Source organism: Enoplosus armatus, chromosome 9 (assembly GCF_043641665.1).
Source record: "Enoplosus armatus isolate fEnoArm2 chromosome 9, fEnoArm2.hap1, whole genome shotgun sequence".
NCBI lineage: Eukaryota > Metazoa > Chordata > Actinopteri > Centrarchiformes > Enoplosidae > Enoplosus > Enoplosus armatus.
Genome location: NC_092188.1, coordinates 19,337,549 through 19,481,727, shown reverse-complemented (window position 1 = coordinate 19,481,727; position 144,179 = coordinate 19,337,549). Strand labels below are relative to the sequence as shown.

At 43.4% G+C, this 144,179-nt stretch overlaps 2 protein-coding genes across 2 annotated transcripts; one reads left to right on the top strand and one right to left on the bottom strand.

Annotated features, from left to right (window-relative positions):
* Positions 1 to 95,205: 95,205 nt before the first annotated feature.
* Positions 95,206 to 128,579, bottom strand: LOC139289722 (teashirt homolog 1-like). The gene is made up of 2 exons (XM_070911340.1): positions 128,408 to 128,579; positions 95,206 to 100,139 (listed from the first exon to the last, which is right to left on the bottom strand). Exons 1-2 carry the CDS (start codon positions 128,445 to 128,447, stop codon positions 96,613 to 96,615), a joined length of 3,567 nt encoding a protein of 1,188 aa, XP_070767441.1. The 5' UTR covers positions 128,448 to 128,579; the 3' UTR covers positions 95,206 to 96,612.
* Positions 128,580 to 130,518: 1,939 nt separating this feature from the next.
* LOC139289725 (prostaglandin reductase 3-like) lies at positions 130,519 to 134,805 on the top strand. Its single transcript, XM_070911343.1, has 2 exons — positions 130,519 to 130,886; positions 133,389 to 134,805. The coding sequence occupies exons 1-2, from the start codon at positions 130,603 to 130,605 to the stop codon at positions 134,317 to 134,319; spliced, it is 1,215 nt and encodes a 404-aa protein (XP_070767444.1). The 5' UTR covers positions 130,519 to 130,602; the 3' UTR covers positions 134,320 to 134,805.
* The last annotated feature ends 9,374 nt before the right edge of the window (positions 134,806 to 144,179 follow it).

Sequence of the window (144,179 nt, the reverse complement as noted above, 5' to 3'; positions counted from 1 at the left end):
TGACTCTTGACTTTTCCTCTTTTTCAAGCTGCCAACTGGCTCACAACCCAGGCTAAGTTACTTATGGTCCAAGAATCAGTTATAGGAGTAATTATCTCTCAATATATTTGACATCAGAGTACATAGAAACATAGACACAGAAATACAGTGATATGAACAAACTTAAAGCCATTAACAGATATTTTTGGCCACATGGGGGCAGCGGAAGCAATCTGTAAACATGACATTTATAGATTGTCACCTCATAAAGTTGGTAGTGTAGTGTAGTGTACAGTGGGTTTACAGTGTCAACGCTTCCTAGCTGGAAAAAGATGTTTCTACTACTTGAAACAGGGTTGATGGAAGCAATGAGACTGAACCAAAATGAAAAGTGGTGGGTCGTAAAACCAAATCAAAAAGTTGCTAAGGAAGATGCTGAAGCACAAGTCTCTGTGGATTTGTCATGACAATGACCTGTCTTGAATTACACATTGTTATATAAAAGTATCAATGAGTGCAGCTTTAAAATTAATCAATAAATCAATAAAATATGATAAAATATATTTTTGTGTCATATTTTCAGAGGTACTTGTACTGAATATGAATTGTTTTGCAGGTAAAGTAACAAAGTATGCAAACTACGCTAATACAAGAAGCTACAAAAACAATGTCCAATGGCACTGTCACTGTCAACACTACAAAATTCCCAATTTATCAACAGATGAAACAATTAAGATAGAAAGCGTCCTCTCAGAGATTGTAAATCTGGCCGGACAGTGAGACATCTAATAGAGTCATTTGGTTAGCAGCAGTACCCCAACCCCCTGTCTGCTTTTCCCCCCCTGTAAGCGATTACAGGTTTTAATCAGCCATACAGCCCGAGACCAATTAATCGTGGAATAAATTAGCCAGTTTGGCCCAGACCTCACCACTCAACAATAGAAACAGAGCAGGGAGAAGAGGGGACTGATGGTGTGGGATAGGGCAGGGCTGAGAGCCATAAGGTGGAGCTCATAAGGCTTCAGGAGGGTAATGGGACTAGTGTGTTGCTCCTGGCTCAATTGGTTCATAACATGTCATTTAAGGCACTGTGACTGAAAGTGTGTTACAACCAGAAACAACACTCATGTGAAAGTCAATAGTTATAGTGATGATCAATAGCCAATGACTCAAGGGTAAATGTTTTTCTGCAATCTGCCGTTCCATCATATATTTGTCACTTTTTATGACATTTCATACAAGCTGTGATTTCTTCATGATGAAATTTATAATTCAAGTAAATTCAGATTAAATCCACAAGACATGTCTTTATCTGGTGGTATTTTGTTCACAGATATTATCAATTGGCCCATATCAAAAAATCCCTGACATCAGCATTCAAGAGTCCCATTAGAATTTCCACCATTTACCTGGGGTATCTAACCAATCAGCCGCTCTGTGGTCCTGAAGGTGGGGGTGGTAGAGGGGTAGGAAGGGCCTCTGGGGTTTATCTGTGGAACATTCGAGGAATCTTCATGGAGTCGGGCAGGGTTTGATGGGCGAGGCACACTTTAGTGCACGGTGAAGGCAGTATGACTAATGTGTGGAATGGGACATTTACATAGGAGAGGCAGGCTGTGCTCGCTGCCTCCCAGAGGTATGTATGGCTGGCCCAGCGCTGTGTCTGCTGCCTGTCCTCAGGGCTCCCTCTGCCACTTCATTTCCATGCTCCATTTTAGATCAAGGCTTCTTTAATATTTCCACATTATCCAAGGAGGCAATCTAAGATTGGAATTTGATCCACTTTGAAGGGACGTGCCCCCCACCCCCACCCAACCCCCCGGTTTTAAAGGATATTTTTTGTTGTGTACCTGTGATGAGAGACTCAGATTCAGTAATTGTTGTCACGTGTAAACTCCAAAAATTGTAATGAAATGAAAATGATTAGAAATGTAGAATTAAATGACTATTTTCAGTCCTAAGATGACACAGCTCTGCGTTGACATTTGTGTTTTTCCTCTCTCCTTTTGACACCTGTGACACATTTTACACACAAAAGAAAATGTTTCACCACCAGGAGACAATCACATTGCATTGGAAATTGAAAATTAGGCTGAGCAACAGTAGGTATTTATACACATCTTGTGACTACTATAACTCATTCTGCAGGAAGTAATTATTACCGACAAACCTTCTCAGCTTGAACATTATTAGTGCGCATTAACTAGCACTCCCCTTCGTAATTGTACATGGCAAAAGCAGCGGGTTGGAGGGTAAATTAGCGGAGGGGAGAGCCAAAGGGAGAGGCATAAAGGATTGGAAAGTTAATCTTGAACAGAAGATGGAGAACTGGGGGGGAGGACAGACAACAAGAGGAAGGAGAATTGGGGGAACAATGGATGTGGATATGATAAACAACAACATGGACGAAACTGCATGTTTCGCAGGCCGTCTCCCTTTGGACCCGTTCTCTCCTCTATACCATATTGCTGTAGTTTTAATTAGGTGTGTACGGAGTGTTTGAGTGTGCATGTCCTGTATATGACTATGTGTGCATTTATGAAGGATTATTTCAGGTGAGATGGATGAGGAGAGAGATGTAATGAGAGTTCCCCTGTGTGCCTCGAACACCCAGCTAACATTAGCGTGCAGCCGGGCCTGTTTCCAGGTATCCTGATGCGTTAAGACTTTGCACTATTTTGATTCACCCCAAAATGCAATACGTCCTCTAAGTGTTAAAAACAGAGTCACCATACAGTGCTTTATTCTTGACTGTCTGAAAGAATTAAACAGGCAGCTTTTTTTTTCACTTTTGTTCAGGATTTACCAATACATGTCATGTAAATGAGGTTGGTGCAATTTCAGTTGTCCCTGGGGCTCGGATTGTGTTAGAAAAACTGCATGTGAAAGAAAGACAGAGGGATAATATTTTTGCAGGCAGTTTAGTAGCAAGTCTTTTGTGACAGTAGACCAAAGAGAAAAGCACCTCCTATCTGCATTTGTCTTTACATCTTTTACTGTATGTCACTGTTTTGTCAGTGTTCATTCAACCTTCATTTTAACGTTATTCAGCACAGAATGAATGAATTCACTCTGGTCCTGGATGCTGAAATAACAAACCTAATGTTTTTCACAAATTCTATTGTTCACCAATGACTACTTCAATTGTAGTTTGTAGTCTAATATTTTTGTAACCTCTATGTCTCATGTTCTATGTGCTGCGGCTGTCTTGGTCAGGACACTAAAAGAAATGTTTTAATCTCCTGGTTAAATAAAGTTATATCATTTATACAGGGTGGTCCAATGAGAGCGCTCTCTTTTGCATACGTGCCCTATCTACACTGGATGATGAAAACAAAAGCAAAAAACATTTAGATGAACATTAAAACTTAAAAACTTAAAATATGATGAGGGTAAAATGGTGAAAAGATAGGAGGGGATCAAAGGGAACCATGGTGGCCTATATATCTGACGTGACTCGGGCAGAATATAGTAGTTACTGGATGTAACTTCAGTTCTATGAGGACAAGGAAAATGTTTTAATGGCATGCAAAAAAATATGCACTATAGTACTCTTATTATTAAAGCTCCTGAAGTTTGATAATGATTCCACATTAGTAGGCCTAAACACGCATGGAGGGGGCCAGAATGCCGTCTTGTTGTGCCATCAGCAATCTTTAGCCTAATACCGTCCAGATGGTGGAGGTGAGGATTGACATCCACAAGAACCCAGAGGTCCAAATGGCGCTACTGTGAACACAGTGGACTCATTCAAGTTCCTAGGGGACCACCATCTGCAACACCATTAAATATGATGCAAACATCTCAAATGTAATTAACGAGACCCAACACAGGATGTTCTTCCTACGTCTACTCGAGGTAAGACGTCAGCATGTCACTGCTGAGCGTGGTCTAACTACATCAACCATGAGGCCTCTGCCTTTTCTCAACACTGCTGGATGTCATTTAAGGAGTTGAGGGGTTAGCGTGCCGCTGCCCGCCCTCCATCAAAGACCTGTAAGATGGCAGAGCAAAGAAAATGGCAAAGAAAAGATGGCTACTGACCCTTTCCAGCCAGACAAGCACCTGTTTGACATCTTACCCCCTAGAAGACAGTTCTGGTGCATCAGTTCAGCACCACCTGCCACAGCAACAGTTTCTTCCCAATGGCAATCACCATCCTCAATCTGCCCTTCTCAATCTGCAGATCCCTCCACATCCCACACCAAAGCCTACTGCCACAAGTACACACATATTGACTGACCCAGCTGGCTTGCACAGGTAAAACATGAAAGGTTCACATTCTTCTCACAATTGAGTTTTATTTTGTATGCATTTGCTCATCCTCTACTTTTCATCCGTCCAGTTCTGCTTTGCAGATCTGATAATATGCCAAGGCTGTGACCAAATGTGCCTTTTTGGCTTTGGGTATTCATGTTTTTTTGTTTGTGTAGAGGATCTCAGCCTGTGCTGCTTTGTATAATGGACAAGGACATTTCCCTGGACTGTCTTTCAGCAATTTATTGCAAGGCACCAACTAAATGTCCCTGCTATGGTAGAGAAACAAAGCATTCACAAGGTTTCTCTTGTATAGATGGCATCTGTGTCTGTGTAACACCATGAGCGGGGTCACACAATTGTCCACTCTCGCCAACATGGTCACAATAGCGTTGCAAGTTATACGGCAGCCCTTCCCATTTTGGGAGAGAGTTAGATGAAAAGATTGATACCAATTTCATTTTTTGTACGCTAAATATGAAGCTACAGCCAGCGGCTGATTAGCTTATGTTAGCATAAAGACTGGAAACAGCTAGCCTGGCTTTTCCAAAAGTAACAAAATCCACCTACCAGCACCTCTAAAGCTCAGTAATTAACAAGGTATATCTAGTTTGTGTACAGACTCTAATCTGTACAAAAACATGTTTTGGTTTTACCGTGTCTTATGTACTGGGCTATGTCTTAGCTGTGTGAAGTTCCCGGCATCTCCTCTGGTTGCCTGGCAACCTCACTGTGACGACTGACTCCCCCTGTTTCCAGTGTTTGCGCTAAGCTAAGCTAACTGGCTGCTAGCTGTAGCTTCATATTTACTTCACAATCACGAGAGTGGTATCAAACTTCTCATCTAACTCTCAGCAAAAAAGTGTATTTCACAAAATGTCAAACTATTTCTTTCAAAAATTCAATTCATTCACTTTACATTTGATTAAAGTAACTTAACATCACATTGCAAAAGTACCGAAAGTAAATGAAAATGCATACCTTCGTAGGGAAAAAAGAAGGAATACTACCAAAGCACAACACACACAGTTCGTTTGTAAAATAAAATGCTGAACTTCCTGTCAAAAGATTATTCCCCTTTGTACAAAGTGTACAAATTCTACATGAGAGCATATTAACTCCCATAAAATATAGTGTATCAGCAACATTTTCAGAAGCAAAGGAAAAGTAAGAAATACAATAAAGGAAATGTTAACCTGTACCCTTCAACATAAAAGTCTCAGCCTGATCCACATTTAAGAAAAAAAAAATTACAGTTCAAAATATACATTATTACATTTGCACTATATGCAAGGTGCCATACAACAAAACTCAGTCTTAGTTTGGTGTGACTGTCTTGTAACACACAGCACCAGTTAACCAGGTCAAATTTCTTATGAAACCATCCTGCTTGCTTAAAGTGATTGATTGCAATTTTGATGGGGGTGGAATGAACAAAGCTCTGGCTATTACCAAGACTAGTTAAAAAAAGGGTTTCCTTACTTTAAAAAAATAAATAAATAATGGGGTCATGAGAAAAACTGGCCACATCCTCTTGTTGGCTTGCATTCCCAGGGTGGATATCTTTCTTTTCATCTCAGTCCTCTTCCTCATTCACATCTCTTCTTTACAGTCACAGGCCTTCTTCTCAGCAATGAAATGCTGCACAGCATGCAGCTCGCAGCAACAACACGCTAATTTAGCACAGGGGAAGAAGTGGAGGCATTCTTTCTCAAGGCAATAAAAACCCCCGTTAAAAAATAATGAATTCTGGCTTGGAAAACCACACAAATGGAATCATTTGATTACTGTATTCCTTCCATTTTTTTTCCACACACATAGTAGCCATGAGTCAAAACATAAAGCCTTTGACAATTTGTTGACTATTTTGACTACTTGATCCCCTAAAATGTTATGAAACAGGCATGATGACTTAAAAGAAACATTTGTGTTAAAATGAGTGACAGGATTGTAATAAAGATGTTAATGTATCTATAAACATTAAACTCCACTGTGAAAGAAGCACCCTTTAACATCCCACCGTAGATGAGAGGAGAAGCCGCGGGAAGTCATCTCTTACAAATGTAGCAGTTAGAGCGTGAGTGGCTTAAAGAGCATGGGTTGTCGAGCCTTGCGCATGGGTGACACTGGGCGATGCTGGGCAGAGAGGGAACGGGAGCGCGGGTGAAGCCTCCTTGACCCTGAGTAACACAGTGGGTGTGGATGGGTGGGGGCGCGGGTGGCCTTTCCGGGGCGCTAAGTGCTCTGCTTGTCCAGCCCTGGCAGGTGAACTGGCAGGGGCTTCACCCCGAGGTTGGAGGGCTCAGCACTGAACACTGGCACAGGATAGGGGTTCTGGGATACATCCTGACTAAGCATGTGTGTGTGTGTGTGCTTGTGCTTTTGTAGGTGGGTGTGTTTGTTTGGTTGTACAAGTGCATATACATAAGAACACATGCTCATATATGCCTCCGTTGTGTGTATGGTTGTGCCTCTCGGTGTTTAGCCCCTAAATGATGAACACCCTGGTAGTACCAGTTGGCAGATGGGGACCCCCGGCCCTTTCTTGGAGTGGGGTAACATGCCGACGAGTGTTTCAGATGAGGCTCGACAGGCTCTACACCGCCGCATCCTAGGGGCCCTCTAACCTCTCTGTCGTCTCTGAGGGGCCCTACCAACCCTCGGTGGTGGCCTTTTCCAGCCGATGGGGCACACAGCCACTGCCCCCGGGACCCTGCTTCTCTACCTGGCATGCAGGTGACAAAGAGGGCAGGAGGAGTCAGCGGATACGAGGGTTCACCTGGACAGGACAGAGAGGAGCAACATGCCAAGCTACATCGCCCTGCCTCCCAAGCTGACATGATAAGAGCTGTTCTTGAGAGCCACTTTGACCTGTTTTCCCTTTATGAGGAGAAGATAATCCTTGCCTACTGAACTGCATGTTTGATGCTGAAGTGTGTAACACCTTCTGCGCCACATTACAAATGAATCCTGTCATTGCAGAGCTACAGATGAGCAATTTCTCCCTGCTTTGATTCCATCGTTTATATATATATATATATTTTTTTTTTTGCTCAAAGTCCTGCACTTTTATGCTTCCACCTCACCATAAACACGTGTATGACAAGTTTATAATTGTAGCTCCAAATCGGCGTGTTGGTGTGTGCCACATGGAGGCAGAGGAGGCCATAATTGGCATTCCTACCTCTGTGTGCCAGCCGGCTCTCTCTCCTCTCGTCAGAGTGAGAGTTGACAAAGAGAGCGCCAAGCGTTTCCAATCCCACATCCCTCACTTTTTTTTTCTCTTTCGCGGCCTGTGACGAGAAGAAGGCGAGATGTGTGTGTGTGTGTGTGTGTGTGTGTGCGAGTGTGTGTGTGTGTGTGTTTTGGATTAGTGTCTTGCTGCACAATAAATCTTTGTTAAACAAATGCAAAGCAGATGGCACCGTGGTGTCTCCTCCGTGAGGAGAGAAAGAAAGAGAGAAGGAGAGAGAGAAAAGGAGAAAGAAAGAGGAAAAAAACACACGCCTACTCCTTATTCTCATCCTCCACAGACACACTGATCATGCACATTACACAGACGGTGACTGTGTTGAGCTGCAAAACACTTAATCCTGGAGTGGAAGCTAAAGGTGGTGTCTGAATACTGACGGACACCCAAACACATTCTGTTCATGAGAGGGAACATTTTGTTTATCAGAAGGGACTGCCGGCGTGCCTGTTGATATTAATGATAGAGCCGACATTTCTTGCCCCAGCGCACATGAAAAAGACATGACCAGGCCACGCACCGTATTAAAGTAAGGTAGGGAAAGGTAGAGGACTCTGTTATGTCTCTACCTTTTCATGTAGAAGTGGCCTTTTCCGCATGAGGCCAGCCGCGCTTGGCCCCGGCTGTCGCTGATAGTTATAGATCCGTTTGAAGAGCTTGCGTTTCCCCTGACACAAAAGAACGAGGAGGCCCCTGGGCGATGCTGTGCACGGGAGCAGCATTACAAGATGGCCGGAGACGATCGCGTGGTGAGACTGATTTGCTCGTCAGGAAGAGACACGGAGCACTCCGGTGACCATTGTCCAGATCAGACAAGTCTCACAGACAGCGGGAGGGCCGCTATTGGATTCAGGGCAAATACAAAAATTCCTCTGTTTATACTTCTCGATGAGTTATTTATTTTTTGCTCATTATAATATTCAACCTGACATCATGTCCAGTCGGCCCTGTGTAACCCCTGTGAGGAATCATGGGATACACATTTAAAAATAAGAATAACAGAGAGCACAGTCATAATTATGATGATAGGTGACAGTGCTAGTGAGCCAAACATCATTGCAAATGACAGTGGCCTGTGTGTTTATATTTGTATGCAGCTGCATAATCCTGCACAAAGTCGAAATGTGCTCCTTTGAATTACTACTGTTCACAGATATGAGACTTCGACTGATTTTAACTATTCTGCTTTGTACATCCATAGTATTTTACCTTCATCGACTGTGGATTGTGATTAATGAACTTATTATGCAGCATACACTAGGGGCCTGATTATTTACATATATTCTAGAAGTAGCCAGTCTAATGGAAAGAGCCATTACCCATGCTGATGATCCTAACATCAAGGTGCTCTTCTCTTCCTCTCAAAAAGCTGAGAGTCATGCGTGGCATATATTTTTAGACTCAATGTCGGACTGGGAGGCCGGATTGAACCACGTATTTCAGCACTGCAGTCTTTACTCCTTTCATCTCGCCTGAAAATGGAGGGAAAGCATCACTTAACATTGCAGCTTACCACACAATTACCTGAGTACCTGTTCTCACTGCAATTACAAGCCCAAGACAAATAATTAGTCTGACAAATGACTCCTGGGCACATCGCCCTTGTTGTGGTTGAGCCGTGTAATTTGGAGCCCCAGCTCCGAATGCTGGCTCTGTGGCGGTAATTAGCGATAGGCGATGTAACTTTACACCCACCGAGTGTGTGTGTGCACGAGCATGTGCGCACACTTTAGTGTGTGCCACTGTGAGTTCATGTGTCACCTCGGCCTCGGCTGCAATCATAAGCTTCAGAACCTGGAGTCTGGGTTGCGGGAATCTCTGCATGTCGGCCCTGATCTCCCAGTCAGTGACACAGGCAGCAGCAGCCCACCTGCCAGCCTGTCACGTCTCCCCAGCGAGGGGCTGACACCATATTGTCAATGCCGCAGATTGAACGGCGATCTTTTTTACAATTCTCCCTTCACTCCATCTGCCATCATCTGTCTGCCATGTGTGTATCTGCTCCTTCCTACCTTCCCTCCTTCATTCACTCAGTCCCAATTGTCACAGCTGACAGCGGCTTGTCAAATGTTCCTGCAGCTGCAGGTTCATCCATCATTAAACGGCTGAGAAGAATTGAAATCATCTCTATCAGAGCCCTCAGGTAGTGTTGGCGCCTTTGGAGACGCGGGTCTGTAGACTGCGAGGCCTCGCTTGTAGAAGGCATCATTACTTCCACATCTGTCAGATTTGAGTAAAAGGTTACATGGTTAGAGGAAAAGAGGAGACTTGCGCAGGCAAATTCAGCATGATAGAGTAAAGTCATAAAAGTAATTTGAACTGTCTGCTGCGATTCGTCAAGTCTTGCTGAAATGTGCAGTGATGTCTTCACACAATATGCATGCACACACACATATGGCTCAGCCCTTTTATTGTAAATATACACAAACACAAACAAACAGTCCCCCCTCTCTACACACACACACACACACACACATGTTTTTGGGCTCCCGCGGGGCCTCTTTAAGAACATTGGTTCTTGGAAGTAAATGGATCACAGGTGTTTTCTCCCACACGAGGGAGGAGATTTTGCAGGAACAGAGGCCTGACCTCTCTATGGGGATTAAGTGCAGGTAAATCTGGGGTGTGTTCCCTGCCCGGTCCCGACAGCTTGGGAGGCAAGTCTGACTCCCCTTAGTGAGTCATGGAGGCCCTGGAGCCGGGAGCACACACCAGGCAGGCGGACCGCCACCCTGGAGGCCCGGACACACACACATACAGACTGTAGCACAGGTGTCGATTCAAGCAAAACAATAATATTCCTAATTAGGTTATTTTTTAATCTATGGAGGCAAGGAGCCTAATTACTACGAGGTGTAAATAGAGACGTTTCCATATATACCTCTCATGAAATAGCGGGATGCTAAGGTAAAACAAAAGGGGAGGATCAGGGAAATGTTAAACACAACACAGAAAAAAAAACAACAATGAGAATTAACAAACAAAGCCCTCCGTTATTCTTATCGTGCTATCTGATCAATCTATTTTTGTTCCTCAACGGCTCTAATCTCTCTCCCACTCCCTCCCGTGTTGCGCGAGAAACATTTTTGCACTTCAGAGATAAAAATCACAGTCTTCTCATCGACTCCTCTTCTTTTGTCTCCATTTCACACAACAAAGAGATAGCACCCACGTGTGACAAGTCCACCCACATCCATCAAACTTCGCTCAAATCCACCAAGCAATAGAAAACAAAAGGAGGACTCTTTCATCGCAGAGTGGGCCAGAGAGCATCGATCACTCTCAGAGAGGCTAAACAGCGAGAGACCGAGCGGTACAGAGTGGAAATGTACAGACCTGTTATGCATTTTAGATTGGCTTTAAACCACTTACTTGCACTGCCAGTTGTTTCACATTAGGCTGAACATTTTAACATTGTGCAAGATTTGTGTTGTTTGTCTCCATCATCATTTATGTTTCAGATATATTACGCTGCACTTCAAAGAGATCACTTTAGTCAAACAGTGTGGCCCGTGTCCAACACTGTGATGTCTTCTTTTGGGAAATTCTGTGGATAAAGTTTGTGTTTTGGTAGGTGGAGCTCTTTTCATTATCTGATCAGCCACAGCTGCTGTAGCTGCTTCCTGCCCTGCTCCTCTTCTGTTTCTGTTCTTTCTTCCTCCATTACGAACCACTGTTGATACTGCCATAAATGTAAAACAGAAGACCCCCTGTGCACTGGAGAATGTTTCCAAGCAAAGCGACAGCAGGCATTTATCACGAGGAACGTAAAGGCTTTCATGTGCTGGACGAGAATTAGTTAATTGGTTGATTGACAGTAGTAAAGCTGACTTATTTTACTGCTGATTACAGATTATAGCTGATTAATTGTTGGTGCTGGTTTAGTCCTTATGCAAACTGTTGAAAGCATGTCATTTGGATTATCCAGATCAGTGTTTGCTTTTACTGGACAGTTTTTTCTTCAGGCTGGTAAAAGTATTCAAATAAAATAATTTGCTTTGTTTTAAAGGGTCACAAGCTAACAAAGTTGGGAACCACTGATCCCATCACTGAGTAACAGGCTTCCAGGATGAGATTTAGCTGTTGAAGTTTTTACATGTATTTTTTCAATGCTTTTGACACCACAAAGTTCCAGTCATCTCCTTTGTATTAGAGCTGCCCCAGAAATCTAAGAGACGGATATCTCAAACCCTGGACGAATCAAACCAAAAGTATCTGCATGCCGAAGGCGGTAGGTGAGAAAATGTGTTTCTTTTGTAATTCAGATTGACCAAACATGTAGCTAAAACTCCCTTGTGGCAAGAATTCCTGTAAAAGGAAAAGGCCAGACAGACAGACTGTAAAATATGTCACACTTTTATTTCTGTAAAAATGGCCCAACTATTACATAAATCTCACAGTTAAGATCCAAGTGGCGTGCACAGTGAAACAAAGACGCTAATATTCCACAGCAGTTGAGGCACCAGCAATGTGATACAGCAGAAGAGAAGAAGGAAAAAGGTCAAGGTAAACTGGACCGGAGATTTAAAATGTTCATCACAATCACAGCTTGCCATCAGCTATTAAGCGTCCGGCAGCGGACAGCCACACAAATCCAGGCCTGACTGCCTCTCACAAAACCTCCTTATCTCACCTGTCCACCTGTCCCACTCACTCGTCCATCTTCCACCCGCCGACTGCCGTGATTGCATCTTTAGTGTTACTACCCAAGCGACAGCTCTGCAGCAAAAGCAACATAAAGTCGGCCATTAAAAAAAAGTGTATTTATTATTTCTGAGACACAAGGAGACAGCAAAGAGGATTGCCTCTTCCATTGGCCACATAAGGGTACAGTGATGGAGATGACGGTGAAATCAACAGTTTATCAGCAGTCTGGGGCCGAGATGTAGCAGGAGGGAGGCCTACCTAAATCTGACTTTATCCACATTTCATTTGAGGATTAAAGTTTACTCACGTTTTGTCTGGCTGGCATATAATGTGGTGAACGTTATGCTGTACATCATAATCATTCATTTCTTTCAAAATTTCAAAAGTCATCAAAAGTTATGAAGTTGATAGAAAATAAATAATGCTTGGTTATGCATGAATTTGCGCTCAAATGTATTATGAGATTTCACAATAAATTACATATTATTGGACTGTATGAATATAATTTTAGGGTAATTTTAAAACAAAATCAATACATATTATCGGCTAGTAATGCTTGAGCTACATTAGAAATATTCAGATAATTTACTTAAAAATAAATGGCAATGAAAATAGCAATACCACACTAAACATTCTAAAGTAAAAGTCCTGCATTTAAAATGTTACTTCAGTAAAAGTACAGAGGTATTAGTAATAAGATCTATCAAAAATAAACATACTAATTTTGCAGAATATCCTGTCAATGTGAAGTTATTTTCTTTTACTGGATTGCTATTTTTACATTAACATGTAGGCAGTACTTTAATGTTGCAGTTGATCAAACTGAAGCTTATATAAACTGCTTTATATAGTAGGTGGTTGAATCTATTTACACACTAATCGTGTTTGTTATGTAAAAGATACATTTGTAAAAAAAAAAAAACTATAGCTATAGCTGTGAAATAAATGTAGTGGTGTAAAAGTATAAAATAGCCTACGATGGAAATATTCAAATGAAGTGTAAGTACCAAAAATGTGTACTTAAGTGCAGTACTTGAGTAATTGTACTTAGTTACTTTCCACCACAGCAGTCTTCTAAAAATACCATCATATTTGTTGAAATATGTGTAGGAAGGCTTTATAAATATGCAACGCTAAACAGTATTGCAAATGTATTCATGGAATATCAGTGCCATGCAAGCATAGGTGCAGATCAATAAATATAGAACGTTACATACAGTATCTATATGTTAATGTCTTGTGTTATCTATAATTGGCCAACAAGAAATGCTCTGTGTAATAATGCAGGGCCCTGCTCTTCCCACAGAACAATAGTTCAGTGCTCTTAAGCCCTACGATGTGTGTTTTTCCCCCTTGCTCAAATTGACTGTATTTGTGTTGTCTTGTTTGGTGCCGGGGGGCGTAAAGGGCTCTAAAGTCAACGGGTGTCGTGCTACTTCCACCAGGCAGCCACCCGTCTCTGAAGCCAACATGCGTCACACTTATTGACGGAGGAAGTTCCACGTGTTTCTGCAGACAGCCCCCTGTCCGCCTGCGCTTCCCCTTCGCTGTGCCGAGATCCATCCCTACAGAACGAGGTCAAGCCTGCATAATGACCCTAACGAGTCAAGATTCGCTGGATTAGATTATTTCAAACAGTTTGCAGAGCCACCGTTTTGACAACAAATATCCCCGAGCCAGAGAGTGATGGTCATTCCCTGGCTGTTTCTGACATTGCAAAAACAATGTGTTGATTTGGATTTCACGTTCAGCCGCTCGTCGCGTCCACATGGCTTATGCGGAGAGATATGTCATTCCGGGGGTTAGGCTAATTTCAGCCAGGCCATTTTAGATGATGTCAGTGGGCGCAGGAGAAAATGGAGCTGACCTCTCATGCCCCGCGCTGCTCTGCTGCGTTAGACTTGCCGCTCACCAAATTTGGTAAATCTGCCGCGTTTATTTCCCCCCAATGTCCACTTCATTACGGCGCGTCTCAGACATCAGGCACCGTCCCATGACAGATCGCCGGCCTCCTCTCCCTCCTCCACCAGCAGAGCAACGCCGTCCTGCTCTTTTAACGCAAGGCGATGGGGAGGCAATGTGACCGTATTCGGTTCAAAAATAAAACGCATTGCTTCCTCTGTCAGTCTCCTCTTCAGGAAGCATTTGGAGAAAAAAACGTCGTCCTAATCTGCCTTGTCTTTGGCTGTAATTATCAACCCTATAGTATAACCAGGCCCTGCCTCTCTCTTCTCACATTGTGCCTCTTTTGTGTTTCGCTTTTCTCATCTGTTTTTTTTGTTCCCCTTTCTGTCTTTTGATTCCAGCGGATTGAAGAAGAACAGGCCTGATTGTCTCGCCTGAGGTAAGATTTCATAGGTTTACATATCAAAGTCTATAAATAGATAAGAGCTTTTGAAAGGGAAAGTGAGCAGAGAGAGGAAACAGTGTGTGTGTGTGTGTGTGTGCATTTGTGCCTGCGAGTTTGTTTGTATGTCTCAATGTGTATGCACGTGTGTGTGTGTGTGTGTGTGTGTGTGTGTGTGGAGAGACAGAGAGGCTTTCCCACTTGCATACACAGCGAAAAGAGCCTCCACCAAAACAAAAGGGATTATGGCGTTTCAAGGGTGTTGTGTTTGCTGTGTTTATTCACATAGCTCATGGGGCTACGCAGGACCGGCAATGAATGTCAATGTCAGGGAGCGAAAATGCTGCAACACAAGATAAATATGATGAACAATAAACGCAGATTAAGGCTGAATATGTCACGCTACATCACACGCAGATCCCAAGTCTCATGACATTAAGTAACCCTTGGAAGTGTTGACATGATCACGTTAAAAAACGATGATGGTTGTTCGCCTCGAGTGCCACTGCCACAGAGAAAGCGTTATTTTTATGGATAGTTCGGCAAAGTCTGGTGTCATACCTTCTCAATCCAGCCCTGGAAGTGGCAGTGGTAGTATAAGAGGGAGTGGACCATATTAGCAATGATCATCATGGCCTGGAGGAAGGAGCAGAGATGAATGCATCAAGTACTATAGTTGATGGAGGTGCTTTGAAGAAACTAATTAGGCTGGAGTGTGTGTTCTGCAGCAGGTGCAGCCTGTATTGCAGGTGCAGCAATACTCGCTATTAATGTGCGAGAAGAACAATATCTACGTAATCAAAATGATGTCTCAGCAAACACGCTCTTACCTGTACATTTTTCCATGAAGAAAAAAAAAGAGAAGTTGGGCCGGGAGAGGCGTCTGAAAGATAAAGCCTAATGTGCACAATATTGCAAACGTGTTAGTTAACAACTGTAGCCTTAACTTTAAGTTAACCGATTGCTTTTCCTTTTCACCCCCCCTCTTCTTTTTTTTGTATTTCCACATCTAATTACACTTTCATTCATCAATGTTGATTAATAGGTCCTGTGGCACGCCTGCCTCATTTTACTCTCAATTAAGCTGGTTGATGCATGTTCTCATCAAGCAAGATGCATTGGCCTGGTTTACTTGAGGCGCTATTAGTGGACACTGTAATTAGTATCCCAGCACATAGAACTTCCCCCACCTCCTGAGCCCCTCTCCCCAAGCTGCCATCCCTGGCCTCTTTTAATGCCTTCCAAATAATGAAGATAACAGAATAGATGAGGGACGAGCGGTCTGGCCCACGTTAATCATCTTCCTCTCTGCAGTTTTTTTCTTCTTTTTAGCAGGAGAATTATGGCTTGTAAAATCACCAAACTCCCAATGTCTTGACAGACCTCTTTTGTGTGCCAACCACTCCGACTCCTCCCCGCGTTTTCCTTATCAGTGGGGAGATGTATGTCTTTATCACATTTCACACTCAAAAGGGAACAGCCAGCCTGATATATTTGCCAGTTACTAAATGTGGGGCTTTATCAGAAAATATCAGTCTAAGTTGTGCACATTAGCCCGCATGCTCTTTGAGAAGCCACTTTAAAAGAGGGCTGATTACACGCTTGTTGCTGTCGTGATACCAGCTCCAGCGCTGGAGCCCCCTTTTTCTCGCTCAGCCAGCTTTCCCAGAGCGCTCCTCTGCCTCTGATTCTCTGCACTTCAAGAGATCTCTCTGAGGAGGGCTCTGAGGGGCCTCAGCAAAGAGCCCAGCTGGGCAGACGGAGACTAAAGGATGGGTGAAAGATGGAAAGAGATGGAGAAAGATGGAGAGAGAGGCAGCAGGGGTAATAAAGCCGAGAGGAGCAGATAGAAAGAAGAGCGGCCACTCTGCTGCTGCCGTGTGGCTGCTCTTTGTGCTTAAGACGCTGTGGCCGCGTCTCGTCCCCGTGTCTGCGCAGACAGCTCCCATGGGCCCCTGCGCCGAGCTTGTAAGTGCTAATTGGGCCTGTTAGGGTCAGCAATTAGCCTGCTGCTATTGAAGGATTGTGACAGCCAGGCCTTTCAAAGCCCCGTCATTCTTTTAGGGCTGAGAGAGGGAGAGAAAGAGCAGAACTTAACATGGACAAGGCTGACGCTCAGACAACCACCAGACAAGCCGCAGAGGAAGATAAACCAACAGGATATCCCACAATGCAGTGTGCCGAGGGTGAGGGGGAAGGGACAGTATGAGGCAACATGGCTCTTATTGACTTCAGTCAGAACTGAGACGACTGATGCAACTCTCTCCTGCTCCAAATAATGCATCAACTAGCACTTTTCTCTTCCTGTACACAATGAATAAAGTTTGGGACTGAAATTCTCTTTCAGTGTGATGTGGTGCAGTCTGACTTGTGGCGGGTGTTGAGTTTGTTTGGTTTCTGACTGGTTTTGTTGTTACTCAGCTACTCTTTTCATTGTTTGCTTCATTGTGTGATGTAGTATGTTAGGTTGCTTACCAAACTGATGTAGGTTATGCAAGGAGAGGGGAGAAAAGAGGTCAGTTTCCTATTTACCAACACTCTTTGTTGGCACTACATTTTTGCTGTGGTCCAGCACCGACTTGCGCACAGTGTTGGTAATCCAGTAAAGCAACGTTTTAGAGAGAAGTTCAAAAAAATCCCACTTCCTACTGTTCAACTGGTCAAAGGTCAACAGTTTGAAAGTGAAACTTTCTACTTGGATGTTAAAACACAGAAGAGAGGAAAAATGGTCTCATCTTGATTTCTGAAGTTAGATAGGATGCGGGAAAATAATGCACCCCAGCATTTAAAGACCTGTAACCACCAGCACGGGCGTAAGTGGCTTTCAGATGTTAGCGACAGGCGGTAAACTGCCTGACAATCACTGCAGCCGTGCAGACACTGATGAGGCTCCCTAATGAATATGACAGGGGGCCATTAGCAGATCTGGCCTCTCACAACCACAGCTGGCTCTTATTGTAAGGCCTTCCGGTTTGTGTGTGTTTGGGTGGGTGTGTTCGAGACTGAGGAGGGAGCATCTGCTACAGGGTTACAACTTCGAGCAGCGGACATACAACGCGTGGAGGTTTCATTTTCTTTATCTTCTTTATTTAAAAGGACAACGCACATTAATCAACATTCCTGCAAATGTGTCTTTTTCAAGCAGTGTTTAGGCAGAGAGACTCTAAACCAATGGAGTCACAGGCTAAGAAACACATCATGCAAAGCAACAGGAAGCCGCAAAACATGAAGCCATGCAGAACAGAAAGAAAAATGACATGAAATACATGTAATGTTAACACCCACTAATATTAATAAAATGTTAATAGAAATGGTTTAAAAGTTAAAAACACATTGCAGCCCTCAGTTCTGATTGTAAAATTATGCAATTCTTGATTTATAGGGCACAGACCGTACATGTTTTACCTAGCAACTCCATTATTTAAGTATTGTTACAGGTTTTGATTGATACTAGGTTTTACATTTGATCCTTTGTAATGTATAACGATAATAATCGTGCTAATATTATAATAATATTTGAATCAATTACTCTAGTGCAGGATTGAGCTACAATAAATATGTCATCAATCTATATGACATCAGTCATACTGGAGGCGCACAACACTGAAGAGGTACAGATCTGATTTTTAATAAGGGTCCAATAAAGTCATATTAATGAATCAGGCTAGCACTGAAGAATAACATTAGAATAATGTCATCTTATAAAAGCAATAAGCCACTCAATGCAGTGCTTCACAGTGATTTTAGAACAGCTCAGAGGCTTTAACTGTGCTTCGCATCATGCCTAACAGCACCTCTTAGCTGCTCTAAATTCACTATAAAACACTGCCTCTCATCTCTTATAGCTTGCATCAAATAGGACCTTTTACCACAAATAGCAAAGGAGGAGCAATATAGAGTGGTAGGTATATAAAAGGCAGCAAGGTTACAGTATATTTGTCTCACAAGTGGCCCTCAACTTACATCTGCGCATTCCCTTTATATTACAAGCAAGTTCAATGGTTTATCAGAACACATATTTGCGTTAAAGAGCAGATAAAAGGGTAACAATGTATGGTTTCAGCCTGACGTTGTCATAGCAACCCTGTCATTGCTTTCTCTGCGCCTTTCATTTTATTTTATCATTGAGTGAAGAGGAGAAGTTACTTTCTGTGTGTGTGTGTGTGTGTGTGTGTGTGTGTGTGTGTGTGTGTGTGACAGGTGGGGACTTGTTGTGCCGTGAGAGAGTGATGGGTTAGGCAAGATGACAGGCTGGCACAAGGGGCAAGCAGGACGGCGACTGAACATGCTCGGATCTGGGGAGAGGTGTCAGTCCTGCAGCCAGCCAAGCAGAAACACACAGGAACACTTAAGGTGATTCAAAGAGGAAACAAACAGAAGCTCCACTTCAGGTATTCCTGAGACCAGAAGGAACTGAATAAAGGCAGAGAAGATGTTTTCTTATTCTGCGAAAGAGTCAAATGACACATATTCCCTTGCATTTTTGTCTTACCCTTGGGTCTAATTAACTAGATACTTAAATAGTTCCTGGATCTAGCATAATGTGCCACCAAAAGTTACCAAATCAGGAAATGTAACTGCATTCAAATTTAAATCATTACGTTTTGATCCAAACTATTCTGTTTGTTTGATCTTTGCCCTCCATTTTAATGACAAAAATACATGAATTTGCTCTGACTGTTAAACGTGATCTCCATCCACGAGGAGGAAAACGAAGACATACCAGCTGCTCAAATTCATAGGTGATGAATCGTGCTGCAGGCTTCCAGCCATCATTTTTCAAAAAAGTCCTCGCGGTCACAGTCCATTTTTTACATAAAACAGCATGAGGGGTTTTTAAAGAGAGATGCTCCACTTGTAGTCTCTCTTAGTCATGGCTAAAGAGCGATTTTGCTTCAGCTTCATCGTTTACGTGGAGCAAGGGGGGAAATTAATCAAAGCTGAAGAGTGATTTTTTTCACGCAGCTCCCTCGGAGAATAAACATCAATAAACATTACTTAATACCCTACAACACAACCCCGCAGGGTCCCATTTAATTTCACTGGTGGAGAACGCCTAAAGTGCTACTGTTTTACACCAAATTACATACTCTGAAAGTTTGAAGAGGCAGCTAGTTTTCCCACCCTTGAGAAAGAAATTAAATTAGCTCAAATAAAACTGGGAGGAGGGGGTGGCGTACTGTAAATGCAGCTATTTGTTCTTAAAACTCCAGTTTGACACCTAAGCTGTTTTTAGGTTTTTTAAATTATTGTATTTTTTATTTTTTTTAAAGACCAGAGAAAGTCCAAGTTAGTGGAGAAATTAATAACAAAATTATCCGTCAAACCGTGACATACACAACTCTGTTTTGCTTTTTACTCGCGTTTCCAGCAGCTGCTCAGTGTTCACATCACTTTGAGCTGTCGCGTACGCCTGCCGGGCGATGACAGCCATCACAACACTTCACATTGTACTTTTCACAACACACTTTTTTAAGGAACCTTGGACTATAAATTAATTACAGTACAATTACCTGATGCTTCACTGATGTGATCTCTGTGTTTAAAAATAAGCTGTAAAAATGAGTGACACTGACATGTGAGGCATTTCCGCTGCCCTGTAACATCTATGTTTTTTAGCACACACTTGAGCATACACCCCCTTCCATGAAAACCCAGTGGTTGAGGGCAAGAGAACGAGAGTCATTCACTGTCAGCGCGCCATGCACTCATGTGGGCACTTCACATGTCACGTCAGTTTTCTAAATAAACCGCCAGGTGTTGTCTATTCTGCGTGTTTAACACAGTTTGGCCTCACGTCAAACATGAGATGAGTTCATTATGTTCCATCATGTTTCTCAAAGACGTTCGAAAGAAGGGTGCAGACGTTACAACATGTTACCTTAGCTGGTGCCATCATCAAACACTGACATTGATATTCCTCACGTGGGAAGATCTTTGTTGAAAACTGTCAATCACAGCTGTCACAAGCAACTGATCTTTTATCATTAATTTCTCTTATTAGCGTGAAAGACAACTGCCTTGATATCTCGAGAATATGAAATGAATATGTATGCTGTCCAAAGTTTTGGACAAACTGTATTTTGATGCTTTGGCAGCATTGTTTTTGAAACTTTCATGCCAATAAAGCCCTTTGAATTTAATTCAATTGAGTTGAATTGCACTGAATTGCATGGCATTGAATTGAATTAAGGGAAAAACTAGCTTAGTTCATGTGTAAGCCACTTTTAAAAATGGACAATCAGGGAACATTTAGGACCATTTGACATGACTTCATCATGCTGACTACATAATAAATAGTACCGTGTCCTTGTCAGTCCCCAGAAATGTTATTGACATGAGCAGGTCACAAAGTTTCGGCTGCAAATGATATCAGATGTAGAGACATTTGGCAGAGCCCCTGCAGAGTCCCTCAAAGTTTAGTCCCCAAAAAAGCCTCATTATAACACTAGACAGGGTTGGGTTTGTGTACCGACTAACATGCCGGACTTCCAAAGTACAAACACTGTGCAATACGATGAAAATAAATGGTCAGCTAATGCCAGAAGTTATCCCTGCTGTGGTAACACACTTTCAGTGTAAAATAACAGAGGCAACGATAGCAGAGTATTGTGATCCAGATTTACTAATGAGCTGCAGGAACCTGTATTGGATTACAGAAGGCTCGATCGTGACGGGGCTGGAGACGTGAGCACCTGATTGGTGTGTGTGCTTTTTGGAAGAGGAACACCTGTCGTCCCTGGCCGTACATCCCTCCATCCGTCCGTCTGCCGTTTCCCAGAAGCCCCCTGAGGGGAGGAAGGGCGGCGTGATGAACGAGCAGCACTGGCGAACACCCAAGGCAGTGATATCTGATCCGCCTCCCACATCTCAGCAAAGGCAGAAGGACAATGGGGGGAAAAAAACTCAAAATATGTCACATCCCAGCCCTCAAAACAGAGTGTAAGGGATGAGAGCTGTGTTTCCCGTTACCCCTCTCCTCCTCCTCCTCCTTCTATTTTGATTTAAGAGCTGAGCCACTTTAGTAGAGATATGGGGGAGCTGAGAGAAAATAACAAGGCCTACCAAGAGATTAAGCCTTTAGCCACATGGCTGTTATTGGAGAAGATACTCTATGATCATATCCAGTAAAACACATTTCTAAAGTTTACATGATCCTGTAGCTGTGTGCCCACTGTCATTACACACTCAATCTGGATTTTGCTTTGCGACCTCAGGATCAACTGAATACTGGTTATGCTAAGAAATGTAAGCACTGCACTTAGAAAAGAACTATCTATCTCTCCATCTTGCTTTTTAAATACAGGGTTGACAACAATGTCATAGCTGTTTAAGCAATTTTTTTCCCCTTTGCAAACATTATATCGACAAATATTCTCAGACTTTTCTACAGTTAAGGCCACGACAAACAAGTAAGAACAAATACAGAAACATTAGCGTCAGTGAGTGAGTCGTGTTTTTCTTCTTCTGGTGTGTTTACCAAGGATGTCCTTCAAACTGGATCTAAGCAGCTGTGTCAGCAAGCGTCCTGCCTGCAGAGGGGTCTTTGATCAACACACTGAGTCCCTACAAGCTGTTCTGCTGCTAACCCCGACCTCTGACCTCTGTGAAGCCAAGAGAACGCACAGTGTTCCTTTAGAGATCAGTCAGTTATTGCATGATCTTACTTTTGTTTTTTCCCCACAGTTTTTAATTATTAAAAGTAAAATTAGAGTGCTGAAGTTGGACAAAGACTGAGCATTATCTCAATGCTGCTTTAGTTTTAGAAGGGTGCTACTTGCTAACATGATCTTCTAAATGGCATGCACAATGATAACTGACAACTTTCTTAGCATTTCAGACATTTTCCGGCAAGGACTTTGGGGATGAAAAAAGGCAAAAACACACGTTAGAGCCAGATGAAAAGTAAGTAAATAACAAGTAAATACTCAACATACATGTACTGTACAATAACTGAATTTGCACCAGTTACTTTTTTTTAGTAACAGGCTAAATGTTAGAATTTATGAAGGAATCTGCTTTCTGCTATGTTTTTTTTTTCCCTCCTGCTGATGTTGTGTGAACAGTGTTACCTCCGGGCCTTGCATGTTTGCTGGAAGGCTGCAGGCAGCACTGGAACACAAACTGCTGCATGCAACAAGAGGACATGCTTGCACAAATAGACACACCAAAATGAGAGGATATATGCAGACAAATATGTAAGCACAAAATCAGGACATTTGGGCATAGCACAATAATCAAATGATCCTTGATCGCTAAGCATATTACTCTTACTGCCTGCCTAACGTGCACTTACATATTCACACCTGAAACGTTCCTATAGCTGCATATTGCCAGTACAAAGTCCTGTTACTAAAACAACTCAAAGGCCCCTTACAAGCTTTTTTCTTTGAGTTGAGATTATTTCGTCACACAATTCTATTAGAGCTTCGGAGGTTCAGAGAATTGCTCAAGGGCAGCTCTGCAGAGGTTGCAGTGGAGACGGAGCATATTGCCACTTTGTCTAATTCTGGCTTTGAACTCGTGACCCCCCCCCGTCACAAGCCCGCTTCCCCACTGACTTGTCACGTCTAATGACATATATATTTTCCAAAAGCGTGATTTAATTAGCACCTTATCATCTTATCTCCTTTGGATAAATGAATAGATTGGTCACTTGTAATCACCTCAGTGTTATTGACGCCCCCCCCCCCAAAAAAAGGGGGAAAAAAGAGATAATCTTTAAAGAAAACTGATAAGCTTAACATTCACTGCACATTGCATTTCATTTCCTCCTCTGCGGGGATAGAATATCAAACCAAAAAAAACATGAAATGTGTTTTAAATCACTGGAGGATGGTGACATGATTGCACACACACACACACACACACACACACACACAGACAGCACTTGCCTTTTCTTTTTCCCCTCCCTTGTACGTAATCTGCAGAACAATCACACCAAAGCCACACATCACAGTGACAGAGATGCGAGATGCACCTCCTCTCTACCTCTCAGTATCGATCTCCCATCCAATCTAAATGACCCTGTTAACCATTCCCTTAGCCCACCCCACCTCTCCTCTTTACTACCCTCACCGCTTTGAGCCCTACTTAGCGGCAGCACTAACCCCCCCCCACACACACACACACACACACCCACCCAGCCACCTTACTCCTCTTAGTTTAAAATGGCCCGGTGTGAAATAACTCACATCACTACAAGAGGGATGAGGTCATTAGAACATGTGACGCCCTCTTGAAACAGCAAGCATGATTGAAAAATCAATTTTGATGCCTGTTTTTTTCCTCCTCTCTCCTCTCTGCTCGCCCCTTATGCCGTCTGTGTTTGCATTTCTCTTAGTAATGCTCTCAATAACACATTTCCACCATGGAAACACTGCATCAAAAGACATAAAACTATTAGAGCAACACTCCTTGTACTTCAAATAGCCTTTATCTCAGTCTCAAGCTTTTTTATCTCTCTTTGCTCTGATTCTGGTTTCTGAATATGCAGGAAGAATGCATTCTGCCAAAGCTGAAGTTGAGTGTGGGCTTTGGAGAACAAACTAGGCTGTCACAGTCAAGTGATGTTGTGTTAATATGTTATCATATACATAACATAGCCCCCCCCCCCCCCCCCCCCCCCAGTTATATTTCAATCTAGCTCATTACTCCGAGCCTTTCAATAGGACTGTGGTCTTTTGGGAGTGCAGCGGTGGGTTTGAGTGATTTCTGAGTTTTTTTGATCTTTTTAGCAGATCGCTCCAGGTTAGCTCTTCCGCTCACCTCACATCTCCCATCCATTAAACCGGAGTCATTTTGAAGCATGTTCTTATTAAACGGCTCCTGTGTTCTTTTGGTTGAATATTTTCACGTTAGCGACGCAAGGACAGGGCCTGCCCACGGCGAGAGAGAGAGAGAGAGAGGGAGGGAGGGAGATAGAGGGAGAGAGACGTCAGTGTTTTTTTTCTCTTTCTTTTTTTTTTCTTTGCCAGCCGTCAACCTTGTTGGGTTCAGTGTAACTTTCATTAGAGAAGGAGATTTAGTGCACTTGAAAAGACAGATGAAAGAGTTAGAGGCTAATTATCAGGAAATTGAAAAAAGATAGATGTACTGCAGCGACTACAATTAGTGAAGCACAGAATATCAAAGACTTATCAAGAGCAAGCGAAAAGGCTGCCTTGAAGAGCGAGCACAATTAAGGCATCTGCAGCCCATGTGAAATGAGAGAGAAGAGGAGGAATAAAAATATGCCGGCTTGAATAGAAGCCCTTTTTTCAACATTTCAGGGATAGAGGAGGGGGAGGTTGGAGGGGGGGGGTGGCTTTAGTGAGCCGGCAGATGACATTAAATCACACTGTTAGATGAGCTTCACTCGCTGTGAGTTCTCCCCTTCCTCACTTGCCCTTCTTCTTCCATCCTCACTTCCCCTTGCCTCTTTACATTCATGGTGCCTTTACCACCACCATCACTACCCCCTCCTCCTCCACACACCCCACCCACACACGCACTTCCTCTGGACGGATGGAGGGGACGGGGGGTGATGTCTAGCCTCTGCTCTGACGGGACACTTCTGCATGCTTCATCACCTCACAAATTTGCACTGATCGACAGTCACAGGTCACACATGCTCACAAATAGGTCATTTTGGGGGCCTGTGAGTGTGTGTGTGTGTGTGTGTGTGGGCGGACACACATCCGCTCACTCTGCGCCAAACGTTTTGTCGCAGGCCAGCAGCACTGTACGGCCCAACACCGATATTCAAATAAATGAGTGAATCACACCGAAAACAATAATATGGTGACAATGGGTCATTCTAGGGCTTTGTTTTTCCGTGTGTACATTTTCTGCACTTTATAAACTTTGATTAATCGGCGAGTTGATCAACAGAAAAAATTGTCTGCAACTATTTTGATCGATTTTCATTTAGAAAAAAACGCCAAACACACTCTCAAATGCAAAGATATAGTGCTTTTCATATTTCATTGTAAACTGAGTAGCTTTGGGTTTTTGACTGTTTGGCCAACAAAACAAGACATTTTAAGTCATCACCCTGGGCTCTGGGAAGTTGCAATTGGCACATTTGAATCAATCAATTAATCATCAGTTGCAGCCCTGATGTCAATCAGTTTCCTCTGATTGACAGCCACGGGTCACAAATACACACAAATCCCTTAATAGGGACAGAGTGTGTGTATAAGTTTGCATGAGTTCATTCTCTGTTTGACACTTTAATAGTATCATCCCACATAAAACTGTTGATCTGATCTGAATTCAATCCCCACGGGAAAATAGTAACTTAGTCACATGCAGGTCATCTGTGTTCTGTGTGTGAATGATTGAACACTGTATACCTCTTTAAAACAACAATATAGTCACAGTCACACATAACTGTGGGACTGTTTTCTGGCTGTGAGGAATTAATGCAGCCTGATACCTAAACGATATAAAACAACAAAGTCTCATTTTATTAAAAAACTCTCAGGTGAAAAGAAGAAACAGAGAATCAGTAGTATTTCAGTAATGGCCGACATTAGGGGCGTCTCACTTTGCAGCCAGGCCATGATTGTGACTCCTCAATATGTGAGAGATGCTTCGGGGTCTGTGCTCTTTCCAGACAGGCTTTTACATAAACTGCATGGCAGAGGCCTCGCCAAATCTACCATCTGTTGGATCTCTCTCTCCCTCTCTTCCTCCTATCTCTTCTCCCTCTCTTCTCTCTCTCTCTCGTCTGTCTGTTTTTTTTCTTCTCCTTTATTACAAATACAGATCAAAAAAACACAGCCATTCTCAGACTGTTTACAAAACAAGAGCTTTTGCTGGTTAGAACAGAGAGCTCGGATAAGGCGAGTCGTCACGTTTTTTTTTTTTTCTTTGCAGAGCATTTGTTACCAGAGATCTTTAGGGATACCACAGTCTTTAGTCAGAGGACCTGCTTTTCTTGCCATTAGTAGAATGATATAAAACATGACAAAACAGCGTCTCTGTGAAGCCGGGTGTTAGACGGGTCTATTCTCTCCGGGACTGATATGTAGGGCAAGTGAGGAACAGCAGGAGAGAGAAAAAAAAGGGGGACGGGCCTCAGCTGAGAGCTAGGGGGCGCACTAGCACATGCACACTACAATGTGGACATGCACTGGCTCTAACGCACTCACAATTGTGGTCCCTATTGGCATGGTAATCCATTAGAACGGCATTGCCAAAGCAAAGCAAAATGCAAAATGTAGTCTTTATCAATTGTTACATGCAAATTGCAAAATCACTAACATCTAATAGAATCACAGAGAGCATGCAGTTCAAGTCTTTCAGCACATATCAATAGCCACAGACAGTGTGTGTGTCTGTGTGTGAGAGAGAGAGCAGAGTGAGAGCTCTGTCTCGCATTCACACTCGCACATACTGAGAGATGAGATGAGATATTGGGAGGTGGTGGTGTCTCTTTGGCTGTTGTGCCTGAGGCTCTAGCACATGGGATGGGGGGTAAAACAAATGCTAATGTCTCTCAGCCAACTAGCACACATGTCTAGCAGGGAGAGAGAGAGAGAGAGAGAGAGAGAGAGATTGGCATCTGTCTATTAGCATTGAAATCTACAGTACAGCTCAGTGTTGTTTTATGGGCTCATTGTTTCACTTGCCCTACAAGCTCCCAAGCCGAGGTGCCAGGAAATTAATTACTCTCTTTGGGAAATTTCCCTTTTTTTCCCCTCAGTGGCACGGTGAATACTTTGAATTGTATCAATTGCGAGACATGAAAGGCACGTGTGAAATATTGGCAGGTATTCGCGAGCTGAAAACTGAAAGATTTAGTATACTGTAAGTGCTGGATGATGAGACACTCGGAGAAATCTCCCCCTCACAGCTGCCATTGTTTTCCATCCTGGAAGAGTCAGAAGAACAACAGCGATCGGTAAATATCAGTGAGTGACAGCAGAATCCTCTGCTGCAAAAAAAAGAGGATTTGAATTAGGATTTATTTTTAAGGGTTAGCATCTGCAAATGCCTTTGCATGCATGCATTCATGCACACGTTAATGTCTTGTGTGTGTGTGTGTGTGTGTGCGTGTGTGTGTAGACAAACCCAGAGCCACTATCTTCTGTCTCCTCATTCATTCCCCACCACCTGATCTCCATCTGAATTGACAGCTGTAATGCTGACTCTTTTCATCCGTGCTACAGTTGAAAACAGCCAATAACAGCGAGCACGGAGCACTGCGCTGCAGCACACTGGCGTACGTGTGCGTGTGCGTGTGTGTGTCATTCACTCACCGCCGACAGTGTTACAACTCACCCTGTATTTTTAACTCATCTCTACCAGAACTGTAATCTTGCCCATTGAACCCTCAAATTGTTGGATGTTACCTCAAAGGGAATTGGAGAAGAAAAACATTACCTATTGCTTATCGTCACCTCTCCTACCTCCGTCAAACCGGTGTTTGCTTCTCTGCCGCCCTTTTTATTCTACCTGCTACTTTTTCCCTGGCTATTTTTTTTCTCTCTTTTTTTCTGAATGGGTGCGCCTTCTCGTTCAATGCAAGACTTTATTGGAATCTATTTTCTTTTGTACAATCTTGCCAAAGCAAAATGTCAGTTTTCCCACACTGACAGGCTTGTTTACAAACTGCAATCCCAATGAAATGATTAATAATGTAATCTGGAGTCATGCATTAATGGTATCTATAACAACACAGAAGCAGCTGCACAATTGAAATGCCAGTGAAGGTATGACAACAATTTGGAGTTTGTGTTAGTTGTTCTTTTTCTGCATTCTGTATTTATGTTGCATTACATATCTGTTTGCTTCACGTCTCCCCTCTCATGCTTCACCCCCTGCTGCCTCCCTCTCCCAGTGCCGCTCTCTCTCTCTCTGTTTGGTTTTCCCTCTCTCTGCCTGTGTCTCTCGCTCTTTACTCTGGTTACAGGATTATAGGGCTGAGGGTCAAAGTCGGTGTGCGCTGGACTATGAGGCAGAGATTAGCCTCCAAAGTTCCTGCCCGGCACAGTTCATAAAAGGAGGAGGTGGAGGTGGTGGTGTGTGTGGGGCGGGGGGGGGGGGATTAGTCTGAGAGAGGCTTGAGCTGCAACTCTGTAAGCAGACCCCTCCGCCTCCGACACCTATCCCACCCCCTCCGCAAGGAATGGTACGGTCCTGTATGTGTGTGTATGTGCGAGTTTGTAGCTCTGCCCTGTCAGGCTTTTGGTAGGGTCCGGCCCAGGAGGAATGCTAACTCACAGAGCTAGTGCCTGTCACGGCTTCTCCACTCTCAACCTGCAAACACACACGTAGGTATACACACACACACACACACACACACACACACACACACACACACACACGTTTTGCTTGTCACGGCTCCTCCACACCAGGCTGGTAATTAAACTCCCACTGATTTACTGAGTGACACCAACAAATCCCAACCCAGCTTTTTTTATGACAACCATACCTCCTCGGGCATCAGCCGCCATCTTTTTTCTCTCTTCATATATATATATATATATTTATGCTGTCTTTGTATGAGGCTTGGGGGCAGGGAAATATTTCTACCATCTTTCTTGAAAACACATAAAACTACAAGAGAAAGACTTCATGCACACATGTAGAAAAGATATAGAAACATAGCACTATTTGTAACATGCTGTGCTCGTTCCTGCCCCTCAGCCTCATGCCACAAGACTTAAATGTTCATCTCTATGTTATAAATGAAGCCTATTGTGAAGTGCGGCATGCCAAAGCACCCCGCCCCAAAACATGTATTGTAAGAACTATAATTAGCTATTCCCTGTGACAAGAAGCCTTGTGGTTGTGTGGCTGACCACTCATGATGACACTGTGGGATGCTTCACCTTTGTAACTACATCAGGGTGACGGATTGATAGCCAACTCTAAGCATCCGCCATCATCACGAGACTCAGAAAGCCAAGTCTTTGCCTTCTAAATCCGATTCCTTCCCTCCAACACGAGGCCTTCTTCGCCAAACCACAAGCAAGACTCATGTTTGTTGACAGGCGCTATCGTTTACCCTTCCGAAGTCAGGCTGTATTAGCGGTAGCAGAGGGAGATGGGGGCCTGTCGGTGTATCTGATTCCTCTGTAGGGGCTCTGGGATGACGCTCGGGTGGGTGCACGGGATGAGATCCTCAGATCCTTGGCAGCTGCCAATCAAGCTGCTCTCTGAAGTGCAATCAATATCATCAGTCAACCCAATCTCAGAAGAAAGCACGTCTCAGTTTATTTGGTGAGAGGAAAAGAAGATCAACATCAGGAAATATGAACTAAATGTCAAAACGCATCAATCATTCACACACACCTCTTCTATTCTATCTTTTATTTGATGGGTGTGCCTGTCATCATAAAAGTATTGTGTTGTGAAAAGTTTCACTGCATGAACGATCGCTGGCGATTAGGTAGGCGGATGGGTGGGGCGGCGGGCTCCCAGACTGTGGGACTAAAGGTGTGTCACAGAGGTGGGGGAGGGGGCGGGGTGGCGGCGGATTTTGCGCTGACAGCTCGACACATGGAGGGTTGCTGGCTCCCTCCTGACAGAGAGAACGGCATACTAAATGCCTACCTGAGGTGCTACAGATGGAGAAGTCAAAGACAGAGGATCCTTTACAAGGCATTTTGGAAGGCACCATTAATATTTCATCAAAACTGCGTTTACACACGCAAACAAACAAAAAAGGAAGTGTGTCGCCTTAATCCGCCCTGCAGTCTCTCACTCACTCACACACACATCTGCTCTGTTCTATACTTCTGATCCCTCTTCACTCACTTTTTTTTTCTCTTTACTGTTTCACCCACATGCCCCAGCCCAGCACTACATTTTGTTCTCTCACTCTTTGTTTCACTCACTGAGGTAGCAAAGAGACCACACTTTGAATTGTTATGCTTATCTGTTATTTTATGTCGTCTAATTTGAGTTTTTTCAAATTCCACAGCAGGAGGTTAGCTTTAGTATAAGTATTAGCAAATAATTTTGCCCTGGTGTTACATTTTTTTTTACTCTAGTGTTACCCTTAAAATTATTCTCAAATCTGCACGAATCTATTTTATATGAAGAATGGGTCAAAAGACTACGTGTAAAGTGAAAGGTGTCACTCGTAGTGATAAACCTTCAAATCATTTTCACTAACTCAGCAGTTCCCCTCAGATTTACATGACATTTTAGACTCTTTCAGCTCATTGTTTTGGTTTTACAACTTTTGTACTTTTTACTACTACTTTGGTTCACTCTCACCGCTCTCATCAACCTCATTTTCAGTTGCAACAGAAAGCTGTTTTCGAAAAAAAGCTGTGATTATCCCACTGTACTGCCCCCAAGTTGCCAAAAAATCAATTAATGCAGGTTTGTTTGACTTTAAATTGAGAAAATATATGTTAACTCTCATATATGTCTGGTTTATACAAAATATTTATTGATATCCTACTGATATAAAGTAACACATTCAAACCCGAGATGCCATTTGGTCATGGCGTTACAAAAAAATTCCATTTCTCCGCAATTTATCCTAGCTTTACTCAACGTATTTTTATGATGCATTTTTTATCAAGAAGCTTGATTAAATAAAATCCATGGGGCTGATTTAAATTGCAGTGAAATCCAAAGAAAAACATTTGTTGCCATGTTTTTCTTTTTCAAATAAAATCCACCAAAATATTGATATCAACACACAACCAGATGCAAATTCAATCAGCCTTTTGACCCTTTTACTGCATTAACTGCAGAAAATAAAAGAAATCCTTCCTCTCTGATCACTGTGTGCTTCACTCACGCATTGCGTGGATTGTTGGCCAATGTGATCTGAAGCCATCAAAGGTATTTATGGAAGCTGTCAGTAACCAGAGAAATCAAGAGAGCAGCAGGGTGGCGCTGCTCTGGCATGTTAACTAAAAGGCATGGACTGTTTAGATTAGAGATTTTGGGGAGGCTGGAAATCTGTATTGTATGTTCAGTCATAGTAAAATCTAGAGTAAATATTGCAATGGTAGAAACAATCACTTCAATCCCCTTAATCCAAGTGGACTGACCCGACTTCATAGTATTTGCACAGAACAGAGTAACAGAGTTCCCTTCCCACATTACAGAAATCTTCATATACAGCATACAGGAAGTTAAAGGCACATATGCAAAGATTAATGCCAACACACACTCTGTCTCTCTCTCTCACACACACTTGCAGACACACATGGCACGGTGGTAGATCAACATGTGACGGTGAGAGATAGCAGCAGCTTGCCGTCTTTGCCGGGAGCAGCCATTAAATAAACATGTCAAGTTGTGTGCGTTTTAATGATGATCAGCCAAGCCCGGTTTCCCTGTGAAGCGCCAGCCAAAAAGGATCGACACAGTGCAACTCCCCAGACCTCCTCTCTCTCTGTCTCTCTCTCTCTGCCTCTCTTCGACACTTCCCTCACGTTGACAGAGATGGAAAGAAAGAAAGAACAAGAGGCAGGGCCCTTTTTGAATCCGGTTCTGGGGTGGGGTGGGGTGGGGGGGGTTGTTTGTATGATGATTTTTCATTTGAAAAGAAAGAAAAACATCAGTCAAGTGCAGGCTTTTGTGAGGGTTTTAACACAGCTCTATCCCCGGTAGTGTGTGTGGTAGTTAGTTCTGAGTGCTATGTGTTTGACATGAGAGTGAATAACAGGCCGGCTGGTAAACGCTCTGTTTGTGTGTTTACGGTGTTGCACACCCTTAGGTGAGCGTGTCTCTCTCTCTCTCTCCTTCTTACTTCCGTCTCAGCTTTGAAGAGCAGGGGCTCGGCGTCGGATTAAAGTTTGTTTGTTTTACGTTTAGCGAGCGAGAGCTGCCATTTCTCTCCTCCTTTCTCCTCATCTTCTCCCACTCGCCTTATGAACACTCACACTTTTGCACACACGCAGACAGTAAATCTCGCAAACACACCCTCACACACAGACACACACACGCATACACCTCAGATCAGAAGTAGTGTGGAGTGCTGAGGCTGCATATGTAAATGCTGAGAGATTGTCAAGTGTCTGGGTGTGCATACATCAGGGTAATCAAGCCAGCGCTGATGGGGAGAGCTCGCTCCAGGAGCAGATCCGCAGTACTGGCAGTCACACAGCCGTCACTGAACTGCTGCCAATAATGGGTTTGAGAGGTGCTGGAGGAGGGGGTAGAGAGCATGTGTGTGTGTGTGTGTGTTGTGTGTGAGTGTGTGTTTACTCGCACACAAACATGCCCATCTGCAAGTTGCCATCTATTTTGTATGGCATGTGTGCATGCATGTATGTTAATGTGACACCTCTATGATAGAAAAGCTGATTGAGAGTGTGAAGGTGAAGCCAATCTGCCCACAGAGGCGTTGGAGTTGCAGTTGGAGTGCTGCTGAGTTACAATCTGATAGAAAAATGCCCGTGGATAAACTGGCCTAGCTTCACCTTCCTTTGCAAAGCTACTGTGTCCAATGTAATAATAAGCTTTTACCTCCGATCCAACCTCATCCTAGCATACTCTACTGTTTTTGTATCTTTGTCACACCAGCCATAGCCTGAGGATGAAACAATGAAACACAATCTGACTATTGATCAGTCTGTCCTGCCATACTGTTGAAAATATTATTTCATTCTAAATGGCAATACTATGGTCATGTTCCATACAATTACTCAAGCACTGTACTTCAGAACATTTTTTTTTATTTTGGTTTCCATATTTTACACGACTGCTTCCATTTATACTCTAGGAAAATGTTGGATATAGATATTATAACTATGTTTACTATGTGATACTTTGCAGATGGAAGACTTTACATGCAAAATATTGGATCAGCTTATACAATTTTGTGCTTTTTCATGGCTTAAACTACCCAAGAGTGCAGGAATTTAAATGATCTTAATTTTGACCAGCTACAACATTAAAATGCTAATGCTGCTGCTTATGTGCTAATGCATCACTATCAGTGTTGGGGAAGTTACTTGAAAAATGTAATGAAGACAAGTAACTAATTGGAAAAGTAAAAAATATTATCTCCCTGTACTAATTACTCAACACCAAAAGTAATCAGTTACTTTAATCGTTATTGCTTTCAATACTCGGCAAAGCTCCAAATCCTCCAAACACACGTTGCATATCCTGTGTTTAACATTTGTGGAAATGAATGAGAGAAAATAAGACATTGTGGTTTAACAAGCAGCCAGTCGACGGTTTAGAGGTATTTACTGATATCAACGGCTAGCTTAACTTTAGCCCCGGTGACTGTACACAGCTCTTATTCCTAAATGTAGACTTTGCAGGGCTGAATGTTAGCAAGTCAGCTAAGAAATCCCAACATGTGTGACTTTGGAGCTGTAGCACTGGCTGATCGAGCTATAAACTAAGAAAAGAGGGAGTCACTGCAGCATCATGAACTGTAATAAGATATATCTTTTGTAAATGTAGATAGTACTTTGTTTACGTCTGCATACATGGACAAATGTGTTTTAGAGTTCGTAGTATTCATACAGTTTAGAATTAGAGGGAAATAGCTGATTATGCCAACCTACTCATTTAGTCAAATATAATGCTGACATAATGTTTCGTAATTTGAGATATGTTGTGTTATTTTTGTGAGATGTAATTTAAAATCTTCAAGACTTCCATCATCATTAAATGGCATTTATCAAGTTTCGGGTCAGATACGTCAATCCTGTTCCATTATCTTACTCTTTATTTTACTCTTGGCTGAGTTTGAAAGTGTGAACAGCTGGTCCAACTGGCTCCAGAATACTTCCTCTGTCTACTGGATAGCTTATCCTACTGTATATTAACCCACGTTACCCCACTCTACCGTATCCACACTCTAACCCACACCAAATACCATACTACACTATCTTGTCCTTTGCCTTCTCTGTTATTCATGCTTAGCCTTATAATGCTATTCTACTCAGCAGTGTCCTTTATCTCATCCTAGTCTGTCACGCCCTGCTCTCCTTTTGTATCCTACACTAGTCTGTTCCCTTGCCTGGTGAGAGCACTGGCACGTCTGATCAACTAAACAGATCCCCCAGCAGGCCTCACTCTTCCCTGTGGAGAGCCCGGGATTGGGAGGAATGTTAACATTGCATTACAGTACGAAGCCACGTACACAATGTCCTCAATGAACGACACGGCTTTATCGGTCTCTCCTGGGATCTCGACTATGCCTCTTTCTCACTCTCTCCCTCTTTCTATGATATTCCCAGTGTCCCTTCCTCTCACTTCCCCCTCCCTTTCTCTGCACACATGTGCGATAGACAGAATATCAGGATTACTGTATGAGCTGACATGGTGACATGGTGTTAATCGTCAGACTCGTGTTTGTTTCCGCCCAGAAACTGTCACCCTCTAATAACGAGCCCCCAAAACCCAACACAATTGGCGCTGGAATGGCAGGAGTGGCACAATAGGCACAAAAACCCGGCAATCTTGTCAACATATACAAATGGAAGGCATGGGAGGAAGCTACACACATCCCCTCTTCTGTTGTTGTCACAGAACACACATGCCTACCCTTCACGTCTTCTTCCTTCGTGGTGTCAGCAGAGGCCTGCAATTAATTTGTGTAATTGGCACCCCACACACACATATCCATCCCGACACCACCTACCCCTCCATCCCACTCTTTCAACCTCCCTTTAGTTTGGCACGGCAATCGTCCTGTCTTAACCTCACTACCACCAGTCACAGGCACATACATACACAAACCCCAACAGCTTTCAGGACTTTGATGGGGTGCCAATGTGTAACTGAAACACACAGTTTTACTGTAGCCTCATGACTAATATGTTGTTAATGTTATCCAACGGGTTTTGAGAGGGTTTAGAGGCTTACATACCCTAAACAATGCAAGAAGAATTGGGTGACAATGGTGTCTTTTTGTGTTTTTGTGTGCATTACAGTTTGACTGATCTGTTATACCAGATCTTGCAGATCTTGATATTTAAGCCATCATAGAGAGAGCTGAGGTCCTGTTCATCTAGCTTCTGGAACTCACTGCAATCTCTCACTTAACATTTCCTTCATTGGTTTCTGGAATTTACATTCCATATAAGACAAATTGGCATCCACTAAACCATTTGCTGTTAGAAACTGAAACCGTCATGATTATAACGTCATGATTACTTTGTTAAAACTACAGTTCCCATGAAAATATGCTAAACAACAATAATTTTACAATATTATCATTTTTAAATTACTGCTGTTACGTAGACATATGGATTGAACGACATGACGTGCTTTGAAGTAAAATTCTCTTCCGAGGCAGATTTTTTAGTTTTTTGCATTATTACAAATGTAATTGGGAATTTGAATGAAGTTTCGTTTCTTCAGAAGCAGGAAGCGGAAGTTCTGGCTTGACTTTGTCGCTCTACAGCTTGGAGAGTGATATCTTTTTAAAATGATATTCACTACTGATATTACATTTTAGTGTTGCACTGCGAAAGAAAAGAAATACTGATTTTATACTGTTCAGAGCGGAAAAGAACAAGGACATTGAAATAACTATAGTAATAATCCTACTAATCATCCTCAATCCAACATGGATAACGCTTTTCATTGACCAGCATTGATAAACCAATGTATCGGTCTGGCGTCAGTGTTTGTGTGTGTGCTTGTGTTTGTGCTTTAATAGCAGCGCTCCTGGGCTGCCATAGGGAAAGTGTGTGTAGAGCGGCAGCTGCAAAAAAAAGGCCTCCCAAACCCGGGCTGACGCGAAGTGACAGCTCTGTATATCTCTCACTGGCACTGACAGCTGACAGATGGATAGCACTCATACACCGCAGGAAAAAAAGAGAGAGAGAGAGAGAGAGAGAGAGAGAGAGCGGGGGAGGGTGAGGAGGGGAGGGATGGAGAGAGAGAGGAAGAAAGAGAGAGAGAGAAAGCCCCCAGGATGATTCGCCAGCATTGCTCTCTGTTCAGAGGGCCGGCGTTTGATTGAGTGCTACAGAGAATAATAAACCCTCCACTACCCGGTGCAGTGCCAAGCTTTCTCTCCCTCCTTATCTCTCGCTTTCCCCTCCCTTTCTCTCTAACCCCTCTCCTCCCTTAATTCTCTCCTTCTCTCCCCAACCCTTTTATTGTCGTCCCTCCTTTGGCGCTTTGCTCTTGCTCCTTTATGCTACGCCTCCTATTCCCCAGGCCCGTCTTCAACACCTCGTGGTCTTTATGTTTCTCTCTCTCCCTCTACTCTCTCTGCTCTCCCTTTCACTCGTCTGCTATCTGCCATCCTGGTGTATTTGTCTCTCTCTATCTGAGGTGAGAGAGACAGGGGTAAGAGGTCCCTGTCAAACAAACCAACAGTACTCACTCACAGCTATTCCCCTGTGTATCTGACTGTGTATCTGGATCTGTACAGGCCTCTCTGTTTCCACAACACAGCGTTCACCACAGTGGAGGGAACATGTGATGTACAATACTACTAGCACCAGCGTTATATCAAAGGCAAGGAAACAGTCACAATGTTGGGAGACATAGTATAAGGATGAATAAACTAATGCAATTCTGAACAATGTAACAAGCGATAATTTGATTACTGCCAGATAATGTAATTACCTGTGAAGAGATGTAGTCATAGTTATCTTGCTGGTTCTTGCCCATTAAGTACCACATGATGTTTTTGACGTTTACACTGTGATACAGTACGTATAAAATTGGATCAAATGGAATTAGGCGAGGACATCAAGTTTTTTCCCTTTTATTTCAATATGAATCAACAACAAACCATAATTAAAACTGGTCCTGATGTTGTGTGAAAACATCTAAACGCACAGGGATTCTGGTCTTACAGGGCATGGACACAGCCTAATACAATAAAACACTGGCTGGGGTCAGTATTCCATGCTCATGCTTGATGTTGTTGATGTTACATTGTTTTGTTTCTTTCTTATTTCTAAAACATGGGAGTCAAAAACAACATTGAAAGGTTAAAGGCCAAATTACAAAATATGTCAGAACATGCCGTGCCATAAGGAATAATATGGCATCCTTAAGATCACTTCTGTTCTCACACAAGTGACACAATTTCATCTTTACTGCCAAGCATGAGCAAAAATTCCCACAAGAGGACTCAATCTTTTTTGTTGTATGATCAGTATAATGTAATGAGAGATTTCTCATCACAATACTTAAGCTATTTTCTCCTTGTGACTGCAAAAATGTGAGTGTTGAGTAGGTGTGCGCTGTGCTAACATTTCTGCCATACTGCACACTGTGTTAAGTTGCAGTAGGATCCATACTAAGATTAGCAACCGCCGAATGACGATAATGATGTCAGGTAATAATGGCACATAGACAAAAGCCCAGAAACAGATTATCTAGCAGGTCATGGTGCAAAAGACAAAATAAAAGTTCACATATCTCACCCACAATGAGGAAATGCGGTAGTGAGAATCCATTTGATCCTGAAGTACAGGTGTGCACAGGTCTGTGGTTGTTTACCTTTTGAATGTGAAACTTATTCTACTTATGAGGGCTCTCAAACACTTATACTGCCATTGTATACTTGTGAGGACATTATACTAGCTTACATTCTTTCTCTGAAGGCTTAACCATAAACTGCATACTTAACCCCATCCCTGACCTTAACCTTAATCTTGTTCTAAATCAAACCTAAACCCTATCTGAGGTCTGAACCCTAAAATAAAACCTTAACCCTATAGGTACCAGGTGTTTGTCTACACACGTGATGGTGTGAACAGGTTTTTAGCCCTGCAAAGTGGTGAACACACACACACAAACACATGTTCCTGTCATTCAAACAATGCCTCTCTATCAGGCTGAACTCTGTGCCATATCTACGGGTGAAGGCTTGGCACAATGCGACATGCAACCCCCCCATCACCCCCCCACTTGCCCTAACCCCCATTCCTGCCCTATCCTCCCTTCTCTGCTGCTTTTATTTGGGAGGGTGAAGGAGAGGATTAGCGGTGGCTGTTGGAGGGAAGGAGGGAGAGACGGAAGAGTAGAGGGTCGCATTAATGAATTGAAGGTGTGTATTTGTTGCTTTCTTTGTTGGCGTCCGCTGCATGGCAGAGACATAAAATGGGCACCTCTGTGTTGCGGTGCCCAGATGCTTCTGAATGTCACTGTTTCTCTCTCTCTATCTCTCTTTCTCTCTCTCTCTCTCTCTCTCTCTATCTCTCTCTCTCTACACACACACACACACACACACTCACGTATGTTCAGTTCCGCTCTATTTTCCATCCCCTCCGTGAGGGTTAATCTGTGGATGTGTTCCAGTGCCCTCCTTCTCTCTTTCTCTGCTCCCTCCCTTTCTCTCCTCCTCCCCCTCCTCCTTTTCTTTCCCCTCTCATCCCTCCATCCCCTGGGTCTGTAGACGGCCTGTTTCTCTGCATCCCAACATAGAGGGGAGAAGCTAAGAGGCTGCCTGGCTGCTCGGCCGGGCCGGCTGGCATGGAATTGAAAGATGTTTACTAAATAGCCCCCATGTCCCTGCGCCTGGCATTTAGTAGTCAAGACTCTGCTTGCCTGTTACAGCACAATATGAAGGGAAAGTGAGTCATAGCTTGCCGTGGTGACGCGCTGCATGCATTGTGCGCCCTATCTGGTCCTTGTGTTCACAGTTTTGAAAGCATTCTAATAAGTCATTTCAATTACACACAGTCTTGAAATATGTTTTATAACCTTTGTTTATCTAGGGAAACACCAGAGCATCATTTTCACTCCCTGCAACACCCTGCTTCACATTCATCGTGACAGACATTCACACTGGATGCAAGTCGAACAAAGAACAGTGCCTCCTAGTTGCTGAGGGAGAGGAGTGTGATCCACTCAACTTCCCAGAGTCACAACTCTTTCACTGTCTGGATTTGTGTGAACTTGTGAGCTTGATATTAATGACTTGTTAAAATGTACATTTCTGCAGTGGAGGTACTCATCCATGCGCCTAGGCCAGCTCTCTCTCTCTCACACAAACACACGCAAACACACACAAACACACACACACACACACACACACACACACACACAGGGCAGGCCTCCCCATCTTCCTGGCTGTGAGAGGGACAAACCGGGCTCATCATAAATCAAGATGATAAATCCTGATCATAAGTCAGTCAGGCTGGTGTCAGAGCCAGCAGGCGGGGACATGCCCTCAGACGACAGGGACACCGGTGACACCCATCACCTTCACATGTCACCCAGCTGAGACACATGGCACACATACACACACATATACACACACACACACACACACATGCAGGCCTCTCTGTCTGCTACCACTTGCTCTCCTGTCCTTCAAAACATCCCGCCAAGGACATGACACACACACACACACAGGTACACACTACTCACATTTTACCCAAGATAGAGCTATCTGTTACCCGAACAGCGCTAGACAGAAAAAGATGACTGCATTCACTCCTTTTTATGAGAATTTCAACGCTGTGAGACAGAAAAGGCCTCAGCTATTAGCCTAGGCCGACCTTCATTAATGGCTCGCCATTGATTCCTCCCAACGAGCTGTTTACCTAATTGGTTTGCCTAAATAAGTATGTCTATTAAAATATTACTTCCCCGTGTACAGACAGAGACAACGAGTGTGGCTCGTTCCTCAGAGCTGTGCTGGTGAGCTTTGTAGGAGACACGGAGTTAAATCACACTCGGAGAGGCGAGTGTTTGATAGACCTGGTCCTTGTGCCGCTTGTCACGCACATTTGATATTTTGATAGCTTCCCGTCTCTTCCCATTAGCCCCTGGGGTCCCGAAACCATTTTAGATGTTTATCGGCAAAGCGCTGGGGGTTAATTTCGTGTCTCGTCAGGAGCGCCGGCACAGAACGGTATCGCACTGTCACCCATAGCGGCCAATCGTCGCTATCGGCCGGCTTATCAGGGAGAGTTGTGTTACACTGACTGACACATGACAATGACCCTAGTGACTCTCTGAGGGCTGATAGCATCTGGGTTCTCTTTTCGCTACCTCTCCTTACGCTCCCGCTCTTTCCCTCCCCTCTCTCTCTTGCAGTCCCCCCCCGTCTTTCTGTCTGACTGCAGGCGACGGAGAAATTGGGACTTTGTCTCTGGGGAAGTGGAAAGAGTAGGAGGGAGACTGTATGGTGTCTTTGTAGGAGTGTATTACTCACACACACATGCACAGATAACACACACAAAGCAAACCCCCTGTAAGGCCAATGCATGCACACACACACACACACACACACACACACACACAGCTCTGACTTTGCAGAGGGTGTGTGTGTGTGTGTGTGTGTGTGTGTGTGTGTGTGTGTGTGTGTGATAATATGCATGCCTATCTCTGGCCATCCAGTTTTATCAGCGACAAAAAGGTATTGGTTTCACTGTTTGGTGTGGAACAGCATGGAGCCACGGGGCATGGCGGCTCAATAATCTGCTAACACAGAAAAAAAAAACACACACACACACACACACAAACATAAGTCACGCACAGGTTCATAAATGCAAACCAATATGCATAAGCATGCTGAACACATGCAGGTGGCACATATAAAGGTGTATATGCAATAATACAAATCTACAAACATACATATTCAAAGAAATACACACACATACGTGGTGCATTCTGGCTGTCCATCAAGAATCTCCCAGTCATTTCCATTCTCCCCTGTCCTCCCTGAGACATGGGCCAGTTCTTTTTTTTTCTTCCCCTCTGCTTTAATCCCCCCATTTGCTTTCAGCTGCTGGTACTGAGGTAGTGTTTATCTTCACTCATACACACATAGTGTAGCTTAAATTAGCTTGTGTGATTGATTTCATTTGCAATATATCACAAATAAATGAGTACACAAGTAATGTAGGTGTCACACTTTAACATAAAGAAAGAAGCACGACGGCATAGGGATATTTCTATGACAACCATAAAGAAACACCACTATGGTGGCTTCAGCCGGCCTCTGTGCTGCGTTTTTACATCGTCTGCAAACTGACTCAGACTATATGACACAAAGGGAGGCTGTTTTTTTTCTCTTTGATAAGCGTTGCTTGTTTCTTGACGATGATTTAAAAAAAGAATCACTCTTTGTTTGAAGAGTTCATAACCTGTGTTTAGGGGTTGCAAGCAGACATTCCTTCATGTTAGGGGTTCACAGGGCAAAATGATCAGGAGGAACTGGTCTACTTTGTTTATAGTATTCACACCAACACACCACAGGCAATTGTTCAGTGATATATCATTGCTGGATTGATTGAAATTAAACAAATTCATATAAATCACACATGCAGTCCTGTCATATTTCTAATGGACAGCAGTATAGTGCTGAATGTGCTACTCACCGTCACTAGATGATGCATTTGTGGATACTTGCACAAGTGAAAACAGCAAAAGGCAAACGTGTGTGTGTGTGTGTGTTAGTGTGTGTGTGTGTGTCTGTGTGTGTGTGTAATTCTTTGGGCGCCAGCCATGTCAATCAGCCCCCTGCAGCGCAACTGCCCTTCACACTTCTGTTTATCTGCTGCTGCTGAGGACTGGGAAGACTGATAAGAGTACGTCACTCTCTGTCTCCCTCTCTCTCCCTCTCTCTCCCTCTCTCTCCCCGTCTCTCTGTCTGTCTGTCTCTCACACACACACATTATTCACAAACACCCACAGATTGTTAGCTGTCCCTTTCAGCAGTCTTCATCATCAGTGGAGTTCTTCGAGGCTACATTTCGGCACAATCACAGACAGCATCATATTGTTTGAAGCGAGACCTTATTGTTACTATTTGCTCCGTGATGTACCCTTGGCTCTCTATGCATCCCATGTGTATGCCACAAATGTTGAGATGTGTAATAGGTGTGCATTGAGGATGTATTGCTTCCAGTGGAGTACTCATGTTTATTCCTCAGATGTGGAAAATGATCACAGTGATGTGTGTAATGTTCAAGGAGAGACCATGTTCTTGGTTTTTCCAGCCTCCTCATTCAGGCTCCACGTGTGTCTGAGCTGTTTCAGATTGTGTCCTATATTATAATCAAGGATCAGAATCCATTTTCCCCATCAAAGCGCTTGCCGCTGGCAATGTTGATTAGCACAAACCCTCAAAATGTTTTTTTTTCCCCACCGCCACCTGAAATGTTCTCTTTTCATGTCTGACGGCCGGCGACTGCAAGGCTCCACATTTCTCTGGAGACCGGCCATTGTTACCATGGTCGCTGGACGATATTGGCGGCCATTGTGCCACCCATGTACACCTGTCACTCAAGGATGGAGAGGCCACTATGAGCACACAGACACACTCTATTGGGGTGAACATGAGTGTATGGATGTGCTGAGTGTTAGTCCATGCGTGTACATTGAGTGGGTTGAATTTGCACGCCTGTGTGTGTGTGTGTGTGTGTGTGTGTGTGTGTGTGTGTGTGTGTGTGTGTGTGTGTGTGTGTGTGTGTGCCTGGCTGTGTGCGTGTCTGGGTGCGCACACATGTCTGTGTGTGTCCTCACTCAGTCAGCCAGCTGAGTCTGCAGTCAGTTTACGTTTGACTGCAGGGCAAAAGCTCGAGCAAGAAATGAATTCTGACTCACCGAGCGCCTCACATAAATTCCTTTTCTCATATTCCGACACAAAAGACAACATATCTGCATTGCATTAGCCCTGGGACTCCTTTCTCATTCTGATGATGATTTAGGGATGTTGAGATCTCCCCATGAACATCAGAGCCGAGCCAAAGAGAAACAGTGAGACAGAGATAAAGAGGAAAGACACACTAAGAGATGGTTTTGGGGTGTGGGGTGAGGGGGTGCTATGACAGGAAAAGAAAGGATAAAATGGTATTTAGGTTTCATGTGCAGCCAGAAAGGATATTTTTTCTCTCATTTATTTGTTTGCCAACATTTGATGTTGCATGCTGTTAAATTAATGTGCAGAATATTTAGGGAATTATTGGGCAGCTGTAAAGTTAATGACTCAACATTACGTTGAATGCAATATTCTGTTACTGATGATCACACTGTAAGAAAACTTTATCTGTGTTTCTAATGGACTCCGAACCTTGTTGCAATGTACAGTATGTCAGTGGTTTTTAAGTAAATTACCAGATTTATATCTTTCCATTTACTATCCAGTTGCCACATTAACATTCAATATCAAATTAGTTATCATATGAAAACATATTACATCACTACATTCATTACATTAAACACTTGTAATGTGCTTATGTCTTATAATACTGTATCTTTAGTAAAGTGTAAAGTAAGTAAAGTGCTTGTCTAACATTGTATAAGTTTACCTATGCCTCTAGCGGTCTTGTATTGATTGTTTTGATGTATTGACACACTATTGGTACCTTTTCATGCAAATAAACTAAACCACTAAGTCCACTGAGAGACACTTTTTCTTTTTGAGAGACATTTTTCTTTCTCTCACACACTTTCTCTCTCTTGTCCTTGAGATGTATATGAGTGACATGCTGGATAATGTTTTCTTTTTATTGAGGTGACAGCCCTCAATTACCATTTTGGTCCCATTGAGGCCACAGTCTCAGAGGCGGAGAGAAGAGGACGCCGTTATAGGAAAAGAAAGGGAGGAAGATGTGGAAACTGACACGATCGATTTGAGTTTTTACCGCTGTGTTTCCTTTGAGCACCTGTTGTTTGTAAAGGTCGTTCGTGTGGCAGGAAGATATTTCAAAGAAGGGAAAAGACACTATGTGCTCAGCTTGACACATTCATAGAGGAAATAGACCCTAGTCTTGAGAAGGGCCATTTTTATTTTTGTATATTTTACTGTATACTACTTCACATACTTCACATACTTCACACTGCTCAGAGTAACTTGAAATCATCGGGAGAGGTGAAGAACAAGTGCATCTGTAAGGATGGTTGATGTTTCAAATTGTGCTGTAGTATGTACTGTACTCATAATGTGTTAACATTTTACTTTTGAAAAGGTGCTCTGGTGCTTCACCAATATCCCCACTAACTATGCTGCAACAATGTTTTGTTGTGACAGCTACACCATTTATTCAGAGTAGGTGGAAGAAAGAATGTAATTTGTTTGTTCTTCTGCAGACGGCACGGCATGTCAGATGAAAATCAATTAAAACAATCACAAACTTGAATACTGCAAGGTTGACTGGCATATCATTTGTTGCACACGTCCTTATCTACAGTGGCCCTGAGAGCTCAACGCAAGGCAACTTAAGGAAGTAATGAAGTAACATAAGCAAATGAAGAAAACATCTTCACCAATTTGACAACACATGCGCTGTATTTGTAAAAAACGCATACCACATACAGAAAACACAATCAAAGGCAGAAAATACAACCTCGTACAGAAAACACACTTAATACACAAAACACAACCAAATACTGAAACGCACTGCAAGTAGCATACGCCACAACAGGAAAACTGTTTCTAGGGGACACTAAAAAGTGATGCACATGGCTGGGACACACTTATTGTTGCCATGGTTTGTGACTCATGACGTTATTGAAGTCGACTATCCGTTAGGGGTGTTGGAAAATTAGCTAAATTGAAAGTTTTTTTCGGTGGGACAACAAGCGTGTCCCTGTCATGTCAGGGTGTGTTCATCACTTTTTTTGTGTCCCTTGTAAACAGTTTCAGGTGTTGTCTGTGCTACTTGTGCGTTTCTCTATTTGCAGCATTTTTTTTTCTAAATGCTGAGCATGTGTTTTCAAATTGGTGAAGATGTTTTATTCATTTGCTTGTGTTCTGTCTATTTGCATGTGTTCCTTGCATGTGTCCTTAAGTTGCAGCTCTCAGGGCCACCATACTTATCCTTGCAATCTTATGTATTGTTTGGCCTAAAGGGTGGACTGTGTCAGTCAACCAATGTAGGACATCATCTATACAAAGAAGAAAATACAATTTGCATCTTATAAACCCGCACTTGAAACTTTGACCTTTTTACATTGGTATAACAAGTGACTGGTTGGCCCGAAGGGTGACTGCATCATTGGTGCTTGACTACATGTTTAGTGTTGCCTCGTTATTATTGCTATGTCCCGCGCACAGTGGAGGAGTTGTCATTGGGGAAGGTTTTAACCTTCATTGGGGCGCTCCGGGGTGGAGGCGGTGGGAGGTCGGAGGGTGAGGAGTTCTATGAATGTGTGTGTTTGTGTATGAGAGGTCTCTTGGTATCAGAAAGGAAGAGGTAACATGCAGGTATGAACCTCTCATTATCCAGTGGCATGTGCCCTGTCACTCATTCATTGTTACTGGCTACATTCACATCTGAGCTCTTTCACATTACTCATCCACTGTTTGCCCCACCTGACCTCTCTCTCTCTCTGACACACACACACACACACACACCAACATACAGTCATACAGAACACTGAGTATTCAAGCAGACAAAGCCTCTGCGTACTACAATATTTATACATCTCAGTTGTTCTTGTGTGCTCAACTTAGAATAGAGGAAATTGTTTTACAAAATACTGCTTATATATTATTTACCCTTCTTTCCCTTTGTTTGCTCTACTCACCAGTCCTTTGTAGCACCAATTTTTGAACATGAGCATGCAGAAATCTTTTTACAGAACACTACTAATAGTTTTAATCACTTACTGTGCTGTAAGCCATTGCATTAGATAGACACTTGACAAGATTTCAAATAGGTTTCTAGGCACAAGGATCATAAGATTCTCTGTAGCGGTCCATGTCATCCTGCCAAGTCGTCCTTCCAGTTTATGTAAAACTTGAACTGTATCAATAAAGCTGTAGATCACTTCTAGCTCTGGTCATACATTGTGACATTAAAGTGTGAGGTAAGCACAAGACAGAACTTCCATTGAAGATCCCATAAGTGTCAGTTGGAAACAGTATGTCACTGAAACCATTCATGTTAGGAAAGCATTCAGTCTGCAAAAAAAAAAGAGAAAAAAAGGACTGGGAGTTTGTCTCCCTTCATGAACTGACACTCCTGGAAGCTCCTCTGTGGTCCAGTCCACATCACTGAATAGAAGATAGGGGAGGTCTATATGCACAGTTTGTGTGTTTTGGGGCGTGGGCTGGGGTGGGAAATAGTCTTCTCTATATGCTGGAGCTGTGGATTTAGGGGAAAAAAGAAAAAAGGGGTGGAGGGGGTAGGCTAGTGGCTGTGTTGTACGCATCGTTTCATGGGTGAGAGAAAATGGAGAGCCCCCGGTGGCTGCTTCCTTCTGCTCAGAGAAGCCAGGGGAGAGAGACTTTAGGGACTGAGAAAGTAAAAGAGAGAGAGGTCCCGCGATCACATGGGACGGATCAAACCACAGCTGGCTGATTTCATTCGTGCCTTGCCTCCCACTCTTTCTGTCACCCCCTCCGTCCCCTTGAACCTCCTCACTCCATTTCTCTGTCCTCTGAGAGGCTACAGAACAGAGGAGATCATAATGTTTTCAGTATTCAGCCTGTTGATCGTTTACTGTTTGTCCAAAGAAACTTTTATGAATTTGACTTTTGTTCCCACAAATGCCATTCATTTGTGTTGATGCAAACCTTCGTGGTATGAAATAAAAAGAATGCGTTCCTCTGGCTGTGATCTGAAAACTGTGGTCCTTACCAAAAACAGTATAATTAGCAATGGCTTCCTGTTTCATTTGCTTATGACCATGGCATCTTAACTTGTTGGCTATAATCTAGGATGATTATGTTTAAAGACCAGCAAAGTTAACAATCCTATTGTGATTATAACAAGAGCACCTCTTTCCCTTTTCCACTCTTTGAAAGCATTCATTCCAAAACAGGACTACAGCCATGATAGCAGCTCTGTGAGGCTGTACTTTAACACAGCTAAAAGCTAATGTCAGAATGCTAACGTGCTCACAATGTCAATGTAAACATGCTGATGTTTAGCAGGTATAATGTTTACCTAGTTCACCATCTTAGTTTGCTATGTTAGCATGCTAATATTTGGTACAGCTGAGGCGGATGGGAATGTCATTCGTTTTTGGTCATGAACCAAAGTCGTGGATGAATTTTGACCTGATGGTGGTGCTACTGTAGACGAAAAGTCCAGGAATCATGACAGTCATTACAATTCATCCTGAGGGGAACATGAATTACAAATTTCATGGAAAACCATTCAATGGTTGTCAAGACATTTTGCTCAAAACCACAGAAAGTCAGTAGGATTCATCTTCTGGAGACCATGACTGTACAAAAGTTCATGGAAATCCATCCAATAGTTGTTTAGATATTTCAGCCAAGACTGAGAGACACCCTGGAGCCTTTCGACAAGTGGGTCTAAAAATATGGTTTTTGTTTCTGCCCATCATGGTTTAACTGATTTAATGACACATGCCTTTACTCTGAGTGTGTCTGTCTCTGTCTGCAACAAAGTGGTATAATGTAAGGCCACTAAGAGAAAAAAACCCATCACATTGACATGTGTAATGGCTTCTACATACACATAAACACATTCAGCACCTAAGTGTATCACTTCATTCGTCAGAATGAGAATACATTTAAACTTTGCGTTTTGGTATTTCGGGTTGAGATTTTTTTGTCAGTGTAAGCTCTTCTCGTCTTTATCACAAAGACTTCCTGAAGATATTGTCAAAGACAAGGATGACATTTGTCTGATATCAATTGCCTTCTTCCAAACTATAAATACAGATTACCAAACTCAGAGCTAAAAACAATGGAGGCAATGAAGTCCACATGACCACCAGCCCATGGCTATATTTCAATCAACGCTGGTACTCCCACCTCCTACGCTTCCTGCTCCATGCTCTCCTTTTTTTTCCATGCAGAGGAGGCGGAGGAAGGAGCGAGATCAGACCACACATACAGATCCAGGCCTCCACCCCCAGCCTCCAGTTCCCCCGCCATCTGTGCACGTCCCTCCGCCTGCTACTCCACAACAACAAGGCCCTGAACCTCTGCCGAGGAGTCAATCCATCACTGGAGAAAGAGAAGTAAAGGGAGAGAGAAAGAGAGAGAGAGAGAGAAAGAGAGAAAGTGGATGAGGGGTAAGGGGGTGAGGGGGGTTTATGAAGAAGGAGAGGTGAGGAAAAGCGAAAGTGAGATGCCATGAAACTTAATCACAGAAAGGGTCGTGTCGGGCAGAGGAGGGGAACAGATTAAATTAGCATAGCATTAGATATGGAAAATGATCTCTGTCAAAATCATCCGCTGCACAATTATAATATGTTAATTACTTATTTCATTAAGGAAGTTTATTATGGCCTCGCAGATGAAATCATGCAGGCCAAAGACACCTGGAGGAAAATCAGTGATGCCTAAATGTCTCTCTCTCTCTCTCTCCTTCTCTGCCGTCACTCTTCAGTCTCATCTGCCTCTCTTGCCCCCCCCCCCCCCGCACACACCCACCCCCCCTCCCATCCTCATTCCTTCACTCTCCTCGCTTTGTTCCTCACTACATCACTCACAGTGTCACACTTTAAAACACAATGTTTAACAATCTCTGCGATCGCTGTAGGAGTGTTATATTGACGACCACCAGAGAAGATGTTTGATGTTTACCCCTCTGTCTCCTGTCTCATGTGGTCCATCAGTAAAAGTGTGCATATAAATAGTCTGGATCTGGAAGTGTGAGTACACACACTCACGGATACTGTACAAACATCTACACATGCAGGTGTAGTCTTTTCACTTTAGACACAAGCTGGGTTTCCATCCAACTGTTATTTTTTTTTGTTTTTCCAAATTATGTAAAGCTGAATGATCTAAGTAATAAATGCTTCATAATGTCAATACTTTGAGTTAAATTGCAATAAAATAGTGAAATAATGATTGCATAGGCCTCATTTCTCAATCAAAAAGTGGCCTTTAATGATCTAAAATGTTTCCGTTCATCACAACCTTCAAATATGTCATATAATACAACAAGTCTGTATCATTGTTAGATATTAGTAGATGTCTTTAGTAGGTTGCTGTTTAACAACCGCAATTTGGCCTTCTTTGGATGAAAACATGAAGAGTGACAAACATTGTCTGTCTCCATAGAGCAATAACAACTTGCCCAATACTTATTAATTATTAAAAGGCCAGTCGTTGTGTTTTTATTCATTCATGAAGCCAATTTATTCACTCCCAACCCAAGTGATGAAAACACACCTGATTCACATTTTTTTTTGTGACATTTCAAAAGTTTGCATAAAATTTCCTTGACAGTTGGATGCAAACATGGGTGGGGGGGCACAGGGCAGTTTGCATTTGTTTCCACAGCCCTGCTGTCTCTCTAGCTGGCTCGCTGCCTTTCTGGCTCGTCAACTCTGGTCGGACAGACAGACGATGATGATGACGGTCATCAGGGATGTAGCAGCCTCCCGCCGTCCATCCGACAGTAGGAGCGAGAGGAGCAGGTGCAGGAAATGAAGAACAAAGACAAAGGAGTGAGTTGAGAGACTGATAGAGAGAGAGGGGATAGTTGAGGATAACAAAGAAACAGTTCTTTATTCCTGTTAGCGAGGTGTCCCAGGTTATGCTGGATTAAAATCGACGGCAGGAAAATCCAGGAGTGTGCCCGATGATATTCTGATCAACCAAACAAATTCTCAACTCCAAAGGTGGTCAAAATGCATTTGGCCAAAGTAAAATTCGAATGCATCAACAATTCAAAACAAGTACCAACAAAAAGATGGAGATAGTAACCTTGTTTAACCCCTCCCCTATTTTACAAGCACTATAGCCCACAGCCATACTAGCAGCTCTAGTTAGCATGCTAACATGCTCACACTTACAATGCTAACATGATGTTGGTATGAAGGTATTATTAGTTAATCATGTTCACTATCTCATTTTAGCATGTTAGCATGCCAATATTTGCTAAGTATAGCTGAGGCTGAGGAGTGACATTAGCTCTGGAGATATTTAACTAAAGTATGAGACAAATTACAATTTTGACCTGTTGTGGTGCTACATGAAAAGTTAAGGAACCACCAAAGTCATGAAAGTTTTCATGGCAATCAATCCAATTGTCCACAAATGTCAACCCCATGGTGGCGGTGGAGGAAAAGTCAGGGGACCATCAAGGTCAGTAGAATTCATCCTCTGGGGACAATGAATCCCTGCACAAACTTTCATGGCATTCATTCCAATACTTGTTGAGATCTTTCAGTCTGGACCAAACTGGTGGACCAACTAAACGACAGACAGACTTTGCCATCCATAAAGCCACGATGCTAACATGGCTAAAACATACACAGCAAATACACATGTACATATAAATAAAGTGCAGTAAAGTTTGATGGGTCGAACTTGGTTTTATGAATGTGGCCCTGAATATGGACTGAATATTACATACTTAAACATACAACATACATTTTCTTTGTGAAAGATTGTTTTATTGAAAACTGTCAATAACACTCAGTATGTATGGTGACAGTGAAACCTGGTTAAGAATAGCAGTTATATAATTTATAATTGGGCAGTTGTAGTGAACAATAGTGAGATAAAACCTTGCCAATTAGTAATTACCGACTACTCCCCAAATCCTTGACTACAAATATTTTTTAATTGTATAAATTGTATTTATGTAAAAATCCAAAAAATTGTATAAAACTGATGTCAGTTACATATGTGTGTTTTTTTTAAATTATTATACTTTATTAAGCCACTCCAAGAAGGAAATTCACCTTTCAGGGGTTAAGTATCTTGTTCAAGGATACACAAAGAGATATGGCTTCATGAGTAATTGAACATGCCACACCTAAAAGCTTTGTAATCCCTCAGAATGAAACCAAAGAGCATAAGGATGGGAATTTAATACAATTAAACCAGCAGTTTAACTATAGCAGTGAGTCTATTTATGAACTGAACTTTTACTTTTCAAGATTTTAACCACTGACTCTATGCAGGAATCATGCGAAAGCTTGCATACAGTAGGGCGATCTGGTGAAGCAGTGTTGGTATCAAATGAAGCAAACTGATTTTCAAAGTAGATTTATAAATACTATATAAATATGCATATCACATGTTCATTTTGTAAGGATAACTGCTACATCCCTGATTTAGTAATTCGCTAATAGATTCAAATGCAAGAATCAGAAATATTGTATAAAAAGCTACAGAGAGATCAAAGATAGCTGATAAAAAGCTATAACGTCTGATGCACGTACAGTATGCAGCTGGGAACTGGGAAAAACAAATTCAGACGTTTAACATCTCTCCGATGATCCCAAATTTTCAAAACATCTTCGCTGTTTAACATGTTTAGCATCCCAACTTCAAAAAATCCCGCAGCTCCTCTCATATCGGCCGCGAGGCTTCAAGTGGAAACCGTATTGATCGCAAAAGTGAGAGGACTTGCAGAAGATAAATAAAAGGGAAAAAGAAAGGAGATGAGAGAGGGGAATCAGGAGATATATATGGCAAGAGAAAGAGAGAAGAAGAGAGACAGAGACAGGCCAAATAAACCAGGGGCAATATCTTCAGTATCTGGGGCTCTGTTCTTCAAGGAACAGAGAGGGGAGGGAGGGAGGGGAGGAGGAGGTAAAAAGAGGAGAAAAGAGGAGGAGAGCGAGAACATCTTAGAGAGTGTGTACAAAGAGAATGAAAACACACACACACCCGAAGGCTGGGGTCACAGTCAGAATGCTGGAGAGGTGCAGCAGAGCTGGCGGCTACACAGGAACACCTCGCTCTGCCTTTAATATACCCTGCCCACCGCACAGATTTCAAAACAGATAGTCCAAAACAAAAATCAACGCCCCCAAACACACACACACCCGCCTCGCGCAAACACACGCACCCTCTGCCATGTACATAAACTCTGCAGCCCCCATGCAGATGTTGTGCAGACTTGTTAGGTCGAGCTCAGAGGGTGGGAATGGGTAAATTCGACAATGGCAGCCTCTGGGGAATTGCAGAGTAGTCTCACACATACACTAAACACTCTCTCTCTCTCGCCACACCATACTCTCCCTATCTTGATCTCTCGCTCACACACACACACACACACACACACACACATAGAGGGAGAGGGAGAAGTGAAAGGTAAGCTTTTCTTACGGTTTCATGCATAATTTTGCCTCACAGCACCAAACATTGTGATGAATTTTCACAGGGATTTTTTTTTTTCTTCTTTGTTTTTTCGTTGTGTATTTTGAGGCCACGAGGTGCCCCGATGACAAGATAGTTAAGTTGGTTTGGGCAACAGCTTGTTTTCAATCAGGACATTTATGAGGGGTTGAATCATTTATGCGCCTGGCGTCCCGGGCGTATGACAGATCCCTTGGAAACACAAATTATCATGTTGACTTGCAACAAACACTGTGTAATTACATCATGGCCTGTCGAGAGGCATTAAGAAATCTTCCCCATATCGCCAAAGTAATGAGACGCTAATGCAGCTACATGTGACACAGTCATTGGCTGTTAAAAGATTCACCCAAATATGCTGCCACTGAATAATTATAAAATATCACAGTTTCATAGGTTATGATATTAGAGGGTCTCCAGCATGTCGGCTCAATTTCAATAAAGGGTTCACTAATAGATTCACTATCAGGGACAAATGTCTCTGTGGCCTGCTGCTACATCTGGTAGATCCCCGGTGTATCAGACCTGCCTCCGATTTCATTTATACATTTCTATTCTTAGGTGAGGAATAAAACTGCTCCGACTTTAAGTCCCATTTGAAATGCAGCAGCTCCTGCCATGTAAAAGAGCCAGAAATGGGACAGTCCTCCTGCATGTGTTAGCACTCCACTTGATCCATCAGGCATCTATCTATTCACAGAGGTCTCTTTAGGAGCAGACCGCTCAGGGCTGTTTGCCTTCCCAATGTAAGTGTGAGAGAAATTGGGAGGGCCGTAGCACTTAATGGTGTTGCCCCCCCTACCCGTCCAACCCACCCACCCCCAGCCTCCTATCCTTAAATCTGCGGGGAATAAAGAGTGCTGTTAAACCAAACTGGAAGAGAAGTGGTTTTGTTCAATGGGAAGCTGCCTCCATAAATCCCCACTTAATGCGGCGGAGGAAGGCTGAAGCAGAAACAGGTGAATTCGCCGCATTGAGGGAAGCCATTCATTACCTCTCAGGAGAGGGGGAGAGGAGGAGAAGAAAAGGCCAGGTAGATGGACGGATGGATGAAGAGAGAAGAGGGAGAAGAGAACGCAGCCGTATTCTGGTCTTTCATGGCCCAGACTCATTGTCAGAACCTCCATTTTAAAGTCTTCGGTTAGAGAATACATTGTTTTTCTCATATTGCCCTTTTATTAAAAAAAATCAAATAATGGCCGGTCAGCGTCCTGCATCTCTGATTTGATGGATATGATACTGCTTGATTGATTTACTGTGTAGTATATGATTAATATAATTTTGGTTGTCTATGAAAAGCTCTTTATCTGAACAGAATGAAACATTTCGTCAGATTCCACTCAACAACTTACGATGATGATGAATTTCTTTAAGTACTTGTTGTACACCTTAACAGCAATACACAGCTGATGGAAACACATGGAAGTTTACACTTTAAAATGTTCAATATTGGTAAAACTATGTAACAAGTCATCAGTTATAATCTGACTACACTGGTGCTGGTCGCAGCATTCAAAATGTAAATAATGAGCCTTGACGGAAACACTTAGTATGTATGATAACAGTGGTCTAGTACCTATTTGGAGTCCCTGACCGTTGCCAAAGAGCTAAAAGTGATTTCTGTTCAATAATGTAATATCTGGGCACATGGCCGTGGAAAGGAGAGATGAGGCGAGGATAAGACAGGACGAGAGGCTCTGAAGGGTGAGATAAGTGAAGGGGGGAGTAAAGGTAGGATGGGGGGTGGGGTGTTGGAGAAATAGTGGTACGGGGAAGAGAAGTGGAGTTTGGAGTGAGCGGTAAGTGAGTTATATTTAAACCATTAGGCAGCTTATTCGCTCAGTACAAATGCAAATGAACCAGCATTATCATCACGGCCTCTTCCCTGGAAATCGACTCCCTCTGTAATACCTCGGCAGAAGTGGACCGGTCGTGAACCCTCCTCCTCTGCAGTGCCAGCTAGCCCTCAAATGGCCTACATAGACAGCTAGAAGCACACACACATGCACGTGCACACACAGACGCGCACACATGCAGCCAGTACCCCTCCTCTCCTAGGCACCCGCCCAAATCAGAGATCAAAGGCTGGATTTGTAAAGCTAATGGCTGCTGCGCTGCAGCCAGGGACAGGGAATGAGGGAAGAGAAAAACAGAGGGAAAGAGGGCAAAACAGACAGCAACAGCGGAGGCAGAGCGATACACAGACGCACGGAGGAAGAAAATGTCTTCGTATTTTCAACATGCAAAATTACTAAACACAATGTCGCATGTGGACGCCGACTGCAAAATGCCACGCTATTTAAAAAAATGAGGCGATATAGAATATAGTGGGAGGTATCTCCAAAACACCTAGACAAACGCCACACTGAGGCGTTCACACTTTAACTTTTACTGGGTGCAGTTTTACTTTTAGGCAAAGTGATGAGAAACACATCCACAGATGGTGACTATCTCTCGCTCGTCACTGTGTGGGATTGTGGGATTGATGGTGTTGAAACAGACCTTTCTCTTTGTCTCACACATGGCGCAAGTGCTGCTGCTATTCCCACAGTGCAGCGAGAGGCCATTGAGATAAATGGCATGAATACAAGAAAAGGAGCGAAAGAGAAGAAAGGAAAAGAGGGAAAATGTGTCTTCGCCTTCAAAAAAAAGAAACGAAATCTCAAGCATTCAGGCTGCCAGTTTGTATTGTCCCAACATTTATAATGCTTTAAGCTTGTCAGTAGTGCTCAGTCACTCCCACTCATTACATTGAAATCCTCACTGTCACAAAAAATAAAAACCCATTTTATCACGTGCAATGATTTGGTGATCACAGAAGCATATTGGGGAGCATATTTCACAGCTAGATTTAAAACTCCACAGCATGTATACCGAATCTCTTATATTAACAGCTCAATTCTTGGCTTACTGTTTCCAGTTCGCTCAATTAGGAGCCATTTTGGTGGCGAGCGGCTCGCTGACAGTGATGAGAAAGGAAAAGTAGCTCTTGCATACATTAGCAGTGGAACCAGGCCAAAATGCTAGATTTCTCCTGATGACACTAACACAGTGACTTCATTATCATGACAATAAACAAGCGAAACGAGCAAAAATAAAAGTGTCAGAGCAGCAGAAATGTGCCGGTGGCTGGTTAGAGCCTGCTCTATGATGTCGATACCTTATTCAGTGTGTTAATCAAAACAGCTGGCAATTCTCAATGGAGATCTGATGGTTTTGTTTCTTGCTTTTTGACAGTGAACAAAGTGTATTTAAAGGATTCTTTATTATTTTAATGCCATAAACAGTCTATGTATGTTTCCATGTGATGAAGATAGCCTTTGAGTGTACCATCACCCCCACCCTCATCCTCCTCACCCATCTCTGAGACTCCATCAGTCATCATGATGGTGCAGTGAGGCCCCTCCATATCCCCGTGAGAGAGAGGATGAGGAAGAGGATGATGCAGAGGGATGAGGGCCAAAGCCGGAGCTCTTTGTCAGGTGACAAAAGCTTTCCAACACAACAATAGCTATCAGTCACTCCCCGAGCCTGTCGGATTATACGGATCACTATACGGCAGCGGTGGTATGTGTAGGTGTCTGTTTATGTGCTGTGGGGGGTTTGGAGGAGGGGGAGGGGAGATATTGTAGGAAAGGCCGGACATGGTTACAACCTGCTGTGCTCCTCTACACATTCAACATTCACTCAAAGCAGCAGATCACTATCTAACTGCTTACATAACAGCCAAGCACTCAAACCTGGTTAGTGCTATTGTCTGGATGTTCATAGGGGTGTGTTCTGAGTCAGGGGTGGAAGAGAATGAAGAGAGAATTTTTTTTTTTATTCAGATTTTTTTTCTTTCCATTTAGCCTTTATGGGACAGTGGATAGCATCTATATAACATGCAACAAAAGTCCAAAAATCGAACTGGGAACGTTGCGGTTATTTGGAATGGTATGCGTCTTAATTACTCAGACAGCTTGTATAAACATGAATGTTAAACACAAAACACATTATTACGCAATATTACAAACATCCAATATCTTTTATAGATTGTTTTGATCATTCCAAAGATTCACACAAAAATGCACGCAGTAAAAATACTCCATTACAAGACAAAGTGCTGCATTTAAAGTTGTACTTAAGTAAACATATAGCAGTGTTATTCATAAAATGCACTTAAAATAGCAGAAGTAAAAGTACTCCTATGCAGAAAAATGGCACCCTTGAGTGTCTTATTATTATTATTATGGTATCTGGTCCTTACTGATGCTTATATTTATAAGAAGCATGTTACTGTTGTAGTTGGTCAAGGTGGAGCTCATTTTAATTGCACGTTTAGAGGTTTAATCTATAACCATGCACCAAATTGCGTGTTTAAGTTCCTATTAAATCTGATCTGTGAAATGTAGTGCAGTAAAAGTATAAAGTAGCATATGGTACCGAAAACATTTACAGTAGTAGTGAGTAAAAGTACTTAGTTACATTCACCCGTGAACACAACACATCTATATCTGTCCATACTGTTGCCTCTTTATCAACAACAAGGCCAACACAAACTAATAATAATGTTAATGTTTGTTAACTTGGCTATTATTTTGGACAAAGATGAACATGAAATGTTATAGACAGCAGCGCATTTACACAAACAAGACTTGTTGTAGGAAAATGCAGTCCATGCTGGAGGTGGAGATGGGCGAGAGGGGCATTGACAGTGACCTCCAGCTCCACTCTCTCTCAGGTCAGAGTTCAGGGTGAGAGCACAATGCTAAAGGATCCGACTGGAGGGAGCCCGGTGAAAAAAAAATCAATGCATGGCCGGTGGTGGGTCTCCTTCTCAATCAGCCACCATGACAGCTGCTCCAGATGGCCACTGGGTGAGCTGGCTGTCAGGCCATCAGTATCATCATTACCCATAAGGCCCGGCACGGTCAAAAGGTCAAGGGGTGGCCTCTGCAGATTTGTCAACCTGAAACACCAGGGAAGCGCCAAATATTTGTATCACTGTCAGCGCGCGTGACATTTATCTATTTTATGTAAATGGCGTATTATAATGCTCACTGAACGCACAAGCAAAACACACAAACTCCAAAGCAGTGGTGCAGAAAGAGATAATTCATCATGAGAAGTCAACATTTCACATTTCATTTCTTTGCAGAAGGGTATAAATGCTGGTATGGAGATTGCTGCGACGAGTGTTTTCCTTTGTTTTTATACTACCTACTGAGGGAGAGGGTGCTCAGATAGCAGGACAGCCTTCCTTCTAGGAACAATAATCTGGGGGTGTACATGGCTGCTGGTCTTTGAACAGTAGATGACCCCTGCAACTCAGAACTAACAGTGCCCTGATGAATCTGAGGCCACAGGGTCATGGCAGTGTCATGGGTCACAGAAAGGACTCCTGTCTGACCTTTGGCACTGTGTCTCACTGATAACCTTGCTGTGGAATGAGGAAGTCAAAGGGAAACATTAGCCGGTAGCAGATTCCTTACAGGAATAAATGGGCTCATTCACTTTCTTGCCAAGAGTTTGTAGAGAAGATCACTTTTATAACTTTTATATTTGCCGATCAGCAGCTTGTTAGCCTAGCTTAGCATTAAGAATGGAAACAGGGAAAAACAGCTTGTCTGGCTCTTTCCAAGGCAACAAAGTCTGCCTACTGGCACCTCCAAAACTCACAAGTTAACATGTTATATCTCATTTGTTCAATCTGTACAAACACTTAAATGTAAAAAAGACATTTTTTATTATATATTTACCATAAAGACATGAGAGAGTGGTATCAATCTTCTGATCTAACTCTTGGCAAAAAAAAAATAATGAGCGTACTTACCACAAGGCCAAACTATTTCTTTAGGCCTTTGACTCTCAACAAAAACACTTGCATGCTTTACGTCTTGAATAGAGCCAGCTCTGTTTATCTGAACACTAGCGAACTAGCTACGTCCAAGACTGTAATAGTTAGAGACAATAGTCCTAGTAGAGTGTATAAACCTATATCCTCCTGCAGCTGTAAAATTATGCTTTTAAGTAATGCAAATGCAGTCAACATGCACTACAAGTTGGTTAAAAAGCACTTAAATGTTGTAATGCCACCTTTGACTGACAGCTATAACGATATCTGTTCAGTTTCCTTTGCTGGCTTCCACTGATTAAACACAATGAGGGATCAACAACATGTTTTTTATGATTGCTGTCTGTTTACTGCCCTGCCTGGTCAAAGACTCAGAGCGTGTGCATGTAAACATTATGTGCTGTCTTTCACACATACACACACACACACACACACACACACACACGCCTGTATGGGAAAACAGCAGTCATGTAGGAGGGAATGCAGTTGCAGTGAGTCTGGCGAAGCCACGGTCTGACGCGGCCCTCTCAACAACAGATGCAGGTGAAAAAACATACTCTGACTAACAGAAGCGAAAAACACTCCGCATACATCCACACATGCACAAAATACATGCACTGTAAGTGACCTTGCCCTGACAATGGCGCCCACCTACGCTACAATCTGTGTGACAGTGGAAAGCAAAAAAAAAAAAAGATGTGATGCCCATGCTTGAAATGTTTTTTCTTCTTGGATTTTCTTCCTGGCACTAGTATTCTGGTCTGTCCTTAAGTGATTGCAGTTGAGACTGACAGAAATCTATCTCTTGTAAGCTAACAATACAGTAGCTGGAAAGCTGATGTGTGTACTCAGAAGATGCTTTTAAAAATTACATAGGTCACTTCTTACAGGTTTAAACTCTGGTGTAATATTTTAATCACTTCCACATAAGGATGAATGGATGTGTTTTACTATTTAATAAGTTAGAGATAAAGAATAAATTACATTCAGAATCAATTTTGACGTTTCTCTCAGAGGAGCCTTTTGAAAATTGAATGAGATGTTGACAGAGATCGAGTTCCTGCAGAATTGATACAACATCAGCTGTCTGTGAGGAAATTTAAACTCAAAGGTTTTACCATAATCTTTGATGGGTTTCAGTGGACAATTTGAGTGTCGAAAAATGGCCTAAATAGCGCATCCACTCTGCTAAAAACAAAAATTTGGGGGAAGCAACAAATACTTTTGACTGATGGTGAAATTTGTCAAATTTAATGCTCCTGAAAATTAGGTAAAACATATCACTTTAAATATCCCCAAATATATCTGTATCTGTTTTCCAACATTCATAATGTTCAAGCCCTGATCTTCTGAAACCTTGAAAAAAGAAAGGAGGAGAAAACAACAAGAAAACCTAAAGGCTGTTGAACTACATTTGTCTCTCAGACAGCACCTACAGTCTGCTCTGCCAGCTAGGAAAACAAGGAAGGAGCAACCAGACGGAGGGGGGGCTGTTGTATTATCCTCCTCACAGAGGGGGGGTGGGTTGTTGGGGGGGGTGCTCTGCCATGTTATTGAAATCTCTAAGTCCTGAAGCACTCTGCTGTACTTCTCATTAACCGGCACAATGTTTGCCGGGGTGTCTCTTTCCTCTTTAATAATAAAACAACGCTCCCCTCTTTTCTGCCGACTTAAAGGATTTCCTAATTTAATCAACACGGGCAGGAACAATAACAACAAAAGCATCAACAATGGTAACATGGCCTCCAGTGTCTTGTCGTACTTTTGCAGAGCGGAGAACATGCCTGGATGTGGGGAAAAGTCGTGTGTGTGTGTGTGTTTGCTTGTGTTTGGGTTTCTGTGTGTGGATGGAGCGCAGGATGGGGGAAGAAAGCTGCAGAGGAGATGACATTTACTGCAGTCTCTAATGTGCTAATAATGTAGCTGTCAATCCATCAACTGCTAACTGATAAACACAGGTGGAGAGGATACTGTGTGTCTTCTGTGTTTGTCTGAGCACATGTTTACACTAGAAGAAGACACGCAAACCCATCCAGCAAGCAACTTCTTCAAAGTGAGCCACGGTGACCGCTGCTTGACCCCCACCAGCACACCCCAGCCCCAGTGTACATAGGCAACCTGACCTGACTCTCACCCCGAAGATCACTCCAACACCCCTACACTCTCACACACCCACACATGCGCGCAAACACGCACACACACCAGTGTTTATAGGGTCTACTGGCCTCATGATCACCCTCTCATAGTCCAGCTGGCCTCTCTTTCACCCCCTGACCTCTGGATCACCCCAGACAGCAGCCCGAGAGAGACAGAAGGGGTGGGGTGAAATAGGTGAAAGGCTACAGTCATCTTCCTCTCAGTGGGTGTCGACAAATCCATTTCCCAACTCAAGATTCAAGTACTAATTTTTAGTCACATTATTCTTTTTTTGCAGGCTTGCGTTAAGAATAAGATTTCAAGTGTAACTGATTAGAGCCTTGAAGTGCATTGTGATGCACTACAAGCAAATTACAGTGCTGTTTAAATAGACACATTTCACTTAAAATACAAAATATCCAGTTCAGCTGGAAATGCCCCCTGAAATATTCAACCTGTACATTTTCTCCATATCGTAATATTATTATCATATATATATCAATTATTGTTCGTTCACAATACACCTTTTTTGTGTCTTAAAGTCTTATGATATATTAGTTGAATCTTCTGGCTATAACATTTCCCAACTAGATTAGTCTAGATTAGAAATAAAATCTAAGGAAGGGAAATGTTTTCAGGTAATTATATTTATTTGCTTTTTTGCAGGAATGCATTGAGAACAAAATGTCATATTTAAGTCATCAGAGCCTCTCAGGAAAGTACATTGTTATGCACAAGCTACTTTTTTTAAAATAGAAAATATGAATCATATCTTCTATCTATCATATATATATATATATATATATATATATATATATTCACATATTGTACATATTATATGTTGTTATACATTAGCTTATAATGCACCTTTAAAGTCTTATAGTGCCTTATTAGCCCCTCTTCTAGACAAGCTGTTCCTGACAGTGTTATTTCACTGTCTAACCACTTTACTGGTTCAGATGACGTTCCTATGGGATTCGATTAACAGTCTTGTACTACAGATAACACCGACATAAGGCAAGTCATCGTGTTAAGAAAGAAAGTACATAATTCAACATTACATTAGTCTAATTTTGTCTGCGAGTCAAGTATAACATGTTACATACAGGAATCCAGGGAAACATTTGGGGAAAGGTAGAATTTTGTGCACAATATGCAATAGCTCCATCATATTTGAAATGCAAACCGGCTCCTTTGGTGAAAGACTAGTGGGAGTTGGAGGTGCACTGCAATGGCTTCTGGGAGTAGAAAACAAACAGTGCTGTCAAAACAAATGCTTTAATGCCTGCGGAGGCTGTCCTGCACTCTGCAGTTAGCAAGACTGGTCCATACCAGCCGGCTTAATGGGCTAATACGGATGAGAGAATATTTTCCTGGTGCTTTTGTAAGCTGAACTTTACATCAAAGACCGATGATTAATTACTGATAAGGGGTTAATAAAACATTAATGCTTTTTGTAATTAACTACGACTCTGAAATACAGTACACCCCCCTTTGCCACCGCCACTTCTCTCCTCACTCACCCCCAGCTATGTCTTGTCTTCATCTTTTTATGTCACATTCTGCCGCATCGTGCCATCTTGCATTTTTTTTTTCTGAGGTTGAAGTGAAATCATTAAAATAGAGTATAGGATGGGCCAGAAGGGAACAAACACAGCCCCAGATTTGTTTATCCTGCTCCAGAGGAGGACGGGGTGTCGGGTTTTTTAATTAAGGGCTTTTGAATATTAATTTGGAAGGGTGATGGAGGCTCCAACAAGGTCAAGATAAAAAAAAAAAAACAAGAGCTTCATCACACTGACTTTTACAAGAACTGAGCCTCCAGAAAACAAAACACTCTCATTAATTGTCTCGCACAGGCCAGTGAGAGGGGTTCAGACAAAAAGTAACGTTGCATCATCAAAATGGGGATCCTCACAGTTTTCTTCCACCTGAGTCGAGCACATAGAAGTAGTGAGATATAAACACTTGAGAGCTGAAGTAATGTGCGTGCGGCTTCGGATCTTATCGTTATGGTTTTGCTGAGTGAATGGCATCCGAAACATGCACTGTAACATATAATCATTAAAACAAAACATTTAATAATATTATTGACATTTGTAATCTGCCTTGCCACTGACGTTCTGGTGTAAACTCATTTTTTTCCAGAACTAGTTTGAAGCTCTTACATGACTTTAAAATGTTGTTGATTTTAAAGGGACAATCCAACGATTTTACAAAAAAAGTTCAGTTTAGTCATGAGGATCTCTACCTAGCCTTTAAAAACAGCTGTATAACGTTTTCTGTGGCTCTAGAGGAGCTTTCGAAAGTTTGACAAAATAATCCTGATGATGCTGTCATCGTTTGTCAGAAGTCAGCATTTAGGAGAAAGGGAAAGACTTTTTTGACTAAAAGTCAGGATATATCAGCCTCAGTCTCACAAGTCCTCCAACTTTATGGAAGTGCAATACCAAATCGCTGGAATACCCCTTTAAGGAACCCCTTCACACATGTAAAAATAGTGAGCTTGGGATTACAATTTGTGTCTGATTTGACGCAATGCAAAACTAATTTTTGAGTGTGTGACTTCGAGCAGAAAATAGCCAAATACAAAAGGCAAGTCAATGGATTTATCACATCGCCTGACTTTTCCTGTGCATATTAGACTTCCATGTCTAATGGAATTCCAGCAGGGCAAATTGCATTAGGACTTAGAAGAGTTGGCTGACTGGGTTACTTGATAAAAGTGTTGAGACAGACATTTTTATAGTATGGTTATTTTGTCATAGAAATGTGAGGAGGACCAAAAAGTCCCAAGTTCCTCCCAATGACGCTAACCAAAACACACACCCACAAACACTTCATGTACACAGATGAGCATACACACACACACACACACACACACACACACACACACACACGTGGCTCTCTATCTCTTAAACGCACACGTGCATACACACACCTTTACGCAGTGGATGAGACAGCGGGAATGTGTGGTTAATATTTAACAAACAGGAACAGAAATAGATGGGCTTGTGTGTTCAGAGCTGAATAGGTTTCAGCAGAGCGGCCTCTGTGGCGCATGAAACATTTAACACACTCCAAACAGTAAATCATAGGAAATAGAAAAGTAAAGTTTACATCAAGATAGACTTGTAAAAGAGCTTCCACTGGACTGGATGAGACGAGGATGTGGCCCTCCGTTTTTTTTCTCCCCCAAGACTTGATTAAAAAGTATGTTTATGCGATCAAAAGCTGTATGTATATGTCACAAACAGGTTATTTATAGCATACAAGGACATTATCCAAACTTCCTGACTGTCTGCAGGGTTTGGAAAACATGCTTTGATGACAAATAATCTGCTTTTTTCACTTTTATGCAGAAAAAAAAGACTGATAGTTACTGCATATTATAGATTAAGGCAATCACCAACGCTAATTTAAAGTCATCATATTACCAAGCTTGCTGTATGTAAGGATCACATTTCTTTAAAATGAACAACCATCTGCTGTATGAGTTTGTGAGTGCGTGTTTGTTTTTTGCTTTTCTCTGCTTTTTGGAGCCTGCACATGTGCTACCTGTGTGTATGATAAATCTGTTCTCCCTCATAATCTATGTGATTCAAAATGTGATATATGTGAGCATGAACTTTGAATTATGACCCACACGGCGGATCGTAAATCTCTCCTCCCAAACTCTCTCTGAGTATACACTCTTACACTCTTAGGTTTGGTCCGCCCATAAATCTCTCCAAACTGGAGCGGAGGTGCACACTCTTTCTTTCTTTCGTTCTTTCCAACACTCCCTCTCAGAGAAGTTGGAGACTTCAGATTAGACAAAACAACAGTGGAGAGGCCAACTGACTTTTGTGAGTACACATGTGAAAGCAACAGAAAGAAATGGTAGACTTTGGGAAGAGCTCATTTCAATAGTTTGCAATACTTTTGAAACACAACATTTGGATTCATTAAATTCCAGTAAAGCTTTCCGTTTGTGGATCACACACAATAAAAAATCTTTGAAATGCTTTGTGTTATTAATAAATCATTAAAACTTACAAGTAACACAACAAATACATTTTAACAACTCGATGCATGACTGCTAAAACACTGATAGCAACAAATTGGAAGGACGCAGGTCAGCTGAAAGAGGGACTGTGGCTTCAACAATTGTGGAAGCTCATACTGGACATTGTTGGTAAAATACCTGCCTTCCTCAGAATCTAGAGGCATGCTCCCAAAGCAACATAAATGATCCATGGCTCCTTTATTTATTACTCTATTGGATAGAATCTTTACTTTGTTTAGTTTATCCTCTGGACTCATCTCATTAAGCTACACATAACCCCTCCATTCCCTTTTTTTATTTATTTTTATTTCGTTATTTTAATTTTTACTTTTTATTCTCTTTTCTTGTCTTTTTTATTCCCTTGTATCGATATCTGTGTTGGTATCTAAGTAACATATGTTGTTTCCTTTTTCTATTTGTTGGAAAAAACAATAAAATCAAGTGAAAAAAATGCAAGGAGGTCTACAGTATTTCTATCATAACTTGCTTACATAAAAGCAAAGACATTTGATTTGCACTTGATCACACTTTGGCCGTCGTTTTGGCCAAAATCTCCCACAGCGTCCAGACTGACCACTGGTTCAAGGACTGGAGCCTTGAGGGTGTTTTCCAGACGGTGTTTTCTCTCTCTCTGTCTCATTTTGTGTGGCAGCCAAAGTGGATTTCATGAGAATCACAGCATCAGCAGCCACAACCGGAGTGGTGAGAGGACAAAAGAGTCGTCTGCTATTGTTACCCTGGCTCTCAATAATTTGCAAGTTAGCATGAGGTGCGATATCACAAACAAAACGCCCTCAAACAAAGAGAAAAAAAAATAAAATATTGCCATCTCGGCATCCTTCTGTCACCTGTGAAAAGAAGCACCTGTGATGCACAAGAGCCGATGCATGGTGGCGATTGGACAGTGAATATTCATAGGCTGCTTCAACCATAACCATGTACTGTACAGTCAGTGGGCGTCAATCAACCCAGCCAAGACCAAAACTGTAATCCTGTATGAGCAGTGGGTTGGGTCACCAAAAACGGCTTCCTGGATCCTTTTGTGACATCAAGGTGTAAATATATATCTTTGGCACATGTTTATGTACATACTGAGTGTACCTTCCGCATGTCATTGTCCATGAAAGCCTTGTTTGTAGGAGGTGTGGCATTGCTACAGATGTAGATTTGATGTTGTTGCTCTTGCAACTAACAATTTAACAAAAATTATACGGCAGATATACATTTTGCCCCAGTGATTGTTGTATTCTTATGCATTATATTAATGTTACTGATGCACTAATGTGGAAGCACTGTTGTATTTGGTTGAGCTGGCGCTAATTTAAACTACATTATGAACTGTTGGGTAGTGCATTTTCAACAATGTGTCACATTTGGATCGTGTGTAAAGTGTTAATCAGCAAAGTAACCAATATCTATAGCTGTCAAATGAATAAATGAGTATAAAGTACAACATTTCCCTCTGAAATGAAAAGTGAAGTAGAAATATAAACATAAAATGGAAGCACTCAGGAAGCCTTAGAATTGTAGTTATGTACTTACTTATTTAGATTCCACCATTGCAAATAAGGACTATCCCCCTAAACATATAGTTTGGTCACTTACAATGATCGCATTAACCAAAATAATATATATGTTGTCTGTCATCAGTGATACTCTTTCCCCACTTTGTCTCCAGAAATTCAGTCCCAGTGATTTTTTTTTAGACCAGACGCAGCTTGGATTTAGTGAACTGATGCACCTGATATGGTTCATTATGATTTCCACTTCTGCTCCTACTGGTGCCGCTGCAGCCGTTTTGCTGCCGGTAACGGCGCTATATGGAGTAATTAGCGTGAGTGTGTTGCGGTGGGTTTACGGGACGCAGCGTTGTCGCCTCCATTACGGCTGACATTCATCGCTCATCAGTCCACTCACAGATGATGATGATCAACATACGGCGCATCATCGCCGCTAATGAGATGCGCTTTGCTGATGAAAGCCATTCGTCGAAATTCAAGCGTAAAAAATAGAGGCAGAGAGGAAGAAGACAGAGGGACAGGAAAAAAACCACTACATACACAGGAAGGCGCATTCGGACAGCACTCATCCGTCAATCTAATGGTGTTAACTAAGATTCATTAACCACCAGCCATCTTTGTCCTGCAGGAATCTTGGAAGTGTGTTCATGTGTTTGTCTGCTCTCCGTTTCCCCTCCACGTACTCTCTGTCTTGTGTGGCATGTGGTCATATTGTGTGTGACTGTACTGAATGTGTATGAGTGGCCGTGGGAATCAGTACCAAATTAATCTGTTTCAAAGGGAAGGTTCACTTCACGCCACAATCCATAGTAGAAACAAATTCACAAATGACTCGCTCCTGGAAATGTGGCCGTGTGTGTGTGTATGTCGTTTGGGTGTGTGTGGGTGTTGTCTGTGCAGACGGGGTGCTCATCATCTCCTGGAAGGATTGATATGAACATTCTGTCACTCACGGGCAGCACAGATGGCTAATTTCCGGAAAAGAGCAGATTTGAGCCAGGTTTTAAAGAGAAAAAAAATAGAAATGGCACTTTTTCAAAGTGCATATGTGTGTGTTTGGGAGAGAGAGAGAGTGTGTGTGTGTGAGTGCCTATAATGTAGCGGGGGTTCAGTCAGGCTTGACCACTGACAGATAAAAGCTTTGTGTTGTTGAGCTGCCAGCCCAACATGGCTGCCTGTCAGAGTGTGAGTGAGCAGTGTGTGTGTGTCGGTCTGTTTATGTGTGTGTGTGTGTGTGCAGTGAAACCTCCAATGTGATCTCGGCGCCCACAGCTGTGGAGCTCTTCCAAAGTGCTAACATTTAGACAAACAAACCCTGCTCCACATCCATCGGAGGAAAAAAAGAGAGAAAGAAATCCAGATAACGTCACTTCAATACCCATTTAACACTCGCTCCTACGCCGCCACCAAACATTGGCCAAGGCTTTGTGGAAGGACGAGGGAGAGGTTGTGACAGGATTATAGCGCTGTTTACTGTAAATAACCAATTTAATGACCGCTGGCAAGCTTCAGGCTACAGGCCAGAGGCTCAGAGAGAGAAACAGAAATACAAATGTAAGTCATCTGGTCGTCTCCCCATTAGGCGAAGTCAGCGGAGGCACTTTGGAGCAGGGCTCATGTGATGCCATGAAACTTGGCCATGCAATAAAATACTCCAACAAAAGTAGCACATTTACATAAGAGGGACTTCCTCTTTAGTCAAATGTTGAGCTGGATTGCGGGTGATCTGGCGCTGCCATAACCTCAAGAGAGACAAGCTGGGCCAGAGGACTTCAGGCAATATACTGTAGTCAGGATTTGTGTGTGTGTATGTGTGTGTGGGTGGGGGCGCACATTTATCCTCGGATAGGCACAGAACTGTGCAAAGGTGCTTTAAACAGACATTTGCACATCATACATGTTACTGCATTAATGTGTCTGCATATTTATGTATGTGTGTGCGTGTTTGTGTGCATTTACCCTTTAGCATGTTTAAGGTACATGTGCATGTGTCAGCGTGCATGCATGTGTGTATATTTGTGCATTCCCCCAACAGTGCCTCCTTGTCTTCAATAGATGGACGTGTGTGTGTGTGTGTGTGTGTGTGTGTGTGTGTGTTTGGCATGCAGTGCATAGGCGCATATCTGTGTGTTGATCTGTGCTAAGCGGATGAGGGACCCGGTGAGCAACGCTAAAACATCTAGCTTCTTGTCCTTGCCCTTGTCAACATAGCGCTGTCCGTTATCCCTCACCTGGCAGACAAAGACACTTCTTACAGGAGGGATCATCAGTCGCCTTTGCAACTCTGCAGATTCACTCCATAAATCCTAATTATACCCCTTCCCAAGTCCCCCCACCCTCTCCCGCTCCACAAATAAATGGTCAGAAAGTGTAAAACATCTGCTGCGTGGATCATCTCAGTGGCTGTGAAGGTAAATCATCCTCGTCTGTTTCTATTATAAAGGCAGGAGAGTCGAGGGACTTCAACTCAACTGAATGTGAAGCATCACTTCACTGACTTGTTCCACCAGTTCACTTGACTTTTCAGCCACCGAAGCTGTGAATTGTTGTCTGTTGCTATTTTTTGTGTTCATTACCACTTAAAGTGGTGCTCAGAAGGTATTAGAAGCACATTGCAAGAGCAATGCAAAACTCAGGGTATGATATAATGAGCACAATGTTGCAAAAAAAAACTCAGTTTAAGGTTGTATGTAATGAATTTTTCTGACAGCTAGTAATTGTGCCTAAGAAAACCTTTCAGTGCTTCCATGTTTCTATCATGCTGGACTACATAATATTTGACATCAACTTAAGTGTTATGATTTATTTATTTATTCATGAAACCTTTGGCAACTCATTCACTTGTGTGTTTCCGGTGCAGGTACGTTCATGTTGCAGGCTTCTTCTTCTTTGCCTTTGTTGGCACATTGCTGCGCTTCTTCTTCTACTGCCACCGTCGATCAACAGAATAACGTGAAACCAATAGCAGGATGTAGTAATAGTAAAAACTTACTGACACCCTTTTTTGTGATCAATACAACTGCCTACACAGACCATAATGCAGCTTGCTTTTTACCTGCATTCTATGCACGTTAATCGGTACCCAAAGTATCTTTTTAGGTTTAGTGGATTGTAGTGTATTTTCTTTAGTTTCATACCTGTGACTACACTGATTGTATATTGGGCGGTGAGCTCTGCCAAAACGAGGGTGACAACACAGCAGTCCCGTGGAGGGACTGAAGTGGTACTGCTGACGGGCTGCTTTCGGTAAGTGACCATTCTTCTGTGAATGTATGTTCTTATCTCCACTGTCATGTTGGTGTCTACTCGGGCTGTCAGATGAGTTTTTATTCGAAAATCATAACTTTCATTCGAACTAGGAAGAAGATTAAATATTCGAACTGCAATGACAAATTCAAATCCGTCTGAAGTAGTTTGCCCCGTGGTCTGGCGTTCTTCAAATTCACTATCAGCTTGACCTATTGCATGCCCTATTGACCTATCAGTAAACTAAGCTACCAAATAAAAATGGAGTGAGACACTAGCGAGCAAAGCTGTGCTGACCGGATAATCTATATATATAGATAATATATCGATATTTTTGGTTCTACATCATAGATGGCAACATTACCAATTGAGATAAGGCTGTTTGTAAAAAGCAGCTTACTGTATCTGCCAAGCACCAACCTCCGGGTCTGAAGAGTGAAGCCAATGCGTAAGTGCCTTAAACCTGCATTCTTTCTAATGGTTAGCAGTGACTCTGGTTGCAAAAAGAAGTCCGATTGTATAGAAGTCTATGAGATCTGACCCTACTTCTCACTTGATTTATTACCTCAGCAAACACAGTTTGTGTCTCAATTGCTAGTTTCAAGTCTTCTTCAATACAGCATGATATTCATTTTGTAAATTATGGCCCCAGAGTAAGTTAGAGTAAAATAGACAATAAAGCAGGTTATGCTCTGGGCTTACCTTGCGATTGACAAGTTACTACCACTGCGACTTGTCAATCAGGATAGCGGCGTTCAGTAGTACTAAGACACTCTAGTAGTCGCCTTTTCATTTTTTCCAATAAGTACATTTACAAGCTAACTTTGTTAGCAGCTACTTAGCATGGCATAGCCAGGTGCAGTCAGGTTGCTATTATACATGGGTGTGCATAGTGTTTTCGGGTTCTCAGATCCCCAGCTCCACCCTCTTGTCCAAATATGGTCACTTCTGGTTTCAAAAAACCAAGATGGTGAGGGCCAAGATACCAAACCCGATGCTTTAAAACGGTAGTCCACAAACCAATGAGTGACGTCATGGTGGCTTTGTCCACTTCCTTTATACAGTGTATGGTATCTGCAAGCTGTATTACTTTACAGCACGGAAAGAGGCTGCTTTACAGCACCAAACAGGAAGAGAGTGCTGTTTTTCCAGTGCAAACTGAGATGGAGCTTTTTGACTTTCTGAGGACACCAGATGGTGGAGTGAAGTGAAAGGCTGATGGGAAAATATTTCCACAACATGTTTGTCCTCCTCATCAACTCCAAAAGTGCATTGGAGGGAACAAGAGAGAATGGGGTTCTTCTAAAATATGGATTTAAATGGAAAAATGCTGGCACTAGCAATACCACTGGCATGAAAAAGAGGCTATACAATTGACCCCATTCAAAAATACTAAATGTAAGACCTTTAACTTCTACAACTACAGTAATTTATTTCCGTTAAATATTAAACAAGTGTACTCACCCGCCCCTGTTGCTATTGACAGTGCATTGTTGTTTACTTGTGTAAAAAAACAGATGGCCTTAACATATTTGATGTTGGGGGGAAGGGAGGATGGCAGCGGGTTCATGCTAGTTTAGTTTTGTGTGTGTTTCTTGTGCAGGCGTCTGGTATTTTATTTGCCCTCGTCCTTTTCTGCCTGTCTCTTCTCCCCTTCTCCCTTTCTCTCGGCTCTCCTCAGCCTCCAGCCAGCCTCGCTGCAGACAGGAGGTCAGGCCATGCCACTCCGCTCTGCCTGCTATGAGAGCTGGGTCACCGAGCCAGATAACACCACCAACTGTTCAATATTTGAAGAAATCAAGCATTCTGTTTGTTTGAAATTTCACTATTTGCTCGCATTCTTTCCACCTCCCCTGATAAATCTTGCACTTTATGCAAAACAGCGGAGCAGTTCAAGGGTGGAAAGTAACAAATTAAGGCTTTGTGAAAGCTGTAAAGCAGTAGCTCTTTTGTATTCTTGTACTTGAAGTAAGATAAATGTACGACTCCTGTACTTTTTGCCACATTTCAAAACCCATACACAATACACATCTTGCAGGTTTTGCATTAGAAACAGACCGGTCATAGATTGTTGATCAATCAAAGTGAGTTATATCTACACCAAGCTTCAACCTTTCAGTCCTCTTGTTCGTTTACAAGATATCTGAAGCCCAGTGGTGAGCCGTGCATTTCACACCTAGGCCTTCAGTGATGTCCTACACTGAATGAATCCACCTCTTAATACCATCATTATGACGCCATGGCTCTCGAAACCATACATTTATACAGAAAGAAACATAGTCGAGTACAACTACTTTATTTCCGGAGCATTTAAAATCAATACACCCGTATTAACAATTAAGAGTAGTAAAGTAAAAGTTATATGTTCGCTTGGATACTGTCACAACTTAAAAATAAAAGGCAATCAGTCTACAAAGTTTTAAGTCCACTAAACAGCACATTGTTGCACCCGCAAAGCAGTTTTCTTCTCCTCCTTCAGCCATTGTGGGTTGAAAAAAAACAGCGAAATTAACGCGAATTAAGTAGTTTTAGCTCGTTCGAGTCGCTAACGGGACACCAGCTTCCATTTGGTTAACTGCACTCTAATAGCGCTGCCTCTCACTAGTGCGTATCCAATCAGAGAACGTGAACGTGTCACGTTCAACGTGATACCTGCTAGCTGGCCCTGATGTCGCCAACTCGAAATCTGATTGGTTATCACAATCTGTCTGTTTCAGTTCATTTAAGTGTACAGGCGCCCCCACTGTTAATTCTGAAGGCCTCGGGAAGATTTCTTGGAGCCTGGCAACACATGACAGCTGAAATATGATTGGATGAAAGCTCTAACATAAATATACAATGCTGGAAGCAGCGCAACCAAGAGGAAAGCTATGAAATGAAGAGAAAAGACTATGAGGAATAATTTAATATGTATTTATGAAAAAAAATATTAAAATGAAATTTATGTTCTGATGATGTTTAGGCCAGCAGAGAAGGCCTTGCTGGCCCTGACGGCTCACCACTGCTGAAGCCACATGCAAACATTTCCTTCGAAAGAATGTTTTGAATCAAACCCAACTTTTACTTTAAGTACATTTTAAATGTTTAATTTACAGCAGTATGATAATTTCAGTTAAGCAACGGTGCCTCCACTCAAGAGAGACATTTTGGCACTCATCTATTGCTGTTTATCATGAATATTCAAGACTGAGACTCCAAACATACAGATCAGTGAGGAAATACCCTCCACCATTGGCAGGCTGCTCAAAACTAAAGCTTGTTTTAAACTCTGGCTAATGTGAATGTATATTTCCTTTCTGGTCAGCTAATGAGTGAAAGTAACCAATGGTTAAATAGAGCCACTGTTGTGGGGGTGCTGTGTACAAAAAAACGTGCTGTTTAAAATGGGCGTACTCTCATGTGCAGCTGAGCCACACAGTTTCCTCCACAGTAAAAAGGTGATTTATTTAGTGTTTGGGGGGCTGTCAGGCCGAGCACGATTTCACAGGGTGTAATTTGATCTTAAATTGCTAGGCTATGTACACTTTTCACAGCCAAGAAAGGGACACCCACATTGGTTTTTCAATAAAAAGATGGCAGACATGTCATTCCAACATAATGTCGAAGCTGCACATATGCAAACATAGATACAAATATGGACATTAACACATTGCTATAAGTGCCAACAGACCAGCATGCGGCAACACAAACAGAGAAGTGATGTCTCATCGGGAACAACAGTGAAAACGCTCAAAACAGAGGTCAATTTTGAGATTGAAACGTGAAATAATGCATTGAACCTGCAATAAGTGATTTTTTTTTAGCCTCTTGGGGGCTGGTGAAACAAACTGTTAACACAACATTGACATATCATCACCTTTTGAATTGATGTAGGCTAGAGAACTTGTTAGCATACTGTTACCTACAGTAGCATTCATACAGTAGCATTCTTTTGAGGCCACCTAGTGCATGTAGGCTAAGTCCAATTTTCACTTTCCTTTCATCCTCTTTAGCTGGTGAATGCTGCATTAGCCTATATGTTCAGCAGCTAGTCGCTAATTTCTGACATTTGGTGCTGGGCAGGTACAGAACGCGTGCTGCTGGAAATGATGCTAAGAGAGCAGCAAGAGTAAACCAAAACCATTAAACCTGTGGGCATCAATGAGCTGAAAAGATGCTATCAAGATGCTAAAGGCTCTGTGAGGCTGTACTCATGCAAAGATGTGCTCTGAGCCAAATGCTAACACTGACACGCACTCAGTGCCAATGCTAACATGCTGATGTTTAGCAGTTAATGTTTGCCACCATAGTTTAGAATGTTAGCATGCTAACTTGTTCACAATATTGAACCCAACGACTAACATAAATTCTGATTTAGCTGTGTTATAATAACCAATACTCGATCTATTCAATTTTCAAGTCATCTCATAAGTTACTACAGTTTCTGCACAGCCGAACCCCAGCACGTTATTTGATGTGATCAGTCAGTGCTGATGTTTTAGGCAGCCTATGAGAGCGGGGTTTACTCCTCACTGTCAGATGATCTCACATCATCCTCTACATGGCAGTCTCTCTCGCTCTCTCTCTCCGCAGGTTCTCTCTGCCTGTCTTACTAACTCTCTCCTTCCATAATGTCCTCTCCAGACACCAGTACACTTGAGGGGTTTAAGGTAATTGCACTCAGGGCTTCATCTTAGTGCTGCTCTCTCACATGTGGAATCATTATCCAGGCTAACAATTACAGCCTGCTCTAGTAATTGATCAGAAAACTGTCTCGCGGAGGTTAAAAGGTATTAAATATCACCACTTTCTTAATTTACTGCGCCTGTCAAATAAAAAAGAAGGCAAAAGAGGAGTGAAAATGAGAGTCTTCAGCCTTTTCCCTCTCTCAGCTTAAATAATGACCCCCAATTAGAGTTCTTCTCTGTTACTATGCACTGCTCTAATGCAGGTCTGTTGGCCCTGTGGCTAATTTTGTGTACACAGGGTCATGAAGATTTTAATTTATCGCCTTGGCTTCATAGATGTGTGTGTGGGCCTGCTTCTGTGCGAGTGCACATACGTTTGCGTGCGAAGCATGTGTGTGTGCATGCATTTATTTGTGTGTTTTCTCTTATTTTTCCACTTTTCTTTTACCAAATCACCAATTCTAATGAGTTGCCACTGGCAATTATTGCCCACTTTAGCGCTGACCCTACAAGATGGGGGGTCAGAGTGTGCTACTTTGTGCCTTTGTATGCATCAAAATGGGGAGGGAAAATGATCAAAATGTGCAAAAACAAACACAAGATGTTCATTGTGGCCTAAGTGGTCCATTATGTGCACAAATCTCCCTTTGTATGCTATTATAGCACCCTCTGCACTTTTATTCCAAAAAATGACTTGTTGGACGTTAAAGCAAGAATTTAAGAAGAAACTGTATAGCAGTTTTACCACTTTCTTTATATGATTAGTAGGATACAGGCAATTGATGAATTATGTGTTTTTCTTTTGTTTACTGATGTTTACACAAATGCAGACACTGTATCTATCACAAACATCCCTTTGCTGACATGAGGACAGGCCAAAATGTCTGCAAGAAGTCATCTTTGTATCCTTTTAAGGATATTTGCTCCTCAAGAACTCGTTCCACTTTACATCTCTCTCTGTTTCTCTCTTCCTCCCATTAAGGATGGCTGACAGTGATAGGCAGACAGGGTGAGGTGGAGGGGGTGATGGGAGGAGGACGAGGGAGGAATGGAGGGATAGAGGGTAACAGCAGGGGACAGCAGGGCTAGCAGGGTGAGCGACGCTTGGTGCCTCTCAAATCAGGTCCATTTTTTCATTAGCTCATATCCTTGCCAGGCTTTACAGCTGGCTGATCAGCAATCAGCGGCCGTTTGTTTCAATCAGGCAGCACCTCCACTGTTACAGACAGGGCCATATTACAGAAAGAGGGAACAAGGGAGGGAGGAAGAGGGGAGGAGAGGAAGAGGGCGGTGAGGGGAGGGGAGGGGAAGGGAGGCAGTGGGGGGAGGATGTCTTTACCTCGCCATCACAGAGATGAAAGGGGTGAAGCAGGGGACATGCAAATACAAAATGTACAAAATGGACAGCAAGGCAGTTGCAAATGTGAGGGTTTGAACAACAGAGTGAACAGCACTGGAAATGAGAAAATGCTCCCTGTCACTGCTGGAACGATGGAGTGAGGCTAATTTTATTTAACTGTTGCCACTTGTATGCTGGAAAAGTTAAGGGAGAAAAAAGGGAGAGCTGAATGATTGGTACACTGCAAAAGGTATCTCTTTCAACAAGTCTTTTCAGTGAAGTCTTTATTTTTTTGTAAAAGAAGTGAAAAGAATCTGTCACCGGGCGAGAGAGAGACGAGAATTTCTCTTGTTTTACTTCTTTTAGCTACTAGCAGAGAAATCTGCATATTCTGCCCTGTTTCAAGCTAATGTGGCGTGTTTATAACAAAATCCTGTGACAGGTGAAACTGCATGAGTAACAAAAGGAATCATCTCATCCCTGCTGTCCAAATTACCTCCTCATTTCAAGAGAAATAAGACTTTAAGATCAGATATGAGATTAAAAGACTTATTGAGAGTGAAGTTTTTTTTTTCTTTTTTGCAGTGAGTGGGGAGGCGTGAGGAAATAAAGAGAAATGAGAATGATATCTCTCTCATCCCTCTTCCAGTCACCCAGCCGGCCTCTGTGTTGAAAGGAGGGAGTGAAAAAAGATGAGAATGAGGGATGATTTAAGGGGAAAGCCAGCACCGTGCCCAGGGAGGCCTTGTGCCTACTGAGCGTGCCCAATGAGTGGCGGAGACTGAGGCGTGTTGGATCTATAAGCAAAGTATTTATCCTGCCAGAGACCCTGAGAGATTAGCCTCCGCAATGGTGATTTATACCGACACACAGCCATCCTTTACCTTATACTACAGACATCCTCTCTCCCTCTCTCTCTCTCTTTCCCTTCATTCCCTGTGGATTGTGTCTGTCAGTGGGCCCTGAAGCCCAGTTAGCCTCCAGCTATGATATTTGATCATAGTAACTACTGACTCTGTCACCTCCATTTCTTTTCTGTTCAGATACATTATATATAAGGCTGCTGAGACTTGGATGTATGGTGGAGAGGGCAGGAATCATATGGAGATGGATTAAAACAAGTCTGATGAATAGAGCGGCTTCAGCGTCTGACACGTTGGATGCAGGTTTATTTAGCTTCTTGACAAGCTGGTTGTCTCTCTGTATAAACATGACAGTGTGGAATACATCACAGTAATCAGATTTATGCAATGTTATTAAATTGTAGTTATACAAAACTGAGACTAGTGTCAATTACAGAGCTAAATGTGTGGCGATAAACTGCACTGTTTGATATGTGTTTTTGAGGACATATTCTGACCATGCTTTTGAGGCTGAAACCGTAGAAAGTCCGCATTTGACACATTTTAAGGCCCGGTCATATCAGCATTTGAAACAGCAACATTTTGGTAAACTTTTACGCACGAATGTCTGACTGACAGTTAGCAAGCTTGGTTGCCCTGAGAGCTTTTCCCCTCCCTTCAGTAACTCTTTATTGAATGAATGCAATTATGTACAATCCTGAGAACAAAATACCAGGGTGAGAGCCATTGTGACTGACTATAGCCCGGCTGGCTAATGTGCTAGCAGTTAGCTCACCAGCAACCCTAACTCACCAAGCTTCTAGACGCAAAGACGCACGGATGAGTTTCACTGTGCCGCTCTCTGGTGTGACAGGGCTTTTGCACCAATTTCCAGTATCTTTAAAAACAATGTCTTCAAATCATGGGGTGATACTCTGGGTGATACTAACCATGTGATATTTTTTTTATTTAATTACACAGCCAATATCAGTGATCTTATGTGCCAGTTTAACTCCAGATTCCATTGAACATCTGAGCATGTACAAGCAACAAAGCTTCCCCTCAGCTGATATACAGTCTATTGTCAAGTCTTATGTTATCAACAGTGCATTACACTCCTATTGTGAGTAACAGCCAATGGGATGTGGCCGATCATGTGAGCCTTTATTTGCCCCCAATGTAGCCCCCCTGTGATGCATCGCTGCTGTAATTGGGTGAGCTCAGACAAATACAGTGTGACAGCTAAAAGAAGCAGACAAGTTGGGACATTATGCTAATTATGAGATGTCATTACATCTTCAAGGGAATGGCTGGTGGGCTCAGGGAGAGGCAGAAGCCATATCAACACAAGCTCAATCCATTAAACGCCCCGCTCCACACCCCCCCTTCTCCCCCTCCCTCTTTAACATCTCACCCTTGACACCAGCACCCTAAAGCCCTGTAATTGTCTAGTCTGACCCAGTTACGCAAACACACCAGCGCTTTGACATATCATCTCAAGGCCTCACCTCAACAGGTAGTACTGAAGACTGTTACTAATGAAGGCAAGCATGTAATTGACAGCTTCTTGGTTTGATGTCATTATGTTATTACAAATCGAGCTGTATACTAAGCTGTGCACTGTGTTGCGAAGTGGGAGTGGCCACTGGTTTTGGAGTGTTTTTCCCCATCTGTACACCCATTTCACTTACTTTTTTGCATTGTTGCTTAACATAGAAACACAAGACTCTGGGATTATAACGATCCTATAGGTTTATGTTATCAACTTCAACAACTATATTTCTGACAAATAAGAATCTGTAGTGATGAAAAATTGGGACATTGTCTGTGATGCATAAATGTGTGGCTTATGTAAAAAAAAAAACCCACACATTTCCATAATAACTAACATACTAATTAACACATCATTTTTGAGTTCACTTTGTCTGAAAGCACACGTTGTTGTAAAGAAAAGATGGCCTAGGTAGAGTGAAGAAAATATGTTGATCTTAAATGTCATGGCCTTTTCTAAAGACTAAGCTACATTGTATATAGCCCAGCTATTGTACGTACATATATAAAGTGGAAGTGTGTGTTCTCACTTGCCATTTAATGGCTTTGTGAAATGAGGGTTGTTGGTCCTCTCTGTGAGGTCACTGAGAATGACCTGTCACAGCAGAGGGTTTGCGTAACACAAGGTAGACACACACACATGCGCACACACAATTTATGTAGTCATAGTAATGAAATATCTATCAAGTATGACTTAGTGATGTTTTCATATCTAACTAAAGATATCATGCTGTGAATCTAAGTGTATTTGAATGGCCAAATTAGAGTATAAACTATCACGGGTGTTCATAGTGTTATTCCTGTGTCGCTGAGGCAAATGAGACAATATCTGATATTTCCTCCCACAGTGACAACAGGTAGAGTGGGTAATCAGCAACAGCAAAAGCATTCACACACACACACACACACACACACACACACACACACACACACAGACTCACGAATTCACACTCAGGCATAGAGCATTCATCTCTCACTAATCTAACCACAGGGATCCCTCACAGTTGTGGCCCCTAATAGCAGGAGCTGTCAATATGGACAAGGTTAGTGAACCCAGGGCCATAACAAGCCAGACCCCCGCCACCCACCACCATACACACACATCCCACATCCACACAATACATACACTGCCTGGCTTTGATCACACACATGAACATCATGAATATAATTTCGGCATATTAGACAAAGTACGCCAAATGCCTTAATACACCTCAGTCTGGTGCTAATTGAATTTTATCCATTATACTCCAGGCTCCACAGTGGTATAAGGCACAACATGGCATATAATTTAACCATTCATTTTCAATGACATAATATTATATGGATGTTATCAGCCCAATAAGCTCATCTGGAGTAAAAATCTGAATGTATAGAGAAAGGGCATGTCTGTCACTGTTTTTCTCTGCCCATAATTGAGATTAAATTAGAGTAAAAAAAAAAGAAGTAAAAAGAAGAAGAATCATCAAGCCGATAATAGGATTATTGTTTGTTGTTTGTTTGTTATGGATGGCGGATTAAAAAGAAAACCAGGGTTAAACGCAGGGAAGATTAGCACAGGCTACATAGTTATCGCCCTGCCGTTTCATAAAATTAGCAAACGCAACAGACTGAGAGCTCATTTGCATGAGGAGATAACGCTGGCATTGTTGTACGAGTGTTGCTGCTAATTAGAGGTTGTGCGAATACTGTTATGATGAATTAAACCCTTCATCATTAACACTGAGAAAACTCACAAATGATTGGACAGAGGGGGGAATAGCTGAAACAGGAGCTTGAGAGAGTATTTACAGGGCGTCAAGTTGACTGACACCCCCCCCAAAAAAGCATCAAGGGAGGGGCGGCTTTCCCTTTCGAATATTATCAAAGTCAGTAAAGCCCCAGATTGAAATATTATGGGGTTTAATAAGACTTGGGGGGTGTGACCTGCTTCTGTGCGATGGTTTGTTTGTGTGTGCCTTCTGGATGTGCTTGGTGTGTGTGTGTGTGATGTGTATATGCGTTTCTGTACCATACCGTATGTGTGTTTGCTTTATCTAAAGTGGTTAATTAAATAGGAGGGTGGAATTGTCATTTAGTTTTAATTATGTGCCATAAATGAGGAGAGCAGCCAGCTCTCTCTCTCTCTATGAACTGGTCCTTCAAATACATCAGTGAATAAAACCTAATATACGGTTCAGTTCGAAGTTATGCAATCTGACGAGGGAAGGGGGAGTGGAGAGTGGGGACTGTGGAGGGGGGTGAAAAGGGAGACAGTGCTAATTAAAGTCAGCTCTCTGTCAGTTCTGGTGGATAAACACTTCAAGAAGCTTTGCAGATAGACGAGAGATGCCTTTGTGTCAGGGAAATCTCTCTTACGTGGAAACGTACTCCGCAAAGGGTGACAATCCCTGGGGAGAAAACGTCTGATAAGGACCTTGTCTCAGTTTTTAAAAAGCCAGAACAGGCCTCATTAAGGACCAAAGTCATATAGATATGCCCTTCGTCTAGTTTCTATAGCCAGCAAAAAAAAACACACAATCGAAAGACTTCGACTGCGAGTTGTGTTGCCAACAAATCTAAGTTTCTGCAAGGGGAAAATATGAATTATTCTGTGACTAGCAAATGATGATCACTAACTGATTTGATTAACAATAAAATATCATGGCTGCATGTAAAAATCTTTTTCTACAAGTAAAAATTTGCATCTGCTTAACAGAGAAATAACAAAATGCTCTCCATTACCTTAAGATGCCTTCTAAAAGCCTTTACATTACATTTGTTTCTTGCAACATGTTGCAATTTTACAAGAGCCACTTTATGACAAATAATCACATTATGGAATCGTACAACTCCAATGGTATTACTCTGTCTTGTTCACAATTTATGTAGTTCAATCAATGGAATGAGGCAAGGGGGTTGTTGCCTGGTTTCAGGCTACAAAATAAATTTGACCAATCAGAGCTGTGTAGGCGGGATTCAGAATTCGAGCCCTAATCTTTCTACGTAGCTAACTAGCTACCTAGCTACATGCCTGAAGAATAGTGACAGAAAAATGGCGACAAGCTTGTGACGTGAAAAACACCACTATCGCAACTTCTGTGTCAACTGAAAATAATGTTGATGGGACGGACATGTCACTCGCTGCTGACAAAATAAAATAACCCCCCTTTCCAAAAACAAACAAGTTAACATGAACACAATGTCCGGCTGCATTGATGAAGCGAAGCAACAGGCAAGGAAAATGTTTGCAGAGGGCCAATATTTTACATTTAATTAAACCCACTACTGTACTTGTGATCCTGTAAATGTTCTAGAAGTGTGACAGCAAGAGACACTGGAACATGTTGGGGTCATTGGCAATCGTGTGCAGCAGTTGGATCGTGGCTACAAGCAGCGTAACTCTCTCTAATACTGCTTAAATGAGCACCTCTTCAAGTGTTACCATTGTAAAAATGCCATAAATGTCTACTCAACATACCATCTTAGGTTAATGGCAAAGTAACCTCTTTCATTTTGCCAGCCACTGATCCTGTCCTCATTTGTCTGCTTTGGTTTGCTGATGTTATAGTGTTACTTCCTGGTCAGCAGATACAGCACGGGGCCTCTGTTCTTGTAGATGTTGGTTGAGGGCTGAAATGAGCGACTGCTGTGGCTCTGAGGGGCCCCGTGCCTGCAGGCAAAGCTGACCCCGCCGTCCTCCTCCGACTGTCTGCGATGAGGCGGCGATCCTCGCTTCAGGCTACAAACATGCAAGGTGGGAGACGGGTGGTGTGAGGGAGGGGGAGGGCAAGGCTACATGGGGCAAAGGCTTAATTTGCATGTTTTGTCACTAAATTTAAAAAGGGAGCAGCTCAGGAGTGCAACATTTTACGCAGTGTTTAATCCCAGTATGTCATGGCAAACAAGGGGCTAATGGGGAAAAAGGGGGTGAGGGAGTCGGGGGGGTGGGGTGGTTGAGAGGTTTTCCCTGAAGTGTAGGGAGCCAGTTGATGGGTGGTTTGCGAGGATATTTGCATCCTCTACACAGCCAAATCTGCATGTATGACATGCAGTATATTCAATTTGTAATTGAAACAATGTACTATGTACTCAGGACAGTAACCTGCAGATTTCATGAAGGGTTTGATGATTTTCAAAATTAACATTTTTAAGCATCAATTAAGTTTGTTTTCAGTGAATAATGACAGCATTAGTTGTTTGTTCAAAAGCTTAGAATGGCCTGTATATTTACATTTTCCTGAAAAGCTGCCTCTTGCAGTTGTATGAATAAAGATGTCTCCTTATTGACCAGCAAAGGCTAAGATGTGGGACATTACACTGTTAAGGGGGACGCCAGGGGGGATGGTTTGCCTTGTAAAGAGTGTGACAACACCAGAACCTGCGGTTTGCATCCTGTTTCCTTCCCACAGTTAACACTTGTTTCTTTTACCTATCAGGGCAATATTTTCCTAACCTTAAACAAGTAATTACCTGAACTCAGTTACTCAGTCACCTAAAACCCAATTGAAACATCATGAAATGCTATATGAATTACTTTTGGAATAGTCATATGGATCGATTTGAAAGCCACTGACAAATGACCCATTTCATCATTTAGGTACTCTATGAGAACTTGTATGTTTTGTTTGTTATTACTTGTAAAGCAGAGTGGCAAAACAGAAGAGAAAAATGTATCACTGAGGATGACCCACATTAACTGTGTTTATTCCCCTTTTTATGCTTACTTGAATCACTTAGGTGGTATTGTAGTGAGCTGTATCCCAGGTTGAACGAAGACGAGGTCTTTTAAGGAAAACTTGCACTAATTGTTCATTAATGGTTATCCTTCTTATTATCACCAACAGTAGAGTTTACTCACCTTTTTATTTACAACTCTAACACTGTGCATCACATCCTGGTGGCTGTGAAAGGGAGAGATAACAAACAAAAAGGTATTTGGTGAAGGGTTCTTTTTTTTTTTTTTTTTTGGAACTACACCACATTTGTCTTTGAGTGACAGCCAGCAGTATTTTCAAGGCTTTCCTTCCTAGTGAAGCCCGGGCGACAAACTGCACATCACAAGCCGGCCAAGATGGCATCCATCGCACAGCCCTGCCACTGATCTCACCGCCATCGGCCGCCAATCAGACTCATCACATAGCTGCCTTCTGCTTGCTGACAGCAGCCAGGGCCAAGAAAGTTAACTCTTCCTCCACCAGTCTGGACAAAATAAAACATACTAGAATAACTGGTTCTTTCTGTGTCTCTCTGTCTCTTTGTTTCTGGTCAGATTTTATCTGCAGAAAACACGACTGAACCACAGCAAGCGATCACTCTCTCCAGGATCCACCTCAGCCTTCTCACTGTCACCAGGACAGCAATGCAGCTGTGTTTTTTTCTACTTCTTCTTCTTTCTTTTTTTTTACAGCTAGGCCAGCTTTATCATCTCAGTTTGCATACACAACAACGTGGTAAATTATTGTGTGAATGTGCATAGTGAACATCTCTAACTTAATTGGGAATATTGAATAGCAGATAATTAGATATTTGATGTGACACGTGGCGTCTAATGGGCTTGATGCAGTGGTCTCATGTTGTTCCCATAGCGAGAGGGATTTTTGATGTGTTGTCAGGCCCCAGTGTAAAAATAACTGAAGTGACAGCAGTGACTTGGTTGTCAGTGTTGTCGAGGCTGGTGCGGATTTTCACAGCCGTGGGTCCTGTGTATGTGTGTGTGTGTACGCCTGTGTGTATGCGTGTTTGTGTTGTGTGTGTCTGTGTACACGCCTGCACTTGTATATGTGTGTGTGTGTGTGTGTGTGTGTGTGTGTGTTTGTGCACGGCAATGTTGTGGGTGACAGTGCTGATCGCTGTGTGATGACAGCCTATCATTGTCGCTGTGCAAGAGTGAGAGTGGCAGGGGGGCCTTTTTGGCATGTGTTTTCTCCACGCCTTCATCTGTGTCTATGGCACTCCGAGCTTGGCTTAACAAAGGAGAAGCAGGGTGGAGAGGTGTGGGGGGGGGGGGGGGGGGGGCTGGGTGGAGTGGGGGGGTACTGGGTGCCAAATGTCGGAGGCTGGGTGGGGCTAGCCGTAGAGAAAATGTGTTGGTAGTACATGGTGTCACTTTCATGCACGGTTCAGGAACAGGAAGCAGAATTCAGACTGTGGGGCAAATAATGTCACCATGGCAACCAGCTTCTTTTTAAACTCTTCTTGTATGCTCGCATATTGCTACAGTAAAAGCCTACTGATGTTTAACTTTCAGTCACGTTTGAGGTGTTTACAGTAGTCGCATCTACTGCTGCAAGTTTGTCATGTTCATTTGGCACATGAGAATCCGGATCAGTTGCACCAAGACCTTCCACTGCATTCATGCATTGGTTCAGCTGTGTTTCACATGGCAAATATACCAAGCAAACCTGACATTATCAACAAGTGCCATGTGGGAGCAGTCATTTCTTTCTCTGGTTAGAAATTTGGTATGGGGAAGGACTTTTGTAAAAACTTGCCTTAAGCCATTATTCACAGTGTGCTTTAAACAGACGGATTACATGATTCTCTGTCAAAACAAAGCTCTGCAGTGCTGGTTTAGAAACACTGCGGAAAGCCTCTTTCTTTTTGGTGTCATTACTGTGTTCATATATGGAAAAGACAAACCAAAGCAGCATTCATGTTGAAAATAATGTCTCTAAAACAGCTACTGTAGGAGCCAAAATGCCCAGAGAGGGAGGCCTTGGCATACTTCTGAACCAGCTTGCCTCATTTGAAATTGCTAGTAATGGCTGTTGAAAATACACATATAGCACACACACACACACACACAATGGGTGAAGTAAAATTATCTTGGTGAAGTGACAAGGACGTGACAGGCTGTCCATTAAATCAACACCCAGGAACTGCAGCATCCTACCTTCCTACCACTACGGCGATGCATGGCCATTAGCTGGACTGTCTGCCCATCTGTACTCAACACATTCCCCAAAGCTTTCACTCATCTGCACACTCCTCCATGAGGAAGGCTATGTGAGATAGATCATAAACAGTAACTGTTCGCTCTGATTGTCTAACCTGTAAACAATTTTTATATCACAGTAATAATACAAATAATGTATAGTAAATGTTTATACATGTCTTTATATTTGCTACTGTCTTACTTCTCATTCCTCTGCCTTAATTTCTTTTCAAGTTCAGGCCATGTTTACATTTTTTTTCTTCCCAACTGTTTATACCAGACATACTGAGACAAAACCTGTCATTTACTCATGTATCAGAGCCGAAGACAAACTTTTCAGATGCGTCAGAGACAATCCACTGCCTGTTGTAAACTCTGTGGATCGTGAGAAACGTACGCTTCATGAGTGTGGAGGCAGTTAACCTTTAATAAGCAGATGGACAACTCCAACTGGTGCTGTGAAATTAACAGGCTCGAAATAACAACGGGACGATTACATGCAAGCTGCCTACAATGGCACTGTGTTTCATTTTCCCTTAATTTTTACTTTCTTAAAACTGAAACCACAGTGGTCAGGGGTTCTCAAAGTTAGGTCTTGGTCGTCAGCAAAATGAGGGCAGTATGACATTTATAGAATATACTAATTCCTAAATTGTAATCATAGGTTTCACTTAATTGCCCCCACACCTACAGTGTTGAATTTAAACAAAATTTACTGACATAAATGTACATTAGTCATATCCAGTGTGAATTTAAAAATGTTGCCCACAAATGAATATGTAGGGTTGACACCCAGCACCAACCTTTGGGTCTGAAAAGTGAAGCCAATGTGGAAGTACCTTAAAGCTACATTCTTTCTAATGGCCAGCAAGGGGCGACTCCACTGGTTGCAAAAAGTAGTTCGATAGTATAGTCTATGACGAAATGACCTTACTTCTTACATGATTTATTACCTCAGTCAACATTTTCTGAATTAGTTTATGGTCTCAATTGTTAGTTTCAAGTCTTCTTCAATACAGCATGATGTTCATTTAGCAAATTATGGTCCAATTTAGAGTAGAATAGACAATAAAGCAGGGTATGCTTTAGGGCGGGGCTACCTTGTGATTGACAAGCTACCACAGCTACCTGTCAATCAGGATAGCGGCGTTCGGTTGCACTAAAAGACACTCTAGGAGTCGGCTATTAAATTTTTTCAGAAAGTACATTTAGCTACTTAGCACGGCATAGTCAGGTGCAGTCAGGTTGCCAGTATAGGTAGGCATGCATATTGTCTTCGGGTTCTCAGATCCCCAGCACTGCCCTCTCGTCCAAATATGGTCTCTTTGCTGGTTCCAAAAACCAAGATGGCGACGGCCAAAATGCCAAACTCGAGGCTTCAAAACGGTAGTCCACAAACCAATGGGTGATGTCAGGGTGGCTACGTCCACTTCTTTTATACAGTCTATGGTTGACACGTGGAATCAGAAATAACAACCACAGAATTCAAGTTACACAAAGCAACAAAAAGGCCTCTTTTGATAGTCTTCTGTCTTCATTGCAGGCCAAGAAACCCTGTCTGCAACCTCTGACTACAAAAAACAATAATGTTAATGGGGGTTCACAAGGGAGCAGTGACTGAGCTGGGTGGGGGCAATGCAGGGAAACTGCTTCCAAACAAACACATTGGAGTCTTTTACAGAAAGGGAATGGATGTACTATGCCCCTGAGGTTCAGGTCCTCTGGGAAATAATCATTTTATACAAGTCTAAGAAACAGCATTTAGAGCTTTACGAGACACTAAAAGTCTCCAAAACTAAAATCCATAAAAAAGCTTTGATTGCAGGTTTTCCAGACTGGTGAAAAAGTCCATCCACACCACATTGAAATTATTTCTGTGGCCACACATCTGATCTCAAAGTAATATTAACAAAAAGATATTGACTAGTTGTGGTCAGGAAGAAACCACCATCAGGGCCTCAGAGGTTAGTTCATCTTTATCCACTCCTGTGTGAGATAATGTTGTGTCCACTATATCATGGGTCTGGTACTAAATAGATATTGTATTGTCTTGCTGCATTTTTGTATTCCACACAAGCAAACTCATATTTTCTCGACACCACTTTTACACACAAAAAGAAAAACAACAGCATCTTTGTAAAAGTAGCCCCATTTGTAGCTTGAAAAGCCTACAGGCAATTTTCCAGATTTCATACAATCTGATACAACAATGTACCAATTGACAATGTGAATGTCACTGCCTTTGAATCACGCCGTTGAATCACCATTAGTCATATATTTAGTAGAGGTTTAGTAGAACAATAAAATTCTCCAGTTTTCAGAATTTGCTCTTAAAATTTCAGATTGGTTTTGTTATTCCCATGTGAATAATTTAGCCACTTTTACAACCTTTGATATATTTTTACAAAACTGCATGTCTTTGTTTGAATAGGATGTCAAGAGAAAATAAGTTTTCTTTTGCATGTGATATCACTAATGTTATCTAAGGGTCAGCAAAAGAGGGCCCACAAAAGGTCCCAAAGTTCTCTGCCCAACCCTATTGCCAGACAGGATCTTGATGTTGAACAATTCTGCAAAACCGAAGAAATCTTTCAGTGACAATATTTTTTTAATGGCCAATGCCAACTACAACAAGCTTTTTCTTTCTACAGTATCTGTGCATGGCAACACATGAAAGATGCGCTACATCCACCACCCTGACCTCCACAGCCTCAATTTCTGCTTCACTACATAAAGGGCGCATTACTTCCTGCATTGGTACTGGACATGAATCGTGTCCTGCAGATGTATGAACATATTTCATGGACATAAGTCCTAGGACACAGGGCTGTTGTGCTGTATAAAGATATATCACGATAATAATGAAAGTCTGATCTTACATCTAAATACCTTGATGTTACATGGTTATTACAGACACCTGTATGGCGGACTGTAGTGAAACGTTAAAAACAGTGCATTTACCTTGGTTTGAGATGCTCTCTATACTCCATGCGCCTGACAAATCTTGAGTCAGGTCATAGTTGTGTGGTTGACACATTTTCTGTAGGTTGACGATTCAGAAAGAAGGGGATTGCATCTTTAACAAGGAGGCAAAGTGAAACAGGTCTAACTTTGAAATGTATAAATCATACCTGTTGATCACTCTCAATTAAGTAATTAAGTATAAACACAATCTGCAACTGACCCAGGTTCAACTACCTAGTTATGATGTTTCTGAGGGAGCCCTGTTTAAATTTCTTGATTAACGTGACCAAAACCTACCCTTAATTAAACCAATTTAGTGGCCTAACCTTGGCAACATTTTTAATTAGCTAACCTTAACCCTGATCAAAGTTAATTACTTGCTCAAACTTAACCATTAAATTGAACTTTTTCACTTGATGGACACAAAGAAAAAAGGCATGTCAATTTTGTGTGTTTTCTTTCTTGATAAGAGGAATGCAATGTTTAGCATCATTTGGATCCAGCTGGATGAATCTGGTAACTGACAAGACAAGATGCAGGACAGGACACAATAATTTCCTGGTGACCCCCATAACATGACAACACATTGTCATTCTTACAGCACACACATATTCCTGGATAGCCATTAAGCTGCAGACACTGTTCTGTTTTATTGATCTTGTACGTTGTGTTACCTCACATGGCCAGAACCTGCGGCTTTTATGCTCACACTGTACGGATCAACATGAGAGCTCACACCGAACGTAAGCATGCAACCCCCAGTCGGTTATGTCTAGTGACAATTCTAATAAAGTTTATTCAAACAAGATGGTCCTCAATGTTGACTAAAAGGGGGAAAGGTAGTGTTACTTGGTGCAATTCTATTATGAACAGAAAGTAAGAAAAAAAGAATAATATGGATGCAGACAACCAAGTTCAGTTTCTTATCAGAACAGTCTCATGACGAACAAACAGCCGAACAAAATTTCAGACATGCCAGAAATCCATGCGATCGCCCGAGAGCCAGATAGTTGATCATTCAGGTAATTAATCAGGCGTTGTGACCCCCCTCAAACTGCACGACAACTGGTATGGCCGAATCCATACCGTGTCTGCCCAGCTTTAGGGTTCAGGGCAGCAGACGGAGCTGAAATGAAATGAATATTTCCCATCAAGCACCAGCGTCAGTACAGTAATATCAGTGGACAGGTGACCTACAGGCCTATAAGACCTCCGGATCCTCATCCATGCCTGCCCAGGATGAGGCCTGTCCAGAAAAAGGCCCTGAGGGCCCACACTGTACCTCGCAGTCATGTCTAATTTTGGTTACCGCGGCAACGGCAGGGATTAGGAACGTGATGAGGGAGGGGCTCTTCTAACAAGACTGGTCATATGCATAATTCATGTAAACGAGCCAGGCAAGGGGAAGGGGGCAGGAGTAGTTGATGGTTGATGAGCACCTCCCAAAGACACACACACACACACACACACACACACACACACACACACACACAGCAATTCACAAACAACACTCAAGGCTAACCATAAGCTACTACATTATTTTGCAATATTAATGTTCATATTTGCTACTGCAAAACATCAACACACACATTTACCAATTGCAGTTACACATAGCCATCATCCAGCCATATGCTTTCATAGCCATACCAATGCAGTGCTTTTATGTCTTTAAGGTATTTACAGTAAAACACAAACACATCAACATATTAATCTAATTAATGCTTTGTTGAATCACTGAAGCAAAAATTATGTGAAGCTGATGAGTGGTGTCAGCGGTGCTTTAACACCACACTGCAGCTGAAGCTTGGAAAACAATCACATCCAATTGAATGACAGAGGGTCATTTCAACAATATTAGTCATTTTCACTCATGAGCAGATGTCTTAAGGGACGAGATTATGGCTGTGATTTCACTGTTACTCAACATGCATATCATCCAAAGCGTGAATGTGCTTGTGTGTGTGTGTGAGTGTGAGTGTGTGTTCGAGTCTGGGTGTCTGCATTAGTGAATTTGAATGCACTTGTTTATGTATATGTTGCATCTCAGTGGACATGACAAATGTGTCGCCCCTTGAGTGTGTGCTCCACCAAGATGCCTTCCACCGCACCTCGAAAACACACACACACTCACACCCTGCCACCTCTTCGCCCTCGCTCTCCTCTTCCTGCCCCCCCACCTGCATAATAACCCCCCCCCCCCCCCCACATCTTCCCTGCCAGAGCGCCCATGTCCAAACCAAACACAACAGATCAACAACTCCGCATGCAGATCGTGTCACGGGATAAATTATGCGCAGCGTGTCAGCTTCATACGTGGGCTCTCGGCTGGCTGTCCGTGACATGTGTCAGGGTGCCCCTGCATCTCCGCCGCGCAACGCTAATGACGTGATGCCGGGTTAGCCTCCGATGCACCCCACCCCATCCCCACCTCTCCGCCTGCCCTCAAACACCCCAACCCTCCTACCCCTTCACCCACTCCTCTCCCACCCCCCACCCATCACACGACGATGAGACAGTGTGTCACCTCCAGAAGGGCGGAAGGGGGGAAAAAATCTGGTTTTAAGGGGATAAAGATGGACAACAGTGTCTGGTCCAGTGTGAAACTGTGGTGGTTGATGACTGAGGGCCTTTAGATAGAAGACTTTGAACAATATGGAATTTTTAAGGTCAGTAGTGTTATTAAGTACCAGTATTCAGTATGTTTAATATATTTATAAATGTAAATGTTTGTAAAATGTAAAATGTTTTTTTTAGAATGGAAAAGATAAAATGTAACTTTTCGTTGAAACCCAGGAATGTCAAAAGAATATTTTTAATTATCAATAATGATAATGATAATATTAATAATAGTAATACATTGTTATCAATACAAGTGCATCCCTTTTCATTCAGAGGTATACAACACCAAACAAAACGCCAAAGGCCAGTATCAGCTCTGTACATCGGTCTAACCCTTTTACATACACAACATGACATGCAAGACCTTTTTAAAACAATTTACCGGTCTCCCCTTCCTCCCTCCCTCCCTCACCCCGCCCTCCTCCTCTCAAATCTCTACCTTCTCTTCCCGCTCAAGATGGTGCATTTTTTATTTATGCCTCCTTTTTTTTTTGTTTTTAGTCTTTGTATGCAAATCCTGTCTGACTTGTCTGAATTATGTGTGTCTGTCCGGGAGCCTCTGTGATTCGGAGTGACTGAGGATTGCACACACGGTGATTGCATCCACTGGGCCTACTCTGAGCCTTGCATAAGTAATTGAGATGTCAGTATGTGTTCTCATATTCCCACAACAAAACTGTAGGAAAACATGGACTGTTGAAGGTCATTTGAATAATTCCTTAATGGAAGGGAGGCCTTGTTTTTCGGGATGCATGAAAAAGCAAATGTCAATGATCAAAATCAAGCAGCATCATATCTCATGGAGGCAGCACTGATTCCTGGAGCACTTCACCCTCTATCTCCTTCTCTTTCTCTCTGAAAAGATAGATAAGGGATAAGTGTCTTTGTGCATATCAAACACAACATAAGCCACTATTTCTCAAGGGTCTTTTTGAAACACAAATTGGTTTTGAGACATTTTTTATGTTGACCTCTTTGATTTGAAATAGGAAATGACAGGGACATGGTAGTTTTCATATTCAAAAAAAAACCCATGAGAGGTCAATGACTAAATCATACATATACACGCTGGATAATGGGAAATATATCATTAATCTTTAATATATGGATTATTATTGCAGCAAAAGACATCTTCCCATGTGATCAGGCAAATAGAGATGGATTAGCTATTATACAGAGGAGGTGTGCATAGAAAACATGTAACAGATATATTTATAGTAGTCACCATGTTGGAATCTAAGAATTTCTATCAACATTTAATGAAAAGGTGGTTGGTTTATTACATGTCTAAATACAAATCAAAGAAATGAAGAAACAAAGATACACAACAAAACAAACATCCAAAAAAAAAGAACAAAAGGATAAAAGAAAAAATTATAGTGCAGTGTGAGAACAGAATGGATAGCTGTCACATCTTGTTTTGTAAAACCACATCTCTCATCCACCAAGATGGAGGAACCATTTCATCCCCCGAATGCTTTGTGTTTTGTCCGGGCTTGTGATGGATGAAGGGCCTGGCGACACACACCTGCAGTTCTCATCCACCACCACATCATAACTAAAGGCTTGGCAGACTGAGATGATCTCCTACATCCGTTAGCCTGCTGCTGTCAAACACCATCAGTCTCCAAAGACAACTCTGTCACATCAACCCTCCCACTGCAAAATAAACCCACCTTGATGAAAGACTGCCGCGTGTCCATCAAAAAAGCACAAATACACTGCCACTGACACCAGCTGGAGTGCAGCACTCTCAGTTACAGTGGCATGAGTATCGCACTGTGACAGTGCCTGGAATGATGTAGTATAACTCTGATAAGTATCTACAAAAGTCAGCCTTGTACAACCTATTGGCTTCTTCAATGTATCTGAATCAATAAGAGACCTCATTAGGTTACCTGTAGAGCTAATGCTATGCACTACAGTGGGAGGGCTGGTCAAAGCTATATCAAAGTACTCTATGATTGGGTTAGATCTTTTATTGTATATATAATGTAAGTAATTCTTAAATGCGTTTACCATGAAAGTGTTTATTGTTGTGTGTTTAATATGAATTCTTCCTAAAGGTTTTCTATAACACAACAACAGGTTTTGCTAACAAGACTTGCGAGGCATTTTCTGGTAGAACCCTACGCAGAACCTATAGAACCAAAATGACATAAATTCCAGGAAACATTTGATAAAATTAACACAATTGGAAATAAAACATCAGCATTGTTAATTATTAGTTACCAAACACGGTTCTGCTGTTATGAGAAAATAAAAGACATTTAAAAAAATCTAATTGCAGTATTGTATACACCCCTTTCCAGTGACTGTGATTAGACTGTCTAAAAATAAAAAGAAGCTTGTATGGATGGCGGAATTGTCACAGATCCCGCACATTTTACAGTATGAAGCTGAGCAACATAATTGAATCAAGTCTACAAACTGACTTAAATCAACATAAAAATAGACTGAGGCAGGTATCTTGTGCAAAACGTGAATACTGATAACTTCTCCCTGAATGCAATTTCCACAATGAGGCGTTTTATCAGGATCCAAACAGATTTCTCCGACTTTAGTTTGTGATCCAGTACAAAGGCTCTCAGTCGTCGTTGCTTTGTTTGTTGATTCTCTGTCAGACATTGTTTGTTTGGTTTGAGGTATTTTGGAAGGGTATTAAACCATACGTCTGAGTTGTGTGCAAAGTTGGAGGCTTTATAGACGAGAGACACACACACACACCAGGATCCTCAGAGGGAGCTTTGTCTTTGTTTCGTGGTTGACGATGATCTTCATGCCGCTATCATATACAAACCAGGAATGACGGCCATGAACATGTGACTGGTAGGCTGCGTGAGTTACATACATTCAAGGTAATAACACACCTTGAGGCTTTAGAGGTGAACTTCTGAGAAAATGTTAAACATAAGAAGCACTGGGATCAACATGCTCTCCCTTATTTACCTGTACTGCTCTGTGACTCCTAACCATAGAGTGACACCTCAGGTCTATAACAGATGACACAAATATATACAGAATACTTGATGCAAAGTACAGGAGAGTAAGATAGTGTACACATTCCCATGCAAACACCAATGTATCCCTGTTCTGTCTAGGCACAGGCAGACGCGAGTTACGCAGGTTAATACTCCCTGCCCGTGTTCCCACCAGCCCAGGTAATTTTGTTATTCCGTTTGTGCCCTCTGTCTACACCCACCCTTGTCTGCTGTACATAATGGTCCCAGCCCTGAGAGGAAGCAGGCATTTACTTATACAAAACCTTGAGGAAATCCCTACCAATCCTCAGGGCTCACGTTCAGCAGCGCCCAAAACACAAAGGCTATGCAAATCTGCCCAGCCTGCGTTTATCTACTCTCGGTTTCCGTTTGCACCACGGGAACCAGCATTGTGCCGTGCGTGGCGATTATCGCATGTAATTTACATAGAATACGCACAGGAAACAGTGCACTGATCTCTAACAATGCAGGAAAGAGTCTCTATCGGCTCAGCAGCTATCTGACGGCACAGCAAAATTACAGGTTTAGCTGTGGGGTATTAAACCTACAAGGTGTTTTTTATTTCTGGTGTGCCGGGAACACTATCTGCTCCAAATGTTGCTTGTTTATCTGCCTTGTTTGTTTTATAACCCAACTCTAGCAGCCCCTTTCCGAGGAAGCTGCATCTTCAGCCGGGCTAATCTGCCCTCTGCCTGTGTTTCCTTTGTCACTGAATCCGTGTATCAACACCGTGAGGTGCAGCCAGATCGAGGAGGTGTGTAATTGCACAAAGACACTCGTGCTAATATAGCTGGGAGAGTGAGTGTGTGTGACTGACTCAGCCGACACAAGACATGTTGTGAGTGTGAGGAGTGGAAGTCATAACAGTGCAGCATGGCGTCATCCATACAAAGGCTGGCACTGTGAGTACTCTATCAGAAACTTGAGACATGAGGGTGAGATGAGAGATCAAATTCCAGATGCAGACGCTTTACCTGCAGGGCTGCCTGAGGAAGAAAACCCCATAACTTGCCGCTTACCTTTGACTGGGGGTCACCTAGAGGTCATTGTACACAATGAATTACTTTCTGCTCTCACTAAAGCTAAATGTTAAGGTCGTGGTATATGTTAAATGAAGTCAGACCGGAAACATAAGAAGACACAACAGCACATAAAGCAGGGAAAAGCAAAAGGTTGTGAGAGCTGCTTGATTGGTCAAAAAGGTGCAGAAATCTTCTGTCACGCTCTGCAAGAAACTATGCAAACATTCCTTTAGAGGGGATGGAAACAAAGTCATTGAAGTGGAAATGGAAATAGTTTTTGACTGACCTTAGACAATCACATGCTGGCTGTGGAAATCCAAAAAGTTCAGACAACAAACCTGTTCACGCTCGCAATGCTGAAGTGACACTTATCCTGCAAAGATGTTGTTTAATGTGAAAGAACTTGCTATAATACAGCTGGGTGTGGTGAGAATATGGCATTGACAGCACACATGTGCATCAGATGCTGGCTCTGACGAACAATGCAGGCAACATAGGGCCACCAATTGATGAGTCGTGTCTGAAATATCACATTTTATGTTAGTGTAGTTTATTTGATTATAGTTTCACTGTTAGGCCGTTAAACTGCAGCATCCCCATCACAACAATAAATGTCATTTTCTAAATGAAAAAATCAGATCCTAAGTGTATTTCCTTGTTAGCAGTGTTGCAGTTGATCAGAGAACAGGACAGCTTGCTGCTTATGTATCATCTGAATAGTTGTGTTAGTTTATGGTTGGTTCAGTGTTCAGTGTGGCCAGTCAGGAGGCTATATCAAGCAGAACAGACACCCATCTAATTTTGTTCCAAGAAGACAGGCAAGAGTACACTGCCGTCATTAATATAACACTGATTCTTTCAGAACGGGCCCTCCGAAGGCCAGTCACAAGCCTAGCATGGGTTTCTTACAGTACAATAGGCACCCTTACAGCCTTATCATCCCCGTCATCTTCATCATTATAATAATCATCGGCAGTATGATGCGGCTCAGTCATCAGTTTTAGGTATGACACCAGTGACTAGCAGGCCTTTTGCAGAACACAGAATATGTACCAACAGTGAGACAAGGACATTTGGAGTCTCACCTCTGCAAAGCATATGTTTAATTATAACCAAATAAAAGAAAGCCTCTTACACTGGGTTAGGATTTGATATGGGTGTGATTGCTTTAATTTGCCGCAAAGCAAATGCTACAGAGTAAAGTTTTATACATGTTGAGTTTGGTGCACCACCATGACAAATGAACACACAACCACAAATGTATCACTGTTAACAACTGCTTTGGGGTTTATTTTACAATTGAGAAAGAAATGAAACAAACTAATCGGTGCTAAAAATTTTTTTTTTTTTACAATATTGTCGATAAAACATTGAAATGTATAGTCATTGTGCATCGCTTATTTATTTTCCACACCATTTCATGCATCAAATTGGATGCAAGTATAATTAAAATCATTTCTGTAAACCAAGCCAAAGAAGCTAAATTTGTATTTTCTTTAAAAAAGGACATTTTGTAGCTCTACAGCATATATCTATATACACCATCTGTTTTTATTTTTTATCATTTTTGTATATAAAATGACAATATAAAAGTTAGAGAATGCACACACCTTAAGATACAAAGAATGTTGAGCTGTTTCAAATGGTAAGATATGTCTTATGGAGTACTGACATTTCACTGGTAATCATTTACATGTAACGGACTGTTCTCTTTACGGTTGAATAAAGCGACACAATTTAGAAAGAGAAAGTTGTAACAAACCATACAACTGGAAAATTGCTATAAGGTGATACTTCACAACAAGGAAAAGTTTTTTGAGCAAACTTGCATACTGACGGCCATTCATTTTTCACTGATTGACTCGTAACCAGAAGCAGCATTTCAGTTTTTCCAAATGTTCACATGTTCTTTTTTCTAATACACTGACAGATTTATGAGCAGGCCATTCATCATCAAAAACATTGCAGTGACAGGAACCCAAAAAGGAGAGGGGGAAATGATAATCCTTGTTCTTTTAAAATCAATCTGATTTTGACAAATGCAAGATATTTCAAAACATGTTCTCTTTACAAATTCAAAATTCAACTGTCTAAGGTGCTACTTCAGTCTTTCAGGGTATTCTTTCATTCTTTTGGTGTATACATTTAATTTTCACCTTCTTCATATCAAGTATTATACAGTTTTCTCTTCCACAAATTCTTTTTCCACTCACCATTTTTACCATTGAAGCAGTAGTTGTATTTTTGCCATGAAAAGATTAAAATCTTGTGTTTAACCTTGATTCACTAAAATACATGCACAGATCAGACAAATAGCATATAAATATATTACAAAATAAGTGTAAAAAAGCTTGGCAAAACAAAAACAAATCAACATGAAAAGACATGGTCCAGTCAGGCAGTTATCACAACAAAAAATAATAAGACCGATTTTTTCTGGCGGCTCAGTTCGGCCCAGTGCAGTAACTGTGAACAATGTCATTTTAGTGCAATGAAATTCTAGTCAGTTCCACAGCTGTCAGTCTCTACCCTCAGCTCCAGACCCCGCTTAAACCTTCTCCATCTTGTCTAGCTTCTCCAGTTTCTCCAAAGCAGTGACAAACACAAGGTGATCCTCAGGAGATTTGCCGTGGGTCTTGCTGAGGTGCAGTTTGACTGCGTGTTTGCTGACGAATGTCCGATTGCAAAGTCTGCACTGGTACACAGAGCCTGTGTCGTCCTCTGGCGTGGTCAAGGCTGACAGGGGGCTGCCGAATGTCATTTTGTCTGTGATCACCTTTGAGGCAGCCTGCTGCTCCCGTAGGTGCTCAGCTGACAGTTTGGACAGGTCCTTCAAGCTGAAGCCCAGGTGAGACTCCAGGTGGCCAATGTAGGAGGAGGGAGTCCTGAACTGGGAGGCACAGTCACCACAGAGGAACACAGGCTGGCACGAGTCCATGTTTTTCAGAAACTTGGTGCCCCCAGTCCGTCTCAGCTGGTACTTGACATTTGCCAGCCAGTGGGATATGGTGGTCATGGAGAGGCCTGTGAACTTACAGATGTGGACCCTTTCCTGGGGGCCCAGGTCAGTCATGGCGTAGCGGCCCTCTGGGGTCTCCCTCAGGCTGGAGACAAACTGTGCCTGGAGGATGAGGAGGTGCTGGGGATTCCAGTTGGATTGCCTCCCTTTCCTCTTCTGCACTGGGGAGAGGTCCTCTAGGGCATCCTCAAATGCACTGCCATCGGCATCCGACTTCTCTGAGATGGAGGAGGGAGTTGAAGATTTGGGAGTCAGTCTTCCAGTGAGGTTCTTTACCATGTCAGAAATGTCCATCAGAGCATTCTCTCTCAGAGGAGAGGAGACTGAGTCCGGGAGGGAAATGAGGGGTTTGTTACCATTTACACTATTGTTGGTCAAGAGCACACTGCTGCTGTTGTTATTGTTGCTGTTAGTGGTGGACTTATTTTTACTCAGGTCTATGGGCTGGTCATTGTTTTCATACAATGGATAGTGGTTGATGGGCTCAGCTGGCTTGCCCTGAGGAGTTGGGTTAAAAGCTGGCTTATCCATCATGCTGTTGCTGATTTTGTAAAGCATAGATAGTGGGTCTGCAGCTGGGCTTACCGGTTTGGAGGCCTTACCCAGGTGTGTATTCATGATTGACTGGAGTGCGCTGAGAGGGTTGATGAAAGGACTTTCCGGTGAGTGATCTGTGATGATGCCAAGACTGTTGCCATTAGTTACTGGGGATTGGCACGCCTCAGAGCCGTTCTTTAAATGGTTGTTGTGACCATCTACTAGGCTCTCTTTTGGCTCCTTCTTGCAGATAAGCTCTGAATCTACACTGCCTGGGCTGCTACTTCTCATACCACACTGTTTACCTACAGAAAGGTCATTTGGAGATGCTAATTGTTCTCTCTGCTCTCTCAGTGCAGGAGAGGGGGACTTTACTAATGATGGGGGCCGGCATCGTTCCAGGCTTACCATCTTCTCCTCCTTTTCTTTCTTCACAGTGGCAGCTTTCCCTGTCACTTTCTCCACAAGCTCCTCCATGGCAGTGACATTGCTCCTGAGGGGTGTAGGGGATGAAGGGCTCCGAGGCGAGTGGATGACTGAGTTGGGGTCACTCACCAGGCCTCGTAACCCACTGTTGAACATTGGCTGCATCTGGACACTCTGGACCATTGGGGGGAGAACAGTAGTGGAGCTCTTCATGGCACCCTGTAGCTGGTAGGCTGCATGAATGCTAGGGTAGCCACCCCATGTGGGTGTGCCGGTCTGGGCCTTGCTGATGGCACTGGAGACTGTGTTCTCAAGGGATTTAAGAATATCTAAACCCCCTTTTGGTGCCTCCTCCAGATCTTCTTCTCTAAGGTATTTATATGATGTGGCGTCAGTCTCAGATTTCTCACCTGAGTCATCTCTCTCCTCCTTGATCTTTTTCTCCAGTGGCTCACCACCCTCAACCTTTTCATCCTCACCTCCTTCCCTCTTTTCCTCTGACCCAGAGGAGAGGGCAGGGGACACTGGCTGGGACTTACCACTACTGGGAACAGGGAGTCTGGTGGTCGTTGGTGGCAGTGGGATAGACTGAATCTTCTCTTCCACCACTGGATCAAAAACCAGCTGTTTTCCCTTTTTGGATGCAGAATTTGTAACCTTCAAAAAGTGACCTGTAACCATCATGTGAGCAGTCAGCTGTTGCAGTGTATCGTGAGAGCTCCCGCACTCCATGCATTTGAGGATCTGGGCTTTACGAGCTTCAAACTGCCATGTATAGCTGGCACCATTCTGGTAGCCATAGCGGTTGTTTGGTGTAACATAGGGGTTAGCTGCGGCTTTTGTATCTTTGCCAATATCCCCAAGGGATACACCACCACCACTACCAGCATGGACAGAGTCTGGGGAGCATGGAGAGACTATAGCATCTTGGATAGCTCGTTTTTTAGCTGAAGAGGACACCAGTTTAGTGGCCAAGGCTGGCACTGGTTCTTTGAGAGGCACTTTCTGGTAATGCTTGGTCTTGATCATATGAACGCTGAGATCTTGCAGAGACTCGAATGAGTGGCCACAGTACATGCACTTCAGCACCTTCTGGGCATCCTCTTTCCCCTCCATCTCCATCAAGGAGCGCTTGCGTGGTTTGGACCAGCGCTTTCCCTGATCCTCCTCTTTGTCCTTATTGTCATCTCGATAGTGGCCTGTCTCATTCATGTGGACTGTTAAACCCACCAGAGTGTCATAGGCGGCGCTGCAGTCTTTGCAGCGAAACTTGCTTGCACCAGTGAAAACAGAGCCATACAGCTTGTTGTTCTGCCGGTAGAGCTGCACTGTGCTGAAGAGGCTGGGCTCTGGTAAAAGGTGGTAGGGGGTCTGCTGAAGAGTTTTGGCAAGTGCTGCCTGGTGCCAGTCATAGGCTACGCCACTACCATTACTAGCCCCACCACTGCTGCTTCCACTGCTGCTGGTTGCACTGTGGCTGCTAACAGAGCTAGCTACTGTGCCATTAGTATTGCCACTTGCGCTGCCTGTGTGGTTGACAGTGGTGCTGGAGCTCCTGCCATTATGGTGACTGCTAGCCATGTTGACCCCACTGCTCTTGTTTGTGGTTGTAGTTGTGGAGACAGAAGCAGTAGAGGTGGGCTCTGGAGTGGTCAGGGCACTGTTGACACTGCCAGCTGCAGCAGGCTTAGTTTTCATAATGTCCATTGCGATGCTGGACCAAGATGCATCTGAGATGAGGTTTGCATAGACGGCTTTCATCTGTGCCAGGCTATCCTGGAAAGAAAGGCCGTTGTTGGGGCGGAAGGGCAAAGCTGAGTTTTCCCTCTCCTGACCATCCCTGGAAGAGGTGCTCTTGAAGTCTGTAAGTCGGTCGCTAGCATCACTGAGTGGAGACCCGTATCCAGCGTCAGGGTTAGTGCCATTGCTGAGTGGAGAGTCTCTGTAACTAGGTGGCTGGCCTCCATCAGCATCTTCCTCTTCCTCGTTGCACAAGAACTCGGTGTCCTGTCCGTCTAATGAGAGGCCGTCATCCTGCAGGTGCTCTTCCTCATCGTGAGCGCCAGCCTTAAGCTCGTCCTCGGGCATGTACGCTGGAGAGAAAGACAAAAAAGGGGAGAAAAGAAGAGAAGGAAAAGAGGTCAGCCCAGTGAAATTAAAGATTTACAGCACACTAACAGGACCACTGTCAAAATAACATGGAATGAATACTCAATGGTTGGAAATGTAGGCTTTTATTCTCTTCCAATGTGAGTGTGTGCATGTTTCTGTATGCATGCATGCACGAGTTTGTGTGTATTTTACACACATGTGGCTCTGAAAGCCAGTGGTGAAAAAAGCCTCCAAGGGAAAAATAAATCACTGAGCTTCTGACAGTTGTCCTTTTCCTTCCCAACTCCCTATTCCTCCACACATGCCTCATGTTCCCCAGGAAATGACTGGCTGTTTGGCCTTGTTAGCCAGCTGCATGCTTGCATGTTCAGCTCCCCCTTTCTCTTTCTTTCTCTCTTCCCCAAGCTTTATTGCCTCTCACTCATCCAGTCCGTAAAGTTCAGCTCCTCACATGCTAAGGTTATGCAACTGATCAGGGTAAGAAAGAAACAAAACACTAATTTGGAAATATCACAGCTTTTCCTAACCCACCCTGATGAGCCGAAGGTCATTTTTATTTGAGCTAATAAGCAGGAACTGGCAAAACAATGCCACAGTGATTGTTGAAGGAAGGAGTCTGGGGCAGACAGTTTATGCATTTGCAAAATATGCTGCTGTTCTGTGATCCAAAATGGCATGGACAATGCTTAACAAAAAGACGGATTAGAAGGGGAAAGCGAACACATGATCAAAGATCGAGGCGTGGAGAAAAGGAACAAAACAACGCTGAGATGTAACAGGTTTACCAGCAAAATGTATAAATCCAAATGAGATAGAAGGCTAGACCGTGTGTGTGTGTGTGTGTGTGTGTGTGTGTTTGGGTGTGCATGATAGGGAAGAACAAGCATCAGTAAGTAGGAGAGACAGGAGGTGGTTAGGGGGAGAACATGTGAATGAAAAGAAGATGTGGGGGAGAAAGAAAAAGTGAGCAGGAGGTGGTGGGTTTGGTGGGCGGGGGGTGTAAGAGAAAAGGGAGAGAGAAGAGAGGAGAGAGAAAGGGTGAGGGAGGCAGGGAGACAGGAAAGACGGCCCCCTAGCTTCTTCCTTTATCTCCTTCCTGCATGGTGAGATGTGTGTCCTAGATGCCAGTATCAGTCTCTCCTGATGAAACAGATGTGCTGTCAGCTTCAAACGGCACGCTAACCTGTCATATCATAATCTAAGTGGACATAATACCTGATATATATACACTGGCACCATTTACTGCTGCCTGAGAGGAGATGGGTGGAGGAGGTGGGGGAGGTGAGCAGCTGCACCATCAACTGTGACTGTGTGATGATGTGCATGTGCGTGCGTGTGTGTGCCTCGGTAAGTGCCTGTTTGCGAATGCGTGTTTGTCCGCATGCTCACCTTCCCATGCCTATGTGTGTACTTTACGCACTCTGCAGCTCATACATGTTTGCTCTTACAGTGCAAACCTGAACCCACCGACCATAATATTGCCTATAAGTCTGAGTTCGCTGTGTGCTACTGATACACCCTTCTCCAAATGAGCAACATACTCCCCTAACGCTTGACAGGATTTCAGTGAAATGAGAGCACTACAGGAGAACCTGGCTGCGCTTCAATCCCACTGACAGACTGAGACCGAGACAGTTTCTAAAACTCCTGAAAATCCCTAACACAGCAGATTAGCATTATGTGCTGTACTCTCTACAACACATCTGCAGAGTGTCTTCTGTTACAGTGCCTTCCCCCTCGCTAACCCGCTTCGAGAACAGGAGGCTATCAATACATATCAGCCATTTAATATACAAAGCATCCTGCAGAACGGCTATCCAAGCCCACACAAACAGTGCAAACATACAGTAGGAATTACCTATGTGAGTCACTCTCATCGGCTGCAGCCAAAAAAAATAGCTAAACCCCAATAATTGGCAGTGTTTAATACACACACAGTCACACACACAGACAGCAGGAATGAGAAGCAGCAGATCAGAAATATCCCTGGGTGAGTGACAAAACACAGACTGCAGCAGGGAGGGGCTTCGAACAACGAGCAGGTCACCAGGGAACCCTTTGACGATCCCTGTCAATCAATGCCTGTCCTGCCATGTTGTCATGGAAACAACAAAGAGGGAGATATCAAAAGCACACAGACAAAAGACTGGCAGAGACAGACATCTGTAACAATCACAGGCAGCAAGTGGACGGCTTCGCAAACCATAAATGTACAATATTAGTGATGAAACGTTAGTCTGAAATAAATGATCGCCATCTGTTTTGAGATGCCGCATCTATTCTGACAGGATGCTAAAATATGAAACATGAGGAAGGAGAAATATTAAGAGCTACATATCAAGATTGATCTGTTTCATCACTGCAACTTGAAGATGTGTGATTCTGACTGGTGACCAGATTAAGCTCCTTCTCTTGGACACACATATGCAGAGCAACACCAGCATCAAGGGGCGGGCTTGGGAAGGGGCAGGGCTGGCGTGCCGTCCCTGGCGGTTTGGTTTGCAGAGTGGGTGATGGCTGTGAGCAGGGCCATCTGTACGGGCGCCAAAGCGCCTGTCACTTTTGCTCGGGGACGTGCCGCCATCAAGGAGACAGGCGGCAGCGTGGCCAGGATAGCACTGCAGACTCACTGTCAGAAGCAGCAGTGATCAAGCCCACCACCAGCCACGCCAGATCACCGACAACACACACCAAGGAAGCGAGAATTAGCATGCCAGTGTATCACTGTGTACCTACACATATGGTTAATACACTGGTAATATAAAGGGATCTAAGATATGTTAAGTACCAGAAAGGGTCTGTAGTACCCCCTTTGGATGTTTTAAAAATGCATAATGCACAAATGGATTGACATAGACACTTTATGGTGCTGTAAAGCAGGTGTTATCAAATGTTTTCATGTCTCAGGTTACCAAATATACTTTGGGCGACAAACCCTTATTTGATAAGAGCTCAAGTGTGTGTTTTCCTCTCATCTGCCTGATTCATTACTATTCCTATTTAAATTAGAGGCTTCCTGAAGGACTATGCAAACTTAAGTAGCCACGAACTAAGCAGCACTCTCGATTCTGATGGGTGACTAATATATAAAGATCAAAACCTGCTATGCATCATTACAGATTTTGCATTTGCAATCTGTGATCAGGTTTGTGCATTTTAACACTAGTTCTCAGAGCTCAGGCCAGAGCTGAGTGAGTGCTGAGTCCTATTGTGCAGAACACAGACAATTTGATATGATGTTTTTCTGATGAAAAGACTGTGGTCAACGCCCTGTATCCTGCCTCAACACAACACTGGGCCTCACAATGGGACAACATGATTGACCTAAGTACGGATCATCTCTAAAACATTCTCCCTCACACGCGGCTTGACTCTGCGTATGACTCGATTTTTGTAAACGATACCAAATTAAATACAACCAGCGGACACGTCAGCATTTTGGCAGGGAGTGAAGCAGAAACATATCACTCCTTTTCAAAACTTTGCTATCTTTCTCCACTCCCTTTTCTTTGCTGAGAGTCTGCAGGTTGTTAAATCAATAAAACTCTCTGTCAGGCTCGCGGAGCTTCACCATTTGGCCGCTGTCAAAGCCAAACAAACCTGATAAGAAAGGCAGAATGGCGATGAAACGAGAGAGAGAGGAAAAAGAAGGGGATGAAACCAGTCAGCCTCCCCTCACCACCACCTCCACCACCAGCCCCATTTCTCCAACACCCCTCTTTCTATTTATTTACACACATTTCTTTATTTATTTGATGTGAGTTTGGGAAGAGGGGGCAATCACGGCAGTCATTTGCGGCACTAATGTCCAATCACAGGCCCCTTCACTCATGTGATTTAGGCAGTGCAGGAGTGTGTTCGTGGCAGAGAATGGTGGGGGGGTAGGTGGTGGGTGGGTGGAGGGGGGCAGAGGCCGTTTAGGCCGGCCCCTAATAGGAAACTGGCAGTCTTATTCCTTCCCCAGATTCTGTTTGTCACCCCGCTCTCCATTACGTGCCTCTCAACCCTGATGGCTTTGGACAGGAGCTGATCAAAAAGCCATCGCTTGACCTACACGCCGTGGCAGAACGAGACTCGCGCCCTGCACAGGGAAAGGGGGAGAGAGGGAGATGAGATAGAAGAGAAGGGGAAGGAGGAGGGGTGTATGTCAGTGTATGTGCAGAGAGGAGAAAGAGTGCAGTGGTGAGGAGGGAGGATGGAGGAGGGATGAGGAGGGAGGAGGGGGGGGGGGTGATAGCTCTCGGACCGGGACAAGAGGGCTGTAAATAAAATGACATTATTATTTCCTCTGTCCCGTCATGTAGAAAAGCCAATTATGGTAATGCTGCTGCCGGCGTGTCAGAGGGAATGCTGGGATGTGCTTCCCGTGAAGCGGCTAACATGAGAGCAATGCCCTGATCAGGAACACAGGCCTCAGTTTGACAAGAGACTGTACAGATCGGGAGAAGAAGGGAGGGGGGGGGGGGGGGGGGGGGGGGAGAAAGAGATATGAAGCTAACAACAAAGCTGCATCTGGGCCTTGTTTTCTTAACAGATAGATATTGAGCTATCTTCAGGAGAAAAGATTTCAGGAGAAATCGACCCATTACAGCTGAAAAAAGGAAGTTTGGGGATCCAGGGTCTGAAGGGGTCAAAGTTTATTCTCACCATGTACTTAATATTACCCTGATCACATATCATTCGCACTGCTCCAGTCATATATTTAAAACAGTCAGATACACTGAGTTGTGGAAAGCCCTTTTTATTTTGTGAAAAATCAACAGGCAACAAAACAAACCCCAGTGAGGAGGTGCGTTGTAGGCTGCAGAATCTCATTGAGTGCAGCTCCATGATATGAAAATGACTGAGAAGCCTCAAACTAAGAGGAGCTATCAACCTGAAAAGTTCAGGAGTTCATGAATTATACCCTGTCACACCTCAAAATTTGACGAGATGAATTATGCAAAGATGACGGTGAAAGAGCCGGATATTGAGGGTGAAGGCGATCATTTACTTTAGAAGCTAATTCGTTCTCATCTCATCTCAGGCTTCTCCCGGTATCCCGTTCTTAAAATTCCTCCTACGCTTGATAGGGGGGCTCTCCTTAAAATGATTCCTCAGCTACCTTTCTCCTTTCACTCCCCTCCATCACCTCCTCTTTCTCTTTTCCCCCCACCACCCCCCTCCTCCTCCTCCTCTCTCCAGCCTTGCTCACATGCCCACATGGGCCCCTCCCAAGCGGAATAATGGGAGCATATGGCTTAGGCAGCACCTACAGGGCCTTAAATAACTGCTGCAGCATTCCAGCTCGCTGTACCAATTTATCTCTCACCCTACCCCCCCACCCCATTTCAAAACACTTCTAGCCTGAGTTGAGCTCAGCAGACAGCGGGCGGATGGGACGTGTTGTTCTTCAGACACATAGCTACATAATGGACTGACGTAGAAAGTGGTGTGAATGTGAATAAGTGCTGTGCAAACAGGATTAGTGGTGAAATTCTGTATTATTGGCAGATATTCAGTGAGCCAACCACCACCCTTTCCGGTGATCGCTTGCGCCGGTGGCTCCACGCAGTCGGTCAGTAGCATTAAGTAAAGTCACAGCGCTGGCCTTTTAGAGAGCGGTTTGTTAGCGTGTTCTGCCCTGCAAGCGGGATGGCAATGTCGGATTGAGCTGCAAGTCTTTCCCTCCAAAACCTTGATCCATATCTGGTCCACACTGGATAGACAGGGATGGGGGCTTTGAATAAAAGCATCAGCTAATTACCTAAATGTGCGCACTATAGATTGATGTGGGGCATTCAGCTGACTAGATTATTGTTGTGTAAAGTAAGGTGGGGTTAGAGGTCAGACAGGTAGCCAGTGCATAGCTGCTACAGGTCATGCTCTCATGTAAATATGCCAATATGTCCCACAGACATCCTTCTGTCTGACCTCCAGAGAATGATATATATGGATTGATGGGAGGCCTGTGTGTGTGTGTGTGGGGGGGGGGTGTTCAGCATATGATTGCATACGGGCAGGTGTAAGATCCAAGAGGCATGTGGGCAGGTTTGAATGTGTGTGTGTGTGTGTGTGTGTGTGTGTGTGTGTGTGTGTGTTGGGAGGGGGTAAGTGAGAGAGAGCAAGTGTGAAAGGTGCTGCTGTTTTATTTATAGAGCAAGCGCTATTTATACCCAACTCAAAGATCAGTTCAGAGAAGCAGCTTGTGGGCCACAGCCAAGATCACTCTCCATTACTGTGTATGCACAAAACCAAGTCACACACACTCACACACACACACACACACACACACACACACACACACACACACAGTCATGCTTATATTGAAGCTGGGGCTGCAAGCACTATCGTCACCGCTTTTTACACATGCATGCAGTAACAACACAGGGAGACATTTACAGTATATCCAGCCGTGTGTTAGTTGGTGGGGGGGGGGACTGACTGAGTGTTCTTCATGGAGTACAGCAGGCTTTAACATGCTGGCGGATCAATACAGCGAACCAGCGGCAATCGATTGCAATTCATCTGGCTTTTTTTTTCTTTTTTTTTTTTTAATTCATTCTCACCCACTCACACTCCACATTGAGCTGCTGCTGCTGTTGTCCTGCGAGGCAATACATAAATAAGCATGCACACATATGCATACACATACACACAATAACACACACACACCTGAGTGGCTGGAACGATTGCACCCTCCATGCAAAACGTGGGTTCAATAAACCCGTATGGAATTTATTTATTTTTATTGAGCATATCAGCCCGTCCTGGTCTTCTCTGCATAACAAGGCCTGTATAATTAAACCATAAATTTCAGTGCGCTCCTTTAATTACCACAGACAATGTCAGGAGGCAGCAGAGTAAACAAATGGCTTTGAAGTGAGCAAGAAGAAGAAAAAAAATGCTCCGACACAGCAATGGAGAAGCTGTTCATTTTGGTGGGGATGTTGTTGCACTTGAAAAGGATGAAATGTTCAAAAGAGTGTACGTGCATGGGGAGTACAGTGTGTATTTTTTTTTCTCCCCCTCCTGCCTTTTCTAAGAATGCTTTTGAGGGATGCAGGTTTGCTGTGAAGGGAGGAATAATCAGTGTTAGTGTATCACTGTGAGCATGACGATGTGCAAATATGTATATTTGGATGAGCACGGCACGCTTGCGACGACTAATAAAGTATGCCAGGAAGTGTGGGTGTGTGTGCTCGCACGTGTGTTTAAGCCTTTGTTTTTCCTAAACAAACAGAAGGCACAAGAGGTGCATTATTTATTATTTGTTATTTATTGGCCAGGGGTTGTTGTCCCTCTTGACCATGACTGGAGACATCTGCAGAACTATGTGTCTTATACAGTATATATGTGCTTGTGTATGTGTGTGTATGCGTGTGTGTTTAGGTCAATGTCAACACACAGACCTGCTTCCCAGCAGCTTAGCTAATTACACAAGAGCCCCGAAGGCCACTTAGAACAGGTTAGCTAATTAACAAACAGGCTGATTGCAGATTAATTGAGAGGTGCTCCTAATCTTCACCCCTAAACGCAATGACAAATGCTAACTGGCGCTAATTGGGCCGGTATGGAGAGTCGAGAGTGGAGGTTGTATTTACAGTTACCACGGCTCATATGGACGTGTGGCTTATATCCAGCAGTCTTTTACGAGTCTGTCTACTCGGACAGCTCCATCAGCAGCCTTTTCAGGCTGTTCACAATCTAAACAGTCTAAGTGTGTATTTCATAATTGTATTTTTAATTAGTTTGTGAATTAGCTCTTTGGTATCATTATAATTTGTATTATTATTATCAATTCTGGTGGTAAACAGTAGGGAATTCTTCTATTTATTGCTTACAATTTTAGCTATTTAGAAATCATAATTCCTTATTTTACCTTAGTTTTACACTACTTCTTATGTTAACATAATAATTCATATATAAAATAAATCATGATTGCTTGTATACTGTAATTACTATTATCGTCAGTTTTGGCTCTGAGCATTAGATCACATGGGTGCCAAGTACCAAGCTACCTGTGATGATAATGCCGTGCACTTTCTTTGAAAACACCCTCTCATATGTTCACTGAATGCAGTGTTAAGACTATAATGTTTGCAGTTGACCTTTCAGTGTGTGTGTGTGTGTGTGTGTGTGAGGGTGCATTCTGCTCCAACATGAACGCCATGCATAGATCATGAAACCTGAACCGGCTGCGACACAATGGGTAACGGTGGATTACAACGGCAAAATGAAGAGAAATAGGCCCCTCAGCGGGGATCTGAACCAGCACCCATCTGTGGGACGATCACCTGCCAATAGAAAATATTCCTCCTCACATACACACACACTCATTCTTGCAATTTTCACAGCCACTAAAAGTGGTCCCCAAGGCCCGACTTCTTCCAACTTCCATCTGCCTGGATAAATTCATCATACAGCCCCTCTGTCTATCACACACACCTGTGCCTTTTAAGCTGCCCACCCCCCCCCAAACACACACACACACACACACTAAAATTCCACCTGGCCTCCTTCAACCTCTGACCCCACCCTCACCCAACTCTCCCTCCCTCCTATAATCCTCCTCTCTATCCATCGACTTCCTTCTGTCTTCTACACCACCTGCGCTTTTAAATCCCCACATCAGGATGGACCACTTCACCTGAACACACACACACACACACACACACACACACACACACACACACACACACATTGCCATAAATACACACATAAACACATGCAAGCACCCTCACCCAAATCCCAGGAAACACACACAAACATACACAAGTATGTACAAACACACACATGCGCTGTCCCTGACAAGACAACAGCCAGCAGCAGCTGCTTCCATCTCCTAGCAACGGCCAGCCTGATAGATGACCCAACGATGGATAATTACCGTAAATCACCACAGCTCACACACTAAAGGAGAGAGAGGGGCGAGAGAGCTCGAGAAAGACTGAGAAAGAAGGCGAGAGAGTGAGAGAGAGTAGGGACTGAAAGGGATCAGAAATAGAGGGCTGGGACTGGTCATGTGTGCACTAATGCACCTTGATGAGCTCAAATTCATCTGCCTTTTGAAGCACGCGCACACACATACAATGTACAAACGCAGACTCTCATGTATCAACACACACACACTTGTATACGCACAATTCATACACTCCTGCACACAAAATAAGTCTGTATATATGCGTGAACACTACACATCTGCATATATACGAATGTGTGTACAGTTTGTCATGTATACAATACACAACACACACACACATACACAATGGCAGCATTGTCGCTGTAATCTGAAACTGCAGGCCCCGCCTCCCTACAGAGGCACTTGTCTGTCACAGATTCACCTCTTTTACACAGCGGCGCCAATCAAAAGGCCAAACTGTGCTGTAGGGAGGGTATAAACAGTACTGTGTAGAGCAGGGGGAGTGCGACACTGGAAAAGTGAACACGAAACTGATGCCTGACAAAATACTATTGATTTTTGGTCAGTGTAATAAATCTTTAATTTTAGACGTTACGACAACAAGCTGCACCTGAAAGTTCCCCTGAATATGACTTTCTTTTTTTTCTTTTTTTAACTTCAAAAGTAATTTTTAATAACTAGTCCATAATCTTTTAACTCTCTGCTGACGATGATGAAACGCATGTGCATAAAGTCATACCCGACTGGCATGCTGTGTGTAGCCATGCATTCTGTATTTAGCAACATGACAAACTACAGCACAGACACAGAAATTTTAAATAATAATTGCACTGAAAGTTTACTCCACATTATCAACAAATCTTCGATATGCACACGCAGCTGCTCCACTTACTTCCCCTTCATTTTCTGCTCTCTCAGACGTGCAATCTGTCCCTCTCTTTCCCACCTTTCTTTCCTCGCTCCCCCTCCTCCCTCCCTCCCTCCCTCCCTGTGCGAGTCCTGGCTGCTGCAGACATTTGATCTGGCTGCCTTGTGATAGATTGACAGGTAATGAGGAGGTTGAAGGGGCGTTGGAGACAGGAGCAGGTGTTCAGCACAGTCTTTTTGGCCAGCGCTAAGCTGCCATGTCCTTCACTGCTGCACCGCACCACTCCAGTTCCTCCCTCTCTCACTCATTCTTTCACTCCTTCTTCCCTTCCTTCTTTCCACCATCCCCCCCTTTCTCTTCCTGAGAGAAGAGGACTATGCAATCCATCACGCGGTGACACGGTCGGACATAGACTGTCTTTATATGGGGAAAAACGCATGGGCTGTGGAAATAAATAGAGAAGCGAACATCGAGTCCCATGCTGGCAGCAGCAAACTAGGCCCCGGACTGATCAGTCAAACTGTGTCGAGGAGAGGATGAGACTGATTTGGAGCATCCTGTGTAGAGGAAACCGATATGGGTTTTTAACATGCCGATACTGGTACCGATATGACTCTATAAAGATTTCATTATGTGTTTCCCCTCAAATTGTACTCATGCCAGGTTAGAAAAGCCTCTGAAACAACATTTTAACCATCATACAACTCCAAAAGTCTCTTGAAAGCCAAACTCATGACACTCTTTTAGATTTAGCAGCTCTATAAGGCAGTGAATGCAGGTTTCATTGCAGGATTTACACACTTAAGTTGGTGAGTAAATCCTCCCACTCACACTGAGGTGCATTTTCTGGTCAGCCACCTGAAATAAAAACATTACTAACAGTCGTATTCACCTGCTGTACATCAGAGGTGGACAGCCTCGTCTGGCCAAAATCCAACAAGAAGCCAATATTAGGAAACATGCAGCATGTATCAGTCTGACGCTACACCTATCTGAGTCACTCTACACTTTGACCTGTTTCAATCCCGCTGACATAGCGAAGCACCGCTGTGCATCATACCTCACATAAACGAAGAAGGGGGAGGAAGGAGCAGAGAGGAGGAGGACGACGAGTGGGAAGACATAGCAGAAATCTGAGGACGGGGAAAAGGACGGACGAGCTGAATCAAATGACGGGCTGCCAGTGGATATGAGTGTTTTTAAATGTGCAGAAAAGATAATTCGCTTTGGTCCTGAGTGAGGGTGAGTTGTTGCTTTGCTGCAAGTGAAAAATGTCGAGCGAAATATGTAAACAAAAATCACAATGAAACAACAGAAAAAATGTGAAATATCTTTGTTCGGAGGTTGAACTTGTCTTTAACCTGTAATTCATGGCAGGTTTCACCCAAAATGACTGGACCGCGTGGTTTTTGATCTAAACTCATTTCCACTGTACTGGGAAACTTTCTCTGTGGGACACATGGCCACGGTCTAAGGTGGAAACCAAAGGCTCTGCTAAAGCTGCGACTGTAGCTTTGAAACCACCTCAAATGCAGTGAGGGTGGAGCTTGTATTGTCGTCATAGGACAGCGGGGGGAAAACAAGGCTTGAGCCTATAAATCCACCCCTCCAGTTTATTACCCAACATTAAAGGACATGTCACCCTCCTAAATCAGCAGGCCGAGAGGAGACAGCAGGGCTAAAACAGGGAGCATTTGCATGTTCCCAACATTCCTGAGAGGTGAAGAAACCACTCGACCACCTTCCTCCTGTTATATCCACATCATAGCTCAAGCGACTTGAAATTACTCACTACATGATGGATGCCACCGGCCTGCTGTCACGATGGACCTCTCTGAAGCAAAGAGAGGAGAGAAATTCACGTGTTCTGTTATCTAGGTTATGGGTTTTTTTTTTTTATCAGCAATTTCCTACAAATGGATTTAAACATTGAAATCCAGCACCTGGTCAGCTTCCTTACTTATTTATAGCTACAAAAACAGCTTCACCTGGACAGTCGTACAGACAGTTTAATTATTTAAAATAACGCCAGATAAGAGTGTGTAGAATTAAAGAGGAAGCCACCAAGCTTAAAATTAGCCTTTCCCAATTGTCACCCTACTCAAAGAGAACCTGTTTTCGAAAAAAAAAAAAACGTCATTGACGCGCAATCACATTCAAACACACTCGCCTGTCAGTTTATAACTCTCCTACTCTCTCTCACACACACACACACACACACACACACAGACCAAACGCCGTCCAACACACAAATAGACACCCACACATACACACTTTTTAAGCCCTCGCCTGGCATCAGCTGTCACACAACCTGTCTCGGAGAACTAAGCAGAGACAGACGCTGTCAACTTAGAGTGCCTCAAATGCCCACATCCAGCCAGGCAGAGGAGAAATCAAGCCTGTCTCCCAGTATAATTTGCGCTAATCCTTCATGGGAGATAGTAAAGTCTATGGCATATCTGCCTAATAGCATCAGTCACCGGCAGGTTCTAATCTCATATTTAGACCCATTTCCATCACGGACTGACGACAAAAGCACCAGCACAAAGTGTGATTACCTTCTTATTTTTTTACATTTCTGCATGACTTGACTCCTGATAATGGTGGTGGTGGGGGGGGGCGGTTTAAAAACATGAGAAGCAAAAACTTTGAGGTTCTTTCTTAGTGGAGGGAGAAGAAAGTCATTTCAGGCAACTACAGAAGACAGGTAGACAGAAGGCAAAAGGGAGGGAAGTAAGTGGCGAACTGTATCAGGAGAGAAAAAGTGGAGGTAAAGAGAGTGAAAACCTTTCAGTCAAGAGCCTGCACACACTCACATTCACACATCCTCATGCACACACACACACACACCCTTACACACACTCATACACACTCTCCTTTTCAAAGCGTTTACAACCTGTGGTGTTTGTCCTGCTCCGCTGGCTGCTTTACCACGTGCATTTGAATGCCGACTGGAGTGCATCCCTCTCTTTCAGACAGCGCCATAAAAGACGACACACACAATGAGGGCTCTTTTCAGCCGAGTGGGGCTGCCTGGGGGTAGGGAAGCACCTCCAAAAACCGCCACAGCACTTCAGCTCTCAGGGCACAATGAGGTGCTGAGCCTTGATGAATAATAAGAGATTATTCATAAAGATGATAAACAGAACAGAAACAAACTATACAAAGTGTTGGAATGAAAAGTCCTTCAGTTGCAGCTTTGCCTCTACAGAGTGTGTGTTGTCTGTGTGCGTGTGTTAGTGAGTGTGTGTCTCCAAGAGTGACCTGGCGAAAGGAGGGAGAAAAAAAAAAAGGGGAGGTAGCGCAAGGATCCTAATGAAGCCGTAAATCAGAGTCCGATGAGAACAGACTCTGAAGGAGGATCACATCACTGGAGATCAATGCAGACAGCCACACACACACACACACACACACACACACACACACTGACAAATAAAGACGAGAAACAGTCGCAAACGCATGCCAGAATTCCCAAGTGAGGCCGACTTATGAAGGTACAAGCAAGTACATGAGCAAATGCACACACATTCATTCACACACACACACACACACACACACACAAAGTGACACACACTCTCATCTCCAATCTATTAAGCTTCCCCCCCCCCCCCCCCCCGACTCAGAACCCATCCATGGGCTCAGGAGTCCCACCTCCTTGTTCAATCCCGCTCGTCTGAATAATATCAACCGTGATGAATGGCGCCATAACTCTGATATCCACAATCAATCTCTGCTTTAAAGACACATCCATCTTCTGTAATGCTGAAGGGGGGGGGGTGCTCGCCTGGCCTCCTAGTGGGAGGGTGGGGTATGCAGGGGCTCAAGGGTGCTGATGGAAGGAAGAAGGGGAGTAAGGGGGGCACTGAGTGATGTCTGTCAGCTCACATCTGGCTGGAAAAAGAAATGAGGCTTATAAAGACAAATGAAAAGGGGGCCGTCTTCCCGGTCGCCCACCTCCCTGACACACACTCACACACCGACAGACAAAATGAGACGATAGTGGAAGGAGGCGAAAAGACAGAAAGAGGAGAGAGGCTGAATAGGAGACGTGAGATGAGATAGAGGGCATTCACTATACAATCATGTTACAAGGACGCTGCCCAGGTTTTCTGGATGTCAAAGCTCATTCTTGATCTCCTTCTAAACACTGAAGTCATTGAACACACATGTAAATTTAGCATCAACAGGAGCCGAGTAGTCGTAGCTGCCCAAATATGCTGCAGAACTGTGTAAATATGATTGTTTTATTGGTGCTTTTGCTAAACTTGGCTGCACGCTACAATCAATGAAAAGCTTTTACTGCTGAAGACCATTCTTTGTTTGAAAACAAATACGTCAAAATGGCCACTGTGTGACTGAAACGCTCAGCCCTGAGCTCATACCTATGGCTGTGTGTACAGAGGAGGAGGGGGACGAAGTATTTAGTGGGCTGGGTGGGGTTTAAAGAGTGAACTATCCATGACCTGTTAGAAGGGTCACCCCTCAGTGACACCGCCACTGAATATTCTTCTTAATGATGTCCCACGTCTTTTAACCCCCGCAGACAAAGCAAGGAAACATAATACTGTCAGGAGGGCTCCCCCACAACTTCTTCTTTTCTCTTTTTCCCCTCACTCACTAACTCACTCTCTCTCTCCGTCTGCTCGCCACCTCGTGCTGCCCCTGAGTCGGATTTTTAATTATTAAACAGAGAATTTCACCCAGTTTTTCAGCTGCTCTTCGGGCTGTCTGATCTGCCAGGACCTGGCTGGATCCTGCACCTACCACTAGAAGTAGAAATGTACTCTGTTTAGTCTGGTATTAGAAAGCAAAAGTAAGCGAGCGGGCGCAGTTTTCAAAGGCAACACATTGCTTGCAAGATGTATCAAAATTGTGTGTATTTGCAATCCCTAGCATGCCTTCAGAAAAATGTCCTACATATGTTTCTATTAGTCCTGACCTATGGAAATGTCCTTGCATCTAATATTGGTCGCCACCAAAACATGGTTGTGTTCAATTTAAAAGACTTTCGTTTATTCACTGTTCAAAATATGCAGCTACTAAATAGTAACGTTGGTCTGGAATTATATGATTTCTTTAGATATAGTTTCCAAATAAATTCATGCTGATCTCTTCTCATTAATGTTTTGACAAAAACTAATTTGGTCGCACTTGCTCGAAAGAAAAGTTCGACAAAATAAGACTTCGCTCATTGGTGGACAAACACTTCTTTACTGCATCTAAATACAGGTAAGGAGCCAGATGCCTCTCTTAAAGTCTAATCTGACCATGGTGGAAGAAGGGACGGGCACCCAGGTCAGATAGTTTTGTGATTCTGGAAGTGGCTGGGATGGAGTTAACCCTAGCAGGGGCTGACGATAGGGAGGTTTGGGATGAAAGGTGAGCTGGTGATGGATGAGAGGAAGCTGGAAATGGAGTGCATGCGGTGAGGTAAGACATTGACACAAAAAAGACGTAGATAGGCATGCCACGACTGGACTGACACAGCTTGCTATTGTAACTGACACGTCGGTTACAACACACGTTCCTATGTACAAGCTGTTCTGCAACGTAATGCGTTCTTAAACGGGCCCAGAGCGTTCGGTGCCATGACCCCGCAGACCTCCGACTGGGGCCCGACCAGCCGGGAAAGCTGTAATCTCTCTGTCAAACAACTCTTCAGTAGCAGGTATGGACTGTGTGTGTATGCGTGCGTGCGTGCGTGCGTGCGTGTGTGTGTGTGCATAGAAATGTTTCCAGGCCACTAGGAGATAAAATGAATAAAAATGACAGTAAAGTATGTACAGAATGATGTGTGGAGAGAGCTAACAGCTATGCTCTAATAAGGCCGTCTTAATCAGATCAGCAACACAAACACACACACACAATAATGGCAACTCACTAATCCACGTGGCAAGGTAAAGTTGCCACATTAAATATCTGAAGTATTATTAATATCATCATTGGGTGATCATTTTACGAATGACAGTGTAAAGAGATTCTGTGTAGGTTGTTGAACCGTTGGCTTGAAGGGCTTTGAATGCTCTCTTAATGTGATTTATTCTTTCAGATTTTCTTCAAAGTTGGCCTGACTTTGGCTTTAAGGTATAGCTAGCGCCTGCACTCAGTGGGGCAACCATGCATACACAAACATACACACACACACATGTACACGCACACAAACACACACACAGTGGCTGTGTGTGCGTACAGGGAAGACAGAAAACATTACAGGGCCCTTTTTTTGGCACCAGGCAAAGTGAGTAGGGAGGGTGGAGGTGGTGGTGGTGGAGGAGGAGGAGGAGAGTGAACGGCGGGGGCGGGCTGAGGGAGCATAGATGAGGGAGGGAGGGAGGAAGGGAAGGGAAGGAGGGAGGGTTGAGCGTTGGAATGAACTCTCTCAGGCTTTGTGGTGCACGTTTCCCAAGGCCCCCGCCTGGCCCCTTTGATAAATGACACATGTCATTCTGTCAGCTTGTGACACTGCAGCTGGGAGGCCCTGTGATGTATGGCCCTGCTGAAAAAGGAAATCAACTTTTTTCCCTTCTCTCTCTCTCTCTCTCTCCCCGTTTCTGTCTCCCTCTCTCTTCCCTTCTTTCTCCCCTCCCTCCTTCCCTCAGCCCAGGCTGAGTGCATGGCCTTTTTATATGAGGATTTAGGTTTCCTCTGGTCCAGTAAGCCCCCACCCCCCCACCCCTTGTACAGCGATAGACAGGCATGCATGCAGCCAGGTTGCAGCTGGTTTGTTCTCCCGCACACACACACAATCGCAGTGACGCAGCTATTATGATCGTGTACAAAGCCGTAACCCGAGGAAAAGGGGGCAACGCCACATCGGAGGTGGATCCAGGATTTATGGCGAAAAGCCGAGGAAGTAAACAAAGTACGCACTTTTTAGTAGGCAAAGGGGAGAGAGGGGGGCAGGTGGAGAGGGCGGGGGGAGGGCAAGATTCCGGTTGGGCAGGATGGCTGGTGTCTCCCACTGGGTCATCTGTCATCCATGTGTCTGACTGGAGGACGAGCACACACAGCTCTGGAAACATTGCGCATGCACACACACTCCCACAGGAACTGGGATGAACTAAGAAAAGTATGCCACACACACACACACACACACACACACACACACACACACTTGCGCGGGGCACATACAGTATAGATGCAGGCAGATAAATATTCACACTCGAACAGAGATTTCAGAGCAAATACCAGCACTATCAATCTTCAAACAGTGAGAAAAAAAAATGAAAACAAAGACGCGATGAGATTTTATTTCACAGGGCAAATGAGTCTAGCCAATGAGCTGCTCCCGTAAGGCCTGCCCTAACCCTCCCTTCCTGGCAGATTAGCCTATCACGGCATCCCATTGACCTCTCCACTCCATGCACCGCCCACGCAATGGGTGAGCCAGCATAAAGAAGACCAATCTCTCTTTCCCTTTTTTTTCCCTATGCATACACACTTTCTTACTCTCTCTCTCTCCCCCTCTCTAATCATATCCTGGTTCTTTCACTTCCTCACTCTACCCCCTCCCTCTCTCTCTCCCTCTCTCTCTCCCTCTCTCTCTCTCTCCCTCTCTTTACACCCCTCCTCCCTCCTCGTTTCTCTCTCAACGGCTGACCTGTTATCAGCGCTCTGGAGATTTAACGGCCAAAAAAAAAAAAAAAAACAGCCGAGCGTGAGTCAGGCGTGACCAAGAGACGTTTCCCAGTGTCGCCTCTCAATCTTCATGTGATCTCACACACACACACATACACACACACATTTCACCCACCACTACAAGATATAAACACATTGATTTGGAATCACGCAAATGTCCAAATATGATCACTGGTGATTACTCAGTTCTGCTCCGGTAAAATCACGATGAGGTGACGGATGTGTTGGTATGAAATCACAGGAATGAGGAACAGGATTCAGGCCATTCAGAGAGGCTGCATACACACTAATGAGTAAGAGTTCACTATGTGTTGCTATGGGGACCAGGGCTACTTTGACTAAAGGAGAGCAAAAGAGCGAGAGACACAGAAAGACACAGGGAGAAGAGGAAAAAAAAGAAACAGCTTGAAAAGGAAGGAGAAGTTGGTGAGGATCCAAGAGACAAAGGAGGAAAATAAAACGGAGGGTCAGACATATCAATACATTTATTCTATTCATCCTTTACAAAAAGATGACCCACAGGTCTAATATGATGGATATATTTCATCACGTGTTCTTAGTGAAATGTAACGCTGCACTGTCTAAGGTAAGCTCTCTTTTAACTGCATTTAATAGTAATGCAGTGTTTTGATTGGATTAAACAACAAGGTAACAATATTTTTAGTGTTATTATTATTATCATTGCTATTATTGTTGGCTTATTGGCTTAGAACATTTTAGTATCATGTAATTCTGTTTGATACAGAAAACATTTGGAATTTTTGGGGGCATGAAAATTATTCAAATTAATACCCTGCAGAATTATAAATATCAGCTATCTGCACCTTCCAGCGCTGAGACATTGATATCTGCTGTAAAAAAGGCTTGTATCTGTTTGAACCTACAGTCAGCTGAGAAGACCGAGTCAGAGAGAGAAAGAGATCAAACAAAAACACAGCAAAGAAGTGTAGCGATCGCCCGGACTGCGGCCACATGGGGGTCACGACCTGCCTACGACCCCTTCAGATGTGCACTCCGGCCAGGGTGGGGGGTATGTGTGTGTGTGTCTGTGTGTGCGCGCATGAAAGGAAGGAGGGGGGGGGGCGGGAAAACAAGGCATCATTAGGGCTGAGTGATGAGCGGTGGCCATGTCTGACGACTGCAGGGTAGAGCTCCGCCGCAGAACCGACACTGCATTTATAAATGCCAGAAGGCCTTCACAATGCCTTCAACAGCACCAGTGCAACAACTGTATATGTGTGTGTGTGTGTGTGTGTGTGTGTGGTTAGAGGAGGGGGGTTGAACCACCACTGGTATGAGCCCCCCTGTTAACAAGCTGCCTCTGTGGCCCACAGGATATTGCTATACACATGTAGACAACAAACACATTGAAAACACACAGCAGCGCCACTGCCACTGGAAGAGCATTCCTGCCGCTCATGTCCATCTACATGAAGAGTGTGGCCACTGTAGCCATTTTGTTTTTGTTTAGTCTCCTTTCTGCCCAAAGTTTGGTTTGAGCGGTTGGATTTTTTCTTTTAATCACAGCTGGAGGAGAGGAAGAGGGAGGCATGCGGAAATGAAGGAAGTGATATGACAAGCGGGGCAGTGTGCGGAGGGCAGGATCCAGGGTGTGTGTTGTTGCACTGTGCGCGTGTGCAAGAAGGCGAGCAGTGTTGGACTGCTCCAAGGTCAGCCGATAAACACCACATTCACTTGAGAGCGGAGGAAGGTGGGGAACCTGCAACCGTCCGTTTCCCGTAATTCCTCCAATCCTAGCCCAACATTCGCCTCAATTAATCACTGGAATTGTTACACCATGGTAATACCAAAAACAATCTCCATGATCACACGCACAAACAAAATTTCAAATTGCTATCATCCATCTCACCTGCCCTTGTTAAAAGCAGGGGGGGGGGGGGGGGGTGAACCATTCATTGGCCTCTCCCTCTCTGTTCTAAAGGCCCGGCCAATGATATGATGGTGAAAAATTAACGGCAGGCAGCCAAACAAGAAAAGGCGCCAGGGCGAGGGGATCAATGCACGGCATCCGCGGTGGGAGCAGCTATGTAAAACACTTGCCTTAAGTCAGCCGCATCCGGTTAATATTTAATCCCTCCATCCATCTCCACAAAGAGCATTTCCCTTTTAGCTTTAGCTGCCGTTTACTTTGATTACACACAACCGTTTGGGGTGGCTGGGGTGGGGTGGATAAGGGGGGGGGGGCAAAGCAGGAATGATAAGAGAGAGCATGGTGGGTGATTTGCATGGGGATGGAAAATATTCTCAGGTTTGATAATCGCTCGGAGCAGTCTAGTGCCAGTGTGAGACAGAAGAGAGGAGGTAGGCCTGAAGAAAGAATTAAATAAAAAGAGAAAAAGAGAGAGGAAGAGAGAGGTTGAGGCGTTAAAAAAAAAAAAAGGTGATGTAGAATGAAGCTCAGAAAAAGCAAACCGAATTTCTCTCTGAGGGGTTGCCTTATTTAAAACAAGAGATATGCAAATAAAGCAGGAGTAGAGAAATAACACTGATATTATCTTTCTCGGTTATTTTCCGTGGCAAATGATTTCTAGGGAGGAAATCCAAAACTGTAACTCCCAAGTGAACATGCAAATCCATCTGCGTATTCCTGGGGAGCCTTCTGCGCTCACTCTCATGTTGCTTTTTTCACGTTGCTGTTTTTGCTTCCTCCTTCCACCGATTGAAGCGTCTCATGTTTATTCTGCGCCGGCACTGAAAACTGCATTTTTTACAGAAGCCAAGTAATAAACTACACAGTGTCAACAGTGTGGCACACGAGCATATAATAACTCCCAAAATTCATAGAACGTGTGCGTGTATGGGTAAATTGTATGGTGTATATATAGAAATAAAGGTATGTAACACTAAACTTTATGTCTCCCTCTTTATTACTCACACACACTGTCACCACCTTGGCCAACTGAATCCTAGCCTCATACACATCTATTACACTTTGACAATTAAAGTGAAATTAAGCCGCATGCCACCGCATGATTTAAACTCCTAAAAATTGAGAAAATATGGCAAATGGAGAACACACGCGCTTAAATGTCCTTTTTTCACTGTGAAGCCAGAAGCCTGCCGACCCCAAAATGTATTTGTCAGCCAGTGGGTTTTACTGGAAGGGAGCCCTCTAGATGGGCAATGGCAACTGTTCATTTTCTCACTCATTGACCTCAACTCCCCACTTTACAATGTGGAATAAAAGCGGCCCCTGTATTAGCCAACGGGGTGAGTACCAGAGGATCAAGGGAACCAGAATCTGGGTTAGTCTGCAGCCGCTGCTTTGCAAAAAGGTGAACACACCGCACACTGTGTACAAATGCACCCAGACACAAAAACACAGGCCAGGGATGTAATGAAGGGGCTTTTTAACCTGTAGAATGGAGTTAAGCACCACATTGCAGCCTGGTCTAAATCTTTATAACTGAGGGGTATTTAAAAGGCAGAAGCAGGGAGTGAAATCACCATTCTTCGCTGCGTACGCCGTTGCATCTTTCTGAGAGCAAAGCGAGATTCAAACGGTAGATCACAATTTCTACAGCTACAAATGGACAATACTGGACACACGCGTCCATCTACAGACACATCACCATGATCGCTAATACGCCGGGCTATTGATCAGCGAGCATCTGCCGCTGGCTGCCGTTTCAAAGGGAAGAGAACCGGGGCTGCAGGGCCTGTGACAACACTGACAAGGGTAAAGTGTTATTTCGTTCGTACGCCGACAGCTGGACAAGGGGGCGGGAGGGTTGAACGAGGGTAAGGGTGGGGGTTGTAGGGATGGAGGGACGTGTGTGTGAGTCGGGGAGGAGGCATTCGGCCGGCCGGGCAGTAATTCTTAATTGACACCTGTCAGGATAATAGCGGCAGTCACAGCTGTTGCGGGAGAATTTGTCCATCGTCCCGTTCATCTGTCAGCTCTAATACCCGTCCTAAAAGCTGCCCCCCACCCTACCCCACACCTTGCCACCCATCCACCCACATAAACCCCCACCCACTAACACCACCTTCTTTGATGCTGCTGTTGGACTAAACATTGGTGCCCACTGCCATCATCAAACAGCCAGTCCTCCCATACCTCTCGATTCCATTCAGTTATTGGATTGACAGCACAAAAGATGGCAAAACAGACCTATTTCGTTGCATTGCTCCATGCATTCAAACCATGTTGAGATGATAAGATATTTGGCAAAAAGCAGCTCCAAAAAATCAAGAATGTACAGTTAAACTCTTTCACTCCTTCCCTCATTTGTTTCCCTTCTGGCTTTTCATTTCCCCGACGATCTCCACCTAACTTTATCTGATGAGGTACAACCAGCGGAGGACAAAAAAAAGAAGAAAACATTTTGTTCATCCGTTTTTCATCCCCCCCCCCCCCCCCCCCCCCCATCCTCCTCCTCTACCACCAGCACTTCTCTCTCTTTTCTCTTTGCTTTTGAGTGGCAAAGACCGAGTATTTATCCAGAAGAGAGGGGGGGGGTGCGAGATGAGAAACATACTGGAGAGGGGAAAAGAGCGAGAAATAAAGGGAGAGGGAGTGCCGAGAAATGAGAGTAGAGATGAGAGGTACGTGAAAGAGACGGAAAGAGAGGGGGAGAGAGAGGTTGAGAGGCGCAGAGAGGCGTAGAGGAAGAAGAGACGGAGGAGTGCGCAGGAGTTGGGTGTCCCTGGATAGGGCTTTTGCTCTTCTGTAGTGGGCCCATCTCGTTTGTCTTGTTTGTTTGTTGGCATCAAAGAGCTGCCTCTCACTCCCCCTGCTAACTGATGTAATGAGTGGGTAAGCTACATGTTTGTTTTTTTTTCTCCCTGCGCTGAGGAATTCAAATACTTATTAGACAAAATATTCTGTAATTGCTCATCTTTTATTGATAGAAGTAACATGTTAAATTTGGCTCTAGCAGACTTTCACATAGCCTCTCGAGGAGGCACTGCACTGATCAAGAGAGCAAATTTACCCTCGGCAAATGTAATACTTTACTTAAGAAAATTTGAGATGTCAATTTTTGTGCCTTAAATGTTGCACGACTACTTCTCTTGAACGCTTCCCCTCTTATCTTCCTCATGTCTCAAATTATGTGCCGGGGAAGAAGAAAAAGAAGGAAAAAAACAAAAAAACACAACATATGAACAATTTTCATTAATGAGCTCAAAAGCCTGACATCCCCTCTGTGGAGCCTTAACAAAATGTAATTACTCAGCACAACACAAATATTACATAGTAATTAAGCACACTTAACAAAGAGCTGATAACAGCAACAGCACGCCGTTTATCAAAGCTTTCAGTCCAATCTGAATCGGATGTTAAAAAAAATAGTTTGTTATGCTGCTGCAACATTGAAAAGTGAGAACAAAAATTCTTTATTTGGGGGGAAATTGTTTTTCTATGGCAGTCAGGAGTAAGACTGCTTGTCAGCCCAGTCCCAGAGGGCTGCTTTCTATCTGTTTCAGACTTGATTTTCTCAGACTTGTTTTTTTTTTTTCCTTTTTTTGGATCCCATGACTTGCTGCTGTTTTTATGTGCTGCAAGGCAGGCAACAAAGCACATCTGGCTGCTTTAATGATATGATTTCCCATCATACTAAGCCACCTCCATTATGACCTCCCACAGAGACATGCTGGCTGCACTTAAGCATTAGGTGTAGGTGTGTGTGTGTCTGTCTGTCAGTCAGTCTGACTGTCTGTGTTTATGGTTGACGGTGTGTGTATGTGTGTGTGTGTGTGTGTGTGTGTTTGTCTAAAGTGCAGCAAGGGCAACACACTGCTAGTGATGGTAACAGCGTGCCCTTAGGGCAGCTTTTGTTGAGAATGCCCCGGAAAGAATCAGAGAGAGAGAAAGAAAAAGAGACAAGGAGGGCTATTACTGCTGTGGTGTGAAATATATCCTTATCTATGTGAACAGGAAAAGATTAACACATGCTGCTTAAACCTTACTAATACCTTCCATTTGATTATATTTGCTATTCATTGATAATCAATGCTGGAAAAAAAAAAACTTTCATGTTGAAACTGTTTTGTAAATGGGTATGTAAGAATTTCCCATGTGCAATGCCTGCGTTTGCCAGGATAATAAATGTTACTAATGCATGTAACTAAGAACTAATAGCACACAAACACGGGGGCACTCGTGGTGACTCGAGGCATTAGAGGAGCGAGCTGAGCATGTTTGACCTTTGACTGCCTCAAATCCCAGATGTAAATTTAACTAATAGTTTCGGAGGGTGGCGCGAGAGCAAAAGTGGCTATCGACGAGGCCGATCGATGCCACCTGCTAACGACACCACCGCTCCAATTAGCGTAACCTCTAGCCGAGTCCGACCGCCAAACACACACACACACACACACACAAACACACGCTAAAGGGAATGCCCAGGAAACATACAGCATAACTGAAGTGGAGGGGGGTAAATAAAACGGGCTGCTGTGGATCAATATGTGTTCCTGCTCTGTCTGATATCCCTCGTTTTGATTGGGAATAGTGAGCAGATATGACAGTCAGAAGTGAGAAATATGTGGAGCTGCTGTTAGAGGCTGTTTTCGTGCTCTTGTGTGGGGAACGAGAGAAGGAATCTGAAGGCAGGCCCCGCTGAAGAGGATGACTAACATGGCGTGGTTACCGTTACACTCGTTCAAGTTATTCATTCCAGGAAAACTAACACCGGTCAGTGCTAAGCTACAAACACACACACAGACGTTCTCTTTGCCGCTGTCTGCCTGTCCCTCTCTCTCTCACACACACTTTTTTCATTGAATTCTAACATAAACTTCTCATTTCTCAGAAGCTGTGCTGCCTTCAAGCCATCGGAAGTTATAACCAGCTCCTACTTTCACGCCAAAGGCACTAGTTCCTTTGCTGAAAATCAACTTTTCATCAAAACAAGACTGTTCTAATTCTCAGGAAAGGGTGGTATTCAAATCCGGCAATATTAAAACTGAAAAGAAAAAAAAAAACACACACACACACAGACACCTAGAGGCTACACACTGCTGTACTCCTCAGGACGCTGGTGTAGACAGAAGGGTAGGGGGCACATAAATCTCTGCATGCTGATTATTTCGAGGGGAGAATATCACATAACAGCATCGTCAAGTAAGAGCACAAAGGTCGCTGTGTAATCTTAGCCACCCCGGGCATGCAAAATCATTAATCCCTGGGCACTGTGATTCTCCAGGTCGGAATAAACTGGAGGCCTTCAGCGAGGCGGCTACAGCACCGAGCTGGGGAGGGGGGGCGCTCAGCCAAAGTACGTGTTATGATGTGGTGGTGATTTACTAGCAGGGCTGCAACACATGCAAAAGTGTAAAAACTTCAGCCGAACGTCTATATATTTTTTAAAGATGGTTCCTGCGATTACTTTGGAGTGCTGATCCATCAGGCGGTTAGAGCAGGCCTGAGTCGTGTCATTAATATAAAAATAAATAAATCTCCTGCAACAGTTTCGAGAATTTCCACCCTCACATTCCAGTCCCCCGAAAAACAAGGAGGAAACTTTGAGAAAACGCACGGCTACCTCGACACAAAAAATCACACTCAAAGGAAAACAAAAGGGAATGTAGGTTGTTGGAAATAAAAAGCGATGTGCTGTAACCGGCCTGGCTTGCTTATTACAAGGTTATAAGGGTGGTGGCGGGGGTGGCGGGGGCTTACTGAGGTCATTAACTGGCATTGTCTCCTGACGTGATTAGTCAGGTAGCAAAGTCCATTTGTCACCTGCACAGGCAAATTGAGTTGGTGCTGCACTAGGGGCTATGGGGACTGTATAATATCAACTTGATTACATCAAGGCAGCTGCGGACTTGACACCTTACTGAATTTGTCAGCATTAATCGTTAGGGCCTGTCACAAATCCATCAGCTCCACAGATAATTAGGGCTCTCTCTAATGAAGCCAACGGGAAGCAACCTTGCCACCACCCCACCACCACACACCCCACTATACGCACATACACACACACACACACACACACACACTGTCTTTCTTATAATTAACCATCATGCTCCACAGAAATAAGAGCGACTATCTTATCTGCTCTTCCTCCTCGTCTTCCTCCCGTAAGACTATCTAAGCCTGCCTCGGATGAAAGACGGCGTCACTCCATTCCCCGTCTTTTAATTGTTCCTGCCTTCCCTCCTGTCCTCCTCACCTTTAAATCAACTTGTTTAGTGACGGGGTGAGGCCACAAGTGTAATAACGCACACAGGAGGACGCATCTGTGCACAATAAAATGCACACTGGAAAGAGGGAAACATATATACACTTTTTTCACACATTTTCTAATGCAGGCTTTCGAGGTTTCTTTCCATCCTGGCTTCACTATTTGGGTTTCTGAACATGGATTTTTAAATAAAAACTATAAAAATGTTTTTTTCTGTAAAAAAAAAAAGAAAATTCTTGTGTCTTGACCATTTTCTGTGGATCTTCACACCACACACACAAGCTTCAAAGTATTACTTGAGGAAATTACTCTTTGAAAAAATACATTAAATGATATGTCAAAATCAGAATAGTCTATATGTAAGTGTAAGATCTGCCCTCGAAATCCTCCAAAAATGTTAAGAATTTAGGGGAGAATAAGGATTCCAAAAATTAAGCTGACCATAAAAGACATTTATTTATAAGTTGCCTACATTAAAGGAAAATTAACTGTAAATTTTGTACAACTGATCAAAGAAATCCACAATTGTGACTTTTGTCATTTCTGGTGTTGTGGAATATGTTATGCAGGATTTGGCCTCAAAACACTAAAATAAATATTACATAACAAATAATATTCACCAAAAATGGTACAAGGTGAGAAAAAAAAACTGTCGAGACAAGTCTGCTATTGTTGTTTTAATTGTCTGAGCTCTGGTTTCCATGCACAGTCCCACCATGAGCAATTTTCTCTCTGAGCAGCAGCACAGAGAGGAAGCCACAGGTCAGTGCCAAGCTCCCAGTGGAGCATCAGGCTAGCCTAGTGAGTGTGTGTGTGTGTGTGTGTTATTTGTTGCTGCTGGAAGCGTGGAGTGGAGGGCGCTATCTCTGACCGACTGTCATGTTCATGGAAGAATGGAAAGCATCCCGTCTGCCAAGCTGTGATTGACCATTACAACCCATGATGCGCATGGCACTCAGTGGACAGTGTAATGGATCAATGGTGTGTGTGTGTGTGTGTGTGTGTGTGTGTGAGAAAGAGTGTATGCGTGTGTGTGGTGAGAGAAGGGAGGGGAGGGAGGGGTCACAGCGATGTCATGTTTTCATGCCTCCATCTACATGCAGAAACCTAACGGGAGTCACTCTGCTCCCACCATGGCCGACCTTTTCCAGCGGGCCATTTCGCCAAAGCAACAACCAAAACGCAGACACACACACACACACACACACACACACACTCAGAAAAGTCAAGTGAGGCTATCTAAATCTGAATCCTTTCTTTCACAGTGTGGGCCAGAAACCATGCGAAAAAAAGTGCTTTGCTAGAAAGGCAAGGGAGAAAGAAAGAAGTCGACAGCGAGCACCGGTTGAATGTTCTCCATCCTACACTCCTTCTCATCCTCCTCCTCATCCTCATCACCACCACCATCATCACCACCAGCTCCCTGCTTAAAATGATAAAAACCTGCTGAGTTCAAAGTCTTCGTCGGCTGGCCCTCCTGTTCGACCCGCTTTGCACCTCATATTTCAAAATCTCTTTAAAATTCTGTAACTGTCTTTTGTTCACTCCAGTTGTTAATGCCTAACTTCAAAGGCTCGGCCTCATTAGCACAGAGGTAGAAACCCCTGTCACTCATTTACATTTGTTTAAAGGCTGCGGGGAGACGAGGGGAAAAAAGGGGGGAGTCCAAATCCAAACCACTAGAAGTCAACCTTGTCGGTCCTCTGCCAAGACCTGGTTTTATCAGTTGGTCACATTGCAAATATAATACTCCCCTCCAGCAGTGGATATTGATTTCATTACTGGACTGATTCTTACTGTGAATGTGGGATGAATTTGGATGGCGCAAAAAAAAAACCCTCAACATTTATCTCCATGAAGAAAAGGCACATACGAGGGGAATCAAACACCTGATTACAGAGGAGTGTTTGGGTTGATTTTCCCTGTGATCTGCTCCACACACACACCGTCCTTTCGTCTGCTTTCAGTGCCTTCCCTTAAAATAAAAGGGAGGTGATTTTACAGCACAATTCGCAACTTTTTTTTGTTGCTTTTCGATTCCTGCTTGAGACAACAGGAGGGTTGTGTGTGTGTGTGTGTGTGTGTGTGTGTGTGTGTGTGTGTGTGGCTAAACCTACCAGAGGCATGCCTGTCTTCATGGAGGGATTTATTGATGTTTATCAGGGATGAATAGATCAAAGACTGCCACATGACAGGCGATCAATCACGCATCAAATCAAGGATGGCAATCCTCTAATAAAATAGAAAGAAAGGGAAAAAAGCGGCTTTCACCAGTTTTTTCCCCCTTCTTTCCCAGTCAATTATTCATCATTACTCACTCTTGAACCTCAAAAGCTCCCTTTTATCCCCATAACATGCCATTTAGTTTATCTCACCATTCTTAAGAGAACTTTCCTGGCAAAGGAGGATAAAAAAGAAAAAAATCTTAGTGCCATTGCGCAGTTGTGTGCGTCATTTACGCAATTAAGACGCATTTTAAACACAACTGTGGGTCAGGGGTTGAGTTGCGCGCTGTGTTTATAACACAACAAATTGAATTTAAACAGAGTTGTAAAATAAATCTCAGCATGCAGCACGACTAAAGCATGGGACGTGGGAGGACATATTTTCATTTAACACTTGTAAATAAAAACTAGTTGGCTACTGGGATGGGAAATGGTCGTTATGGAGAGGGGCGGGTTATACCTGCTGATCGCCGCGGCTCTTGCTGCTTTCTCCTCGGCATAGTGACCCTTCACTTTCCACGGTGCTTCTCATGCAGGAATTACAAACAGATCAAGTCTATCAGTGTTGGAAAATCATCCCGGTTTTCGGGGAAAAGGGTTTTGATCTCGGAGGTGAAAATGTCGTCTTCTCAAATCGGCTGCTCTTTTCTGGACTTCACCGCTGGATCGGCTTCGACAGTGAGCACAAAAATTACGAAGGGATTCGGCCAGCTCCTGACACCTTCATGTCCATCAAAGATCATCTTCCTTCATGTCTCTCATGGCAGGGTCAACAAAAAAAGAAGGAGCAGCAGCAGCAAGAAAGCACCTTGAAACCCAAGTTTCAGTTCACTCCCCCTGGAAAAAAAATCCCCTAATCTCCAGTGCTGTTTGGAGGGGGACGATACTTTGCTGCGCCTTTTACGCACACCAAAACTAGAAAATAAATAAACTCTGGCGGCAACCAAACAAATAAGTCCCGTGTGAGCGCAGCGCACGGCTCTGATAAGTAATGTATCCTTGTGTTTCCTTCTCTTCTTTTGCCAGAGACCTGAAAGAGAGAAAGGGGAGAGGAGAAAATAGACAGACAGGCATTAGATGGGTTAATGTCAGTCCCGTCACCACCACGCCACCTCAGCCCGGATCCAGCCTCACCAGTCCGGCGGAGACTTTTCCCTCCCTCCCCTCCTTCCCTCTTTCTCTCCCATTGAAAAAATAATAAACGAGACGAGCAGGCTTTCTCTCTTACTTACGTTTTAAGAGTCGTGGAAATAATTTCCACCGCTCATCTCATCGCATCTTGGACAGAGTCGGGTCTCTTTTTTTTTTTTTTTTTTTTTGGAGGGGTGGTTGATGCGGTGGATAGGATATCACTTGAGAGAGAGGGGAAACAAACAAGACGCAGGCGCATCCAAGCTTCGCCAGCAGCAGATCAGGTCGACATGGACTAAAATATTTGTCTCTTTAAAAAGCACAAAGAGGGGGGAGAGAGAAAAAAACTCCAGAGACTGATCCGAGGTCTCCCGAAAAAAGAAAAAATGGAAACGCGGTGGATCCAGAAGCTGTTTCAGACAGTCTCAACTGATAGACAGACGCATCGAGTGGCTTTTCCTGCTACATTTTTACTCCTCCCCTCTCCACAAGCGTCACCCCTGACAGAGGAGCCTACCTGTCAATCTTTTTAATTGTCTTGTTTTCCCTTCTCTCTCTCTCTCTCCCTCCCTCTCGCTCTCTCCTTTGCTTTAAAAAACCCGAACCTCCGACAAAGGAAAAGGATCCCTTCGGAAGTAAAAGGGGGGGGGGGGTCAACTAAAACAAACTTATATCAACATGTATCGCAAACCACAACAAGTATGACTCAAGCACGAGGTTGCTACAACTTAGGTGTCATGTTTTAGCTTATAAACTCGAGTTAAGGGTTCGACTCCCACTGAGAGAGAGGGGGGGGGGCGAGGGTTCAATGGTCCAATATGTTGGTACATGGTTTTTGAGTAGATGCTTCCAGAAAATGACAACAGATGATAACACCGCTACATGAGCCGTGCCAGCGGAGTGGACTGCCAGCAGCCCTCCCTGAGGATCGCGGACACGGGCTTTGGTTACAGGTGTAGCCTACATGTGGGCACAAAACATGCCCATGCAACATGCGAGTCAGGCGGGAGCGCGGCTGCACAACACGCCGTTCGGTTCTGGTGTATGTCTCTAGACGTTTGAAGAGATCCGGCGGGGCTGGCGTCGTTTTCGCGAGGAGGAAGACGGGCTGAGGATTTGTTGGGAGACGAGGATTGATTTGTTTCACCTTACTAGGAAGTGAGTGTTGTGTCCGGGAAGGGGAGGGACTCCGACGACAAGTCTGGGGCGCCGCTGTGCCACTCGCAAGGCTGCGCCAGCGCAACGTTTTCATCCGAAATACTCGATTCTGTGCTTGTTGTGTTTTTCTGCACAAGTAACCGAGATTCGCGCTACAAAGCATGGCGGCTTTTGTTTTAGTTTAAAGACGCGTTTTGGCCCAGTCCGGCTCGGCTCGGCTCGGCCTGGCCTGCACGCTGTGCATGTGCAGAAGGGTGGGGGGGGGGGGGGGGTGAAAGCCTACAGCGCAGGCTAATGGCAGTCAGGCTTATTGCCGCCACAAACGTTACGTCAAGTTGTTGGTGAACTTTGTCACATTTCGGAGCCATGTCCAGCCTGCTGTGGGCGAGAAACGGCAGGAGAGCGATATCGGTAATCGGCGGGGGGCGCGGAGGCACCGATGCACTTTCAGGAGTTCATCCGGCTGCACGGCGCTTCATCATAGACATGTCCTACTCCGCGCACTTCATGGATTTTCAGGGATCCTCCATACCGAGCGCCATGAAAAAGCTGGTCGTAAACAAGCTGAGTCCTAATTTCAAAGAGGCCGTTTCTATGCAAACCGTGGCGGTCCCGACCCCCGGAGACGCGGACTTGCTCGTCAGAAATCGGTAAGTTGTTGTTGCTTTTCAAAGGTGAAAGGCGGAAAACACACTGCTTTCGCCTCTGCGCGCTCGCGAGTAGCAATCGGTGGCCCAACGCGTGCCACATGAGTCTATTTGTGGATGATTATTTGATGTCGATCTATCACAGTAATGTTGAGAAGTTGTAGAAAGGGCTCCGCTTACCTCGAGTCACCCATGTCCTGCACCTGCGATCATCATCATCATCATCACAAGATGGCAAAATACGTGAGGAATAAGCGCTGTACTGTAATTCCAAGTTCCGCCCTCTCTGCATTTGTCTATCAATCCATCTCGGCATCTCTCTCTCTCCCCCCCCCACCACCCCCCCACCCCTCTCTCTCTCTCTCGCTCTCTCTCTCTCTCTCTCTCCCTCTGTCCTCCTGTCTTTCTACGTCACCAAACTGCAAACAGAAAGTCATGAGGGGGGGTGAGAAGAAGGGGAGGAGGGGGTGCTCAGACTGGCATCAAGAGATGGAGATGATGGAGAAGGAGATGCAGTGTTACATGGCGCGGGAACTGCAGCATCATTTCTCTCATTCAGCAGCAGCAGAGCCCAGCAGTGTAGTCACGGTTAGGGAAGAGCGGACCCACCTGAAGTCAGTCTCCATGCCTCTTTCAGCCTGACATGGACTGAATGATTATAATATATAAATTGATAAATAGTATTAAACTACATTTTGCTCGTGTGAGGTGGGAAAGGCATGAATTAATGATCTTTTTGAAAATAGTAGGATTTCTGGTTCCATTTCTGATTCCAGCCGGAGGTAATATCTTACCCTCATTTTGATTTACTACTGCACTACTGAGTGTGTGTGTGCCGGATCTGATTTTAAATGTTAAATTAGCCCAACACAAATGCACCTCTGGGTTTATTGTGGTATTTAGTGCCAATAACATATATACCGTCCGTCAGATTGAGTGTAGAACACAGTACATTAGTGTGTTGTTGCCTTGCAAGACAGTGATCAGGTGCAAGTGAACTTAGACCTTTGACCGTTATCCATATCAGTGAGGCACCGCAGTCATGAGATCAGTAACGATGTTTTAACAAACCGAGGAAATAAATACTTGTGTTTGTGGGATTGTGGTGCAAACTGAGAACCAGTTATCCATTATTGCACAGCGTCAGTGCAATCCTAATGAAACCTAAAGTATAAACGTGTTAAATGAGGAATCTCAGAGTGATAAATTGATAATTGAAACGACTGCAGTGAAAGAGGCGGATTAATTCACAGGAAACAAATGAAACCCTTTTTCTTTATTTTAGATGTTACTGATGACATCATTGAAGCAGGTCTTTTTCAACATGCAATGAATCCTCAAGTCCCAAGACTCGCGGGTGCACCGCACCGTCACAGATGGTCCATGTGTGTGCGCCTTTGAATTAAACTTAAATGTAGTCGCAACCATGTAGGCAAGTGCTCGACCGGCACATGAAAGACAGAGGTGGCATCAAATTGTATGATGTTGCTTTCTATGATGTTTTTCGATCTGGACCGTCATGAGTGCTTGGTCCAAAATCACACATTCGCTTTTAATTATTTTCTGATAAGAATCCACTCCAAAACAAATCATTTTCAAATATTAGTTTTAGTTTAAATAAAAAGAAAATACAGGCCTTGAAACCTTAAATTTCATTTAGTATTTTTCATAGCATTTGTCGTCACACACATCAAGAACACCTATCATGTTATTATATTGTAATGCTACTGAGTGTTTTGCAGTTTGCTGTAGTGAACGCTATGTTATTAGATTTAAAAGTGTTCCAAATGTTTGTTTGAACAGATTTTGATTGTCACAAATATCATCTCATTTTAATTAGTTTAAACTCAAATGGCTCAACATTTTTAGTTATGTGCAGTGAAATAGTTCTGATGCTAACATAATATCTCCCTGTTAGATGTAAAGTAGTCGAACCAAGGTGTTTTGTTATATCATTGTGGCCCATCTATAAAACCACAGAAGCGTTATCTACAAGCTCAAAGTACACGTGTGACATGCACAGTAATGAGGCCCAGCATGCGTGCCGCTCTAAAAGACAGTAAATGATTTATTTATACATTCCTTTCTCACATATTTGTTTCCAACATGTTACCAAAGTAAGATGAAAACCGCCGTCTTCGTGTTGAGGCAAGAGGCAACTATCTAAGATTTTAAAAGTGCAGTTTGTTGTGGGTGTCTCTGAAGACAATGAATCATGACATCACGCAATGTGTTTTGTGATACAAACCTTTCCCTGTCAGTGCAGACTGTTCTCTTCCAGAGAAAAAGGAATCATTGCCAAAACAAAACCAAGTGTTTGTGCCCCGCGCAGACATGTCTGGAGAAGGAAGCTGAAGTCCTGACCTTCAGACAGGAATTCAGGGAATATGTGCTCACACTAATGACCACACAAAAGCTTCTGTGCATGATTGCATGTATGCATTTGGCTTCATCATGTAACAGTTTTATTTTCTCCCCTATGTTTTTCCTCTGTTTGTGTTTCAGTTTTGTGGGTGTCAACGCCTCTGATATTAATTACTCAGCAGGCCGTTACGACCCCTCGGTGAAGCCCCCCTTCGATGCTGGTTTCGAGGGTATCGGTGAGGTTGTTGGCCTCGGCCTCAGCGCCAGCTCCCGTTACACCATCGGGGACACTGTGGCCTACTTCGGCAGCGGCGCGTTTGCCGAGTACACGGTGGTGCCAGCCAAGGAAAGTGTGCCTGTCCCCGCGGTGAAACCAGAGTTCCTCACCCTGCTGGTCAGCGGTGCCACGGCCCACATCGCCTTGAAACGTCTGGGCGACCTGGCCAAAGGTGAGACGGTCCTGGTCACGGCGGCTGCAGGAGGAACGGGACAGTTTGCAGTGCAGTTTGCCAAACAGGCCGGCTGTCACGTGATTGGGACCTGTTCATCCAACGAGAAAGCCGGCTTCCTGAAATCCATCGGCTGCGACAGGCCGATCAACTACACCACCGAAGACCTGGCCAAGACCCTGAGGAAAGAGTACCCACAAGGCATAGACGTGGTGTATGAGTCAGTCGGAGGCAGCGTCTTAGAACTCGCAGTGAACAGTTTGGCCAATAAGGGCCGGCTGATAGTGATCGGCTTCATCTCGGGGTACCAGACCGCATCCGGGATCCCACCGTTCAGAGGGGGAACGTTACCGGTCAAGCTGCTCCAGAAGTCGGCCAGCATTCGGGGTTTCTTCCTGCCCCACTTCTTGAGTGACTACAGGGAGGCTCTGGGTAGCATGATGCAGATGTTTGCCAAGGGGAAGCTTGTGTGTGAGGTGGATTGTGGGGATTTGGCACAGGAGGGGAGGTTCGTAGGCTTGGAGTCAGTCTTCCGGGCCGTGGACTACATGTATGCTGGGAAAAACCTGGGCAAGGTGGTGGTGGAAGTGGCACCACCCTCTGTTAGCCATAGTAAGCTGTGATTTAACTGATTGTTAATGCGCTAAAACAAATCATACTTAAACGGAAAACTGTAGGGCTTTAATCATTTTGAACAGAGATTATGTTCTTTATTTTTGTAAGATGATTCATATAGAACTATAAGTAAAGCTACACAATGCTTTCATGAATAAATATAATAAGCAACTATTTTCTGCTCTCATGGTTTTGCAACGACATACAAAGGTATTATTTTATCATTAATGTGAGGGTTCAGCAGTCCCTCATTTGCAAGAGTGAATTAAAGTATAAAAAACATAAAAGTAATAACTATGTATTGACGATAAGATTGCACAAATATTCTGAAATCAAAAAATCAGAAACGGAAGCCTCTGTAATTTCACCCAGAAAATGTGTTTTCACTGCGTTTCTTCGTCTTGTGTGCCCACCATCTGGTTCAGGTCCACCTCTGAAATTATTTCAGACCTGCTGCCATAATGTGCTCCTAGCATTCTCTTTGGCACTTTATCTACCATAAATGTTTTATGATAGACTTCGGGGTTTTTTTTTTCTAATAGGGGGCTTACATTGGTACGCGCTTGTCAAAAGTGAGTGCTGCTCCAGGTGTGCTTGGTATTTCATTGCCTGTTTGTGGCTGACAGAAACGGCATTCACACAATCAATCTCTTCATTCACATGCCCAGAAGCTGCACATAATAAAAAACCTATAAAATTAGTCCAGCTAACCAGCATCGGACCAGAAAATGCCATTACTTTTCCCCACTGCAAGTGAAAAAAAGAATCACTTATGGTGAATGTATTGTGGAATGCCCTTTGACATTTCTTTTTTTATTTCCATTGTTTTGTATTTAATTTAGTTTTGGAAACAAGAAACAAAGCAGCACAACATATAGTAGGAAGTTTAGTCACGTGGCAGATAATTTCCACATAAAATAAAAAAGACTTAGAAGATAAGGGTTCATTATAACTTTTAAAGCCTCAATAGGTGGAAAGTTTTCAAGACCTTTTTTCAGCTAACCCATTTTATTCAAAAGCAAGGCGCAGAAATGAGACACTATGTTGAAGCGGTCCATGTTGTATTAATGTGCTGCATGTAGTCTAAAACAAACACCTGTTCCTACCTGGCAGGGAGGGCTGTAGTGTTCATGCACTGTGAACATGTTATTTCCTCATCCAGGTGGCCACTCAAAATATAACCCAGTGTGAAATACGTTACAGGTGTGACCCCAGCATGCAAAGCTGCTCCCTTCGCCAGACGGCACAGGAAATCAGAAACACACCAGGCCAAGGCCATTTTGAATCCATCCCGTGCAGGAACGTCAGAACGGCACTGATAGTCTTTGACATAGACAGTGGGCTCTTTCAGGTTTAGTTACAGGGATTTCCAATATTTTAATATGTTTTTCTGGTAAGGGGTCGTTATCCAAATACAATCTGTTGTGATGAGCATTAACTGCAAACTGTGAAAATATCACTTTTTAAATGATTACTTAAACACAACAGCAAGAAAGTGATTCATGTAGAAACGTTTTCTCAAGTTTCAATATATTTGATTTCTTTTTCCCTTTGTCTCTCTCCAAATGTTTCAAGCCTGCTTATATTCACTAAATTTCTTGTTAGAAAGTTTAATTTCATACATTGTCATAGTATATCATACCAGACAGGCACAACACTGGGTAGTGAATGCTCCCTGAAGTCACATCTTTTCTTAAGTTAGGCTTCATTTTCTTTGCTGTCTTACTGTCTTTATTAAAAGCTACTGTATAAAATCCTGACCCACTTCCTGGCACGTGGAGGTGTGGCACTTCTGGCCACCTACACATACCCATGACCTTTAGCCTCTTGTGCAAGGTAAAATTGTTGACTTGGTTTGAATTAGATTAATATATATAATAAAAAGAAGAAATGAAACCAACACTGAGAGATGAATATGAAATAGAATTTATCAGAACAGCAGAACAAAAATTGTTAAACTATAGAATATAATTATATGTATGATATATAATCACCTCTGTGACACCACTGTTTGGTCAGGCGTTATGATGCGAAAGCAAGCTCTTACACGCCAGCCACACAAACGGCGAGAGACGTGATGATGATGCACGCGGATGTTTAGATGAATTCAGCATGCTTGAGTACTGTGTGCATCCATGTTGCACGGCCAGGAGGAGGAGGAGGAGGCCGGGTTTAGCATCTCTTCAATTAACAGGAGAGGCCTCGTCTCGACGTCCTCCAGGGCCTACCTGTACCTCCGCTGATTAGTGAGCAGTCACAGCCCCAATTAGAGAACACAGGAACCTGGAGAGACAACACTCTTTATTTAATTGGATTGTGTTGCAGTCGGAGGCTGCTAACTGGCATCGCATTGAAGCAACCTGGAACCGTGGAGCGTAAACAAGACATTAAAGATAGAGAAGGTCTTCTGGAGAAGCATTCGCGGACTAGTGTGATGGTGAAACTTCGGGAACATTTCTTCATTCCAGGCATTATGCTAAGTGTCTCTCTCATTTTAGTCAAGGGTTACTGTAGTACTTCTCCTCAGAAAGGGTCATTAACACGCCAGTTAAATTTAAACAGTTACGTACATGGAAGTAATGGGGAGTAAAGTTAGTTTACCCTTTTCAACCTGATGTGAATGTGAATGACTTCAATTCATAGCATAGATCATAACAAGTATTTTTAAATTGATTTCATAGAGTAGGAAAAATTGTGAATGTGCTGGTTTCATTAGAGCACAATTGCATTGCCTGCATTTGTCTGGTATGACCAGTAGCTTATGGTGACTAATGTTAGCTAAGTCCGTTTGCTGACTTTATGACTCTTCTCTATGTGTGCTACGTCGTAGCAATTACCATTAGGCCATAACTGTGGCCTGCTCCTCAGCAGAGGTTACAAACTCTCGCTTTGAAATGAAAATGTTTTGTCTTTTCCCTTTTCACCTTTATATTATTTATTTAAAAGAAAAGCAAAAGAAAAAAAATCAATTCTTGACATCAAACTTCTTGAAATCACAACTTCTCATAGCTTTCCAAACCATTTCAAATTTTGATCCAAGACCACGGCACAGAGCTGGTTTTCATTGTCGCACTTTGACGTTCAAGGTAGTGAAAATCTCAAGGTCTCTCTCTCTCTCTCTCTCTCTCTCTTTTCACTAAACCCTCTTTTTTCCACAGTTTCCCCTCGCTGGAACATGTGGCACGTAACAAAGACATCACCCTCATAGTGTGGGATGGTAGTCTTACCTCCAGGCGCCTAAGGGACACTGGCTGGCTGCTTGGTGCTGCCAGGATCCAGACAGTCCAGTTCCTTTCTCTACAAGTCAGTCAGACCCCCTCAACTCCCCAAATCCCAGAGCCCCCGTCACTCCTACCTCCGCCTAATTACCAAACCTAAAACCCCACTCGACTAATTAGCCACAGCAGACCCAGGAACTGTGAGTAAAGGTAAAGAGATGGCTTCATTCAGGAGCGTGTATGTGTGTGTGTGTGTGTGTGTGTGTGTGTGTGTGTGTGTGTGTGTGTTAAAGAGAGGGAGAGTGAAAGAAAGAGACAAGAAGAAAGGGAAATGGAATATTCAAGCCTCCTTTAGCGAGCACATCTCTACAGCCAATTAAAGTCATTTATTAAACCCTTTGCCAAACCTGAGTTGTGTGTGACAGAATGATAGGGGAATGTGTTTGTTTGTGGCTGTGCATGTGTTTCTGGATATGTAGATGTGCGTGGGGGTTGCATGCACACACACACACACACACACACACACACACACACACACACACACGTCCACATGTGTCTCAGTATGGCTAGCAATCTGTCGGCTTTTCTGTCTTTCAGCGAGAGCTCAGTGGGACATAAATTACAATATGCAGCAGAACCACTTATGTAAGTCTCAATGAAGGGGAGGAATAACTTTCTTAATCAAGTTCCCCTGATTAATTGTAATAAAGGTGTCATCCGTAAATGTGTCCTCCTGATTGAGTAATTGGGGGCCGGAGACAGTAAGCACATCCCTGGTGATTGGGGGGGTTGGATGAAGTCGATGGGGGGGGTGGAGGACAAACTGAGACACAAATAGCTCCTGGGCACACTGGCAGCCTTCGGAAAAACTGACAGTTATGAAATACAATTATCAGTGTGATCTGCTTAAGAATTCATCAGCGGCTTCACCGGCCAGTAAAGACGTTCATAGAGAGTCGGAAAAGAGGGAGGGAGGGAGGGCGACCCAAGAGGAGAGAAGGCCTCACTGATTAAATGAGATTTATGTTTTGTCCAGCATATTGTTCACATTATGTTACACTATTGTTGGAGGATTATCTTTTCTGTTGTTTTCCTCCGCTTGAATCTCCTGCTTTGTTCCATATTAGCCGTCTAACCTCAGTCCAAACCAACAGAATTTAAAAAGGCTGATCCTTATGATGTATTGCAATGACTCAGTCCACAGGTGTAGATTAAAAGAGGGCTCAATTTGGTTGAAAGCTGAAAGGTTTCTAGACATCTAGGTCAGCGGTTCCCAAACTCTTTTTCTTGCGACCCTTTAGGGGGTCTCAAGTCCTGGGTTGGGAACCTCTGGTCTTGGTTGCATATTACAGTTGTTTCAACAGCATTTTTATTAGTAAATTTCAACTTGAAAAAAAGAAAAAATAGTAATTTAGATGCTGAATGCTGATTAAAACAATGGTTGTATGTAACCTAGACATCTCTGATTTAATTCCCTGAACCAGTACTTATATTTTACAATATTTGACAGATGATCATCTGCAGGTGGATGTGGGCACGTTCAAAAGCAACCCGAGTAAGCACACATCTTTAAAAACATGATTTAACAGCATGGTAAAAAAAAAAATCACATTAGAACAGCTTATATATATATACCACTATCAACACAATAAGATAAAACTTTATTCTAGCTCGCTGCACTACCTGCGTATTGAATAAAAGATCAAAACAAGCCGTGAGATTTCTATTTGACAGATAAGATCACACTCAACAACATTCATCATCTCTTTCTACCTACATTAACCCTTTAGGGCACCTTCTGTGGCCTCTGGAGGGGAGTGAGGGTCCCTCACTGTGTCTGTTAAGATGTAGATATATATTCAGGTGAAAGGCAAGGGCGCTATTCACCACCTCAGGATTAATGACAACATCATCGCCATCGCCATGCTGACCAGCCCCATATTTCCATTGGCTGGATAAAGAGGAGAGGGAAGACTGCGGCGGGAGGGGTGGGGGTTGATATGAGCATCCTGTCGGCAGGATGACGGACAGGTCCTCAGTCCAGCTCCCCCAGGTCCCCCCTGTCCTCATTCTTTACTGGCCTGAGCTGGCTAGCGAGGCAGCGTCTCTGCGGCCAAGGACACAGGGGTGTCAGCAATGCGTCTGGGTAACATCGTTCATCAGGCCGCATCGGTAATGGGTAGCTCTCTGTGACAGTGGTCATCAGGACACAAAAGCAAAAGGGCCCATAAACATCACATGACAGATGGCTGGGAGGACAGCTTCGGACAGGGAGGAAGGGGCGGAGAGCGAGAGATAAAGTGAGACAGAGAGAGAGAAGGAGAAGGACAGAGGTGGAAGAGAGATCTCAGGCTGGGTTGTTAAGTCTCATGAAAAGTCTCAAGCGCCGGATGGTTTATGAATGCCCATGTTCAATGTCAGGTGTGAAGGGAAATCGCAGGGGAAATAGTTGCAACTGATGTCCAACAAAAACATTAAAGAAATGAGTGTAGTCAGTATCAAATGGCCCCAGTAAATCAGCTGATATGCTGAAATTAAGGCAACATATTTAGTCCTATTATAGCAGTAAAAACATACATGACTCTAACCCTTTTGCCCCAGAGATGAAATCGTTTACATTTAGCTGAAAACATAAAGACTTCAGGATTTTTTAAAAGAAAATTGTGTTTCTCCTACTAAATTTAGTGAACGTAAACTTGTGCCATTTTTGTTTGCTTCCATATCGGAGATGACTTTGGCCGTCTCAGTGGGCTGAAACCATTCAACCTCTGGCATGGCGCAAAAGGTTAAATGGTGGGACCAATGAGAAAGAGGTGTTTGCTTAAAAGGCTGACATAGAGAGAGAAAAAAAGTTGTGCTTGAAAAGAAAGGATGAGAGATTGTTGAGGAGACATCTTCAGAGATTCAAGCCGGCAGCGCCGATGTGTCAGAAGATTTCATCAAAAGGATGTTTGGCACAACTCCGACTTTGAAGAGTTTGACAAAAAGGCGCGCCGAGTTGGCCTGAGGATGATGTTTTCAAATAAATTACGGTCTGCGCAGTGTGCGGTGGGGTGAAAGTTAAGGAATAATTATGGAGGTGATAGCAATGACAGTATGCGAGAAACAGGTTGTGTGAGAAATGAGGTGAGGTGAGGGTGTCGAGGGCTGTCATAGAAGTGACTGCAAAACCTGTTGTAGGCCCCTGTAGAGGGAAGACAATTGTTGTGTTAGCAACACCTTTGTCACCTCAGGATATATACTTTGTCTCCACGTGTTTACAGGGAAATCAAGTCCCAAATGTGAGGTATCATCTTCAAAACACGGGGAAATGTAGCTCCCCTGCCCTCCAAAGTGACGCCGCAGGCTGCGCTGCGTCTTTCTTTGTTTTCTGGGAACAGCCTTGGCCGTCCATTAATCGTCATCCATCCATCCTGTGCACCTGTATATAAAAGGGAAATTAGAATATCCATCACTTGAGCACAACGTCAGCGTGATTGATGGGTTAGTCACAGGATCCCCTCCGCTCCCTACCCAAGTCTGTGTTTCAGGAGTGAGAAGTGAACATTATCTAGCACCATGATCAGATTTAGTCTGCGCATTTCCATCTAGGAGAGCATTTTTGAGTGGATGATACACAATCCCTACGAGGAGGCAGCCAACAGAAGGTTTATGGAAATCTAATATCATAAGGCTTTTTGGTATGTTAGACTTGTTATTCACCGAGTGGGCTGGTGACACTTTTGATGTAACAGTATAAGACAATGTAACGAGGCAGAATCTCATTTTGTTGAAGTGTTTCTGTCAAACTATGGTCTGAAGGATGATTGGGAAAATCTGTGCAAACAGGTTTTGAGTGGGGTGTGCTAAGACTAAAATACCAACTGTTCTCAGAGAAAAGCCTTTGGTAGATAACAGGAAACGTCCTCTGAGAAGGCGATGTGAATGCCAGAGAGAGCGCGGGATGTACGTTGGCCTTTTATGTTAAGCAGACAGTATTTAAACAAAAGGCATGAATAGTGCAAGTGCAAACAGACGATGAGAATTAAACTGATCAATTTTGGCCTTTTATTAATAAAACTGCAGGCTTAAATGTGATGTGTTTGTGTTCTCTATCAAGAATTTAATTCAGGTGGAAAATGTTCAAGTTTTGCATTTATTTTGGTGGAATCTACTGAAAATGCTTTATCAGCACTGCCAATTCAAAATTATTGGTGTTTAAAAACCCATATTGGTCTCTCCTTCTCTGTCTATCTCTCTCCCTTTGTGTGTGTGTATGTGTGTGTGTGTGTGTGTGTGTGTGTGTGTGTGTGTGTGTGTGTGTGTGTGGGTGTGAGTTTGTGTGTGTGTGTGTGTGTGTGTGTGTGTGTGTGTGTGTGTGTGTGTGTGTGTGTGTGCTTTGACGAGGTGGAGACAGGAGCCCTAACGCTGCAGGATGGAGAAAGGTGAACAGGAAACAGAAGGTGCCCATGGAGGAGGTATATGACATCTGTCAGGATCCGGGGTGGGTGGAGGATTCAACGCCCCCCCTCCTCTGGCCGAGGGTCACCCATCGCACCGCAGTCGCTGAAGTTGTCACGACACCATGACACTTCCTTGGCAATGGTGGCTGCAAGCCGGACAGCCTCGGACGTTCAAGACACACACATATTTTTTGAGTAAATTTGTCTGAGGGGCGTGGGGGGCATTTTGTATGTGCTGTTTGTTGTTTCTCTGTGCAGAAATGTCAGCGTCCTGCTCATTGTTGGGTTGTTTTTTTTTCTCTCCCCTTCCCCTCTCTTCAGGGTCCTGGATGGAGGAAGGTCACCTGACATGGCAAGGTCGACAAACAAACAAACAAACAGAAGGAATTAAAATAGAGAAAAACAGAGCAGACGAATCGTGGCGGCGTGTTTTTATCGCTGTGAGGCTGATGGCATGTAGCAGCCATTACTCTCCGTTGTGTCCTCTGCCCCCCATTGGCTGCAACAACACCGCCTGGCAGGGCTGCCAGCGTCACGTCATCTCATGCGTCTGCTTAACTACACGGACGACAAGGGCCACTTCACACCAGGATCGGTTTACTGTTTCTTACCGCTCAGGTAGCTGTGTTTTCTCAAAGCGGCAAAGGTCATTCACACTTGATTTGGTAAAAACCCTTTTTCCTACGCCGGCGTGAGTTCAAATTAGATCTTGTTGTTTTTATCATCTTTATGGAGGGAAAAAGTGAAAGAAAAATCCCCTCAAAAAGAATTCACAATAGCCTGTTTCCAGGTCTTTGACTCATTGCCAGATATCTGATTTTGTTTTTGCATGAAACAGCAATTCAGTCTGGTTATCAGGCTAATGGCAGCATCTCCATTGTGCTCTTTAAATTGATTATGTCTGGTGACCTTTTTCTTAATTGATCAAATAAACCAAATAATAATAAATTGTCAGCAGCTGATCATTACCTGATTTTGTCCACGGAAACTTTGGTTTTGTTTGTTTTGATTAAGAATAATTTTAGATGCAGGAATACTGATAAATATGGAGAAAATAAAGCTCTGCACACATATTAGGTCTCGTGCCAGTATTGATGGATAAAGCCAAGCTTTCAGTCACAACACCTTCATCAGGGCAAAAAACGTTATCCTTTATCATTATGCATTAAATACTAGCAAAATTAGCAGAGCCTTTATTTTCTTCATATTTAATTGTATTGCAGTCTTGCACCTTAGTATTGATGCAGGGATGTTGTCATGGATGAAGATTTGAAATGACAGCCTTGCTAATAATTGTATTACTTCTCTGAACCCTTTCATTTATATAAATATAAATATATTTATTTTTTGCTATTAATTGAAGACGTTATTGTGAGGACTGAATCAACTGATAACCCACACTTATGGCCGTGCAAGAATAATATAGTTGTTTTATTATTTAGATTTCATACTAAATAGCCAGCAGAGCCCCGTTTGTCATGACTTTGAAGACGTTTGGCTCGGGCTGCTGCAGGTGAAGCCCGGGCCTCGCCCTCACAGATCTGTATGCAGAGTGTGCCTTTAAAAAAGCATGTTTCTTTTGTTTATTCTTTGCGTTGTCTTTTCCTGTCTGTGCGGAGTTTTGACATTGGAGATGACAGGTGTCTGTGGGGTGGAGGAGGAGGAGGAGGAGATGCTGGTAAGAAAACAATCTTTGACTGCCTGTGGGTGAAGGCAGACTCCTCTAGGCAAGGCGGCCTTCAGCGTTTAGCTGGGGGCGCAGTATCAAAATCACAGCCACTGCTGTACCCCTAAGGCACTAATCTCAACCAGTTACCGTCAAGTGCTGCTTCTTCTTTATATAATCCTTCACACACCCCCCACCCCACCCCCACCCCCTTCCTCTGCTCTCTCCATCTCTGCCATTCCTCCACTGATCCAGACCCAATCCACAGAGGTGAGTGGATAAATGACAGTTAGAGAAGGTGCAGGGGAAGTCAGGCATCTTGAATCCGGCATTGTTTCTTTGCTTACCAGGGTTAAAAAACAAATCCAAACTGTAGTGCTTTCACAAAACACTTTACTGGAATAGAAATATCATAATTAGCAGGGCTTCTGTGCTCATGTGTACCAAACTAGGCATCTCACCAGATGCTGAGGAGACCTCTGCCGTCATTCAGTCGGCTAGATGGAGAGGGGTTGTTGTTTGATCACTGGATGACTGCTAAT

Excerpts from the sequence above, each read along its gene's own strand:
- LOC139289722 (XM_070911340.1), bottom strand. The coding sequence starts at position 128,447 with ATGCCGAGGAGAAAGCAGCAAGAGCCGCGGCGATCAGCAG. Across the intron at positions 100,140-128,407 it reads AGAGCCGCGGCGATCAGCAG|CGTACATGCCCGAGGACGAG; the intron begins GTATAACCCGCC and ends CTTTCTCTCCAG.
- LOC139289725 (XM_070911343.1), top strand. The coding sequence starts at position 130,603 with ATGTCCAGCCTGCTGTGGGCGAGAAACGGCAGGAGAGCGATATCGGTA. Across the intron at positions 130,887-133,388 it reads GACTTGCTCGTCAGAAATCG|TTTTGTGGGTGTCAACGCCT; the intron begins GTAAGTTGTTGT and ends TTTGTGTTTCAG.